This window comes from Amphibalanus amphitrite, unplaced genomic scaffold, assembly GCF_019059575.1.
Source record: "Amphibalanus amphitrite isolate SeventyFive unplaced genomic scaffold, NRLGWU_Aamphi_draft 000571F_arrow, whole genome shotgun sequence".
Taxonomy (NCBI): domain Eukaryota; kingdom Metazoa; phylum Arthropoda; class Thecostraca; order Balanomorpha; family Balanidae; genus Amphibalanus; species Amphibalanus amphitrite.
In genome coordinates, this window is record NW_024882065.1 from 273,431 (window position 1) to 417,117 (window position 143,687).

General features: G+C 47.9%; 4 protein-coding genes and 1 long non-coding RNA gene across 13 annotated transcripts; 2 read left to right on the top strand and 3 right to left on the bottom strand.

The window, feature by feature from the left end:
- Window positions 1–6,175: 6,175 nt before the first annotated feature.
- LOC122394077 (anoctamin-5-like) lies at window positions 6,176–39,763 on the bottom strand. 3 transcript variants are annotated; one of them, XM_043390658.1, is made up of 22 exons: window positions 39,672–39,763; window positions 34,641–34,732; window positions 25,855–26,255; window positions 25,159–25,203; window positions 24,649–24,813; window positions 24,368–24,466; window positions 23,708–23,734; window positions 22,154–22,293; window positions 21,402–21,627; window positions 20,827–21,035; window positions 20,477–20,631; window positions 18,316–18,425; window positions 17,742–17,849; window positions 16,795–16,959; window positions 15,705–15,848; window positions 15,394–15,563; window positions 14,819–14,958; window positions 14,262–14,467; window positions 13,852–13,957; window positions 8,828–9,015; window positions 8,414–8,541; window positions 6,176–7,416 (listed from the first exon to the last, which is right to left on the bottom strand). In XM_043390658.1, the coding sequence occupies exons 2-22, from the start codon at window positions 34,693–34,695 to the stop codon at window positions 7,275–7,277; spliced, it is 3,129 nt and encodes a 1,042-aa protein (XP_043246593.1). In that variant the 5' UTR covers window positions 34,696–34,732; window positions 39,672–39,763; the 3' UTR covers window positions 6,176–7,274. The 3 variants fall into 3 exon arrangements, with proteins under 3 accessions (XP_043246593.1, XP_043246595.1, XP_043246594.1); XM_043390660.1 differs by lacking the exon at window positions 25,159–25,203; XM_043390659.1 differs by lacking the exon at window positions 23,708–23,734.
- Window positions 39,764–42,080: 2,317 nt separating this feature from the next.
- Window positions 42,081–88,373, top strand: LOC122394065. 5 transcript variants are annotated; one of them, XM_043390620.1, is made up of 11 exons: window positions 42,081–42,343; window positions 44,756–44,901; window positions 53,170–53,837; window positions 55,563–55,690; window positions 66,394–66,597; window positions 71,322–71,435; window positions 74,304–74,443; window positions 74,663–75,333; window positions 75,675–75,802; window positions 77,234–77,437; window positions 86,856–88,373. In XM_043390620.1, exons 1-11 carry the CDS (start codon window positions 42,271–42,273, stop codon window positions 88,085–88,087), a joined length of 3,708 nt encoding a protein of 1,235 aa, XP_043246555.1. In that variant the 5' UTR covers window positions 42,081–42,270; the 3' UTR covers window positions 88,088–88,373. The 5 variants fall into 5 exon arrangements, 4 of the variants coding, with proteins under 4 accessions (XP_043246555.1, XP_043246556.1, XP_043246557.1 ...); XR_006258794.1 differs by having other exon boundaries at window positions 42,108–42,343; window positions 71,322–73,803; XM_043390621.1 differs by lacking the exon at window positions 66,394–66,597 and having other exon boundaries at window positions 42,108–42,343.
- On the bottom strand, window positions 83,991–84,890 carry LOC122394066. Its single transcript, XR_006258795.1, has 2 exons — window positions 84,604–84,890; window positions 83,991–84,359 (listed from the first exon to the last, which is right to left on the bottom strand). It is a non-coding gene; the product is annotated as an uncharacterized LOC122394066 (long non-coding RNA).
- Window positions 88,374–88,616: 243 nt separating the features above from the next.
- On the bottom strand, window positions 88,617–108,217 carry LOC122394067 (myotubularin-related protein 8-like). The gene is made up of 16 exons (XM_043390624.1): window positions 108,070–108,217; window positions 106,132–106,316; window positions 105,724–105,840; window positions 104,702–104,864; window positions 104,146–104,245; window positions 102,869–103,052; window positions 98,278–98,412; window positions 96,204–96,336; window positions 95,625–95,857; window positions 95,182–95,290; window positions 94,283–94,424; window positions 93,418–93,546; window positions 92,869–92,995; window positions 91,920–92,036; window positions 91,326–91,466; window positions 88,617–90,905 (listed from the first exon to the last, which is right to left on the bottom strand). Exons 2-16 carry the CDS (start codon window positions 106,153–106,155, stop codon window positions 90,750–90,752), a joined length of 2,010 nt encoding a protein of 669 aa, XP_043246559.1. The 5' UTR covers window positions 106,156–106,316; window positions 108,070–108,217; the 3' UTR covers window positions 88,617–90,749.
- Window positions 108,218–110,882: 2,665 nt separating this feature from the next.
- LOC122394069 (sarcolemmal membrane-associated protein-like) lies at window positions 110,883–139,825 on the top strand. 3 transcript variants are annotated; one of them, XM_043390635.1, is made up of 18 exons: window positions 110,883–111,133; window positions 121,119–121,316; window positions 124,315–124,452; window positions 124,850–124,997; window positions 125,358–125,424; window positions 127,081–127,156; window positions 127,947–128,114; window positions 128,642–128,784; window positions 129,097–129,232; window positions 129,648–129,840; window positions 130,723–131,084; window positions 131,391–131,469; window positions 132,577–132,713; window positions 133,272–133,449; window positions 134,249–134,429; window positions 134,681–134,966; window positions 135,804–136,083; window positions 138,291–139,825. In XM_043390635.1, the coding sequence occupies exons 2-17, from the start codon at window positions 121,170–121,172 to the stop codon at window positions 135,879–135,881; spliced, it is 2,517 nt and encodes an 838-aa protein (XP_043246570.1). In that variant the 5' UTR covers window positions 110,883–111,133; window positions 121,119–121,169; the 3' UTR covers window positions 135,882–136,083; window positions 138,291–139,825. The 3 variants fall into 3 exon arrangements, with proteins under 3 accessions (XP_043246570.1, XP_043246568.1, XP_043246569.1); XM_043390633.1 differs by having other exon boundaries at window positions 110,910–111,133; window positions 125,352–125,424; XM_043390634.1 differs by lacking the exon at window positions 110,883–111,133 and adding an exon at window positions 118,748–118,988 and having other exon boundaries at window positions 125,352–125,424.
- Window positions 139,826–143,687: the final 3,862 nt, after the last annotated feature.

The window sequence follows — 143,687 nt, forward strand, 5'->3', positions numbered from 1 at the left end:
AATTCGCTCAGTAATTTTAAAAGAAGCGTATGTACATTTCGTAATCGCATAAGGTAATCCCAAACGTTATAGGTACTTACCTATGCTGTGTGAAGCATATAATTTGAAAGCCACAACTGTGCGTTTTCCGTACACTCAAGACGAGTATAATTGATACAGTTCTCCAAGCTCTTGAAGTCGATTTAAATCTTTGACTAACAGACCCATCAACTTCGACAATGGAGCGAAAGATAGTATGAAATAGTGATATCAAGAACATGATTTCTAAAATCCATGAAGCAAAATTTAAAAGTTTTATCAATTAAATTTTAATGGGAAATGTCATAATCAGTTACGTTATCTTCACAAGAATAACGATTTCCGGACAGGCGAAGATTGGTGAGGTGCCACCATTTAACTTTGGCAAGCTATGTTCGGCAGATGGTTCGTCAACAATCATAAATTACCGAGCCACATTTATTTTTCTCCGCAGAGGGACGCTGAATAACCTGACCACTTTTCCTAATAGAGGTCACACATCATATCAACAATCCACGATCGGTTTGCGTAAAGACTAAAGACACTCTGATTTGTGTTCGTTAATGGTTTCTTTATTTTTGCATCATTTTATTGTAGTTTCATAACGACTAAGAAATATGGTTAAACTTGCATCGATGTTGTCAGTGACTCGTTTCGAATTAAAGTTATTCAGCTTAAAAGTCCATCCAAGGAAAAACCTAAACCTTCAGTGGGGCAAAAAAGTCCATCCCGTCTCAAGCAACGAGAGGAGGCACCTGTGCTCGCCCGCCTAAGGCAGTCCCGAGCAAAGCCCTATCTATATACCGCCCCGAGTGGTGACAGTCGTCGAGCGAACCGCGGCGCTGATGTTCGTCCACCCTCAGGCGATTGGTCACGTGACTAGTGCGAGCGGCCGGCGGCGGCGAGGCAGCGCGGCGGGCGGCAGGGCAAGGGGGACGTGCTGAGAGACGCTGCAATGGGAGCTCGCGGCCGTGTGTTTTGTTTGAGTTTGTGGGTATGGACGGTGTGTTCTGAGTGGAATAGATTGGTCACGAGCAGACGTGCGTTCAAGAAAGAAGATCTGTCGCTTTCCAGCTTGAGGTCGAGGCATGGTAATGTAATCTGAATCAGCTGTAGACACGCCATATTTGGCATTCGTCGTGCATAAGGCATATTGCTCAAGCCACAGTAATTGAAGTTGCTGGTAATTCGGCAATGGAAAATGTGCCGGTGGTACTGGAGCTATGCCAAAAGACATCGGGAGGCGGTGAGAACAAGGACACCCTGAAAGGTAAGTTCTTCTGTCCCACTGCCCCTCCCCCCTCCCCACTCCTCCGCGCGAAGGTAACTCAACAGCTGACAGCGCGAGTAGCGACCCCACATTATATTGAAGTACTGCCTAGTCCACATAGATGGCGTTAGTGGTAAACGCCTGTAGTTATGCTGTACCGCATGACACAAAGCTCGGCTCCGTCTTACCGATCGGCTTTTCTGTGGGCTTTTAAAACGATTAAGAGTGAATACGACGGATGGATAAGCATCAAATCAGACATGAAAGGACCATTTTGATGATTACTGGAGCCTAGGCATGCCGTTTCGATGTGACATCTGTTCCGGAACGTGCTATTACGCTGATGACATCAGCCCAGATTTAGGCATGCAAGCACAACTAACTGCCCGAAGAGTGGTGTGCCGGCAAGACACTCCACATTCAGCGAAGTAAGCAGTCCTCTAAATGTTCGGCGCACTCGATATATTGTACCTACAAATTTGACCTGCCAAGCTTATCACGAAATGGAGGAAGGTAGCCACTAGTGAACTGTGGAATGCGATTACCGACGTGACTGATGATACAGTCGTCAATTGTGCTTCAGTGTTAATTGACGTTGCAGTCATGTGATGTTTATCATGCAAGAGCACACATTTCTCTCTTAGTTAGTTCAGCGCCAAGATGAGGACCTGGATGTAGCTTCTTCTTACACTTATAGGTAGGTATCCTTTAAAAAGGATTATTCCAAATGTATCGCACAATGACTTAAGGTTGTAATGATGTTCGTACTCACTCAGATGATGTCTGCAGTGGAGAAGATCTGAGACGCTATGAGCGCTATGTTCATACATAAGTCCATGGCAAAAAAGAAATAAAAATAACAGTAAGTACTTGCGACCAATACCAAAGTACCGGTATCACATGTTAACAGCTTCATCTGGTCACTCTTTTGGCATGTCTTACTGCAAATGACATGCTCATGCATAACGACTTTTGGTACTGTTACAAAATGTATTTTACAGAATTAGCTCCAACTATTCACACACCGAAACTGTAAACATGGGGTTTAATGGTTTATGCGCACAATGCACTGTCAACAATAACCTTGCAAGGACGGTAGACACTTGTCGGTATATACACATCGCCGGTATATAAGCTGAACTCTGCTTTCCTATTTATTGTATTATGCCTACACAAATCAATATTGATCTTCTGCCGTATAAATCGAAGCCTGCTCACCTCCCTCAGGATAGCCCAAGCTTCAGAATGACTTCTTTACCAATCACCACCGTCAACCGAAGGCAAAGCACAGTGCTGAGTTCTCTGAGTTCTCCTATAACAGAGTTCCTCAATCGACCTGCATCCCCCTGGCGACAGTCTGACGAACCACTAGTTCACTCCGGCGGCGCCGGGCGCCCCCACTCGGGCCTGGTCGGGCACGGCACCTCACCACTGACCACTCTGACGTCATCGATTGCAAAGCCGGCCTGCATGCCGATGGCCTCGATTACGATCCGCGCCGTGTCCTCGGCGGAGGGCAGCTGGACCTGGCCGTAGTGCCACGTGTAGCGGCGGCCGGTGTGACCCGTCTGACCCTGGGTGACCTGCCAGAGCAGCTCAGTGGTGCTGTTGTCAGAGCCGAGCTGGCGCCGCAGTGAGAGCGATGCGTCCTGCTGCACACCGCCCAGGCAGGTGTACCACAGGCTGACGCAGAGCTGGGTGGAAGCTGGCACCTCGGGAGAGACGAGCCGAGCCGTGGAGCGCTGGTTGAACGGGTCAAAGTACTCGTACCCGGTCTCGACGCGGTGCGTGTGGTCGAGAAGCTGCGGAATTCCCGCTCCACTCGCCGCCGAGCGCCAGGTCTCCGCTCCTTCCGCCGGTGACGTCACTGTCCAGCGGCACTCCCCGTCGTCGAACCAGCAGTCGAACGGTGAGACGGCCGCGGCGGGCGGCAGGACGGCACAGTCGCCCTCGTGGACCACCACGTCGTCCACACCGAGCAGGCCGCTGACGCCCGACCCGCGGACCGCCTCCAGGGCGAGTCTGACGGGCGTGTCGGCCGGGAACGGTGCCTGGGCCAGCACCCAGCCGTGACGCAGGTGATTGTTCACCCTCCAGATGGCCCGGGTGTCGTTGCTGGTGGCGTTGATGTGAAGGACTTGAAGGCTGCCGATTTTCGGCATGCTGGCGATGTGGGACGCCACGTAAACCCAGAAGCTGAGACAGGCCAGCGGTCGTGCGCGGATTACCGGCGACAGCACGGTGTCCCTCGCACCAGCCTGGTGTTCGTACCCGTCCACGTCGAAGCTGAGGAAGTGGTCAGCCGGCTGGAGCGGCGGCGACCCGAGAGCGATGTGCCCGCCAGGCGCGCGCGACCACAGCCGCCGACCGGTGCTGCTCAGTTCCCACGAACACGTGTCGTCCCTGAAGTGGCAACTGGCGTCGACACGGCCTGCCGAGGCCGGCACCGTCGGACACGCTCCGGGCTCCACTCGAATGGAGTCGACAGCGATATCGGCGGCGTCCGGCTCGCCAATCTCCGCCTCCAGCTGGACCATGAAGCGGTTCGGCGAGGCCACAGTCACCCTGCCGAGCTCCCAGCTGAGGGGCGACCCCGAGCCTCCAGAGACGCTCCACAGCACCTTGGCGGTCGGGTTCTCCCCGCCGGATACCTCTCGTACTGAAAGACGGCCCACGCCCGCTCCGAACATGTTTGTGTAGAAGCTGAGACAGAGCGGGTCCGGCGTCTCGAAGACGGCGCTCTCCAGTCTGGCGATGTCTCCCGATCGGCGCGGGTGAGACGAGTCGATGAACGCGTACCCGCCGACGCGGCTGACCGAGTGTGAGCTGCTCTGGTCTCTAATGGGGCCCGTGACGCCTCTCCGGCTGCCGCGGCCCAGCTGCCAGTCAAAGTCGTCACCCTCGTCCATGTTGATCCAGTTGCAGAGATCCTTCTCGAAGTTGCAGTCGCTGTCACACGCACCTTCAGCGAGGGAAACATCGTCGATGGCGACGTACGCTCGGCCGGCCGGCGAGGGAAGGTGCGGCACCACCTCGAACACAAGTCGGTGCTCGAAGCCGGTGTTGAAAGAGATCTTGCCTTCCTTCCATGCACCATCAGTCGAGTCGCGAGCTTCCCACAGTGTTTCTGTCATGTTCTGTTTGTGGACAACGTAGTCCCGACTGGTGGTATTCACAACACTATCGAAATTTTCGGTAAAGTTTCTCGACTGCGCCGGCATCTCTGTAGACCCTGGCTCGTTCTCACGAGGCCAAGAAGTGTGGTTTGGCTGAATGGTCGGCACATGATCCACTCTCAGCACTCGCAGACTTCTCACACTGGTTCCGACAGAGCTGTACTTAAACCGCAGACATCGTCCTACCGGCCCGGGCGGCGGCCTTACCGGCGACGTCAGCCAAGCGCTCATGTAAAAGTCCGGGAGAAACACGTCTCTAAATACAGACGCATCGACAAAGACGTAGCCCTGGTCGGCGCCCTCCTCGCCTCCTCCGGCGTCCGTGGTGGGACCTCCCAGGTAGAAGGCAGACTCGGGCGCGCCCCGCCTCCAGCTATAGTGACGGTAGGGCGCTCCGTCCAATCGCCACCAGCACGTCGACTCGGAGAAGTCGCAGTCAGACTGTTCGCCGTCCTCAGACTCGACTCGGCCCGACTGTGAGTCATCGTCTCGTGTGCTCGGTACTGATTCTGTCTCACTCGTGGATGGAGGAGTCAGCAACCCGGGATCGATTCCAGTTGGTATTGAGCGTGCTGTGGCAGAGGCTGTTTCATCCGAAGGAGAAGTATGCTCGGATGTATCTGCTTCTGACGGTGTTGAATGTCCTGTAGGCTCTTCTTTGTTCACTGGTGACGGAGTTGTAGTCTCGCGGACGGTTTGCGGGGCCTCGGTGCCATCGCCGCTGGTCTGCTGAGATTCTGTGGTGGTGTGGCTCGTCTCCCGTTCTTCAGTGACGCTTGGAACAGTCGTTCCTAGGGTAGTCTGCGCATCAGCCGGCTCAGTGGAGGTTACACTAGCCGTCGTCTCTCCCACTGTCTCCTGCCTCGTCAGCCTCACAGCGATCACCAGCACCGTGACCAGCAGTGGCACCCTGGCCATGTTTCCCCTCTGCTCTCACCGCCACCACTGCGGGCGCGGCACGGATAGACCCCGGTCCATCCAGGGGCGGTGGCAGCGGAGGGCGCCGACCCCCGGATAGTCAGTCCCCCGGCGTCCCCTCGGACAGACCGGAAGGCGACCAGCCAGTGCGGACACCGCCCGGGAGAGCTTGTTAGTGATACCCAGTCTGGTAGTCGATTTCACTCACCGGCTGGTCTCCTAACGACCGGTGTGTGAAACTGGAATTCCTCCGGAAAATGCGAACCCATTGCCGCCTCTGCGATTGAAAAGCATCACCGACCCGGCACGAGCTGTAGCTGGGGTGCGCTATTGTTTCCGCTGTTATTGGTATGGAGATTTTATCAGGTGCGTGGATGCGGTAGGATGGCGCCGGTTGGGTGCGGTCGGCGGCGGCGCTTTGGACCGGCAGCGGACGCGGCGGGAGGGGACGGAGGGGAGGGACTCGCCCCGCCCGTCAACACCTCCACTCGTCATGCGCTAACTGCCGAGCCGTATCGATAGAGCGGCATTTAGAGCGGCCGTCGGCGGAACAGCCGGTAGCCGGTCAGACATTGTCGCTGCCAGCAGCGGGGAGGGGGAGGGGTCCGTCCAAAAAGGTTCCCCCGAGCACTGACGAGTGAGAGCCATGCCACCCGCGCCGAGCGGGCCAGTGGGCTCGATCGTCAACTGTCAAATGCCTGTCATTGGAGTCGTAAGGTTTGGAGTTATGGTAGTAAACAAGCCAGTCGGGTGTAGTTATGCATTTTATACGCGATACGGAACAAACAGCGGCGACGGAATGTGCAGTATATTCATGTAAACATTTGGCAATGACAATATTTGCACCAGATGATTATTTGTCGCCGAGGATAGACGTGATTGGACGGATATAATTTGTTTACGCTTACCAACTTATTACCACTTATGATCACGGCTGAACAGCAATCATCATTCATTTAGTATCCAACAAAGTATAACTTCAGTCAAATCGTAATTTTCCACAATCTGTACAAAAATAATTGCTGATTCCCACAATAATTCGTCATTCACTACCTTTGGTGAGATAAATATTAAATACAGGTACTGATATGTAACAATCACCAACAATTATGTACATATCACAATATATTTAGACATTCACAAAACCTAAACGGTAATAGGAATAACTGCATCTGTTTCACATATGTGCACCCAAAGCAAATATTTGTCAACACCATCCTACACAAGTTACGCATAATACTGTACTTATCTGCCTCCTTTAGACAAATGTCTCAATTTTTACACCTCTTTTAACCCATATATGTCCGTGCATTAAACAAGTAGCAGAAATTGTCGAACTTACGAGCATGGCTAAACCAGCACTTCCTAAATCAATAACACAGTACCCAAAATAGACAATTACCCTTCGCACCAAAGACGCTGTCAATACCCTCACGCCCGTACATATACGAGAGCCAACGGGTGGGACCTCAAAATCCATAAAACACGTAACCAGGGACTAGGGACGACAAGGACGACACATTAACAGAAATACGTCACTGCGCCGCGCGTTCTGTCCCTGTTAGATTATATTGCTGGACTCGACTATCACCATCATCCCTTATCACGCGTTACAATTCAGTTCCTTATTATTTCCCACTTCACAGTGGGATTATTTCCACACACACATCACTAGAGATGTCAGTGTCACAAGAAGGACGGCAACTCGTCCTGCTGTCAGACAATTGTCACGTCTGACATGGCACATACAAAATCTGTCAGATGTTGATACCCACTGACAATCATACCGCCCCTACACCTAATGCAGCGTCGTTTCTCCCAACGCCAGCCCTAATGTCCAAACCCACACCTCGGATACCTCAGTCGTGTGGTATACCGTGGCGGGTCAGCGGTCAGCCGGCGTAGTCCATTGGAGGTCGGTGGCTGTTCCTCCGACTGGAGAGTCTCGATCCGGTCCAGGAGGCCCCGGACGGCGCGCGGGCCGCCGACATCCGGCGAGCCTCCGTCTCCGCCAGTTCCCGCTCCTTCTTCAGCCTGTAGAAGGCATATAAAAACGGTATAATGTCATTAACATGACATGAAGATTGGACCATGGTATTCGGCATTTCTAATCTTCATGTGCTTATTTGAATGATTGGCTTGCTACGTGCTCAGAGGCATTTAAACATAGGATTGTAAAGCGAACTCCTAGCATACCTTTGATAATATCTGCGAATAACTGATTCGTTTCGCAACAGGTCAGTTTCCCATCTCCAATTCACTGGTCATGTCCTTTGCATGGTGCAGAACCTTCCAGATATTGACATAGCGTATCGCACCTCAATCTTCCTTTACGAGGAAACGAAATTGGTTTTCGTGACAGTTCAGAGCACATTAATAATATACCTGGCATCTACCAAAGGGCACGGCTCTGTGCATGCCTAGCTTTCGAGGCTAACTGCTGATAACTTCCTTGGCAGCGAGCCCACGTGACTGGGGAAGGGTTTGACTGAGTGGGTCATCGGAGCCATGCTACTCGCTATGGATTTGTGGTCTGTCACGGGGTACCGAGGACGCAGGAAATTGACCCGTTCGCTGGAGTAGCGCGTACTAGGGACAATCAATGTTACGACACTGGTGGGCGGTGCCCCCAGGGCCGCACGGACTTCAACGTCCAGCGACGTCCTTAGCTACTTATATAAGATTAGAAATAAATTTACACATGCATTAAGGAACACTTTAGTCAAAAATACGTGTAAACTGCTATCGTTTGAGGTCGGAGGACATGCTTATGAAAACACACATTCCTTGAACAATAATTGTCGTTTTCACGACGGCCATCTGGTACACATTTGGTGCAGTAGTTAGGTGCAGATTTGGTGCAGGTTTGGTCAAATTAGGCTCAGCTGTTGTTCGGTTAGAACACTGAAATAAATTCATGAAAAGATATTTGGTGTAGATTTGGTCAAAGGTGCATTCGCCAGATAGCCCGTCGTGAAAACGGCTAAAATGTCATTGCCCGGAGTGTCCCGACACGCTGACAGGCTCTCACCTGTACATTTCGGCCTCGAACTGGGCCTCTCGGTCCAGCATCCGTTCCCGGTTGATCTGCAGTTTCACCGTGCCGGGAATGTCAGGGATGGCATATGCTATGATCCCCGTCAGACCGATAACGACGTGCTGAAACGGAGACGGCGGCGGGGCGGAAAGTCAGTCTGAGAACTGAGACTGGAGCGTGACGTAGCCTCAGGGACGAAATTTGACGAACATGCGACATATCCTGTAAATCTTGATTGGATGGAATGGGGCTCTGATGTGCTAATTAATTTTATATTGCGCCCCTATTATTTGTTGACGCATACTAATGATAACAATAAATTACAGGAATTCATTTATAAGAAAATTTTCCACTTTTGTTCAGAGCCAGGAAAACCTGACCTCCGACCTGACCCGACGCTCCGCTCACCTCGAAGACGGCGACGAAGGCGAGTCGCGCGCCGAACACGTGCCAGTACATCATGTTGGTGGAGTAGGGGTTCTCCTCGCCGGTGACGTTAGGCGTACGGTAGCCGCGGTACCGACACGTCTCGTACGTTCTGTTGTCGATCTGCGGGTCCGGCTCGTAGCCCGGCGGAAAGTCGGCAGTGTTGAACACTGCAATGGAAGGAGGCAGTCATTACATGCTGAGGGTATACAGCTACGTGTCCTCTTCAAGTTCAGACTACATATAATTTTTACGATATCACGTCAACAGAAAGTTGCGTTGCGAAGCTTCCAGATTAACTACGTATGCGTGCTGTTAATGCCTTTTCATTCAACGCATCTCCACGCAAGTAACCAGATGGTGTTAAGCATTTTTAATCCTTCTGTTACCTAGTCACTGCATAACTAAAGCCAGCAGCGGCAAGCTTTGTATTTCCAGAATATTAGCATGGCAGTGGCTACGCGTCAAGCGTGGCAAATTACGTGACATCTCTACCCGACGTGTATATACCGAGCTTAGTCGAAGCATCGTCAGGTCCGTGGCTAGTACGTATGTATGTACGCTTAGGTGGATCCCGGTATCAGACAATTCATGCCACTCCACCATTTGGCCTAATTTTTTTTAAATAAAAATAAACTAGTGATAACGTCTGTGCATCCGAAGAGAACCTCGTATTCGTACACAGATGGACTTGCATTAACCCTCGCCCGCACATGCCATTTTCCCATCCTAGAACGCACATGGGGGGGGGGGGGGGGTTGCCACCCCCCGCGCCATTTCGTTCCTGTTGGAGATAGAGCTTAGCGGTAAAGACCAAAAAGATTCTTTGGGAAGAGACGAATCCAATGATACCCAGTTTTACCTTCTCAGGTCAGTCATTGACCTTCCAGGTCAGGTCAAACTAAAAAATGTTGCTGTTTTGGGTCACCGTTTGATATCAAGTGCGCTGCTTATCATATACCGATGACGATGCCGTTTTCTGGTGCCAAGCCAGCTAGAACCTCTTTCTCACACTACCCGACCAGGTTTTTGCTGCTGAGGTCATTTCAGGTCAAGTTAGGTCAAGGTCAATTATATGTGTTTGTATGTCTGTGTGTGTCTGTGTGTATACTGATGTGTGCACCGATTGTTTATGTGTCCATATTAGGGGAAGTTGGGGCAATGCCGGAGTTGGGGCAAAGCCGAAATTCGAGATATTTCTAAAACCGTACGACATGGATGCCACGTCTCAGTGATGCTCTGAGGCTTAAGTGACTACAATTATCGCATGTTTGTTACGAGTCGTCATTTGGAATACTTCGGCTGTGAGGGCGCCAAAAGCGTTTTCAAGGTACGTTTCCCTTGTACTACATGCGCCTTTGAAGCTGCATATCTTACTCATTATGCTACCGTTTGTCTGGCCAATTCGGTCAAGTAATCTTCAGCATGTCTTTGCATAAGTGTGCTGCCTATTTGAAATTTATACAGCACGTTTAAAAGTTATGGGCCTGCAAATGAAAGTATGGCTGGCTGGGGTAATGCCGAAAACGTGCAATTACGCACGTTAAAGCACGCTACGTGGACTTTACTGCTGTAGAATAGCAACGCGTATTTTTAGTCAAACAAATTACACTTTCAGCCGGCACAACGGCCTGTTACCTATAAGGAATGATTTATCTGGCATTTTCTTATTATATCACACAATTATAACTTCCAGTGTGCACCAAGCGTCCTCAAGCTCTTAAAACGCGTGTCAGCTTTGATGAATTTTGGATTAAGTTTGAGATAAATTGGCAAAACATCAATGTCGGCATTCCTCGTAGATCATTTATCCCATTTTCGGCTTTCCCCGCAGTCCGGGGCAACGCCGAAAAAGTCAGTTCTTTGATATTTTTAGTTTTTGCGCTTAACGGTATGCGAATTCATCAAATGCGCCTGGTATGTTTGAAAGACAAAAGACTGGCCTCTCGAATGACGCCAGCAAGAATAGCCTATGTTGTCTACCTTGCGTGCTACGGGCGTCAGAAAAAAAGTATTCGGCGTTCCCCCAACTTCCCCTACATGAAATCATGATCTGAGAAGCTTTTACCAAAAATGCAGTCAAAAAACTTCACAAAAAGTAAATTCCACTTGCCTAAAACGCAATTATCTTAGATGACCTAAGTTGACCTTGACCTTGACCTTGACATCTGTACATCGTCGAACAACATGTTCCATGATAGGTGGGAGGTAAGACTGGTAAAAAAGGCCGAAATCAAGGTGTCAAAAGCTCACAAGGCCCATAGCCAACGCAAGATGTCGAGAATTGGCCATTTGGGTCATGACATGACCTGAAAAACAAGGTCATATCTCCGAAACCAAAAGTCACAGAAACTTGAAATTTTCAGTGGACATCAAGAAAGGATAGAGGAGCAGCTATACGAAAAATCAGCCTTCTAGCTCTAAAAATGTTGAGTGCAGAGCAGAAAGACTACCTGGGGGGGGGGGTGGCAACCACCCCCCCATGTGCGGGCGAGGGTACCTTGGTGACACGGCGGCACAAAGACATTACCATATCTGCATGTGATGGCCTGTGATATGCACGCACTAGTGCTGTAACATTGCTGATAACGATGATGTAAAACGTAAACGGGTTCGCATCACGAATAAAAGCATCGACCACGCAGCTTGACCTTATGTTGCATTGCTTCACCATACATACAGTTTATGCGCCTTGATCTATGCGGTTTATGTTTGATTACGCTAGCTTACTACCGCGCTCATTTGCCGAGTCCATATGCTATTTTTTAAAGGTAGTGTGCCAGCTTTCCTGGACCGTATGGAGTTAATGGCCCAGATAAGGAGAACCGGATTTTTCGAACTTTTCCATACCTTCAAAACTCATGGAAACGTCTTAAATTCTTCAAATTTTGAGTACCCAAGTGCGAAATTCGCCCCGACGGGTTGTCGGTCGTACCCCAACCACATTTCACACCACTATGAACAATAAATGCACACACTGAAATCGCTATTACCGATATGCTCATCCAATCAAGTTTCGATAAACCCGTTCATCATTATCTCCTGCGGTTTCGAACACGCCTGTTAGGCGGTGCGGTAGACCGCGCCCAAAGCCAAGGCCCCGGTAACGTGAGGTAGACGAGTCGGGGCAGCGTGCGCTGACCCAAGCCGGGGCCGCGCGTCCTCCCGGTGTCATGTGATAGCCCGGGGCTGCCTGCGGGGATGCGGTAGACCGCGCCCAAAGCTGCGGCCCCGGCTTGGGTCAGCGCACGCTGCCCCGACTCGGCTACCTCACGTTACCGGGGCCCTGGCTTTGGGCGCGGCTTCTGCTCATACTTTGTGGTGCGGTGGTGGTGCGTCGGGCCGCGCGCTCTGACTTCGGCCAAGAAAAATGCGTCAGCTGATCATTGTCATTTCTGCCACTTGCGTGTGGTGAAATGGGGTCATAACTTAAGAGACGGCTTTTTCATATCAATTATTTTACATAAAATTATATTTCAAACCATAAATAATGTTCGACAGCCAAATAAAAGAAACAATACCAATACAGGCTTACAGTAAGGCTCGACATTGTGTTGTCTACGATTAGACAGCTGATAACTCATTCCCGTACATCGTATGGTCGTAACTCTCTAATGACCTTTGCTTATTGTCACATGTGCGCCGCATTCGCGATTGTTGCCGACGCCTGTTTGCAGCTCAGCCCACTACAGTTGTTATACATATCGAAAAACCGATAAACTTTTAGGCGAAAAAGGCACTATTCCAGGCCCATTTTTGATTTTTTTGCGATATTAGGTAAAAACAGAAGCTTCTTATCCTAGGAAAAATAAAATGGGAAATCTTTCAAAGGTGGCACACTACCTTTAAGCGTTTGTTCGCGATGCCAAGTATGAACCAAATAGCTTGGTGATGCCATTTTTATGCCTAATTTTCTTGAAATGGCAACAGTCGAAGCAAGATGAAGCTGGGAAATTTAAATGATGCAAAACAGCAATACGTTAGAACAGGAATCACGATTGCCCGTAATATTAGGCCTTGGCATGGCACCAAAATACGTAGAGTAGTTTAATGTCTTTGTGTAGACGGATCAAACAAAGCACAAATAGATCAAGGACCAGTCAATAGGAATGGACCATGTAAGAGGTGATCACTCCGACGCCTTTTACCCGGAATGTCGATTTAAATCGAAGGTCAGCACTTTGCATCACCTTCATCGATTTTAATTACTTAATGACGGAACCGTACTCCAACACAGTAAACTCTGGCGATCCCGATTTACATAAGTCGGCATTTATTCGGGTAAATTGCCGTGCCCTGCAAATTGCGCTAATAATTTAAGGTAGACTGCCTAAGTTTGGAAGGTAGCTGGTGTTATGAAACTTGAGCTAACGTTGACCAGGAAGAAAACCAACCAACCAGGCTTTCGCTCTTACAAAATTTAAACAATCAACATTCCAAGACAATCATGTACAAGATGATTTTTTTTTTTTTTTGCATTGCATCATGGTCACGATCAACTGCAGGTGAGCACCATAACAAAGTAGTGCATTGAATGTAACATGAAATAAGAGTTTTGATTTACCAATCGATATCAACTGATAAGAGGAAGCAGTGTAGATAAATTGTCGCGCCATCGTTCTCTGACGTCACACCGATGACATCACACCATAACCAATCGGAAGCGTCCTCAGATCACTGACGAATGCGCAGCGTTCACTGAGCAGCTGATCCCGTACCTATCGACTGTGCCGCATCTGGCCAGTAAATAGCTAATGCCAGTTGCGTGCAGGGCTCGATCAGACTCGTTCGATTCTGTGGTGACATTGGCGGCTGTGTGCAATCCCACAGTGGATGAACACTGAACAGTCGCTGCCAGTACAGAGTTGACCACTCTCAACTGATTGACGGAATGAGACTACTGCCATTCTGAGGCACGATTGATAAAAAGTAATTATGAATGGCTTAGACGAACCGTCACATAAATACAAAAACAATGGAAGGGTTATGTATTTTTTTTCACTAACCTGATAGTGTGGCGTTGATGTATCCCTCGAGAGTGCCGGTCTCGCTGTACTGGTACCAGTACACCAGTCGCGGGATAAAGTCACTCGTAAAGGCGATCACCAGGGCCTGGCAGCGAAAAACGTGTTCTTTGTTATATTGTGAGAGCACTCGCAGTACATAAAGGCGCTTACACCAGCAAATTCAAATAAAAGCGTAGCTGTCAAAAGTCATCGATACCCAAAGACATTTCATCTATCTGACAACGTAGATAACTTATATCTTGGCATCAAGTAACTCTTTCCATCTCTAACTACGTGCACATGTATCATATATCTGATTCCATGCACAAAACTACACACACCAGCCGCCCGCAATCTGACACGATTCACTCCAGTTCCTCCACGCCCAGGCGGCCCCGTCCGCGACTCACGTTGAACATGACGGCCAGGTAGGTGATGCCGCGGAGGATGCCGTACCAGGCGCCGATGTCCTGCACGCGCTGCGCCAGCGGTCGCCGCGTCTGCGTCACGTACTTGTACGCGTCCAGACGGATCTCCACCACATTGTTGATGAGAGCAAAGAGCGGCGCCAGAGGAAACGCGGCCACGAACAGGGTGACGAATCCGTACTGAATCACTGCGGGAGCGATACGAGATGGTGACGGTGAGGAGATGTTAGATGGATTTGACTGGTTTCCTGGGGAAGGCACAATTCTGAGGACATTTCCTCTATATGTCAGCCTTTGGCGTTTCTGAGCTGGTTAAAAGGACATCCTTTTTGGAATTGAAATTGGAGACGACCGGGTACCTTAGCACTCCAATGTAAATGTTACATAGCGCGGGAAGTAAGATTTTATTTACGACAGCGCACGTAATGAAGTGTCCCAGGAAAGGTTATGAGATATCGATACTTCTCTGAACTATGCTAAAAATAGCAGGATCACTATGTATGCGCCAGTCATAATCTTAAACTGGTCGATGATCTTACCCATTTCGAGGTACTCCTCGAACAGGGACAGCGTGCCGAGCCCCTGGAGGTCGTGGTCCTGCTCCCAGCGCGTGTACAGCTCCTTCGTCCCCTCCACCTTGTTGAGCGACGCCCGCGCCCGCCACCAGTTCATTATTTTACTGGCGGTCAAGGCCATAGCGTTCAGTATGCGCCGACACTGACATTCCACCCGCATCGGTACTGTATTGGCGTCCAATCGATACACGCACATACGGGCACGGGGCTCGCTGCCGCTGCTTGGGCCATGACTCAGGGACGGACGGGCGTGTACAGGCCGCCAGGGGAACTATCACAGCCAGGCTCACTATCAGATCGCCGGCCGTGAAATTGGATCGATACACGCCTCGGCACGAACGATGATTAATGTGCAACGCTTACGCATAATGAGCTGGATATACCAAATTAAATTCTTACTGATTGCATAACCTTGAAAAGATTGGATCAGTTTATACAGTACCAAGCCAAGGCATTCAGGCTTGAATATTGATAATTAACGTCAATTTATTTCGCTGGATGAAGCAGTCAGTGGGTGTAGTACACGAGACACCACTCACGGTAGTAGGATCTCGATGAAGTTGCTGAGGACCTGTTTTCCGATCATGATGATGGCCAGCTGGATGCAGAGCTCGAAGAGACAGCCGGCGGGGTCGCAGACGTCCGCCTGCGTCCGCTTCAGCATGTTCTTGTCGTAGTCCTCCTGGCCCGGGTATGTGTAGAAGCGGTTCTGGGGATCGGTGGGACAGGGGTTGATGACCAAAGGCGCTACATTCATATTCCATAGCCTTATTGACAGATTAGAAGCGTGTTGGGTACTGTTCATTGCCAGGTATCTTTGGGAAGTGAAATCGTCTGCATTGCATCGTACCTTGAAGAAGGCGATGTAGACGAGAGAGGAGTAGTAGTTGACAAACTGGAAGGAGAACATCTTGAACGTGAAGCTGTCCTCGTACTCTGTCTGAGTCCGCGGATTCTCCAGGTTCGTCAACCAAATGGCCACCTTTCTGTAGAACTGTAGGCGGGAGCACCATCGTTAGGTCAGTGTCTGAGATACGGCGGACAAGGTCACGAGCCGTTTACCAAGTGTCGCAAACGAGGCACATCGAGCCGCTACAATCAAGTATATCTACATTCTACACTCTACAGTTTGGCAATCCACGCGAATTCCATTTAAATGCGAAATGGGTCTGGCAATGCTACTAGAGTCTGCTCGTGACACCCATTGGCGGTTTCATAACAACTAAGGCACACTCCTGACTGTTAATTGTCGTTTTCGTGCTAACACTGCTACCGTTTGAGCTCCATATCAATAAATCCCTCCAAGGCAATTGTTAAGTGGTCAAACGCATCTGCTAAGCTTATGACGCACGCGGTAAAACAAAAACGGCTACGGGGGCGCCCGTATCGACTCGGTTTGCCCCCACAAATACGTCACGCTCCAGTAGCCATTCTCGCAGCCCACATGTAAAAATAGCGGCCCAAATGCCGGCCGCTATGGATCTGCCTCAGGGCCACTATACTCCCACCCGGCACCTATCAGCGCGTCATACACACAGATGACACGTGCCGTTAGATAGTGAGTGTGTGTCACGGTCATACATGTACCGGGGTGGCAGACAATGGACCCTGCAGCACGACGGCCTGCGTTTGCTCGATGTGGGGCTGCACGGTGAACAAACAATATACCGCATACCTAGTGGCGGGCTGTAGGTACAGGGTATTTTATACTGTGGAGCAACGCAGCCGTGGTACAGTTACACATACCATAAAATGTGTGTGCTTGGTCTGCCAGACGGGCGGCTGATGCTCGTTATGTTGTGGTGAGTATATTTATGGAATGGGTCACGTTTAGCGATCGACTGCACCCCTTCCCCCCCCAAAAAAAAAAAACACGTTAAGCCGTTTCAGTTAAGACTGCTGTTAAAAATCACCTCGGGTGCTATACGTATCCGCCTCACCTGGTTCATTATCATAATGATGATCAAGTTGAGCGTGGCCGCTGTGATGGAGGTGACAATTTTGGCGCTCTTGAGCCAGAAGACGTCGCCGGTCTGCTGAAAGAGCGTCATCACCGCCAGCCGATAGACGATGACGCCGAACACGGCGGCGATGACCAGCGACAACTGCAACGGGGACGGAGGGTGAGAGGCAGCCACAGAAACTGAATTTTGACGTTCGAGGTGAAACTCTGTCGCGTTGCTGAATAATTCGCTACAAGACATTTTCGTTGCTTATTGATTGGCGAAAGCATTGGTTCATCAAAGAGAAAAGTTTAACTTGTGTAAATCTTTCCAAAATCAGGGCTGTTATCTTTTATGAAATTAATAAATTGATATTGACCGGTAGCGATGTAACTGATTATGATTACTCGTAATGCCAAGAAGCCGATCCCTTGATCGGAAAGTGAACGACAATTACATAGCTGAGATGAATGGCGTGCAAGCTCATATGCAGCGCACATGTATTCGAGCTATTGCGGCGACCAAGCTGCGATAATTGCAATCAATACGTTATCACTGAGACTAGGCTATACGCCGCAGGCTTCCAAAGGTTCCTCGCCTGTCACATTTGACCTTTGAACTGTCTCATTTGACGAATGAGTGCTCTAGCACTCCGAGCGTGGAGGCTTTCCCATATCCATTTATCACTAACTTCTTTCACGCCATTGGTTCATTCACTCTGCATCGACCTTCGCCAGCCTCATACAAAGTGCTCTTTGCCCCGATAACGAAGCCTTGTCTGTTGCCAATGCCTCGACTGAACTAATGACGTCATGCAGCCTCGGCATGACGTCGTAACGACGTTGAGCGAAGGCAAACAGTCATAATGATGAACGGGCACCACTCATTGACGGAAAAATATTTGATAATTTATTACACTGCCAGTGTGCCGAGTGGTGCCTTACCATGAAAATGATGATGGTCCCCGAGGCCATCCTTCGCCAGAACCGGCTGCTCATCGTCATGTACGCCTCCTCTTCTTTGGTGACGGGATTAATGCGGAACGAAGTGGCCTGAGGAGGGTAGAATGGGTAATCACTTTTCACCCCAGAGACTGGAAAGTGGCCCAGGCTCGCTGCTTTACGATCTACATACACATTATGGTAACCACACCAGCAAAGCATGACTTGTCAAGAAACGTTGGCTGTTCTGAACATATTATATAATATATAAATATTACTTACATTAAAAAGACATGGTTTATCATGGCAACTTTCCGAGGATTATTAGAGCGCCCCATCGGGCACCACTTTTTTGTACAGAAATAGCAATAACAACATCGGAGAGTGCATATGTTCATCGAAAGGTTTGTAAGGTCAGCAGTTAATTGCTACTCGACGGCTACGCAGAATGCGTCTATTTTCTACACGTTGACTTTTAGACACACGCAGCAAACCTCCCAAACTTCATAGGTTATTGTCTTCACCCCGAACACTTATGTTTATGTTTAGTACATGTTTGCCAGTCTTGAAGACTTACCTGAGCTTCAAACTCCGGCCTCGCGTCCTCTTCGTCCTCATAATTGGAGAGGTCCCACTCCCAGGCAATCACCGCCTGGCGACGCTTCCAAAACTCCAAAAACATCGTGGCTGCAGAGAGATGTGCGATGCAGTTACAATATCTGTCAAAAGTTTGTAAATAAAAAAGCACATACAATTTTAATAAATGTTTTCTTCATGAAACATATGATCTTCTCCCAAAAGAGTGCATTATACCTTAATTAAACCACAGACCGAAATTGATATTGGGTTCAACGGTGTATTTGTTCTGGCTGTCGGTCGTCTGTGTATGAAACACAGCATGAGCCAGCCATCCAACACATGAAACAAATTATTCCTATGCCATGTCCCGAGGGCAAACATCGCAGTTTTTAGCTGATATTTGGCCGCTGTAGGAAAACATGTCACTGCTATCGTAACTCATCAGTGCGCCTACGGGTGGTGGCGGGACAGACACACACAACTACTACACAGTACACACACGCATACAAACGACGGCGACATCAATAAATGCACACAGGTGGCGGCGGCATTCTCACGCGCCACTCGGCCTGTTTGCCGAACAAACAGCGCCGCGGTCCCCAGGTCCCAATGGGCGACCCAGTGCAGCGGCCACTCTCCGTGGCCGGCGTGGCGCCACCCGGAGGGCCATTATTTCGCCGCCGCCGCGCCAGGTCCCGTCGCAGTTCGATCGCCGTCACACGTCGTGGCTAGCGTGCAAGGTCAATAGCGCGCGGCGCCCCCGGTCTCGGCACTGAGCGACGCTCTTTACCGACCCATATTGACCGTGGCATGCCGCGCTCATGGACTGAGCACGGCTCGAGCGGTGCGGTGCCGAGTGCGGGCACAGAGAATGTGGCAGGAGAGGGGTAGAGACGGAAGAGGGAAGGCGAGGAAATGATGCAGCACACCGGAGGTCACTGGGGAGAGGTGAGGTGAATCGATCACCGCCAAAAACATCGCCGGTTCGGTCTGAGCAGTAGGCAGGTGTGCGTGTGGCAACTGGTGTCACTGCGGCCAGACGTTTCTCCGATAATGGGACACTCGACTCAATTTGATGGCCGAAAACGGCAAAGGTGGATTGGCGTGAGCTGATAAAGGGGTTTCAGCTGGTATGCTGCGCCACACGACATAAAAACCTGCGATGGTAGACTACAGTGCACGGCGAATACACCTGCGGAGGTAGACTGTGCCGCACGACACTAAAAGCTGGTAGACTGTACCACACGACACGCAATTCTGAGATGGTATGCTGGTATGCACGACACTATAACACCTGCGATGGTAGATTGTAAAAAGTACCGCACGACACATGACACATCCTGCGGAGGTAGACTGTGCCGCACGACACTTTAACCTGGGTTGTTAGACTGTGCCGCACGACACTAAAACCTGCAGTGGTATGCTGTACCGCACGACACTAACACTTGCGATGGTAGATTGCACCGCATGACACTTAAACGTGCGTTGGTAGATTGTGCCGCACGACACTAATAGCCTTGTAAGTTGTTCACGCGAATATGTGCATGACAACCAAAAATTCCGAGGCAACTGGAAGTGATCACTACCGATTTGAGAATATGCCTAACAATAGAACTTTCCCGGCACCCACCAGTCTGAACGTAATATACCTCGGTCACAGAATCATTATGCCCTGAGGTTATTGTTCGCCTGGACAGTGATTTTATCGCATTCCGTGTCCTTTATGACCCGAGTGCGAACGACTGGAATGCATAATACACGACACGCTTCATAGTGCCGTGCGTCATTGATATTTTATCTGATGAGGAAGCCACGCTAAGACATAACCATTTTTACGGTGTATCTTTCAGGTCACTCAGCATTTTGTTTTAGCAATTACCATTTATTACATAAAGACAGCGAGAACGTAAGATACCTTCATATGTCCAGTGCAGCTTACGAACTTTAAATACGGCATACTCTTACCATATATTCCTGTGTTTATGTAATACGATTTAACCAGGGCTGCGTAATCGGAGTCGGAGTCGGAGTCGGAGTCAGAGTCGGTCGGAGTCGGAGTCAGAGTCGGTCGGAGTCGGAGTCGCCGAAAATCCATCGACTCGCGAGTCACGATTAACTATATGGTCGCCGCGACCGGCACTGCACTGTCTGGTACTCACCCCAAAACGCCATGAAGATTGAAAAGAACACGGTGGCGGGATTGTCGAACAGGTAGGTGACCTCGGAGAAGAAACACGATTCACTCAGATTGGTGTACTCGCACAGTTTGTGGCAAAGCGGGCACATGACGATGTCACTTTTGCAGATCTCCACGCTGAAAGGAAAGAGCAGCAGGTGTTATTTTTCTGTTCACTGGTGATCAATTCAATGGAAGGCTTCCGATACATACTTTTGATTTAAAACAGTACATAAGATCAGTGCCTCAAACTGTTAATCAATGCATTTCAACACAGGACTTGCATTCAATGCCTGTTGCACTAACTGCTAAATTTTCGCCCGTTTGTCCTACCTGGGGTTGTAGTTGACGTCGTTGTTCATCATGAACAGGCCGATGAAGAAGACGAACACGCCGACCAGGGCGGCCGGCACCAGCATGCCGGTGTAGAAGCCCAGCCAGGCGAAGTAGAGGCCCACCTTGTCGCCAAAGTATTTCCTCACCAGCCACAGTGGCTGCTTCTTTAGCGCCGCCTTCGGCCGACCCCACTCCAGGTACAGCAGCTGAGAACACAAATAGAGGATTGTCGTCAAAAATAAAGCATTAAACATTATTTGCCGCTGGAGTTGTTTGAAAGGCCTAACATTGCTAAGACCGGAAAAAAATAGAAAATGCATAGAAGGGAAAATATTGGATCAGCATTGAGTTTCGAAGTGGTTGCATTACATTGCGATATTGATATAGCATTACGAACTATCTTGCACAACATCCCACATTCAACTGCTTGTCTTCAAAATTACTTCAAAAATTTAAAAGTCACAGGCTATTTCCATCCACAGACTACGAGACGCTGCATTATCACATTTACTACTGTCCCATTACCAATCGGTCCATCGCGCACCCCTGCGTCTCCATCCGAATCCACGCACCCGTCTGTCGTTGAGCGGCTCGCCACAGGTGGCCTCGTCGCGGTACCCTCCGTCGTGCAGCGGGAACGCGGCCAGGTAGGCGCCGTTGTTCAACAGTCGGTTAATGCCCACTTTGGAGCGGTCCTTGCTCTGCGCGTCCGAGTAGCGCGTCCGCATCAGAATCTGCCACACGATCTGAGAGCGCTGCGCCGATGTGAAGAACGTCTCGCGGCTCTTGATGACGAATCTGACAGACAGAAACGTAGAAATTACAGGAGTGAAAAGTTACGGTAGTAACATTGAACCGTTTCGTGTGGAGTATGCGTTGTGGAAGCTCGGATCAAAACTCCCACGAGACTCAGTCCTGCCAAACAATTGTTCGCCTCCCAACAGACTCCGTGCAGCATGTGTTTACCACATTGCGTTTTATTTGTGAAGAATCTTTTCGCTGTTTTCGAACTTTGTTATCACACTCGTCGCAGTGAGGTATCCAGGCGCTCCATTAATTAATCAGCGTTGTGGGACAATCAGCTACCCACTTGATAAAAACCTGTCCATAAAAAACATCCCACACACATTTACAGATGATGCGCTGCAATGATATCAAGGTTGCTGAATTTGGAAAACAAACAATGCATTTAGACAGGGCATTCGCTAAATTTACCAGCCCTACGCAAGAGCAGTTCAGTTGATGCATTTCCTCGGCGATCCTGCTAACTGCGTCTCTAGTGATTCTCGACCATTCGCCTGTTTCTGGTGTGATGGCTACTTACTGGTGTTCGCGGTCTCGGTTAAATCCGGCCGTAAAGTACTCCGGTTCCGGCGGAATCAGGTCTGTGTTGTACATGAAGGGGTTGCGCACCATGCTGCGACAGCAGGGCGGTCCTTTCAGCTCGGGCTCCGGGTCATCCTCCTGGGGACGGTTGGGTGACAGGACGGTCACGAGACAGGTTACTGTTCGAAATAAGGTTATACGGTTCAGTGGTCCCCTAACAATGAGTATTAATTGTTCAGGATACGTCTTCAAGATGAAAGCCAGCGACGTCATGCATTTCCAGTCACAGGAGAGATTGATATCAGTTGGCGGTATAAATCACTTCATGTCAGTGAATGTCTACCAAACAGTCACATTATAAAACATGCATGCACCTTAAACACATCAGCAGGGGATTTTGACACATGCAACGGCAGCTGGTTTGAATTTGTGTCAGTTTGACACGGGTCATTTCAGAATAAACAATATTGGCCACCACCCACCGCACCCGAGAGTACAAAGGGTCCCGAACTCAAAGGAGCGGACGGATCTGTAGACTCTTGAGATTACGCACAACATAGGAATACATCATCGATTCAAACAGTCAAGCGTATTGTATTAGGAGTGAGGCTTTAATTTACACGGGAATTTAGAGCAGAGTCAATTGCATATTCGAACTTATTTTGTAGAATTAAAACGACTAAAATAAATAAGTAACAAAGGCTGCGTCTTGTCATTTACAATCACAAAACTCTGTTAACAACTAAACCATGCAATCATTTCAGACATAACGCATTCGTTGCTGAACATTTTAGATTGAGACACAACAGAGGGCGAATCATCCATCCATACACCGTTAGATGCAAACAAATTTGACATGTATTACATGCACTCATGCGTAATGACCTTATCGTACCTAATTATCGTGATGCGTAACGTTCGTCATTGATATACGTGTCAGGTGACGAACAGTGAGAAAAGCCGATTCTCCATACCCCATTTTACATGCATGCGTTGTTATCCTTGCTACAGGTATTCTTGCAAGAAATCTTATCAGATAATTACCGTACCTATTGCCGGTGATGAAAATAATCATATGCATACACAGCAAGGTGTTATATTAAGTGCAATGTTCTTTGTAATGATCATGCTGCATTCAGTTTAAGTATCCAAACAATTAATGTAGCGGCTTGGATTTATCTAATTCATGCTACATTTGTACACCATGTGTATGCTTCATCTGCTGCACCTTATATCAAAATTTTGCTACTTTTTGAAATTCAATTAAAGGTATATTTCATGACACAATATGTAGTCAGATATTCCATTTGAGGCGAGCGGAATCTGGAGGCTGGAAGACCACGCCCAGGAGCAAGTATGTGGACAATCTCATCGTATCCATGGAAGGAAAGAGTTTATGATCGAGACTGAAATCAACCCGTAAGATACCGATGGAAAGCAAAGATGCATTGTAGCGTGGCAAGGCATCGAACGGTGAATTAATTATCGAGACAGAGTACCCAACAAGAAACACAAATGGTATATCGACGACATCTAATATCAAACCACTTACCCACGCATGGTTCACCACCACAAATTTCTGTAACAGCGCACCGGTACAGCGATAAAAAAATTACATCGGGATTGTAAGGGCTTTGTCTGATGCGTAAAAACTCACGGCAGGAAAAAAGCACGCAAACACACTTGTGACTTAAGAACGTCACGTATATACATATACAATGCACGCGATGCAATTAAGCTTAAGTCATTTATCAGTTATTTCATGCAGGGAATTATTAACGTATAGATAGTAGATACATAATTTATTAAGAGCTATGCGGCGTTCGGCAATTTTAACGTTTCACACATGCGCAAGCGTCAAACTCAAGCATGACTCTTTAAGTCAACAATTTTGCATCACTCACTATTAAAAAGGTTTCGCTTTCGTTTCTTTTACGTAGATGATATGAAACTTAGTGAAATGTTGTTCAACCCTTAACGGAATTTATATTAAATAACGACGATTGACAGATTTTGTAATAATTATCTTTTTAATTAAATCAACCGTATCAATCCAATGCATGTTAGCATGCAGGCCACTCAAGGGGCGTTATTGGCAGCAGAGTGTGGGCCAGTCTTTGTCAGTTGAGATGGCAGTAGCTAAACGGCCTATCTAGACCACACAGTGCTTCACTGCAAATGGAAGCCACTTTAGCCGGCCTCTGCCACTCACCTTGATTGGCATTTTCAGGTTCATGATCTCCGCATACCGCGTGAGCACGTCCCAGGGTGAGTGCACCTTCAGGTAGTAGGTCTTCCCGTCACTCGAGTGCTGCAACGGCGAAACCGAGCGATTAAAATTCGGCTTTCGGGAAATTTGCTCAGTAAGAAAAGTAACCGAGGTTTTCAAAAGGTGACACATGGCTACTTCAACTATCAACATACTAGCTAAACTACTATACGGGTACAAGATCAAGCAACATTTCTCTATACTAATAACATTGACAGCTCTACCTTTTTATCCTCGAGCTCGAGCTCGAGTCCCTCGCTGATGAGGTTGGCCTGGAACGTTTTTCGTTTGTGCGCCCGGATCAGGTCGTCGTCCTCGCGGAACGCCAAAACCATGTCGATCTTGCGCTTATTGTCCCAGAAGTACTGCGTGTCGACTCGTCGACGCACCTGAGATCGTCGTGGATCAGACGGGGCAGTGTTAGGGAGAGGGTGAGAAGATATCGATACACGAAACACATGGACTGGCAAAGGGGTTCAAAATATTCAAACTACCCAGGCTGGTATGCCTGGGCCGTCAGCATCAAATTTTTAAACAAATCATTTTTTAAATGCATGTTTATCCTCACGAGATAAACGCTGAAGTTCATGGCTTGGATAAATTCCTAACGAATACCTATGTCTGTCCGTATCAAGGGCAGCGTTCAAAATAAAGTAAGAAGTGTGAACTGCGAGTGCATAATAAAGGGCAATAATTGGCACAGTTACGACTTGTTTCCATGACACAGAACCCACCTCATTCGGCTCCATGGCTGGCTCCATGTTGAGGTCGGTGAAATTCTGCAGGTGACGGTGTAAGCAGGCGAAAATGTGTCAAAGCAGGCAATAATGTCTCAAATCAAGGATATGCAACGTCTCAAATCATTCGTTAGGCACACTGAAAGGCGACTGTGAAGCCAATCAAACCATATAGTGCAATGCAATGACCGCCGGCGAACCGGCTTTCCGGAGAATACAATTGAACGCTTTCTGCATGCAGCGATGGCGTGAAATGCATCTCGCACGCATTGATTTGTAGCGTGATGCTTAAGCTCAATCTTGCTCTTTTAATTGCACCGTGCGTGATAATGTTTTGGACACCTTAGCGTCACTTCAAACAGTGAGTGCTATGTAAGTACGCAGAAAATCCTAAAACGTAGCTTTTGCTTGCATGAAAAGCATATAGCTGCAGACGTTTATTGAATACAGATAGACTTAGTTAAGCCGCTTGGCACTAACAGCCAGGTCTGCAATCTGCTTATTCAGTGTGACGAGGAAATAACATCAGCATGCATTAGCGTACAATTACGAAAAGGTACATTTCTTTAATGTCGCATAATATTGATCCGGTGCATTCATAATAATATATATCTTTAATGATGAAATCATGCTTTTCCACCCCTCCCCGCATCAAAGCACCCTCTCCATCCCTCAGGCGGCGCCCCTGCTCACATTTTGCACGTCGGTGGCCCGTCGCACGGTGTCCAGGTCTATCTTCCGATCATTCTCCTCCGGCTCGATGAGCAGTCCGGGCAGCGAGCCTGCGTCTAGGCCGCGCAGGGAGCCGGACTCCATGGCCCCTACCGAGTCCACAGTGGAGGCCACCGCGCCGGGGACGACAGGCCGACCCCCTCCGGTGCCCGAGATGAGCCGCCCAGAGGAGCGGGCGGATAAGTGAGCCGATGAATGAGTGGATGAGCGGCCCGACTGGCCCGATGAGCGGCCAGAGTGGGCGGAGGAGCGGCGGGGGGACTCGGGAGGCGAGGCGGGCACCGAGGCGCCGATCTCGTCCTCCGTGTGGGAGACGTTGATCTCACCGTTGGAGGTGATCTCGTCCAACAGCGCCTGCCGGTCTGACATCGGGGGAAGGGGCCTGGTCAGTGCCCATTTAACTGGGAAATCGCTCAGTTAATAGCATTTAAATGGTTTGGGGCTTGCTTGAACCTGTGGCGAAGTATTTTTTAGAGGCATACCGTAAGCCTTGAAACGTTTTCGAATGCAACATTTTCACGAAAAGAATGGAGATAACAGATTTTGTGTATTTGTGAGATAAAAATTATCAGAAATTATGCGGGTAGCAATGCTAGGACATTACTGGGACAAAGTTTTTTATTCTCTCATCAAAACACCTGCTTCAAATATCGCTCTTCGCCACGTTCGCTGTGGTTTTTCACGCACACGGGAAAAGGCAAGGGAAAAAGGGATGAAGGTGATCACTGCTCACGTGAGTGACTGAAAAAGAAGCCTTTGTGCCAAGCATCACAGCGTTTTAGGGCCTTGGCCGCAGCTGGTAGATACCTTTTTGATATTCACATTTCACACATTTTTCTTTTTTACTCTTGAAATTGCGGATGAGTTTTGGTTTTGCAACGCCATTCTAATGTTGGACTTTTTTGTACCGCAGCTGGCTAATAATGCCGACTGAGGTGGACAACGAATACAGTGCTTCAAAATTCAAATGCCTTATTGCAAAAAAAAAAACTTTTGACCATTGTAGAAAATGGAGGCTTTAATAGAAAATAGAGGCTCCATAGTTACTACTAAAAAGAGCGAAAAGAGCAAGTAATACGAAAGGACATTAAGCTACATAACAATGAATTATTTGCTTTCAGCTTTTATTTACTGCTTTATGTTTTTGGTTGGAGAAGAGATCTTGACTGAAAATAATTTAAAGAAAACAATTAAAATGGTTAGCGCTTATCACTACCTTCCTTTTCCTATAATATTTCCTGTTGGAGCCGATGAACTTCTATAAATATACAGGGAGAATAGTTAAAAGGACCGAACTTTGACGTGGGTCGTGGGTAAACTAGCAAGCACGTTTTCCAATTGTAATCACCTACCAGGTGGTTCCCACATCCACTGGCCGTCCACACGACTGAAACACGTGTGCGCACTCTGTCACTTCCGCCAGATACCAGACGCCACTGCAGTCTGTGCACTAGACTGCTCGTCTGCTCACCAGACTGTCCTTCCGATGACCAGACTACCCATCTATGTCACAGGTAGTTTGTTTGGTCACCGACTGCCCGTTTGTTTGACTTTCCGCTTGCTCATCTGTCTTTGTTCACTGGGTATGTCGTTGCCACCGCCATTCTTGCCATGTAGTCACCAGACTGCGCCTGTTCACGAGACTGTCTGTATTTCACCCGCACCCACACACGCACTCTGAGGCACGTCGGGCTCGGCGCGCGGCCCGACGCTTCCACCGACGGCGCCCACTGACCACTGCTGTCGACGGCGACGTAGCCGCCTCTGTCGACGGGGGCCCGTCGGTGCCGATACCGACGGCGGGCACGATCACGCGCACTCGCGATTAGGACCACGAGGGTGGGCGAGGAGCCGAATGCACATTATGGGGTGATCACGTTAATGGACACTAGAAGTAGAAATACATAAACACATGCGTGCACAGTGAATGCAATTGTATATCTTATGCATACAATCATGCAAGCATGCATGCATGCATGCATGCATATAAAGTACGTAAGTACAATCTTGCCAATGCACTCTGTTACCTATCCCATGTTGATAACTTACTGACATTTTTATAGCAAAACATTTAGTTGCCTACCTAGCATTGCTCAAATAACTTACACGCACAAATGAACAAGTTAAAAATACTATTAGGTACAACGCAAATTTTTAGAAAACCACGCTCAAATGACTCCACCTAGCAACACACGTTTAAGGCATTAAACACTTGAACGGCCACATTCAGGTCTGGATGTCCATTTAAAAAAGAAAAGGAAAGAAAAAATGTAGGTACCATATCGTCTGTGTCACATCGCAGGATAGGAGCTGCAACACATCAAGCACACAAAAACGCTCACATGCCAAGCAGACAGCAAAAATCTGGTTTAACTCTGGTCTCACGAAGAAACGTATGAGACCAACATCGACAGTGCACCGAACCGTCACAGCAACCTAGTGCCTATCACTGTGCTGGTTGTGGCCAACTTAGGTACTATCAGTTCTGTTCAATACGTGTTCATAGCGTTGCGCATTCTGCCGGCGTGTTTTAATAGCGATTAATATGACAAAATGACCCTAGTAACGCGTATGTTGGCATGTGTTGGGTGTTGATCGTTATGTGTGTATAAGTCAAAGGCGAGTAAAAACCTCCATCGCTGCCATCGCTCGGCCATGTTGGCATGTTTGCACCCCGTAATAGTCGATGTCGCGATGCTGTTGCCTTCGCCTTTCAAAACGACTATAGTAGACACAACCCGTTGCCGGGGCAACGAGACATACATACGGTCATTGAATGGCGGCACTCAGTCCAAGGCGCGGTCAATACCCACGGTATAGAGAGGAGTGCAGCGGCTAGGGTGGACAGAGCGCCGCCGTGCATTAACCCTTCGGAAAATACAGTTAATTTTCAGTTTATTCTATATTTTATTCAAAATAAAATAAAACCAGAGGTGGAGTTCTCGGGGGGGGGGGGGGGTCAGGACCCCCCCCCGAAAACGAATTACTGCTATGTAAGTCAATGGTACTGCATCCAGCCCGCCTCCATCTGCCCGGTCTGGACCCCCCCCCCCCCCCACTGAAATTTTGACAGATCTCCACCCCTGAATAAAACAGTTTATTCTAATAGGTACTGTCTGGCGCCGGAAACCGGACCATGTACATACAATTCAAATCATTTTTATATTCGATTCAAAAGAAAAAGTAGAAATGGTCATCAGACGTTGAAAGCTAAAAACAATTCAGTCACTGATAACAGAATTGAAACATACCTGCCAATTAGACACCTTTTGAGGCGACAAACAAGCGACCGCGAGAGTAATTCCTACTCTTGGAGAAGTCAGACCTGACTTATGCAGGTCATCCTACCAGCCGGTCCCTATAATGGTGTACCAAATTTGAAGCCAGCTGGCCCGACCTTTCTCGATTGACAGTGACCCCTGCACGTGCGCACGTGCAGTAACACCAACCATGACACGTGGGAATGCATCGCCCGGTGGGTGCCTACCCACATGCGAAGTAAAGGCGCCATCGGCCCAGCCAAGCCACGGATCACCTAATGTGATCTATTCTTATGGGAAATAACTTGACACTTCGTCATTTTGCACGTTGCTCGTGCAGTGGTAGACGGTGGTCATCCACATTCCACATGCATCGTTAAGCAGTCCGTTAGTGGGTAGAAGGTAAGAAGCTACCCAACAAAAACAACTGCAAGTCAATTGGCCCGGCCATCCTTGATATAATAAACCTATCTAAACCTTGATTCCGGCCGCTCATTTCTGCAAGCTGCTTTCCGTCAGATCCGTCAAATTCCAGCTTTGTTGGTGTTTTCGTTTATGTGGCCATGTTTTTAAGTTCAATTTTAGTGGTGAATGTCACCTCACGGCACAAATGAAACCACTATTTTGTAGCTAATGCTGGATAAAGGTGCTGTAACGTGCCCATCTTGCTGGTGATGTTCATCGTGCAGTAGGCAGGCATGTTTCACTTGTTCGAGGGAGGTAAAAATACGAACGCCTCGAGCAGCAGCGCCCTCTCCATCGTTACTCTCAGTAACACTGGACGGCGCCACCGTCGCTGTGCCGGCCTCTGTGTGACCGTAGAGGGTAACCGGACAAAAGATCGTAAAGCAGAACATCGTATGGCAGAAGATCGTAGGCAGTTGATCGTATGCAAAATATCGTAATGGATAAAGATCGTACGACATAATGCTCGTATGGACAAAAGATCGTATTCGCTAAAGATCGTCAAGGAAAATGATCGTATGCCAAAAAGTCGTAATGGATAAAGATCGTACGACATAATGATCGTATGGACAAAAGATCGTATTCGCTAAAGATCGTCAAGGAAAATGATCGTATGCCAAAAAGTCGTAATGGATAAAGATCGTACGACATAATGCTCGTATGGACAAAAGATCGTATTCGCTAAAGATCGTCAAGGAAAATGATCGTACGCCAAATGATCGTATGAGATAAAGATCGTACAGTCAAAATATGGTATTCGCATGGTGCAGCCCAACTCCAGCGCATACAAAGCTTATCAATTTCTGTGTTCGCGTAGTAAGTGGCCGTCGTAAGCTCGACCATACATTGATGTTATTTCAGAGCTTAGATGGCTCAATGACACCTAAAAGCAACGCGTTGTATATGTGCCGAATAAATGAATGTATGTGCTGCCGTTTTCATGTACCTATTTGAAGTAAATACAACTAAACCCATGTTGCCCCCCCCATCCCCCCACCCCCCACCGCCTGGAAGGTTAAAATGTTGCTTAAGCGGCTGAAGTAAACGGCGTTAAAAATACCTTTTCCTTCGCACTGTTACATTTTCATATTGAATCGTCATCGCTTTACGAGTCATCAACAGATGTTTATCGCGTTATCACTATCGAAGTCGCAATTCTCCTAGTTATAGGATCCTAGTTTCAATCCAATCCTAGTTATAGGAGTCATTGTTATCGAAGGCCGGTTAAAGATGTCAATTGTCCATCATTGGTTCGAAATCGCCCCAGTAATTACCGAGTTACTGAAATGGGAACAAATTTGGCACCTCTTCTTTTTGTATTTTGCACGTGCATTGGGGGTCACTCACATAGATCAAGGGTATCCGACCTTTGGTAGAAGGGATGCAGCTACCCTATAAAAATTACCGCAAGACAATCGCTCAAGCCGCTGCTGAGATATGGGCCTCTCAAAATCATTACTTTTGCAAAACTGCTTGAACACCCTTGACTTCTCACGTGGCACGTGCCACGACGGCCACTGAGATGTATCAAAAGTAGTCAATTACGGGGAAGAAGGGATGGGGCTACCCAGCAAAAAAAGACCGCAGGCCAATCGGTTCAGCGGTTGCTGAGATATAAGCCTCTCAAAAGCGTTACAGGCCGGGCCGGGCCGGGCCGCTCATACTGAGATTTTCCCGTTATATTCAAAAGGCTTCGCTTCGCTCGCTGCGCTCGCTCGCTCGTAACAACACTATTCTTTACGATTATTTACTTTACGAACGTAACGTTACGATCTTTTGTCGAACGATCTTTTACAACATACGATCTTTATCTTACGATCATTTTCCTACGATCTTTTTTGTACGATCCATTGCTTTACGATCTTTTGCTTACGATCCTTGGTCGTACGATCTTTTGCGACATACGATATTTATCTTACGATCATTTTCCTACGATCTTTTTTCATACGATCAATTGCTTTACGATCTTTTGCTTACGGTCTTTTTGTCGTACGATCTTTTACAACAGTGGTCGGCAGGTCCTCCGGGGTCGTGCCCCCTTTTTTGGCGCCAGGCAGCGCCATTACCCCCACCTGCCAGACCCCATTGGTGATATAACCATGGTTACTAAAATTCCATACTTTTCCGCGACTCTGTGGGTACCATATCTGCGAGAAACCACAGGCTCCCCCCCCCCCCCCTGCGGTTTCTCGCAAATATCTCAAAAAAGTTGAGCGCCACCATTTTATCACATTTTGTCATGCATTTTGTCTGCACATGTTGTGAAAATTTCAGACCAAAGTCGCTCAAAGTCAGGTCACCAGATCACGTCAAGTGACCTCACCTCAGTAAAGAGTGTAACGCCTGTTGTAGCTACACAGAGTAACAGATCTCTTCCAACTTTCAGGAATTGACAAAGGCAACAAAACATGTACAAAATTTGTATCTCGGATATTTGATGTAGGTGACCAGAGGTCAGCTCACTTTCACGCCCTCTCTCGTTATCAATGGGAGAGGTCGCAAAGTCAATGGTAGAAATTGAAAGAAAGACGCCTCTTTTGGATGAGTGTCATTCCTAGCACTGTGAAGCACTGAATCACAAGTAAACATGACCACTGAGCCGGAAAACTGCACCCGTAACCCCGCTGTATGTCCCTGAGGTCATTTCAGGTCGTGAACGGTATCTAATAGTTTTTCGCTAATAACTTTTGATAAAGGCATGCCAGAGCGATGAAAATACCTTAGATGTGTTAAGCTCGACGACACGGATCACCTGATGTGCAACAAGACCTTCGATGCTTCTCGACGGGGGGAGCACGATGCTGATGAAAGTGAGCTCTTGCAAGTTCTGAGTGAAACGCTACTGAAGAAAAACTATCAGCAAACAACGTACATTTTATCAGCAAACAACGTACATTTTAGCCATTTTTGTCTCCGCAGGCTAAATTGTTATTCTTAGGTTAAATCTGAGGGCGTCATCAGAAGAAAAAACGTTAAGAGAGCTATCGAATGCGTTTTTCCGCAGCTCTGTAGCTCTATCCTTTCCTGAGCTATAGGCCAGTTTGTCGAAAATTGTCAAAGGTTGACCTGGAAATTGGCGAAATTTTACGTTCGATGACCTCTGGTGAGCTGACCTTTGACTTGACCTAAAAAGTGGCCATAGTTTTCCTTCATCATGTCTTACTCTCTTTCGAGCGCCGACTACGGCGTTTCGCTAGTGACCCAGGAGACAAGTTAGAAGGGGGGAGGGGGTTCAACTTCCACCCCCAGCAGGGCGTGGATACCCAGGAGCCCCATCAGGGCGCGGGTTAACCCCCATACGAATAGGGGTAGCGTGTATTTTTCGGGAAGAGATCACGTTAAAATGGTCGGATCATAAAAACTGTACCCTCGAGCCGATCATTTTTATCTGTCCTGAAAATGGCATAACCTTAACCCGAATAACCGTTGATTTGTGAGATCTTTCTTGAGATCATGGGAGTCCACAAAATCTCACTTCAAGAAGTTACAGCAAGAGCCGATTTACTCGGGACTTGTCATTGACCTCTGGAAGGTCACCAAATGACCAAGGACCTTTAAATTGGGTAGCAGCGGCTGCCTATCTTCACGGGCAGCACGCTCAATTGTTCTGCAAAGCTCCAGCTCAGAGGCCGAGATGCTCGGGTCAGGGTGCAATGGACAACTCCTCTCCCTTGCGTTAGTGACTGAAAACGCCAACAGGCGAGCGCCGGCTAATACATGACAGTTACTTTTGCGCGACTGTACGGAATGGTGAGCAGCTATGTACATGAAAATTGGCATGCGCCAGCTGATCGGTTCATGCTTTGTGCGTTTGCCCTCGACTAATTTTTGAATCCCATGGGGCACAACAGTTGCGATGTCTGTCCCATCAAGGGAGCCATTAAGTCTAAAAAAGATGAGGCTTTCTCAGAGGCCCTCATTACCCCCCGCCGAAGGGCGCCATTACCCCCAAAGGGGGCATGCCCCACCATTTGCCGACCCCTGTTTTACAACATACGATCTTTATCTTACGATCATTTTCGTACGATCTTTTGCATACGATCAATTGCTTTACGATCTTTTGCTTACGATCTTTTTACCGTACGATCTTTAACAACATACGATCTTTATCTTACGATCATTTTCGTACGATCTTTTTCCATACGATCTTTTGTCTTACGATCTTTTGTCACGTAATCCCGTAGAGGCACAGCTCCCCCAGCCCCAGTGAATCAGCCAGGGTGCATCAAAACGTGCCAAGGATAGCATAACTTATGGATGTAGAAAGAAGCTCTGTATTGCAGTACGCGTGGCTTATTTCTAATTCATCGATACCATCCAAGGATTTCTAGAACGTACCTACTGAAACCAGGGCAGCGAATAGCGATGTCATAGGTAGGTACCTTAGCACAGTTCTTTTATAATGAAACAAGGGGGCAAACATTAAACATTTCCTAAAGGACTCATGAAACTTTTGCAACGTCACTCGGAATCCCCGGGTTTTGTAAAGCTAAGGTGAATGAATATGCAATGACTCTAAATGGCAATCGACCTGCTCCTCGACATCTGACTAACCGAACTCTGGCCTGTACTTCTAGCTGGCCTGTCACCTCGTATTTACAAATGTGTGTGGAGTGAGGGCCCTGCATTGCGTATGATAAATAGTTGATGTCCTCAGGTGCCGCGAGGCTGGCTGAGGCTGACGGCCGACCTGACTGTCACAAACACGACATATCAGTCATCACATCGCCGGTTAAATTGTCGTCATATCGCTGATAGGACCGAACCGGCCGACTGCAGGTGTTTGAGTGTGGCGATGTTATTCAAAGTGTAATTTTGCCCCACAATGTCTGCTTTCTAATGCTGAGTTTTTAGCGAGTTCACACCGAACTTAATTTTTAACCCTTTTTGAGTAAGTGCTGCAAATTGCTCAAAACACGCGTGTGCACAAAAGCGCGAAAGAAAGAGCGATGTGTGCACAAAAGCGCGAAAGAAAGAGCGAAAGAAAAGCACATACCTATAGGTACACCTTAGCAAACCTACCAACATCCTGATGAGGGTTCAACCCTGCCAGCGCTATGGGTGGAAAGCCCTTCATATTTTGGCAGAGATAGCTCCAACGTATCCGTGATGTGCTGAAAAAGAGATCCAATTCAATGTTCTGAAAAGTCGTATACCTAACTATTTACTATAATACTGAAGGTAAGCCAAACTGAACATACCTCCAGTTTATTGTGTCATGAATACCTCAGCTCGGCATTTCTTCGAAGGGTATAATCTCTTACGATAGCGATGCGCAGTCATCCGAACACAAGTCATTTGGTCTAAAAAGCTCACTTCACAATGTGGCACCCTCGAAGCATATATCTAATACCTACTGTTAACGCCAGACGCCTTGAGACCCTAATTTTTCGCGATTAGTTTAAAATGCGTGGAATAATTTCAACCATATTTAGGAAATAGCTGTTTCAAGACCTGCCGAAACTTTTTCTTCAAATACATTTTGTTGTCACTTGAATATTTCTGACACTTGTCATTGACTCGTAATGTTAACTGTTTTTCCATCCTGGATAGAGGCTTTCATACGTCATGACATTAGGCTCCGCCCACGACTGCGGCATTGACCCGTGCCCATCAGCGACCTCTGTACAAACGACACCCCTGCCATCTGTAAAGGCCATAGGACGGGGGATCCAGAATTTCGCTGACGCTTCACGTGCTAATGTATCAATTGCAGCAGACGGTCAAGTAAATGTTAGGCTCTTGTTGACTCTCGTATATAGGACCAAGAGGACCATCACTCCTCAACCTACTACTCACACATGCTTCGAACAAACGTTAAAGATTCCTAACAAATACGATTTTCAATGTAGGATATAGGTTTGTTTGAAATACGAGCGACCCTTATGATGTGAAGAGAACGCAATTAATAAATTATTGCGTTGTTCGATGGTTGCATAGCGATGTACCTACAAATCAGCAACTACTTGATGACATCCGACATCCCATTATCACATTATCTGCAACGCCATATAGGCTTTAAATACAGGTGAATATTTCTTAACCTTATGTCAGGTATATGCCATCTGCCCGTCATTTGCAGCTTATGAAAAATAAAACAAATATCAGCCGTCAGCGAACCTATCAGCATTGTACAAGCAATGCGCCTTGAGCATTTATGGCTCCTCAGTCATCATGTCGCTCTTTGGACACTGTCAGACAAGACGTTACGCACAACTCCGCCGGCTTTCGGCACCGCTCGACCGTCCCCGCTCCCCGCCACAGCGCGAGTGACCTCGCGCCGGCCCGAAACCGCCGCAGGCCAAGACCACAGAGGCGGGGCTTAGCTGTGACGTCATAACGTATCACAGACTGACTGGTGATAGCCTCTACACACCGGGTGAAAATCTTGCTCGAAATTTAACATTACGAGTCAATGAGAAGTGCCTGAAATATTGACATGGCGACAAAATATCTAAATTGTAAAAGTTTCGGCAGGTCTTGAAACGGCCATGTCCTGAGTTTGATTGAAATTCTCCCACGCATTAAAAGATAATCGCGAAAAATTAGGGTCTCAAGGGGTCTGGCGTTAACAGTAAATCGCTGCGACACAACCGACCATTTCAGGGACGAGTTTACACATTCCAAGGTATTAGCCGTTCACGACAAGATATCACGACGGCTATCTGGTACACATTTGGTTCACATTTGGTGCAGACTTGGTGCAGATTTGGTCGGTCAAATTAGGTTCATTGTGTTTCTTCGAAGCTATCAGTTTTGGTTACGGAGCGAGCGAAGCGAGCGTAGTCTTTCCTTAGATTAACGGAAATTTCTGAGTATGAGCGGCCGGCCGGCCGACCGGCCGGCCGGCCGGCCGGCCGTGCGGACGCTTTTGCGAGGCTTATATCTCAGCAACCACTTGACCGATTTACACGCGGTAATTTTTGTAGGGTAGCTTCATTCCTTCTACCAAGTATTGGACTATTCCCGATGCATGTGGGTGACCCCTTATGCATGTGCCACGTGCAAAACGAAGAGGTGTCAGTTTTGTAATTGTTGCAATATCTCGGTAACTACGTGGTCGATTGCGCTGAAAGTTGGCATGTAGGTAGGCACTCACTAGGCACTGCATATCCAAGTGCCAGCGTTGGGGTGCTGCTGCACGTGCGCACGTGCAGGGGTCGTTTCCCAGATCTCGAGAATGGCTGGACCGATTGCGCTCACATTTGGTACACGGTTACGGAGCAGTTAGTAGGGTGCCGTGCACAAGTCAGTTGGGACCCATTTTGCACGTGCGCACGTGCAGGGTGCCGCTTCCAGATCTCAAGAACGGCTGGGCCGATTGTGCTCAAATTTGGCACATCGCTAGAGACCGGTTAGTAGGGTGCCGTGCACAAGTCAGTTGGAGGTACCTCCTCGCAATTTCGCACGTGCAAGGCCCACCCTCTCGCTCGCTCCGTTAGTCGCCCCAAAAGGCGTTATACTGGTTGTACAGTTGCTTATACCTGATTTTTCAAGTTTCAGCCATTATTTTCGATTAAAACAATGAAATAAATTCGTGATGTGAGGGTATTTGTTGAAACAGAGATTTGGTGCAGATTTGGTCAACTGTTAAATGCATTCGCCAGATAACCCGTCGTGAAAACGGCTATTGTGGCCGAGTGCAGTGAATGTATATCAAAGCGAAAAGCTCAACTCAGGTCTACGCGCCAACGGACAGCAGACACGCAGGTCCCCTATCCCATGTATGCAGTCGTACATATGGGCGCCGCTCCGTCGATGTCAGTACGAGCTGCATAACGGACAACATATAGACTGAAGAACCTTCTGACTCCCGAGACCCATCAGTCGAGCGGCGACGGGCGACCGACTCTACGATATACCACCTGATATTCCCGATTAGTATCAACCAATCAACGTGCCAGCTACCAACTGGCATAGGCTCGCATGGGTCAGTAAAAAAAAAAAAATGTATCATCCTGTTTCAAACCGAAGTATAGTATGAACATTTCTAACTATTACACTCTACAACGCATACATGAGCAATACTGACATCCATGGCACTCGCACGCCTCTCTTGTGTAGCATGCAGTTGGGTAAGTGTATTGAAAAAATTACCTAGATAACCACATTTGACTGCAAGTGGTGCACTACACACATAAACACCACTCGCTGATTCGTACTCGGTGACCATCAATCCGTTGTTGAACTATCAAGTGTTCTATTATATCAGTGAAATAGACCTCGGAAGACCGTCGAGCTACCGGTGAAGTGGGGTCTCGTGATGACCATACCACTTTACTTGATGAATGAGCATGACTACTCATGTTGTCTGCCCATAGCAACGCATCTGACATCTTGTAAAGAGTAAAAGGATGGGTAGGTAGGTAGGAGGTATGTAAGTACATACGCATCGAGAAGTGCCCCCTGCCTGGAGCGATGGATGACATTTTGCGAGACAGATTTACATTCTAATGGGAAGTAAATAGCTTATTATAGCGAATCTTTGTAAAATAAAGATCCTTCCCGTAGTGGCTCAAGGCGGAATATTTTGGGAACATAGCTAGCCGTTTATGCTAGCCGCTAGGTATTCAGCACACCCACGTTATCAGTGATATCATGTTGCGATAAGTGCCAAAGAAGGTATGTAATTTTGAAACGCCAGGCTAGGTACTCGTAAAAATTCAGTTGATTATCCACTCAATCTTTTTTAGCTTGAAAATTCGAGTGCATGCAATACCTAATAAGTTCAAGACTCATGCTATGGACTTTGTAGTTAATTGATGTTTCCGTGGTTATCACCATACCTCAAGTTCGGCGATCAGTATTGCCTTACATTTTTCCCTTTTCAGCTTTGTCATGTCATTGGACTCTATTCCTGTGACGGAACTGCCGTGCCCAATGTCCAAAGCCCGTGCCCAATGTCCATAGTCCGACCGAGCTGCGATCATTTAGCAAACAATCATCCAGCGTTCGGTCGGCGTGGTTCGATATAATCGAAGGCACGGCCTCATTGGCGGTCTGGGTCACGTGGTCGCCCATCAGCACACACTGGCGAGCGGTGAATGTCACCACTACTTTGAGTGGCCCCGCAGGCGGGCTGATGAGCTTCAGTCAAACAACGACTTACTGTGTAATCGAACTGAGCTAGCTAGGGCCACTCCAGCCCAATTGTTTGTGGAGTTACTAGTCGATACCAATCAGACGGCAAACATCGATTACGGCTGGTCGCCCTAAAATGAGCTCTGCTTGCTCTACCTTTAGAGCAAGCGAACACATCAAAGAGAGGAGATTAGGTCTCAACGCACACGTAAAGAACAGTGAGTGAGAGAGAGAGAGAGAGAGAGAGAGAGAGAGAGAGAGAGAGAGAGAGAGAGAGAGAGAGAGAGAGAGAGAGAGAGAGAGAGAGAGAGAGAGAGAGAGAGATAGAGAGAGAGAGAGAGAGAGAAATAGAGAGAGAGGGAGAGGGAGAGGGAGAAAGAGAAAAAGAAAAAGAAAAATAGAAGAAAGAAAGAAAGAAAGAAAGAAAGAAAGAAAGAAAGAAAGAAAGAAAGAAAGAAAGAAAGAAAGAAAGAAAGAAAGAAAAAGAGACAGAGCGAGAGAGAGGGAGAGAGAGAGAGAGAGAGAGAGAGAGAGAGAGAGAGAGAGAGAGAGAGAGAGAGAGAGAGAGAGAGAGAGAGAGAGAGAGAGAGAGAAAGAAAGAGAGAGAGAGAGAGAGAGAGAGAGAGAGAGAGAGAGAGAGAGAGAGAGAGAGAGAGAGAGAGAGAGAGAGAGAAGCGAGGTCTACCTTTGCTTTTCATCCTGCCCGCTGATTGCTTTGTGGTCTGATCTGATCTGATCTGTGGTCTGGTCTGATCTGAGTATAGGTTTTCTAAGGTCCCATGGTAAATGGTAATTCTCATCCTGTTTCAAGGGGGCTAGGGAACGATGAGATCATGAGTCCTACCCAAGATAGTCACCAAGAGCTACATACAAGGCATCGTCTGAGTCATCAAAAGTCATACAAAGAGCTACCAAAGGTCATCGAGAGCTATAAAAAGTCACTGAGAACTGCCTATACGTATTAACACTTACCGATTCTCCGAGTGTCACTAAGTACAGTAGGCGTGCCGCAGACCTCTGTAGGCCTGACTACACCACACTACGCGATCGCCCGTCGCCCCCGGTCACCGTCAAACACTGATTCGCCCCCTCACCCTCCCCCGCGCTTCCATCTCAGTCCCAGGCGCCGCTTTCGCGACCGTTACGTCACTAATCGTCTGTTCGATAGCGCTATCAGAGCTGACGACGACTCTCCTCCGAGGGCCATGGCCACTTGGAGCGCCTCTTTGTACCGTTTACATGTCACTCTGCTCATCAAACGCACCGTGATGGGATAGTAGATAAGCCAAGGTCTAAACGAGGCTTGCTGTGCCGTGATATCTGAATTTGTTGGCCGATCACGATACTCCTGGAAAAACATAATTTGAGGGTCGCATTCGCAAGTTCGTAAGATTACACACATTGTTGGTGTACTTAGGTAAAGCTGTACGAATACTGGACTACGTACTCAACGTCAGTGCTAATTTCTAAATGCTTATTTAAACGGCAACGAATTTACTATACTTCATCTCAATCATGAGCATGCAGACAAAGTAACCACACGAGTATTAACACCAATATAGTTCAATCTCTTGCCTAACAAAAACCTAATTACCTCTTTATTCAACAGGAAACTCTTCCTGAGTGAGCGGTTTGCCGACTCACATGCTGCGCGTGTGACGGATCACTCACCGTCCGATCACCACACTGCTGCGCTGGTCGGCCAGCGGGACCGTCGCTGCCGTCGTGACCGCACCGCTCAGTCGATTGTTGTGGCGGCGTCGAGGCCGTCGCCGTGGCGGCGCGCGTGCGGCCGACGTCGGTAGACGCTCCGACGCTGGCACTGAGAGGTGTACGTATACCGCCACGGCGCGCGCGGCTAGAGGGCAGGGGTGCTGCATCGAGAGGTCGCCACGCGGCGAATGGCATAAAACCTTTCCACCCATGAGCTGGATTTAATGAGATATCGTTTAAAAGATATGGGTCTAAATGCTTTTGGAGCAGTGACACCTCTCGAGAGCATCCGATGGTAGAAGGGATGCAGCTACTCTACAAAAATTACCGCAAGTCAATCACTCAGGCAGTTACCGAGATATAGGCCTTCCAAAAATGCTCATTCTGTAAAACTGCTTGCACCCTTGGCTTTTCGCGTGGCCACGACGGTCACCTAGATGCATCAAGAATAGTCGACCACGGGGTCGAAGAAATGGGGCTACCCAATAAAAAAGACCGTTGATGCCAATCGGCCCAGCGGTTGCTGAGTTACATACGAGTATAAGCCTCTCAAAAGCGTTATAGGCCGGGTCGGGCAGGGCCGCTCATACTCAGATTTTTCCGTTATATTGAAAACATTTCGTTTCGCTCGCTTCGCTCGCTCCCTCGTAATAACACTCGCAATTCACGATTCATGCTTCACGATTCATGGGCCTATAATAACCAGTAAAACGCCTTTTGGGCGAAGAACGAGCGAGCGAGATAGTGAGCCCTGCACGTGCGGAGGGGCCAGAGGGTACTTCCAACGGGGCTTGTGCAAAGCACCTTTCTAACCGGTCGCTAGCGGTGTGCCAAATTTGAATGCAATCGGCCCAGCCGTTCCTGAGATCTGGAAGCGGCATTCTGCACGTGCGCACGTGCAATCACTGCAAACGGGGTCCAAACTGACTTTTGCACGGCACCCTACTAACCGGTTCCCAACCGTGTACCAAATTTGAGCGCAATCGGCCCAGCCGTTCTCGAGATCTGGAAACGCCCCCTGCACGTGCGCACGTGCAGTAGTACCCTAACCGCAACACATGAGAATGCATTGCCTGGTGGGTGCCTACCTGTATGCCAAGTTTCAGCGAAATCGCCCTAGTAATTACCGAGTTATTGAAATGGGAACAAATCTGGCACCTCTTCTTTTTGCATTTTGCACGTGCAGTGGGGGTCACTCACATAGATTAAGAGTATCCGACCTTTGGTAGAAGGGATGCAGCTACCCTACAAAAATTACCGCAAGACAATCGCCCAAGCGGCTGCTGAGATATGAGCCTCTCAAAATCACTACTTTTGCAAAACAGCTTGAACACCCTTGACTTTTCACGTGGCACGTGCCACGACGGTCACTGAGATGTATCAAAAGTAGTTACATAATTACGGGGTAGAAGGGATGGGGCTACCCAGCAAAAAAGACCGCAGGCCAATCGGTCCTGCGGTTGCTGAGATATAAGCCTCTCAAAAGCGTTACAGGCCGGGCCGGGCCGCTCATACTGAGATTTTCCCCTTATATTGAAAAGACTTCGCTTCGCTCGCTGCGCTCGCTCGCTCGTAATGAGATGAGAAATTGGAGGTGGATTTCTATCAAAAGCGTGCGCATGAAATAATTTGCATCGTCATGTCGAAATAATTGTCACATATATCGACGCATATAATTCAAAACTGTGACGAAACAGTAAGCAAAATGAGGTTAACATTTTTTTGGTGGTAAGCTGAAACAAAACAGCCACGACACGGCACAGCCAAACAGCCAAGTAAAGTGTCAGCGAAACGTTTGACTTCATGATAACATTACATCAAATTACTTGTTTGTGGTCAAAAAGTGTGCTTCCGTGCAATGTCAGATTTGACGGTAAAAAATATTGTCAAGCCTGAAGAGCTGGAAACAGCCGAAACCGCAGAAAACAGTGGTAAGTGTCGCCATAAAGTTATCATAAATTTATTTGTAAAACCTTACCACAAATCCGCTAGCTGTATGTTAAAGGGACTATCCCACCTTCTAAAATGTTGTTAAAACCAGTTAAATTATGCCCGACTTTATAGATTGGATGACCAGGAACACGGTTCTGGCATTTATTTTTCATTAAACATCTTAGGCTTCCCATATTCCAAACACAAACTTTCAAATATGTGACGTCACAGCCCAAAATTACCTCTTTCCCCAGGCCACATTACTGTCATAAAGCTGATTCTTTTTACTCTGTAGGCACCACAACAAAGTTCAGACCAAGTTTTAAGCGATTTTTCAACGAACAAACCCATTTAAATCAGAATGACTAAACGAGGTGACGTCACACTAACGGTCGCTCCATGTTGAAGATAGGGCCTTGTATGTACAAGGCCCATTTTCAAATGAAGGGAACGAATTTCTTCAACACCAAGAGGCCGCGGGGGTTGCAACCTAGATAGATAGTGGTTTCTGAACCTCGCCGCAAACTTGGCTATCTCAACTCAAACCCCATGTTAAAGGTGGGATAGTCCCTTTAATGTCAAGTTAAGGTTTCTTGATTCATGAGACAGCTATAGCTAAACCTTTTTACAGTCAAATAATATGATCAATTTCAGACCTGAACATTTTAAGTCATTATTAATCCCATGCTGTCACAAGCAACAAGGAAAAACAGTTTGCCAATCAGTAGCTAATCAAAGGGTATTGGAGGTAGGTATAATAATACGTCAGCGTTCTGTACAATCTTGGGAGCAATCCATAACAATACGATATGAAACAGATTATCACCAGTCAGTTGTATTCCACTAAAATAGTCACACACTGATGCAGTTGCTTATTCTTGCCATCTTATACGTAAGCTATGCAATTTTTTACCTACCCATCCTCGTCTAGGCGTTGCTGCTCGCCAATCAGAATCAGGTATTTAGCATATGCATAACACGGCGATCTAGTATGCAACATAATTACGAAGAGTTTTACGTAAATAAAAAGCATTTCTCTCATATCAGAGCCCAGCCGCCAGTATCTCACCTCGAAGTTGCGGAAGCGTGGAACCTCTCGGACTCGAGGTTGATACAACATCCTAGGGATTTTTGTAACATTTCCAAGACAAGATATTGATAGAATGATAATGATAGGACATTTCTTCGCACCCATCCGTTGAACAACATATTGTCTCTTTCTTGTCTGATCAGGTCCTTTGACATACATCATTCATGCCAGATCTTGTGCCTAACTCGATAGTTGTGACCTGGGTAACGCTTTCAGCCATCCAACGTATTTTCAGTTATGTTTCTGCATTGCATGCGAGAAATGATGCTAGTTTATGTCTAGTTACGTTAAAAGGTTGCCTCGAGGTCACCGTCATTCAAAATCATGTATGTTATAATCCTTTATTTTTTAGTTGTTCGAGCAACAGGATTATCACATTCGATATCAACAGTCAGCACCTACGGACCGGTACAGTCATACATTACATATTATGTGTAAATATCATCCAAGCGTATCCGACCGGTCACCTTAGCCGAGGTAAACCTTGATCTTGACCTTTAAAAACGAGAAAATTTTATCATTCGAAGCTAAGGCACAAACAAGACGTGTTGGTACGGGGACCCGCAGTTGCTACTGCACAGCGACTCTGAGCAAATTGTCCCAGCACCCTCATAGGGAACAACGATAAGCTGCCAGAGGGCACGCACAGAAAACCTCAGCTGCTCTTGTACAGGGACCGGCAGTCGATATCAATGTAATCGGTTGTTACTGGACAGGACAGACGGCTAGAGTTGGGGTTCGTGTACAGTAGCAACTGCGGGTCCCCGTACCATTATTTTGTTAATCATTTTTCGGAAGTTACTCGCGAAAACAAAAACTAAAATTTGGGAGGTCATTGACCAGATCTGTAAGGTACCACCCTTGGTGCCACCACGGAATAGAGTCTACGGCAGATGTCATAGACTTATATTCCGTGGTACCACTGAACCAGTTACCAAAGTTTTGGTCAAAACAGAGTTTTTAATTCAAACATAGTTGCCGGGCGTTCCAGTCTAAGTATAAAACACTTTAAACTCAAGCAACTTATTTATTTATTTTATTTATCCGCATAACCACCAACAGGGAGCACCCCACTAATAGGTGAATTCAATGGTCAATTGTAAGTCAATGAATATTCCCTTGCATTCCCTTCCGATCATAGTGAAAAACTGTCCAATAAACTGGCCTTTGGGCCTTGGCACCGAGCCCTAATGAGCAATATATGAGCACAATAAGTACTGGGTATAGTCCTATAGGTAGTAGCACCCTAAAACTACTCATGTTCGACCGCTCAGCTTATCTCAAAGCAATGCAAACACTTCTCTTACTATAACTGTTATAGTTCCAGGTAAAGCGAACAGCAGACGTTTATGCAACTACATTCTCAAGAAGACGCCACGTTCTATGGCAATCATGGCTTGCTTCGTGGGCTGCTGTTACTTCCTGGTGGTGTCAGCGAACCGACTCAATGCTGGTGTCATATTACAGGCAAGTTTATCTTTTTTCATCTCAACACGTAACTAAAGCACTTTCGGCATACTATACTTATCGAAAGAGCGAGCTCATACGAGTTTATGGTTTAACGTAAAAATATCAGCATAAGTACCAGGCCCAACCAGGCCCGGCCCGACCCGGCCCAGTCCATCTTCACTAGCGCACGTGCAGGACTCACCCTCGCGCTCGCTCGTTTATCGCCCCCTCCCCCCCAAAGACGTTCTACTGGTGGTAATCGTGTCGTGAAGAATTGAGCATTAGCCCGGCAGCCGCTGGACCTCCGCGCCACTGCACCCGCCAGCCGCTGGGGGGGGGGGGGGGGCAACTAGTTGCCGCCTTTACTTATCCCACGATATCGTCGCAACGCGTAGAGATAGACAAGCGAAACTTCGCACACATGTTCCTGAATAGCTAGCCAAAGTTGTTTCCTAATTTGGTGTCGATTCCATTTTAAATGACGTCACAGTGACGTCAGAAGTCGAACCATGGATTGGAGTTTCTTAGTTTCCCCACGATATATGCGATATATTGGACCAAATATATTTATATAGGACCGAAAACTGGTAAGGAAGTATGTAGTTTAACCCGCGCCCCACTGGGGGAAGGGCTATTCACAGCCCCCCTCCCGTTTTTCTGCAATAACTTCTAAACCGCTTGACGTATCGGCGCCAAACTTTCAGTACCTTCGGCTACATCAATTTGACACCTTGTGTCAAAATTTAAACTTCGTATCTATCATAGGTCGGCCAGAAATGACGTCAGAGTGACGTCATGTCCGGCCGATTTCGACGCAAAACATTGAACCACTGAAATCCCTCCCAAGAGCTCAGTTTTTAAGCTAGATCCAATTTCTTTGCATGAGAAGACTCAGAATGGACTGCGCTATCAAACTTCTATCTCGGATTTTCTAAATTTTGATAATTATATGTATTAAAATTCAAAATGTGTATTTTTATCTTTTTTCAAAAAGTTTTTGACTTTTCGAAAAAAACTGGAATATTTATGATAGAACACATGCTTATGACCTACTCAAGCAAGTTTTAGCCAGATATCTTTAAAAATGGCCAAGTTATACGCATTATAGCAAAAATTTCACAATTTTAAATTTTCCAAATCAATTTTTCAGTACAAACTTAAAATCATACACCAATATAAATGGCACCATCGTGGTCCTGAGCTCAAACTGCATCCGATAGACATGTTTTTTGTTGAGAAATTTCAACTTTTAAAATTTGACCTTTTTTGACCTGAAAGTGACCTGACATCAGCTAAATTCATGAAAATGGCCTCAAATGACACAGGCGACACCGAATTCGAAATCTATGGCCTAAATGGACCATAAAACATATGTCACGTGACCGACTTATGATATAAGATATCCGTGACCTGTGATGACCTGACCCTGACCTGAAAATCAAAGTACAAGTTGGTACCCTCAGGGTATCTTAAACATCTGTTCACGAGTGTGTAAACAAAAATCAGCCTGATCTGACTTGTAAGACGGCAGCCAGAGCCCAAAATGTGAACAAGCCAAACATCGATAATTTTTACTTCGACCTGACCTGTGACCTCATTTACCGTCGCGTTTCATGCTCAGTGACATTAGAAACAAACGACAACACTTTATGACGTCATTGTGACATCATCTTGCTACAACCACCAAACTTTTCTCAAATGTTGCCATAGGTATTCATTTGAAGCTATACCGAATTTCTTGTTCATATCTTATCGGTTTCGGAGATATCACACAACGTAAAGGGATGCTTTATGTCCCTTTACGCTGGGGGGGGGGGGGGCAACTTTATGCCCCCCCCCCCCACTGGCAGATCCAGGGGGCGGCAGGGGCTAAAGCCCCCCATTCGAAACTCGACAGGGGCGGCATATAAATTAGCCCCCCCCCCCAATGCACCGGGGTTGGTCATTAAAATGATTGATTGCTGGTAAGTTCCAGCATTTGCTAGTGAAGTTCCTTAACCCGCGCGGGGCTGGGGTCTCCAGCCGAACGCGCGGGGCTGGGGGGTAAATTTTACCCCCCCCTGTTATCTCCCGAACTAATGGTCCGATTTGGAAAATTCAAACGCCAATCGAAAGCTCTCATCACGAACTACTAAAAACATGTACTTAATTTAAAGTTTGAGGTCAAGGTCAGGTCAAGGGTACAAATTGCAAGTTTCTATGCAGTATCGGCCTTGCACCGTAGTTGCCGAAGAATGGAGTCATGGACTGAGACTGATCGCCCAAAACGTGTTCTTAGGGTACCAAGACAATATTCGTTGCATACAATATCATTCAGAGGTCAAGGTCAAGGTCAGGTCAGGTCAGGTCACCAAAAAACAAAATATAGAAAAGGGCATGTGCTACACATGTTTTATGGGTCATTTTACTCATAGAATTCAATAGGCACACTCAATAAGTGATATGGACCACCTCTGGATGAATTTCAGGTCGAGGTCAGGTCAAGGTCAGGTCAAGTGAGGTCAAATTTTGAAGTTGGTTGTTAAGGCCTAAAAAGGTGTATATCTGATGCAGTTTTTCACGGCGAATCGAATGGTGCTATTTTTGTTTCCGTACGAGGTCTAGAACTTCCAAAAAAGTCATTTTTCAAAAAAAATTGTGTGTCGTGACGTCATAAAATTTTGAATAACTCCCACATTTTTGAACCGATTCTTCTAAAATTTGGTATGTAGGTGCACATAGACCACATCTCTGACATATATTCCGGTTTTTTCGATAGACTCAAAATTTTGGATTTTATAATGATTTTCCCAAAAAAGTCAGTTTTTTGAAAAAATTTAGGCCAAAATCCAAAATTTTCAAAAAACCGAGATAGCCATTTGATAGACAAAGTAAAATTACGTATAACCTTTTTTGTTACGTCTTGATTCCTTTAAAAATGAAGATGTTAGCGGCGTTTGAACTTTTGCCGTTTTTGAGGCGAAAATGGCGAACATGACGTCACTAAAACGTCAATTTCTCAAAAATTTTCCGACGGATTTCGCTCAAATTTTCAGGGAACGTGTCAAATTGATGTAAGAAAAGGTACTGAAAGTTTGGCGGCGCGTTTTTGAGATATCGCAAAAATTCGCGAGGGGGGTAAAATTTACCCCCCCCCCAGCCCCGCGCGGGTTAAGAAATTCCTTTCCACTGTTAAGTTGGTAGCGATTTGGCAGTTATTCGGGGATGGAAAAGTGGCGCCCAACTTACTTTCAGCGTCGGAGATTTATCCTTGGTAAAGTTTTTTGGGGACACCCTGTACAATTGTGACAGATTGCAGGATGTAAAACGACCATCGACGCAAATGCAAATGTCAGTAAAATTGGAAGTGGGAAATAGCTCTTAAAAATGGGGATGAGAGTGCAAGATAATTTTCATTTGGATGTCAGTTCGCACCCAAATCGACAAATTTTGGGATACTGCTGTGACCTAGACTGGAAGGTCAACCAATAACCAAGAACCCTAAAATCGGGTACCATCGGCTTCCTCTCGCTACTCACGGGCGACACGCTTGTTTTTTCCGCGAAGCTCTAGCTTGATCAGGGGCCGAACGGCAGGGTGTCCAACCGACACCTCCCGGCCCCCGAAGGCTGCGCCAAGCACCGACCCGGAGTGGGCTAACTGGTCAACAGAAGCAATTTGAATGTTTTTAAAGTAATATAAAGGCACGGGTCGGGTGGACTACCATTTCAATTTTTTTTTTTTGTTAAAAAATATCGTTTCAGGGCTGTGACGAAAAATAAGTGGCCTAAGTCCAATGAGGAAACAGGATTTTGGGGTACCTTAGGTTTGGCTCCTGGCATGAGTTCCCCCCCAAAAAAACGCAGGTCTGGATCCGCCAGTGCCCCCCTCCCCTCCCCCCCCCCCCCAGCGGCTCGTGGGTTAATAGCCACGGCGATTCTGAACGGTAATGGGCGAACTTCATATCTTAGTGCAGATTACGAGCATTAGAACGAAAGGCCGAGACATTTGCATCAAACAATTTAACCAGCGCCAGGCCAGGGGAAGGCGTCTGAACACCCCCCCCCCCTCCCGACTTTACATCCTTCATCAACCACGCCACGCGATGTGTGGATCGCTCATGATTACGGAGCGAGCGAAGCGAGCGTAGTCTTTCCTAAGATTAACGGAAATTTCTCCGGCCGTGGTCTGGTCACGCTTTTGCGAGGCTTATATCTCAGCAACCACTTGACCGATTTACACGCGGCAATTTTTGTAGGGTAGCTTCATTCCTTCTACCAAGTATTGGACTATTCCCGATGCATGCGGGTGACCCCTAAGCACGTGCCACGTGCAAAACGAAGAGGTGTCCGTTTTGTAATTGTTGCAATATCTCGGTAACTACTTGGCCGATTGCGCTGAAAGTTGGCATGTACGTAGGCACCCACTAGGCACTGCATATCCATGTACCCCAGAGTTGGGGCGCTGCTGCACGTGCGCACGTGCAGGGGTCGTTTCCAGATCTCGAGAACGGCTCCACCGATTGCGCTCAAATTTGGTACACAGTTAGGGACCGGTTAGTAGGGTGCCGTGCGCAAGTCAGTTGGGACCCATTTTGCACGTGCGCACGTGCAGGGTGCCGCTTCCAGATCTCGAGAACGGCTGGGCCGATTGTGCCCAAATTTGGCACATCGCTAGAGACCAGTTAGTAGGGTGCCGTGCACAAGTCAGTTGGAGGTACCCCCTCGCAATTTCGCACGTGCAAGGCCCACCCTCTCGCTCGCTCCGTTAGTCGCCCCAAAAGGCGTTATACTGGTTGTAAATACATAAAGACATATGCATTATCATTTATCCGAATGTTGAATCTATTATCTCAATGGATCTCAAGGCAAATCATGGGGTAGGATCTCCGATCTCATCTGAGCCCGCTTGAAAATTATATCCTGTATCTACAGTCTAATAGGACTTGGCGATAAACTCAGGGAATATATATAACTGACCGGGCCGACGAAATTATTTGGAAACGAGGTTTGCAAAATTGACGGAGGCCCGAGTGCGAAGCACGAGGGCCGGAGTCAAATTTTGCAAGCCGAGTTTCCAAATAAGTTCGTACGACTGAGGTCAGTAAGATTTTTCCTACATGCCGCATACATGCTAAGTAGTTTTGACAGGTTTTGGTTTGGGTTTTGGTGACACTTTTATACAATTGTTTTGTCCATAATTTCCTAACAGTGATTGCGCTACTGCTGTGGATACAGCTTTAAAGGAAATTTATAGAAGAAAATGCATCAAAATACCTTGCTTCAAAAAGAATCGCGTCTGAAAATATCAACTCAGAATGGCACAACAACTGGATATCCAAGGAACATAATGCATGAATAATTTACCACGACATAAGAACAAGAAGAAAGTATAATATTCCTAGTGATTAAACGTGAATTTTCCAGTGCTCTTGCAAGAATCTTTTCTTTATTTATGTAATCGTACTTTGTTGATGCCCATGGCTAAACTTTCGTGAAATACATTATATTTTCCATATTTTACATGTTTGTTTCGAGGAAAGGACTACAACTGTCAAATAATAACGCAATAACTTAGGCCCAAGGTATCAGTGGACATATCAAAGATAAGACAACAAGCGATAACAGATTTAGATTTTAGGCGCATATCTTACCATAATTTCGGCTTTGTAACCAATACAAAATATTTCAAAACCCTTGATAAGCAGAGCAGATATTTTTTACCAAAAAATGTTAGTTTTCTAATTTTACGCGGCAAATATCATGCAATAATGATGTAAATTATACATTCGCTGTCAATTATACCTCTGGGCTTATAGTGCGATAAACTGTAGTTTAGAGGTCATTGCCCTGGGCAGTAAACCCGGGCAGTAAACTTTTGTTTCCTGCCCGGCCTATCAAATAACATGGCATTTTGACACCGACAGTTTCTTGGTCATAGTTTTACGGCCCGGCTCGTGCTGTGCTTAAGACAAACCCCGGCATGTAGGAAAGATCTATAGTGTATGAGGATCTCATAAAACGCGTCACGTGGAACCATAATGCCACACAAGTCCATGCCAGTTCGTACCACAGAACTGAGTTGTGAACTGTGGTTATAATGAACGCCAACACAGGTTCTCCAAAGGCAAAAATCAGATTTGTGTCTGGACAAAAATCATGAAAGAGCATTTATGACCCCGCATGGATCTCTTGAAAAAGATAATGTTCGGATATATAAATCCAACTGATTCTCTAAAGTTCCTTGACGAGATCATAGATTACTTGGATCTACGATCACGAGGGACCCTAGATCAAGATCCGTGGCTCAGATATTAAGTCCCAGATCCATCTATTCAGATTTATGCATATGTCTCCCCTACATTAAAGTGACCAACCCACCTTAACCTGCGACCGCCTGGGGGGGGGGGGGGTCGGATCCCACCCCCTCTCCGTTTTTCTTGAATAACTCATGAACCGCTTACGCTATCAACTTGAAACTTGGCATACCTTCTCCCCCATCAATTTGACGTCTCCTGTGTAATTTTTAAGAAAAGTTTCCCAAATTTGAGATATATCGATTTTAGTAATGTACCTAACTACATGGCGTTTTCAGTCAAAAAGTGGTAATGTTTAAAAAATCACCAAAAATCAGGGTTTAAAGCAAAAGGACATAAATAGACGCAGCTCAACGAGTTCTTTAAAATGGCTATCTCGGATTTTCCATAAAATGCGTTTTTCACCCCTAAAAATTAAAAAAACTATATTTTTTGGAAAACAGCTGATAAAATCCAAAATTTTGAGAATTTCCAAAAAAAAAACGGAATACATGTTATAGAGCTCTATTAGAACATTAGATGCCCCAATTTCAACTTTCTATCTTGATTTTAGACCCCCAAATTGTAAAAAATAGCTCCAACATGCATAGGGCATGGTGACGTCATAAGCATTTTCGTGAATTAGAGGCTCTTCTGAACATCGCATGTGAAAACAAATGGCACCACTAGATTCCTGGGACAAAGCTCGTCAAGAAAAGTGCATTTTTATGTCAAAAATAAACAGTTGAAAAAATTGACTTTTTCTTAGCCCTCGTTTAGTTATGTATGGTATAAACGATTTTTTATGCTTTCAATGCACACTTATCACCAGCGCAGTGACTTGGGGTCACATATAACCATTACCATCGGATTCGGCGTGAAAAATAAGCCATAAAACATGTGTCGCACGCCCATGTAGCAGAAAGTGAAAACCGTGACCTTTCGTGACCTGACCTGACCTTAACCAGTACTTAGTATGACCCCTATACGCACGTCGCACATGGTACCTTCACTAGGTCTTTGAGGTCATTTTGGTGAGTTTCGAGCAGCAGCTATCGATTCCGCTGTCCGTAAGCCTAATCATGCAAAACCCCAGAATTTGACCTTTGACCTGACCTTGACCAGAAAGTTGATCTCAATCTTAAAATCTTAAGAGTGCTTTGGGAAGGTCTTCGAACGCCGCCTCGTGGGGCTCGATGCGAACATTGGTTCTCGAGATAACAGGGGGGGGGGGGGGGTCGGATCCGACCCCCCAGGCTGTCGTGGGTACGGAAATAGCCCAGGCGGCGCCGGGTTAATATAAGTTTTGAATTGAGATAGCCAAATTGGGGTCCCAGGCTTGCAATTACCGGTTTGGGCACTCACAATATGGAGAAATGCTTTACTTCGGTGATATTTAATTTCAAAGACAGCAGTTTTCAGATTCGGGGCTAATGCATTTGAACGCACCATAGACTTCGTGACATCACCGCAGATCTAGCGATTCTCAAAGCCTTTACTAAAACCTAGGTAAAAGACAATTGTTGATGTGGTGGTACCCATGCACTGTCTTGCGCGCAGCATCTGTCGCACTCTTAAGATACCAAATTGATACCAGGTGATAAGATACCAGGGGGTAGGCTCCCACTTCAGCCGTAGCCTGGGGGGGGGGGGGGGGGTACAGTGGCCGGGAGGAGATGGAGCCCTCCTATAATTGGGACAATACAAGAGCCCGTTGGAGGGAGGCCTGAATAAAATAAAATGAAAAATGAAAAAAAATTGTTGCTTCCAAATGACGTCATAGGAACAGCGGAGGCCAAAAAATAAAAGTATGATATCTAAAAACCGGTGAATATTTTTCAGTGAAATTTGGTAGATATTCATTTTCCCTCTTTCTGAACCACAGTACATCACTTTTATGCCAATTCATTAACTTTTTGAAGGCGGGAGGGTCCCTTTAATAATTCATCCCCTAACATTTTTGTTCTAAAGTTATATTAGCCTCTATGCTAACTGATGTCACTCTGTTACAGGAATTCAAGGCAACCAGCTCAGTGGACAACGAAAACTTGCAAATAACAGTCTGTCCAGTTGGTCCATTTGACCCTATACACTTAATGGACTACAAGATTCACACAAAAAGGGCCAATAACTTAAGAGCATTGTCGAAGCAGTACAACATAAATCAATTTGCAAAAACATTTCACACAGCGATGGACTGTTTGCATGACAACAAGTACGCGCACAGAGACGACACTATCGCGAAAAAGGCACACCTCCTGCAAAGGTACCCGGAGTGCATCAGCTTTGCAGAAGATGTCATCTCTACCGACTTTCCTTATGATCTGCTAGAAATATATACCTGGCTTAGAAACATCGACCTATTATACACTCTTGGTCTTACTGCAGAAGGTGGTGTGGATTCTTACGATGGAATTTACAGAAATATTGATATTTTAATACAAGACAATTCAACACTTGCACAATATCTGACAGAAACATCCCGAGATATTGAAGAATTTCTTGTAAATGACTTTACTTCTGTCGACAACGTTAATCTGAATAAGCCTGCCCAGAAAATCTTAGTCAACAATGCACTAAGAACACGTTTTGGAATGAAATGTATCAGCTACACCATGGCAAACAGCGAAGATGGAAAGAAACTGAACCAACGGTTCCAACTTCAGATGACTTTTAACAGGTAAGAGTATACCCGTCAGTTGCGGGCCCGGAAAGTCGGTGCTCAACTAATGGATGATTGTATTTGGTAAATGTAAGATTGCTGGAAGATTGATAAATGTAAAGTAAATATAAGATTGCTAAAAGTAAATGTAAGATTGCTGGAACACCCCCCCCCCCGCGCCATTTCGTTCCTGTTGGAGATAGAGCTTAGCGGTAAAGACCAAAAAGATTCTTTGGGAAGAGACGAATCCAATGATACCCAGTTTTATGTTTTCAAATATAACCTTATGTTCAGTGATTGCGAAATGCAAAAGGTTCCAAAATTAATTACAAAATGAATATATTTCGGACAATGTCCTTCTTCAGTTCAGAATTGCAAATTAAATCGATTTAATTTGCAATTCTGAACTGAAGAAGGACAGTGTCCGAAATATATTCATTTTGTAATTAATTTTGGAACCTTTTGCATTTCCCAATCACTGAACAAAAGGTTATATTTGAAAACATATATATGTCATAATGCTGTTCATACAAGTACTTCGCCATTTACTTGCGATATCCAGTTTTACCTTATCAGGTCAGTCATTGACCTTCCAGGTCAGGTCAAACTAAAAAATGTTGCTGTTTTGGGTCACCGTTGGATATCAAGTGCGTTGCTTATCATATACCGATGACGATGCTGTTTCTGGTGCCAAGCCAGCTAGAACCTCTTTGTCACACTACCCGACCAGATTTTTGCTGCTGAGGTCATTTCAGGTCAAGTTAGGTCAAGGTCAATTATATGTGTTTGTATGTCTGTGTGTGTCTGTGTGTATACTGATGTGTACACCGATTGTTTTTGTGTCCATATTACATGAAATCATGATCGGAGAAGCTTTTACCCAAAATGCAGTCAAAAAACTTCACAAAAAGTAAATTCAGCTTGCCTAAAACGCAATTATCTTAGATGACCTAGGTTGACCTTGACCCTGACCTTGACACCTGTACATCGTCGAACAACATGTTCCATGATAGATGGGAGGTGAGACTAGCAAAAAGGCCGAAATCAAGGTGTCAAAAGCTCACAAGGCCCATGGCAAACGCAAGATGTTGAGAATTGGCCATTTGGGTTATGACATGACCTGAAAAACAAGGTCATATCTCCGAAACCAAAAATCACAGAAACTTGAAATTTTCAGTGGACATCAAGAAAGAATAGAGGAGCAGCTATACGAAAAATCAGCCTTCTAGCTCTAAAAATGTGGAGTGTAGAGCAGAAAGACTACCTGGGGGGTGGCAACCACCCCCCCCCCATGCGGGCGAGGGTTAAAATAAAGCTCGAGATTCAGAGTGAATGACATGTTGTCCAGAAGTTCCGTTGCACTTATCAATCCTGCGATTTGTTTTCGGTCTTCTGTACCCCAGTCTTGCTTAACGGATCCTGCCGGGGCATTATCACTTTACTAGCAAAGTAAAAACGGACTTATTCTGCTATTGATGTAACATTCCGGCTGAATGGGTGTCCTAACATTCCCACACCAAAACGAGAACGATTAAAAGCGTCCTGTCAGCACTTTGAATGATTTGAAACGTTTTTTGAACATGATCATAATTATAATTATAATAAGAGTTAATAATAACATTTTGCTCATAACAAGAATAAGCCAAAAGCAAATCCAGGATTTTTGTTTTTGGCTTACTTTAGTTGTGAGCAAAAAGCTATTATTAACTCCTATTACAATTATACTCTGTGTTTATGTTTCAGACTGGAATGGGCCTATCTGCTGGTGTCCGTGCACGTCAACCGTACATTCAGCGACATTCCCGGCGCAACATTAATTCAGCCATACCGAATTCCACTGGACACTACCAGCGTACTCCACATTCGAAGAAGTAAGCATGTCACTTTCCCTTATTTTCAGTTTAAATTTGTTTAGCTTTGGGTATTCCAACTGGAAACACCATTGCATGCCCTTTGGCCTCTACAGTAGAATCCGGTTAATAAATCCACCTTGGTGACACGTCGTTTTGAAATTAGAGTCGATTCCGCTTAGCTTAGTAGGCCCTCGAATAATAAATCTAGCCGCTTATTGTGGCCACTTGAGCTGCTCACGGATTTTCCATAGAAGCACAACTGACTCCGGTTAATAAAGCCACCGCTTAATAAATCTAAAACACCGTGTCATTAAGGTGGATTCGTTAACCGGATGCTACTGTATTAACCCGTGAGTTGCTGGGGGGGGGGGGGGGGGAGGGAGCGTTAAACGCCCCCACTTTTTTCGCCGCGCCATAGCATAAAAACGGCGCGCTATTTGGGTACCGTAGGGAATTGATTGAAGTTTATTGTGAAAAAGTTTTAAAAAATCGTTTGAATTTTTTTTAGATATCGTGGTTTTAGTGACGTCATGTTTTCTGAGTTTTCGACCAAAAAAGGCATATGTTCAAAAAATCATATAAAATCACAGAATAGACATACAGACATTCCGTAAACGCAATTAGACTGCCAATACCATGACCAATCAAATGGCTATCTTCAATTACTACGGAGCGAGCGAAGCGAGCGGAGTCTTTCCTTAGATTAACGGAAATTTCTGAGTATGAGCGGCCGGCCGGCCGGCCGTGCGGACGCTTTTGCGAGGCTTATATCTCAGCAACCACTTGACCGATTTGCATGCGGTAATTTTTGTAGGGTAGCATCATTCCTTCTACCAAGTATTGGACTATTCCCGATGCATGTGGGTGACCCCTTATGCACGTGCCACGTGCAAAACGAAGAGGTGTCAGTTTTGTAATTGTTGCAATATCTCGGTAACTACTTGGCCGATTGAGCTGAAAGTTGGCATGTAGGTAGGCACCCACTAGGCACTGCATATCCATGTGCCAGAGTTGGGGCGCTGCTGCACGTGCGCACGTGCAGGGGTCGTTTCCAGATCTCGAGAACGGCTCGACCGATTGCGCTCAAATTTGGTACACAGTTTTTTCATAGTAGCTGGAGACTTAAATTTGGTACACAGTTAGGGACCGGTTAGTAGGGTGCCGTGCACAAGTCAGTTGGGACCCATTTTGCACGTGCGCACGTGCAGGATGCCGCTTCCAGATCTCGAGAACGGCTGGGCCGATTGTGCCCAAATTTGGCACATCGCTAGAGATCGGTTAGTAGGGTGCCGTGCACAAGTCAGTTGGAGGTACCCCCTCGCAATTTCGCACGTGCAAGGCCCACCCTCTCGCTCGCTCCGTTAGTCACCCCAAAAGGCGTTATACTGGTTGATTATCGTTCCGCATTTTCCAAAATCTTGAACTGAATCTTGCCAATTTCTCGTGACTACTTCACGACCATGATGCATGCATTTCGTAAATTGAACTTTGTGAACCAAACACGTACACATATGATAAAATGAATGTCACCATCGTGTTCTACGCCCAAAAAAAAAAAAACATGTGTCACAGGCTGCGAATATCAGTTTTGATTTTCGGGGATATGTGCCTACCCGGTTGACCTGACCTTGACCCTGACCTATGCCTGACTGACCCCTACATGGAGCTGACACTCTTGTAGGCCTTATATGAAGGATTGTGCACCGTTTTCACAGAGTTTATGACGAAAGACGCCAATTGCCTGCAAAGTCCACGCTACTGAAAGCCCGATTTCAGTGGTTGACCTGACCTTGACCCGACCTGTGACCTCAAAATTCAACTTTAAAGTACTCATCTGAAGCGTCTCGTCGCTTTCTTTCGTTTGCCGCCTCATGCGTTTCGCTGCGCCTATTGGTTCTCGAGTTATCGGCTGGGGGAGCTTAATGCCCCCCCCCCCCCGCCAGCAAACGGCGGGTGGCGAAATACCCCAGCAACTGCCGGGTTACGCGGTGGTTTTATTTATCAACCGGAGTCAGTTGTGTTTCTTTGGAAAAATCTGTGAACAGCTGAAGTGGCCACAATAAGCGGCTGGATTTATTATCCGAGGACTTATTAAGCAGATTCCACTGTATTTGTGACCTTAACCCGCGCCCTGCTGTGGGGGTATTTAAACACCCCCCCACCTTGTGTTTTTTCGCAAATATCGCAAAAACGGCGGCGAGGAGCGCTGCTGTTTTTGGTACACCTTATCATACATCAATTCTACACATGTTGTCAAAATTTCAGACCAAGGTCATTCAAGGTCAGGTCACCAGGTCACTTGAAGTGACCTCACCTCACAAACAGTTTCAATGTCTGCCATAGCTACACCGAGAGACCGATCGCTTTGAAACTTTCAGCGATTGCTAAGAGCAATAGCATGTACAAAACGTATATCTCCGAATTTTGATATCGATGACCTAAGGTCAGGTCAATTTTGCGACCTCCCCATTATAAGTCGATGGGAGAAAATTGAAATGCGCCTCTTTTGGACGAAAGACATTATAAACACTCCTAAACACTGAATTACAAGTGGTTTATACACACTGAACATGAAAATGGTGTCCGTGACCCCTGTTTATGCCCCCGAGGTCATCTTAGGTCACGAATGGTATTTAACAGTTTTTCGCAAATAACTTTTGATAGAGGCATGCTAGAGCGATGAAAACGCCTTAGATGTGCTCAGCTTGACGATACGGATCGACTGATATGCAACATGACCCTTTCCAGTCACGTCATGACCTTGACCTGAGGTCAAATTTTCAAGTTGACCTTTCAAGGTCAAGTTATAGTTCATTCGATGCGTCTTTACAAGGGGAACACGATGCCGGTAAAAGTAAGCTCGTACAAGGCTTGGGTCAAAAGTTATTGCAGAAAAACTCCAAAAAATCGGCTATTTTTGCAGTTTTTGTCCCCTGCAGGCAAAACCGTTGACGTTAGGTCAAATCTGAGAGAATTATTCAGAAAGGGTGTTAATAGGGCTATCGAATGCGCTTTTCCGTGGCGCTGTAGCTCTATTGGTTCCCGAGTTATGCGTTGGCCTCTTGGAAATTGTCGATATTCGACCTGGAAATCGGCGAAATTTTGCCTCCAATGACCTCTGGTGACCTGACCTTTGACCTGACCAAAAAATTGGGCAAAATTATTTCGTCATTATTTTTGACACTCTTTCGAACGCCGCCTTCCGCGTATCGCTACGTGGCCCAGGAGCCAAGTTAGAAGGGGGGGGGGTGTTCAAACACCCCACCCCCCAGCAGGGCGTGGAAATCCAGGACCCCCAGCCGGGCGCGAGTTAAGCAAGTGCAGCCCACTGCAAACTGCGTGGTAGGTATTCTTTTTTCGACAAAAACGAGAATAACGCGAATACTATGCTTTTAGTCATTCGGAAATCGTAACAGCAAGACGCGCTAAACTCCTTACCTTAGATTGGCATCATCACCGTACTCATTTTCCATCTAGGTCGGCAACAAAACTCAACAGTTTATATTTGCCCACAAAGCAAACTTTTGCATTTTGTTGCCACACAAGGCGTATACTTTGTTTAGTGATAAGACCTAATCGAAGGAGTGGAGCATGGCGCATCTATTTACAGTGAGTTCCGACCGACTGATAGCATAGCTTTGAGTTATTAGGTTTTGTTGAAAAAAGAAAACCTACCACGCTCTGCTGAGGGCTGTACTTGCGAGGGTCGCTGATGTCGAAATGCTTAAAGATCAATTTTGATTGTGTTTGTTGTCTTCAATGACAGATTCGCAAGGAAACGAAAAAGGACACTGTTTGACCATAAATTACGCATAACCACCGTCCTGAAATGATCTCCATCGATCTCCTGCTCGAAATTTAGCGGCACAGGTGGAATGAGAAATAGCATAGGGAGCGTTAACCCGCGCGTGGGGGGGGCTATTTTTTGCCCCCCCCCTCCGGACTTTTCGATATATCTCCAGAACCGCTGCGCCGATCGTCACCAAACTTTCAGTAGGGGAGAGTGGGGTAATTTGGCCGCTTTTTTTAGAAAACGATGTAACTAAAAATCGACAACACATTTCTGCATTTTCTCAACGCTGACAGGTGTGGCATACATTTTACTTTCTTGGACAGTAAACTGAAAATGATAGAGTAACTACTTATATTGAAATTGTGACGTATCACAAAGGTCTGCAAAGCGGCCAAATTGCCCCACTAGCAGGGTTATTTGGCCGGGGGTGTGGGGCAATTTGGCCGGTGTTAGTTTGAGGCCATAATTTTTGTTATAGGCGAGTCAGCTTCACATTCAGCAATGACGCGAGTCCTACGACGCATTTGAAGCATTTTGGAGGTTGACTCAGTCGTCACAGGGGTCGAAAATAGTCAAAATAACGGCTCTAGATGTGATGACAGTTTTTACGAATAGCTTTTGAAGTAATCAAGCTAGGCCAAAACTAAAAGCGCCATCGTAATTCTCTCGTCATTCCGCATCGAAACATGTATGTGTTGACCTCGAGAGGTCAAGGTCAAAGGTTGGCTTCAGGTCACGTTACCTCAGGTCGCTTGACCTCAAGGTTACGTGAGTTCAAGGTCATCATGTATATCATTCGATGCGCCTTGACGAGCTGAACATAATAATACCATTTGCGCGGCTGTATCTTTTTTTTTTCTGTAAGTATTTATTAGCAAAAAAGCGTTAGGTAACCTTTGATGACGTCACATGCCTTTACAGCTGTCCAATAGGAAATATGGCATCAAGGTAGTCAAAGTTGGTCATGAATTATGTCCGTATGGTATAATTGACCATGACAACTCGGCCGTCCCAGCATAGTGACTCTGAGCGCACCGGCCAAGTTGCCCCGCTAGTCCCGGCCAAATAACCCCACATTGCCATTCTGAAATTTTGTGTCTATAAAGTCGTCATGGCTGTAGAGAACTAGACTAAATTGATCTTGGAACCGCTGAACACCCTAAAAAATAGTGCTATAATGTTGGAATTCGTTTACAGCCCAAATACTGCATGTTATACAAATTTTTAAACGGAAGTAAAAGTTACCATTTTCTAACGAAATTCACCTTTTATTAATTTTGAATAAAACTAAGAGGGGGAAAGTTTTGACATTTGTTCTCGAGCTACTTCTGCCGACGACAAATGAATAGAGACTTAAGTTGTTTCATTCACTTTTATCAGCTTTCGTACAGGTGGGGGCGGCCAATTTACACCACCGGCCAAATTACCCCACTCTCCCCTACCGTCCCGGACATCAATTTTACACATTGTGACCGAAAAATTTCCAAAGGCTATGATAGGTTGGCCAGAAATGACGTCAGAGTGACGTCATGTTCTGCCGTTTTGGACCCAAAAAAGGTTTCGCGGGAAGAGCTGTCAGCCCTATAGCTTTGCAAATACAGAAAAAATGATGAGAAATAAAGCTGTAGAATTGATAGTGCTACAAAACTGCTATCTCGGATTGTTAAAATTTTTGGATTTTAAGCCTTAAAAATCAAAAAATAGATTTCTTTTAAATAATAGCCGGAAAATCCAAAAAGTTATTTGAATTTCTAAAAAACGGAATATATGTGATAGTCCTTACCGCCTTCTATCCACATACCGAATTTGAGATCGATACCTCTTTTTTGACCAAGTTATAGCGAAAAAAATGTTCAAAATATATTACGTCAAATTTTCAAACTCAAATCTTACCAATTCTAGACCCCGTAGCACAAAACAAAGACCAACATTAGACTCTCCGTGACGAGCTGCATTGAATCAATACCCAGTTTATGCAAAACTATCAACTTTGAAATTTGACCTTTTTTGACCTGACCTTGACCTGACCTCCACCAGAAAGTGACGAAAGTCGTACCTGATGGTCTACTAGGGGAAGTTGGGGCAATGCCGGAGTTGGGGCAAAGCCGAAATTCGAGATATTTCTAAAACCATACGACATGGATGCCACGTCTCAGTGATGCTCTGAAGCTTAAGTGACTACAATTATCGCATGTTTGTTACGAGTCGTCATTTTGAATACTTCGGCTGTGAGGGCGCCAAAAGCGTTTTCAAGGTACGTTTCCCTTGTTCTACATGCGCCTTTGAAGCTGCATTTCTTACTCATTATGCTACCGTTTGTCTGGCCAATTCGGTCAGGTAATCTTCAGCATGTCTTTGCATAAGTGTGCTGCCTATTTGAAATTTATACAGCACGTTTAAAAGTTATGGGCCTGCAAATGAAAGTATGGCTGGCTGGGGTAATGCCGAAAACGTGCAATTACGCACGTTAAAGCACGCTACGTGGACTTTACTGCTGTAGAATAGCAACGCGTATTTTTAGTCATACAAATTACACTTTCAGCCGGCACAACGGCCTGTTACCTATAAGGAATGATTTACCTGGCATTTTCTGATTATATCACACAATTATAACTTCCAGTGTGCACCAAGCGTCCTCAAGCTCTTAAAACGCGTGTCAGCTTTGATGAATTTTGGATAAAGTTTGAGATAGATTGGCAAAACATCAATGTCGGCATTCCTCGTAGATCATTTATCCCATTTTCGGCTTTCCCCGCAGTCCGGGGCAACGCCGAAAAAGTCACTTCTTTGATATTTTTAGTTTGTGCGCTTAACGGTATGCGAATTCATCAAATGCGCCTGGTATGTTTGAAAGACAAAAGACTGGCCTCTCGAATGACGCCAACAAGAATAGCTTATGTTGTCTACCTTGCGTGCTACGGGCGTCAGAAAAAAAGTATTCGGCGTTCCCCCAACTTCCCCTAACCAACACCATTGAGTTGGAAATGAAAAATTGGCCAAAAAGCATGCATCGCACAACCCTAGTAAAGTTGGGTTCATGTGCTGACCCATGGTGACCTGACCTGTGACCTGACCTGGTATTGTCAGTGATCTCTAATAGCAACATATGTACTACTATGGACGTCAAACCTCTTGAGACCCCACTTTTTGCGATAATTTTTAAATGCGTCAACTCTCGTTGACAATATTCTGGCAATGTGTGTTTCAGAACCTGCCGAAACTTTTACTACTAAGGTATTTTGACGCCAAACGATTATGAAAGGTACTTCTCATTCTCTCGTAATGTTAAATTTCACGGAACGAATCTGCTGTTTGGGTAGAGGCTACGCGCTCATGGGGCGGAGCCACGTAATGACGTCAGCGCTAAGCTCCGCCCTACCCCTCCGGCGCTCCTTGCCCGGCGACCGGTCACTCGCGTCTCTCGCTCCATTCAGGCTTGATGGTGGGCGGTAGCTGGTAGCGGTAGCGGGCGCTGGTAGATGACATTTAGAGCAGATGGCGCTGGTGGCGGGGCTCGATTGTGGCCGAGCGCAGGCCTCTGCCCGGGCCTGAAATGACCTTAGCATTACGAGTGAATTACCGGGGTTACATGAGCGATCCGTTCCAAATACGCACTACGCTAATGCGCATCAGCTCCCCACAAACGGATCTACGGCACCGGTTACATGAGACTAATTCGTTTTATCTACGTCAAACGGATCTTGTTTGGCTCACCCGGGCTGATTCCTCGACGGCCGGTAATTCGCATCACAAACGGAATAGGATTAGCGTACAGTCATGGCGCAGTGGCGGCATTTACCGGGACGACTGAGCTAAATTTTAAATACTTATATCATTTGATAGGCTCAAAAACATTTAAAATTAACATGAAATAAAAAAATGAAAACAAAGTTTTCTTGTTTTAAGTCAGTGGGCACTGATTCGCCATGCAGCGACAGCAGGGTGGTCAGAAAAAATTATCTATCAAAATATTTCATTCATTTTATTTCACATGCAAAGACTAAACCAAAATACCAACATTTTTGTTTTTGCTATTTTCTACGAGGTAGCCAATAAAAAAATGCTTAGTATTTTGCATTTTGACGCTTCCAGTCAGCAAAGAATAGTTCTTGTGAAATACGGCCCGAATCGTGTGCCTCGGACGTTTCGGTTACATGAGCGATCCGTTCCAAATACGCACTACGCTAATTCGCATCAGCTCCCCAAGAACGCATTCAGTGCACCGACTACATGAGCAAATTCGTATCAGTGACGTCAAACGGATCTAGTTTGGCTCTCGGCCCGATGCGCATTACAAACGGAATAGCATACAAATGTGGCGCACTTCCGTAGCAATAGAGGTGACTAAATTAAAAATTTATTATCTTATGTCTTTTTTGCATTTAATCTGCTCAAAACATTCTCAATTAACTTAACAAAAAAAGTTGAACATAAAGTTGTCTTGCTTTGACTCATTGGGCAATTGCCTCTCTTGATTTGTCTGTAGTGCTGTCAGAAAAATGTTTCAACTGAAATTATGTGGATATTTACTATTTGGATTTCACTATATTTATTGTTGAAAACTTGACAAAATACCAACATATTTTTTAAATATTATTTCAAAAGAAGTAAATGAAAAAAATACCTAATATTTTGCATTTTAATGTTTCTTTTTGCGAAGAAATAGTTCCTGTAATACGTATCTTGGTCCTATTCGCTTCTAAGCTTCTTTCCCAGCGGATTTTGTTCGGACCGCCGATTCGTATTAGCAGGTGGATACATGAGTCGGTAGAGTACGCTCCTGATTCGCATTAGCGGTGAATCCGATCGTGATACGTATTTGCTTTGCTCATGTAACCGCGGATCGGATCGCCGATTCGTACTAGCAAGTGGCTACATGAGTCGGTAATGCGTTCCTAATTCGAATTAGCGGCTAAATACGTATTTACTGTGCTCATGTAACCCCGATAAATGAGAAGTACCTTCCATAATCGCTTGGCGTCATAATACCTTAGTAATAAAAGTTTCGGCAGGTTCTGAAACACACATTGCCAGAATATTGTCAACGAGAGTTGACGCATTTAAAAATTATCGCAAAAAAGTGGGGTCTCAAGGGGTTTGACGTCCATAGTAGGTTACTGACGCCCTATCGCTGATTCTCGACAAAATGCGTTTTCCTCAGTGTTAAAGCGCATTCCCTAGAAGACCCGTGAACGGTGAAACATTTCATCTTTGACCTGACCTGTGACGTCATCGGTGACCCCGAGGTCCATGAAATTTCGTTTCTTTCAACAAATTTGACAGTCCTTTCGAACGCCGTTTAAATTTTGCGGATCCGTCTAGTAGTTTTGGAGATATGAGGGGGGCAAAAAATAGCACCGCCCCCCCCCCACCAGGTCGCGTTATAAACAGACCCCACCAGGGCGCGGGCTAAAGAATCGATACAGGTACCGATACGCGGTGCGGCGGTGCCATCAAGCCCGGCCGAGAGAGCAAGGTGACACCAGGCCGAGAGTCACCGAACCACTTGACGATGGGGATGGATGAGGACTGAGGATGTCGGTCAGGGGCGGATCCATAATATTATTCTGTCAGGGGCCAATGGAATGGGGGCGGCATGTTTTCACCTACTTGGGGCGGCAAAATGTAAGATTGGGGCGCATATAGTGAAAATTGAAGACAACGTCATCTGTCTGTTTCCCTTCCTCTGATGTTTTCATGGATATAGTTATTTGATAGCGTGCGGTGCCCCGATTCGTCACTCCGTAGAGCGGCATATTTTTCGGCTAGAGATTTTAGCCCCCAAAGCCCTCCCCTGGGTCCGCCCCTGATGTCGGTAAGGAAATGGACAGAGTCGAACTGATTTTAGTCGTTGATTCACCGGTGGCCTCTTTTCCCGTTCATCGGTACTTCCAAGGAAACTGTACATTTGGGCAGTACTTTTTACATACGTCTGACATACAATGCACATTGGTTTCCATCATAAATGCATTTATACGTAGATTTAGCCCGCGTTCGATGTCTCTCGGACGGCGAAGATTCTACGCCGTCCGGCCAATCACGTTCCATAACCGCAACCGAGCCCCCGCTGAACTTGGACGGGATTGGCCGGACGACGTAGAATCTTCGTCATCCGAGAGACATCGAACGCGGCGGGTTAGTGTTTTATTTTGAGAGCTGTATTTGATACATCATAACTTTTTCGGCTGAAGTATTTCATGACGGCCTATCCTGGTCGGTGTCACAGGCCCGAGCCGGCCCCGTGACGCTTTTCGAGTCCTGGTATTTCTTGTTTGTTTGTTTATTGGGGCTTTAGGGCGCGTCGACTGCAAAGGTCATTTTGCGCCCATAACGTCGCGCTAGTAAAACAAGTGTTTCAATAGAAGAAACTTTCTAGATATCAAGACTAGAAAGTAGAAGACTTTATAAAAAAAAAGACAGGGTAAAATAAAACAACGCAAAAGCGTCGTAATAGACAACTGGCAATCACTCGACCAATCCGCAAGCCGTCTGCTGTATTAGATAACATCATTCCTCTTGTCATGCTTTAGAAGAAACAAAATTTGGTGCTTTTAATTAGGGCCACCGTGGCACGAGCCACGTTGTCAACCCAGTTCTGAAACTGTCCCGCTTACCATGAATCCACAATCGCTCCACTAAAACCGGAAATTTTTTAGAGGAGGCAAAGGGACCCCCGGCAACATATTGTTCCTCGCAAGAGCACTCAACACCATATCTTCAAAAAATGGGTACCTTGCAACACGGGCCTCTTGAAACATACCGCCAAATAACAAACATTGAAAATGTGACTAGATTATATTCAACATTTTCAAATTTCAAATTAAGTTATACTCTAGACGGCGAATGACTGAATCCCTTACCTCTCATTCCCGCCAGTTGTTCTGATCCAGTGTCTTGTTCATTTATTGCCGTGCATTGTCTATTGCAGTCGAAAAAACAATTAAGAATGACCAGTTGGAAGACTGCAAGAACTATGATAGGAGTACCTCACCTGGCTCTCACGTAGAATGCATGGAGGCATGCATTCTTAAGAAGGTGGTGACCAGTCAAAACCTTACTTGTCTGATACCATGGATGGACCGGAACTCTACACGTGGTTTGATCAATAAACCATTCTGCAACACATCTGAAGGTAAGCTTTTGAGTAGACTGCCTCCCCCTAAAAAACTATTCTGGTACATACCTAACAATCATGCATCGCCCTGAAAAACTCTTTTGTAACGATCAAATTTGGCAGAATTTTCACCTTTTTTCTTGTTTTAAAAGCAAAGCCTGGACATTGGGACCTTCATTCAGGACCAGGATGAACTGAAGTGATTTGCATGTTCAAAACATTTTTTTTTGTTGCTTCGTTTTTGTTTCGTTTCAAACTTTTCATATCGTTTGGTGGTGCAATTTTTAAACTATTGAAATTTTTACCCCTAAAACTTGCATCAAGCTTGAAGAATGAAAATATAATTTTCAAAATTTTCCAAATAAATTAATAGGGTTACCTATTTATTACGAGCGAGCGAGCGCAGCGAGCGAAGCGAGTCTTTTCAATATAACGGAAAAATCTCAGTATGAGCGGCCCGGCCCGACCCGGCCCGGCCTGTAACGCTTTTGAGAGACTTATATCTCAGCAACCGCTGGACCGATTGGCCTGCGATCTTTTTTGCTGGGTAGCCCCATCCCTTCTACCCCGTAATTGACTACTTTTGATACATCTCAGTGACCGTCGTGGCACGTGCCACGTGAAAAGTCAAGGGTGTTCAAGCTGTTTTGGAAAAGCAGTGACTTTGAGAGGCTAATATCTCAGCAGCCGCTTGGGTGATTGATTTGCGGTAATTTTTGTAGGGTAGCAGCATCCCTTCTACCAAAAAAAAGGATACTCTCGATGCATGTGGGTCACCCCCAGTGCACGTGCAAAATACAACAATAAGAGGTGTCAAATTTGTTCCCATTTTAATACCTCGGTAATTACTGGGGCGATTTCGCTGAAACTTGGCATACAGGTAGGCACCCACCAGGCAATGCATTCCCATGTGTTGCGGTTAACCTTCGCCCCAGTGGGGGGGGGGTGCAAATGTTACCACCCTGTCGCGTTTTTTGCGTGTGAATAAAAAACCGCGGCGCGTAGCGCCGCGCCGCTTGGGGCAGCTTTTGGTACATCAATTTTGGACAATGTGTGAAATTTTTTACCTCAGGTCATGTCAGGTCAGGTCACCAGGTCAAGTTAACTGACCAAGCCTAAAAAAAGTTTGCAATCATGTCCAGCTTGCAGTGTTTGTCAGAAAGGTTTGAAACTTGGTGGATTGCATGCTGTTATGGGCGCCTACAATTTGTATATCTCGGATTTTTTATATTTGTGACCTAAGGTCAGGTCAGTGGCGTGACCTTTCCATTACAAGTCAATGGAGAAAAATGAAAATGCCTCTAGATCCGTGTATACGCATAGGAACAGTCCAAATATTTCAAAATCACAATGATTTAGTCCACTCGTGATGACCAAGGTGTCATTTTTGCTGATAGCCTCTAGAAAGGTCATCCGAGGTCATTTGAGGCTACAAACAGGTTTTTGCTAATAACTCGCGATTGGAAAGAGATAGAACGCTGGGGATGGTCTCATTGTGTTTGTCTTGTTGAGACGCATCGACTGATATGCAACATGACCTTTTCCAGTCAGGTCATGACCTTGACCTGAGGTCAAATTTTCAAGTTGACCTTTCAAGGTCGAATTATAGTTCATTCGACGCGTCTCGGTGAGGGGAACACGATTCTGGCAATAGAAATGTCGTGGCTTTTTGTAGTCGAAAGGTATTGTCGAAAAACACTTTTCGTAAAAACAGCTATTTTTGGAGTTTTTGCCCTCTGGAGGCTAAACCGTTGACCTGAGGTCAATATTGATAATGACCTTTTCAAAAGAAGAGTTCAAAAGCTATCGATTGGTTTTCCATGCGTTTTTCTAGCTACCATAGTTCCTGAGATAGCGGCATGTTTTCTGAAAAATATAATGACAATTGGCAAATTTTGACCTTTGATGACCTCTGGTGACCCCAATATTGCTCTAAGGTGAAAAATGACCGAAATACTTTCAAACGTACGCATTGAGAGCTATCGCCTGCTTTTTACCGCGTCTGTCTAGCCCTCTTAGTTCTTGAGTTAGAGGTGGGTGGTAACATATGCCCCCCCCCCACTAGGGCGAAGTTGGCTGAGACCGCCACTGGGGCGCGGGTTAAGGTGCCACTGCACGTGCGCACGTGCAGGGGGCGCTTCCAGATCTCGAGAAGGGCTGGGCCGATTGCGCTCAAATTTGGTAAACGGTTGGGGACCAGATAGTAGGGTGCCGTGCAAGTTTGGACCCCGTTTGCACGTGCGCACGTGCAGAATGCCGCTTCCAGATCTCAGGAACGGCTGGGCCGATTGCGTTCAAATTTGGTACACCGCTAGCGACCGGTTAGAAGGGTGCTTTGCGCAAGCCCGTTGGAAGTACCCTCTCGCCCTTCCGCACGTGCAGGGCTCACTATCTCGCTCGCTCGTTCTTCGCCCTAAAATGCGTTTTACTGGTTTATTAGTTAGCTTTGCCGTGAAAATGCTGATGGTTTTTGTATAGCGTTGCTCTGTGCTAATTTATTATAACGGGTGTGCACTTAGTTTCTGGAAGAAGTTTAATCATCTCTTTCTTTTGAACTATTGAAACTATCAATACAAACTTTGGTATGGTGAATAATTATTCATTTAGCCGTAAGCATGCCAAAATTTTGGCAAATCCGACTATTTTTCATACTTACGATATTTTGTACAGATAAAGACAGAGAAACCATGTTCCAGCATTCAGTAGTTATTAAAGTAGCATAGAGTCAATAAAACCTGGATTCGTAAGCTATCACGATAAACGCTGAGTGCACGGACGAGTCAAACAATCACGGATGGGTGCTGGAATCAGTTCGCCTGAAAGGGAAGCAATGAACACCACCTCGAGAAATAAGCGTTCACTAAATGTGAAAGCTAAGTCCGTTGACCACTTTCCACGCAATCTCCTGGTGTGGACCGCCATATCCCAACGTGCGATTTTCAATCACTTATTTTTGCCCAATGGATGCACTACGAACATCGTTATGTACTGACAGTAGAGCTTAACCCGCGCCCCACTGGGCTCTGCGCATAACGCGCCCTACTGGGTGGGGTGGGGGTGGGGGGCGCTCTTCATAGACCCCCCCCCCCTCCTAACTCCGAAACTACTGGGCCGATCGTCAAAATTCAAACGGCATCTGATAGCCTCGGAAAAGTTGTCGAGCGAAACCTAATTTCATTGACCTCGAGGTCACCGATGACGTCACAGGTCAGGTCAACGTAAAAACTATCGATGCTTAGCTTGTTCACATTTTGGGCTCTGGCCGCGTCTTTAAAGTCAGATCAGGCTCATTTTTGTTTACACACTCGTGAACAGATGTTTTAGATACCCTGAGGGTACCAACTTGTTCTTTGATTTTCCGGTCAGGGGCAGGTCATCACAGGTTACAGAAATATTATATACAGAAAAATTATATATCATGCGTCGGTCACGTGACACATGTTTTATGGTCCATTTAGGCCATAGATTTATAATTCGATGTCGTTTTTGTAATTGGAGGTCATTTTAAGTTCAATTTATTTAGCTCAGGTCAGGTCACTTTCAGGTCAAAAAGGTAAAAAGTTTTTTTTTTCAACTAAAAAGATGTCTATCGGATGCAGTTTCAGCTCAGGAATACGATGGTGTTATTTATATTGGTGTACAATGTAAAATACGTACTGAAAATTGATTTGAAAAATTATTAAGTGTGAATTTTTTGCTATAACGCATATAACTTGGCCATTTTGAAGATATTTGGCTAAAACTTGCTAGAGTAAGTCATAAGCCTGTGTTCTATCACATATATTACGGTTGTTTCGAAAAGTAAAAAAGCAAATGAAAAAAAGATAAAAAGATAAATTTTGAATTTTATTATAATTATTTTCAAAAATTTTAGAATCTTGAAAATCCTAGATAGCAGTTTGATAGCGCAGTCTATTCTAAGTCCTATCATGCAAATAAATTGGATGTAGTTTAAAAACTGATCTCTTGGGAGCAATTGCCGTGGTTCAATGTTTTGCGTCGAAATCGGCCGAACATGACGTCACTCTGACGTCACTTCCGGCCGACCTATGGTAGCTACGAAGTTCATATTTTGGCACAAGGTGTCAAATTGATGCAGCCGAAGGTGCTGAAAGTTTGGCGTCGATACGTCAAGCGGTTTGGAAGTTATTGCAGAAAAACGGGAGGGGGCTATGACTAGACGTTATGCGTATGACTAGACGTAGACGTATGGGCGAGAGTTAAATAAAGACATTCTGTCACATTAGGAGCAGCACTAACCTAGGAAAGCATACTCGTAGATGTCATGATCACACCACAATGCAACTCATCGCACGCGGAGCACTGAATCTGGTGGATGGGGCACATGTACCGTTTATAAGCCACGAAGAGAATCTTCTTGGCATATCTCAACGGCGACCGTATGGGGACCTTCAAAGCAAACATCGTACTAAGGAAGAAGTTAAGTGCAGATAAAAGCATATTAAAAGTCAAGGACCCTCTGACCACCGCCACACATGGGCCCAGAGGTGCCGCGCAATTTTAACAGAAGGGCGTTTCATAGCACTCGGGTTGTAGACCGCCTGAGAGCAGAGATCGACTTGTTCTTTTGATAACTGTTAACTATTGTTGCAATTTACATATGTGCCAAATATCTTAATCTAATTTCAAACACTTAAGATATGGGAGCACAAACTTTTTCCAGAAACTCAGTGCACTCCCGTTGCTGCGCAATACTGCCTAATAACTTTGCTCTTTTCCAGACTTTTTCAGAAGCCGTAATGTGGCGTGGAGAGTTTTTCAAGGGAACATCAGTGATTGCAATGACCTGTGTACACCAAGCTGCGAGCAGCTGAATATCCTGGTCAAAATAATGGGTAATATCAAGCCAGCCGTCTTCGGCAACGAACAACGTCATAGCTTGATCTTTATCGTGTCCAATGAAATGGATGAATTCAGAAACAGACCAGCATACGGCTGGGGTGACTTCGTCTCAGAGGTGTTTGGGTCACTCAGTTTTGTCCTCGGTATTGCCTTTGTAGCCCTGATTGACTGGGTATTTGCAGCATTGCTATGGCTCTGTGGGAAACTCCCCTACATCCCAGCAATGCCGCCTATCCTAAACTCGGACATTTACATCCGTGACATCTACTATAAAGTCAGACACGAGCTGTATGGTGAACCGATCCCAATGACCATATCACAGACGTACTTGAAAAAGCATGAGCGTAGGAGGGATGCGGTCAAGGCCGCTGCTCAATCTACAGCAGAGAAAAAGGACAGTGACCACCGGCGACCTCAGTTCCCACGCATGCATCTAAGAAAGTCTAGTCTGGCTTTAATGTCAGAAGCATTTGCCGCAGTGTCGCAACAACACGAAGAAGAAATATTGATGCAGCAGTTTAAGAGCTTGTCCGATATTATTCGACGGGGAAGCACCGTAGCAGATAGGAGTTTGCAGAGGCGTCGCTCGTCCTTCCCTGGAGACCGTGTGTCTCAACAAACCAGCGCATCAATGCGCCAACCATCAGGAGCGACCGCATCAAGTTCTCATGGCATGCCAACGATGTGGTCAGAGCCAAAAATAACGATAAGCGCACCTGACGAAGATGATGTTCGACAAAGGTCACAAACGTCGTCACCTGAGAGCCCAGCAGATGACGTCGAGCAAGGAAGACAATCGGCAGATCAAGGCGCCCCGGGACAAGAGGCCATCGACACTGGTCAACCGCCGCTGACGCCGGCTAAGAGCGGGCTGCCGGGCATAGACCAGCAGCGTCGGCCGTCGCGGGCCGCCTCTGTAATGCGAGACCTGGACGCCGCCGAGGCGAGCCCTTCAACAGCCGAAGGAGCGGCTGCACCGCAGCCCCCGGCCCAGGGACAGAGACGTGCCTCCTTATATCGCACTAAACCGCGGCGAAAATCGCACGCGGTCGCGCCGGCTCCGGTCCCATCGATCGCAGAATCGAGCGAAGGCGAAGAACCGCCGGACTAAGCTTTAGTGTACCTGTTCGGTTATCTAGGTTTTTACATTGTGTTGCCTGTGTTGTCGTGACGACTGGAAAACCATGACCGAGCCGAGTCATTTGGGTGTCCATTCTTCGTGCCCTGCCAGTGACTTGAAGCATTGACCGTTTTGTCTTTTACTGAACCTTGATGTCATATGCTACTTATGTCCAGCAGACACGGAAGCCGATGCGCTCGCTTATGTCACATGGTTACAAGTGCAGACGGAATGTGTTATGTTGTGTGCTACTCAGAAGCAAACCACTTGACTTTGCTGGGGCTTTACAGACGGATGTGATTCAGTGAAGCTGTTAGGTATCGCGGAGCGCATTTGATGTAACTGGTTGTATTACCAGCACCAAGCTCATCATCATACATTATATCAGCATGCATACACTTGCAGGGATCTAGTGTTCGTATGGTTTAACATTGACCTTTCAGGTGGAGAGAATATTAGCTCTCGCCCGTATCGGCATTTTCTCAGCCGCTAACGTATATGTAGAGGGGGATCCATCGGATCCCCTACCAAGATGTTTGGCCCCTGATCAAGCTAGAGCTTCGCGGGAAAAAGAACGAGCGTGCTGCCCATAACGAAAGAAAGCAATGATGCCTAGTTTTAAGTTCATTGGTTGACCTTCCAGGTGCCAGGTCAGTGACACAAAGGTCAGGAAAAACAGGACCTGCTAGGACTTCATACAAAAAGTAATGCTGTTATGGGGTTTTCCTGGTACTGATTTTGTATTTCATTTTATTTCAAGTTTTGATCAAAGCTAGTGTCTCCTTTGTCTCCTAACAATTCATCTATCGCCAAAATATTGAACCCGATTTCAATGCTCCCGTACAAATGCACTATGAACATATCTTGCTTTTGCAAAATTGAGGTTGAGCTTCTATTTAAGGCGTGTGCGTTAAGTAATTTGTGCTGTCTGGTGAAAATTGTTGTCACCTATAACGACGTACCTGTGACAAAATTAAAACCGAAGATAGTAGCTTTTTAATGGCGGTTTTAAACTGAATTAGTCGAACATAAAACATGTGTGGGCATACCATTTGATTCAAGGTCTTAAAATGTTGCACAAATTGCTTTCATAGTGATATTATACGGGCATTATGGAAACATGATGAAGTTATGTGTTTAGCGATTCAAACTCAACGGTTTTCACATGATGTCAAGCTCGACAGTGAAGAATGCTGTAATACCTGAAGAGTCGGATACATCTAAAACTGCCACAGAAAGCAGTAAGTGAAACCTCAAAGTTATCAAGTGAGGTCATATGAAACTTGCAATTAAAATAAGTACTAACGCACACGAAGATGAGCCTTATCATAACTTTAGCCGCCTTCATTGTTTCGCAACGTACTTTTCCATGAACTAAATAAATCAAGCGAATGCCTAATTGCTTCGCTTGAGCACTCAAATATTTCAAGTGCTCTCTGTTGATTAGTCATAACTGTCATTAGATGGACTTAAATCATTTATTTAAAAAAAAAAATAATAATGTACCTAACAAAAGTAGGAATGCTAGCGTTTTGAATTGTATCCAAACAGATAGTAGATTCAAATAATACATATAATTTTGCTCTTTTTCCGCACAAACACACCGAAAACTGATTTCTGGTCACAATAGAGATAGGTATACACATTACACAGCATAATGTTGCCTAGGTTTAACAGCTTTGATGATCAAATTCAATGTAAAAATTACGTTACGTTTTCGTAAAGAACCCTTTGCTTTCAGGTGAAGCAAACATCAGACGCTTTTGCAACTACATTCTCAAGAAGATACCTCGCACCATGGCAATTATGGCGTGCTTCGTTGGTTGTTGTTACTTCCTAATCGTTTCGGCGAATCGCCTTGATTCTGATGTGATATTACAAGTAAGTATTGTAATTGTTCGGCAAAACACAATAAAACCAACGCAACCATAAAGATTAGTTATGCAAATAGTTATGAGATGATGAACTAATTCGACATAATTCATCGATTAGATTAGATAGTGTAATGACGATGAATTGATTTGATGTTATTCACCGATTGTTATCGGTCCTGTAACTTGGTTTCAAACTAATATAACTGATGTCGTAATCTCGTTGCAGGAATTCAAGGCGACCAGTTCAGTGAGCAAGGAAAACTTGCAAATAACAGTTTGCCCAGTAGCACCGTTTGACCCGATTCAAACATTGGACTTCAAAGCTCACACGAAAAGAGCGAATTATCTAAGAAAACTTGATACCACTTCGCTCAACTCACATGACTTTTCCAAGAATTATATCAGAGCAATGAAGTGTTTGTACGCTAGCAAATACTCACACGAAGATGAGCCTGTAGAAGAAAAGATACATTCGCTGGCACTACATACAGAATGCATGACCTTCGCAGGGAAGCTTTTCACATCCGATTATCCCAACGATCTTCTAGAAGTCTATACCTGGTTTAGAACTTTTCTCTCACTAAAAATGCTTGAGCTTGACAGAGAAGGTGATGTCGATTCTTACGATGAAATTTACAAGAACATTGATATTTTGAAGCAAGACAACTCCACGCTGTCGCAATATCTAAAAGATGTATCCCGAGATATGGAAGAATTTTTTACAAGTGACTTTACTTCTGTTGACAACATTAACCTGAATAAGCCCGCCCAAAAAGTTATCGTGAACAATGCATTTATAACACGTTTTGGAATGAAATGCACCAGTTACACCCTAGCAGACAGCGAAAAAGGAAAAAAGTTGAACCAGAGATATCAGCTTCAGATGACTTTTAACAGGTAAGAATACGCCGGTTGGCTCATTAAATCAATTCCGAGCGGGGAAAAATTCGTGCGCCTCTCGCGGGTAAGTACGGGCGAGCGCAAAACGCATGCACGACCCACTTAAGCCCGGCATCTCGCGCGCTTTTTTTTAACCATCGTCGGATAGGTGACTTGCCTTTTCAAAGCATTGCGCGGCACCTTACTAGCCGGATAAAAACGGGGTGTTCCGCTGTGGATGTAAAATCCGGACGGGTTGAGTTTGAAACCCCGAATCGACAACGGCTTTTCATGTTTTTTTTTTCAACTCGGCTGAGCAACTCGGCGTCATGATCATGCATCGTTTGCTTTTGTTTCAGGGTGGAATTTTCCTACCTGCTGGTGTTTGTGAACGAAAATCGCACATTCAGCGACATCCCCGGTGCAACATTGATTCAGCCATACCGAATCCCACTGGACACTACCAGCATACTCCACATTCGAAGAAGTGAGTTCTCTTGCCCACGGGTTGTGAGTAGTTGCAAGGCTGCGGACTTGGAAAATCATATATTCCAATTTTGGGCCTGCGTTCTAGCGTCAAGGTCAAAATAATCAGCAAATGACAGGAAACGCTGCAGGGCAGGCGCTAAAGTGAGGAGGAGGGGCTCCGGGCAGTAGTTCCTCAACAGGTGGGTGGTTCCTTTTCGTAAAATCCGAACGAATAAATCCGTTGGGATTCTGAAACCATCATTCAAGGTGCCAGTTTATGCAATCAAACACTTCCCGGAACTCAATGATGGACATTAAATAACGGTTATGAATTATGACGTAAATTTTATGTCAGTAATATCATCCAACTTGAAGCTCATGGTTATTAAGATGGTCTTTTTGGCACCTAAGGGTTTGTTCTGGCCTCAGGGTTGCTTCTGATCTGAAAGGGGCCTTCAATGAAAGGGTAGAAACTTGGTGCTTGTGCTCATTATAATTCGTGATGCTCCCGCGACATGCTCGGATCAGGGTGCACGCTGACTGGATAAGGGACCTTCCTACTCTCGCCTTACGACTGCCGTCTGTAAGTGTCCGCGCTGGGTTACGGGAGACCGGGAGGCCCACAATGACCGACGCCGTCCTCAATGAGTCCAGCAAAGGTCATAATATTTCAACACTTGTCCGAGTCTCAAGGCAGCCTTAGACACCAGCGAAGCCTTAGCCTTGATAGTGTAGCCAACTTATTTTGAAGATCAACGGCTTATGTTGGTGATACAGCCGTGCAGCCCAAGTGTTTGTGATGCAGCCGGCGCGACTATGACTTTTAAATGATCTTGAACACGACTAGCATTGGTAATTGAGCTTAAATAATATATGTATATGTATATATATATATATATATATATATATATATATATATATATATATATATATATATATATATATATATATATATATATATATATATATATATATATATATATAATATATATATAATCGTTCAAAAAAATCACGTGTAAAAGATAAGTTATTTCACTTAAGCGTGCGTGTATTACGTAGTACAAAAACGGATTCATCTCAATATGCATGGATGGGCCGCTGCGACTGTGGGACCATCTTGTTGACAAAGTTACCCCGATACGAAGTTGTTGGCGTCGGCCCGGGTGCCGTTCGTCAAAAGCCCCCCACACCCACACCAAAAAAAAAAAAAAATAATAATTGCATATTCAGAAGATGTTTTCGATCCATCTTCTGATCATGATCTAGTCTTGAGAATAGAAGCCTAAATCGCAAAAAGTAATTTATTTGTATGGTTTGATCAATAGCTGCAATTTTTCAGGGATTTGAGCTATGCATTGGTCGGGGAACTAAATGAATCCTCAGCCTCCCTGTCGCGCCACCTAAGGTCTGATTAAGTGTTGTGTATTTTTAACACTGCATTTTTTTGCAGTCGAGAAAACCATTAAGAATGAGCGGTTAGAAAACTGCAAGAGCTACGACAGGAGCACCTCGCCTGGTTCCCATGTCGAATGCATGGAAGCATGCATCCTTAAGAAGGTGGTTACCCATCAAAACCTCACTTGTCTGATGCCGTGGATGGACCGAAACTCTACACGTGGTTTGATCAATAAACCATTTTGCAACACATCCGAAGGTAAGCTGTTGCACTGAGCTCCCCATGCGTAATGCAAACTGCACTGCACGATCGAATAGAGAAATCCAGACATTTGAAAAGGACGCAAGTTATATCTCGATTTTACTATCTTCAAAATACAACATGCTGTCCCTCAGATAATCTCCCAGCCTCGACATTTTGTTTCCATCGCATAGTTGCATTGTATTGCTCGTATGTGAAGCTGTATGTGAAACAGCTTCCAGTCTTAGGGCCGAGGAAATTTATGCAATTTTAGATTGGATTCTTAACAAACAGCTTCTCTGATCTGACAGCACTCGAAAGTTTTTTTTTCAAAATTGGCGCAGAATTCCTTTTCCGACCCTGGAAGAGTTAGGTATGTTGGAAAATTGAGTGGGTGACTTTAGGCCACTGGGAGCTCAGCTTCATATAGGTATGTATAGTCGGTCAAATATGTATCTTTCCCGGCCGCCAAGTGGCGCTACGGTCTGGATTCGATAGTTGGCTGAGCCCACACCCCAGCTGCCCTGGCGGCTCTGGCGGCCCTGTGACGTCACGCGCGGGGGGCGGAGCTACACAGCGGCCGGCTGGAGAGTGACCGCAGACCAGAGGCCAGTTTTACCAACAGAAAAATAGCAGCCCGGCGCAATTTTTCTGTCAAAAACCAGCCGACGAGTTTCACCAACCAGGCGAAAAAATATCCGCCGGCGTGAAAAAATATCAGCCATAAAAATAGCCAACGAGTTTCACCAACGGCAAATGCGGCATTAATGGAGTGTTTATCTGCGCCATTATATGTAGAAAAACAGCCCCAAAAAATAGACAGGCGACCCCGTCTATTTTTTTGATGTCTTGTGGGGATAATTGGCCTCATTTGTTACTAATTATCGTGATTTGCGCTTCTCAGTTGATATAATAATTTAGTATCATTCATGGCCAATTTGTAAAGCATCTGGGCTTCAAGATTAGAAGAGGAATACTGATGATATTGCGTAAAGAAAGAGCCTTTGTCACCAGGCAGGACCAAAAGGAACCAACAAGACGGGTGTTTGGTGTTGTGGTGTTAGTTTTTTCGTTTTATATTATCTTTTTGCTACCAGCACCCAACAGCAAGATGATAGCGCATTAACTAGTGGTCAGCTTACAAGTTCATTGCTCGCACGGAAGTGGAAAATAATGATGGAAGGTCATTTTCGAAAATCGAAGGTGATTGAAGAAATGCTGGAAGGAGAGGCAGAGAGGGTAGGCTCATTGGACTCAAGATTTTAAATAAATATGTCACTGTTTTCACATATTCATCTACATTTGACATTGCAAGGTGCCAGCTACTGATACCACTACTACTTTTGGGTGGAACTTACTCGAGCTGTGCGGCATGGTGCATTGACATTGCTAAGACCAAAATGGCAAGATTTTCAAGATATAATAATTCAAGATAGTAATTCAAGATAATTCAACTCAAGATAGAATAAATTTAAAAAAAGAAATTGAATAGCATGAAAGAAATGTATAAAGGCTTGTTTTTTAAGCAAAACGTGCAAAGTTTGCATGGTTGCGAACCCGAACAAACTTGCTGAATGCTGTCATAAGATTGTGCCACTGAACTCAGCAAGTCATGCTGCCAATATTGAAGGAAAAGAAAATAATAGTAATGTTGTAAAATGTAAATGAATCCATAACTGATGTGTGTGCAGTGTGCACTGTGCTGATATTGAATGCATGTGTATCTTGCATGCATGAGTCATGCAGGGATCATGTTAAAACTGGCTGTAAGTATTGTGAGTTAGTTTTGCTAAATTGTGGAGGCACCAGGCAAATTGTGGTCAAAATGTTATTTGTTCACCTCAGCGCTGAAATTTCTGCACACAGAGTTTTCAGATCATGCGCCGAAATGTTCATGCAGCCTGTCCGTTACGCTGGTCATGTTGACAGTGACAAGGATTTTTTCCCAGTCTTATGTTGAAATACAATAATAATTCACTTAGCTTGATTTTAGCTTATGTTTTTCATGCCAGTTCCTAGAATAAGGCAGCCAATATTTTCTGTCATGTGAGAAATAAAATGACAATATGCACAATTGCGGGCTGTGGCATGTTGTGATGTTTTTCCTTGTTTATTGCTGAGGTTTTTCCAGTCTCTGCTGCAAAAACGGTGGTGAATCCACCGTCGTCCGACGGTTTCGATGACGCCAATCATCGGCGAGTGTTGCTGTGATGGCCGACCTGACTGAGCGCACAGCGGCAGCCGCCGTCGCCAATAACGACAGTGAGGACACCTCCGAGTCGGACGGAGACGCCGCCGCGGACGACTTCACCGTGCTGGACGAGGTGGAGCGCTCGAGCCGACAGGCCGTGCACCGCGTGCGCTGCCCGACTGGCTGGCGCACCCGCAGCCGATTGGCGACCGGCGGCCGGTGCCGGCCAATCTGCCGGCGCTCTGCCCCGAGCTGCGCGCCCGGCTGGCCGCCGAGGGCATCGAACAGGTGTTCCTGGTGCAGGTGACGGTGTTGCCCGAGTTGCTGGCGGCCGCAGAGTCGCCGCTGCCACCGGCCGACCTCTGCGTCTCGGCGCCGGCCGGCCGCGGTAAGACGCTGCCGTTCGTGCTGCCGCTGGTGCAGGCGCGGCGCCGCGGTGCGCCGGCCGCCGGGTGCGCGCGCTAGCTGTGCTACCCACACAGGCGCTGCCCGCTCAGGTGCCCGCCGTGTTCCGCCAGTACGACGCCGACACGCCGCTCTGCGTCCGGCTGCTGGGTGGAGACGAAGTATACCCAGCGCCGAGGGCTTCTCGCTAGCGCACCTGCGCTACCTGGTGATCGACGAAGCCGACCGGGTGATCGAGATGGCCGAGACGGGCTGGCTGAAAGCGGTGGAGCGGGTGGCGGCAGCCACGGCCCGCCGCCCTGCATCGCCGGCCGGCTGACGGCCGCCGCCGTCTGCGCGCCTCACCTGCCGCTGCAGAAGCTGCCGTTCTTGGCTACCCTGTCACAGAGCCCGGAGGCCGGAGAAGCTGGAGCGAATGTCGCTGTTCCAGCCGCGACTGCTGGTGGCCGGCACGGCCGGCCGCCGTCGCACTGCCCGGTCAGTTCGTCGGCAGGTTCACCACGCCGGCCGAGCTGAGCGAGTCGTTCAACGTGGTGGCGCCGCAGCCGCTGAAGCCGCTGCTGATGCACAATTTGCTCCGACAGCCCGACTGGCGGCGCTCGCTCGTGTTGGTCAACTGGAACGAGGCAGCGCACCAGCTGGAGCTTCCGCTGTCGGTGCTGGGCGCGCGCGAGGCCGAGTTCCCTGGGGCAGTGCCGGCGGGCCAGCGCGGCGGCGGCGCGCGCCAGCTGAGATGCTGGTGTGCTCGAGGCTATGGCGCGCGGTATTGACGTGGACGCCGTGGACGTGGTCGTGTCGTACGACATCCCGGCGCTGTTGAAGGCACACTGCGTGCGTCGGACGGCGCGCGTTAGCCGGGCCGGCCAGGCGGTCACGCTAATGTTTGAGCGGCAGCGCAGCCATTTCTAGCGGCTGATGGCGCAGGCGGGCAAGGTGGACGGCCGGGTGCGGGAGACGCCGGTGCCGCTGTACGAGCTGCGCCAGTACGAGGCGACCTACGTCAGTGGATTTCCACGCTAGCTTCTAGTTGATCGCTTTTTTCACCTTTTTTACGCTCATCGCTCATGATTTATTTACATTTTAGAAATATTACAATGAATAGGTGTTTACCTTGTCATCAGCCCAGAAAAGTTAAAGTAGGTAAGGCGTTTTTAGTTGCATAATGTATATTTGTTCATGAACACGGATTTAACGTGTCCTAACTCCCAAATACTTCGATATTAGACCCGAGTTTTGCAAACCAGTCGAAAGGCTTAGAACGATCATTTGGTTGGGGCGTAGCCAGACGGCTCGACTGGGCGTGGAAGCCGGCGAAAAGGTGGTCACCACGCGATCATCATGTAAAGCGGTCTCCGTCGGACGATTGTGTCCGTGCGCAACGAATGATCTCGGCACACGTGGACGAGTTCGGCAGGACTCTCCACTGAGCGGTACTGGGCGCAGTCGAACGACGGTCGACGAAGCTAGCGCAGGTATTGTTACGAGCCGGACCAGTGTAGCGGGGCCGGAGCTTATATTGTTTGCTGTGTGGCGTTCCTTCGTCTTGATCGGGCCCGGCAAACGGGGCCTGCATATCGGCTGAAATCACCTAGCCGGGCAGCATGACCTCCACCTCGCCGAAGTGGGGCGAACGACCGCCCTCAGCCCTGCAATGACCGCGGTGCAGTTAATCTGGGTAGGTATCTTCCTGAGGTATGACACTCGCCTTGGCACAAGGCTTTACCCATATAGGCTTTGGCGAATCCTTAGCCCTCTTGGTCCTCTAGAAGTAGGTGTAATGCAGTGCGCGCGAAGCCGCCTCGCAGCACCGCAGTTCACTCGCTCGGCAGCGGAACTGTCCGTCCAGCTTCAGGTGGCGCCTCTGGGAACAATGTTTGTCGCTTCTTCCCCACTCTTTTGACATCTAGGAAAGAGGTGCGACTCCCGCGTCGGGAGCGGGTCCCATCTATTATAGTCCCCACCTCATAAAAGGTGGGAGTGGGGGTCCATACATTGCGTGCACGTTCGACACGATTATTTTCTACGAGGTGCAACTAAAAGTAGACAAAAAGGTTAATTGCAAGTTGAAGGTATTGTAAAAATGAAAAATAATAGGCTGACAGGAAAAAAAGATCCACTAAAACGCACGCTTCCTATCGTGACCGTCATAAATGACGTAGGTTTACAATTTGGTGGTCTTGTATTGGCAAGTTTATTATGGTCTATTTTGTGGTTACAACTCTTGAAAATATATGTTATGTTTTCCAATAATAATATTTCTCAATCTTTGTTGTATTTGCTTTAAAAAAACACGCTTAACTTTATCAGAAACATGTTTTAAATAATTTATCAATCTCCTTGACCATTATCGATATTAAAATATCAGCTGACTGCCGGCGACAAATATTTCCGGCCGATGTTGGCTGGAATTTTTTTGTTGGTGAAACTCGTGGCTGTGTGGCATATTTACGTCTGGACAACGAGTTGCGTTGGAGAGGCCGGAAATAGTGGCGATTTCTGGACCGCAAGAATGGACCGTCATTGGAATGATTCTTTTTCAAACCGTGCACTGTTTTTAGCCGGAATTTAATAGTTACTACAAAATATTTTTGTCATTACATTTGGCTAAGAATGAATGCCATCAGGGAAGGTTTTACTGCCGCTGCATTTTGTCCAGAAACATATAGTGCTGTTATATTGCAGTTTTTGCGCTTTTGTTACAAAATATGAAGCGAACATGCATCAGGCTCTCGTCCATCCACTAAGAAGTTATTAAATATTTTGTTTTGTGTATTCCAAGAGGAGAGGAAACTATTTTATTTGTGCCTTCATTGAGAATTGAAGATCGATCATCAAATTTTCAAGGCAGTTAATCAATCAAACCAAGCATTTAGTCATTCTCGTATAGCAGTGGCTATAAGAAGAAAAGGTTGATAAATACTGAAGTTCAGTCATCTTACTTCAACTTGGCAGCAAGATCCCAGAGGATAAAGGATATAAAAAGTATACCTATCCTGTAAATCAAAGCATTTTGGTGCCTGCAAAGGCTTGCGTTATTTGTGGTGTGCTCGCGGAGTGAGGCTTTGGGCGTTTTTGTTGTGTTTATGTGGAGATTGAATATAACTGTGACCCTGTGTTTGTTTGTGTATTTACTACAGTCAAACATCACATTCACATAAAATACTCACCTAGCTCATAGGTGTACCCTGCAGAATTTGTACTTGTTGATGTCTGGAGCATGAACAAAGCACTAAAGTATCTCAATTATCATTTCCCACATTTTCTGAGCATCTAACATGGCAATACAGCAGTGCAGAGCAGCTTCAGAGAAGAAACACTTTCAATGCACAGACTGACACCAGCCACCCAATGAGCCAGTTCCTCATTTGGCTGTTTCCATGGATGCGGCTTGGCAAAGGTGAGCTAACTTGGCAACGGCTTGACGCGAGCTGTTTTTAAGTTGTTAGCAGGTAAGATTGAGTCATGGTGAGTATCTATCATATAACTGGGTGCTTCTGCTATGAGTAGATTGCAAATATGTGTGATGATTGAGGTTAGGTTAGGTTAGTCAGGGCCCTGTTTCACCAGTGATAGCAGCACGCTGCTTATACACGTGTCAAATTGGGTTTCCATGGAAACATCAACAGGCCCATTGCTCCAACACTACCACAAGTGTGACGTCAGTTCGTGCAATTGGATAGCAGCGTGGTAGCAGCATCCCGTGAAACACCGCCCTGGTCACATTTTTTATGGACACCTGGCAAATTAACTAAAAACTAGCATAACCTAATCTAACCTGACCAAACTAAACCTACACAACTACTAACTATAGGCACTAAGCACCTAAGTTCTTGTGCCTACATCTCATACCAACTCAAAATAAAGTTCCTTGCTGGAAGATAACCCTCCAGTACATTTTATAACATCCCTGTGAAGAAGACTAATACTTCTAAATCCTGAGTCACACTTCTGGCCATCCACAGAAAGAAGCGCTGAGAGCTTTGCTATTGTATATTGGACCAAAGATCATTGTCACGAATGACTATTAACACGTATTATATGATCATATCGTTGCATGGCTTGTCACATTCACAATTTTACTGAAATCCTTTTTCAAGAAATGCAAAGTTTCATTTGCCAGACACTTGAGTAATGCACATTACCATCTGCATAGCAAAGTAAAGCTGCCTGAGTTCGCTCATTCTAGATTTTTTCACTTCATAGTCAGCGCTTCATAGTTATAATCTTGCTGTTATAAGTTATAATTAATTATTCATCCCAATACATCAATAGACAATATGCAATCATCATCAGCAAACATTTTCTGGCTTGATACTGCTCGGCGTACTCTTCAGTATTGATCTCCTGCAATAATATGGCTTGTTTTTAGCCAATAAGCTCTTTTAATTTTACTTTTATTGCTGATAAGTGAGCCAGATCAACCTGCGTTTATCAACCAACATTTCATAACTTCAACTTGATCTTGCTCAGGACGATCAGGACCTCTCTTAGCCTCCTCCTGGATACTTGGGATTGTTTTCAGTCAACATGCTTCTTTAATATGCTATAAGTCAATCACAAGAGATTTAAGACATCCAACAAAACGTACACGAGTACACGAGTACGAAAACCTCCAGATGAACTCGAAAAAGGCCTTGGAACAGAGCCAAGTGGTGCTCCGTTTGTTTGTTTACAATAATAGTAGTACTGATGTATTGTTTTAGGACTCTAACGTTCGGCTTATAAAAATTGAAACATTTTTACAAAATCTGTAAGGCAAGTAATATTTCTCTGAAAGAACTAAAATATTCAAAAGCCAAACACTATGAAATACAGGAATCGGAGCGAAAAAGTAACCCAAAAAACCAGCCTAATCACCGACTCCTAAAACTGCGACAAAATCAGCACTTTTCCCCGCAACTCGTTGTCCAGACGTAAATATGCGGCTGTGTGGCGGCTATTTTTTCGGCTGGATATTTTATTTCGGCGGCCGGCTGCTATTTTTTGGTAAAACTGGCCTCAGCACTGGACGGCCTCGCCGCCGGGTGCTCCGGCGGGTCTGGCCGGGAGAGGCGAGCAAGCGGATGCGTTAGGAATCTAACGAATGTGAGGGCAGCGCGATGGTCTAATGATGGCTGTGCTTTCATGCGCCGTGTAAATTGAAGACTGAGTGCTATGAGCTATCAAAGGATTATCTGGTGTTTCAACAGGGGTCGCTGACCTAAAAATTAAGATGGTTGCTCTTGATACGATTGAATGCTTGGTGATATGATGATTAGCGCAAGAGAAATATTTAATCGAATTATGACCGGTTATTTTTTGATAAAGCAAAAACTTTTTTCATTTTTTTTTTTGCATTAACGGGAAAGCGTTAAGCCATATCTACTGAAAATCTTAACCTGCGCCGGGCGGGGGGGGGGGCGATTTGCGTCCCCCCAGGTTTTTCGCAGATAGCCGAAAAACGGCAGCGTGCAGCGCCACCAAATTTTGCATACCTGTTTTTCCATCTATTGCGCATACTGTGTGCGAATTTTGACCTTATATGACATAAGGTCAGGTCAACAGGTCGGTTTGAGTGACCTAACGTCACAAAAAGTTTGAACTTGCACCAAAGCTACAACTGTTGACCGATCGATATGAAACTTTCAGGAGTTAGTAAGGGTGACAATATCCACAAAATGTATGTCTCGGATTTTTTATCTATGACCTGAGGTCAGGTCAATCTCACAACCTCCCCATTATAAGTCAATGGGATAAATTTCAACTTCATCTGAATGCCACCCGATCCACACAATATATTCAGGATCATGGTGTTGCAGGTCCCTGGTGGTCATTCTACCGAAAGATGTCACCGGTGACCTTTGGAAGGTGTCGCTAGGTCATCCGAGGTCACCTGAGGTCACCAGCGGGGGTTTTCTGCAATAACTTTTGAGTGAATAGAAATAGAGACTCCGTTCGACGTTTATCATGTTTGTCTGATCAATGCGGATCGAATGATATGCAACATGACCTATTTCAGTCAGGTCATGACCTTGACCTTAGGTCAAATTTTCAACTTGACCTTTCGAGGTCACATGATATAGCTTTCGATGCGCTTTGACAAGCTAAGAACGATGACGTTCGAATCGATCCTTTATCTTGTCTGGATCAAAAGCTATTTAAGAAAAAGTATCAGAAGTAAAAACGTTTTTTATCGCTCTTTCGAACGCCGCCTACCGCTTGTCTCTACGACGCTCAGGAGTCGAGTTAGACGGGGGGGGGGGGCGTAAAACCGCCCCCTCCTAAAACAACCTCCTAAACCAACCCTCCTAAAGATTTCTGCAACCGTTCTACCCTCATCACTCAACTGAATGATTCTCCCCTTTTCAAAAACGGTGCAGTGATACGGCATCTCAAACCTAGAGCGACTACACTCAAGTTCAAGCTAACGGTCTCCACTCTCCAATTCAGATACCTATCGAAACCTTTCCGCGACCCGGTGCTGTGGCTCAATCAGTGGGCCAGCTGGCCGCAGACCATACCCGCAGGGCATGAACCTTTGACCATATTAGGTCAACACGCCGTGGCCCCAGCCCGCTCGCCAAGTCCGCGCTCATTGGCCGACGCGGCAACCGCACAACCTGTCCCCTCCCCTCCGTAGTACTCGCAGCGGCCGGCGGATTCAGCCAAGTTACCGACCTGCCCAGCTTGGGGAGGGCCGGCCGGGAAAGATACATATTTGACCGACTATACATCGTCCAATCCATTCATGGATTAGATCGACGAAAATGTTTTTGCTGGTTGTTAAATAGGTATCGTTGTTATTTGTTAGATAAGGATGTTGTTCACTTGCGCCATTCAAGTAACCCTTTTATCTTTCAGAATTTCTCAGAAGCCGTGATGCAGTGCAGAGTGTTTTTCAAGGAAATACCAGCGATTGCAACATCGAATGTACAGAAGGCTGCGAGAAGCTGAATATCCTGGTGAAGATTATGGGTATTGTCAAACCGGCCATCTTCAGCAACGAACAACGCCATAACTTGATCTTTATCGTGTCCAATGAAATGGATGAATTCAGAAATAGACCAGCATACGGCTGGGGTGACTTCATCTCAGAGGTGTTTGGGTCACTCAGTTTCATTCTTGGTATTGCCTTTGTAGCCCTGATTGACTGGGTATTTGCAGCACTGCTATGGCTCTGTGGGAAACTCCCCTACATCCCAGCAATGCCGCCTATCCTAAACTCGGACATTTACATCCGTGACATCTACTTTATAGTCAGACACGAGCTGTATGGTGAACCGATTCCAATGACCATATCACAGACGTACTTGAAAAAGCATGAGCATAGGAGGGATGCGTTCCAAGCTGCCCCGTCTACGACAGAGAAAACGGACAGTGACCACCGGCGTCCTCGCCCTCAGTTCCCTCGAATGCATCAAAGGAAGTCTAGTCTGGCTCTAATGTCGGAGGCTATTGCCGCAGTGTCGCATCAACACGAGGAAGCAGTATTGATGCAGCAGTTCAAGAGTTTGTCCGAAGTTATTCGACGTGGAAGTTCTGTCGCAGATAGGGACTTGCAAAAGCGCTCATCCTTCCCTCCCGGCGGCCGGTCTCAACAAACCAGCCCATCAGTGCGCCATCCGTCTGGAGCGACCGCATCAAGTTCTCATGGCATGCCAACGAAGTGGTCGGAACCAAAAATAACGATAAGCGCACCTGATGAAGACGATTATAGGGAAAGGTCACAAACGCCGTCACCCAAAAGCGAACCAGATGAAGCTGAGCATGAAAGTCAACCGGAAACTCAAGGCGCCCCGGGACAAGAGGCCATCGACACTGGTCAACCGCCGCTGACGCCGGCTAAGAGCGGGCTGCCGGGCATAGACCAGCAGCGTCGGCCGTCGCGAGCCGCCTCCGTGCTGCGAGACCTCGACGCTGCCGAGGCGAGCCCTTCAACGGCCGAAGGAGCGGCTGCACCGCAGCTCCCGGCCCAGGGACAGAGACGTGCCTCCTTATATCGCACTAAACCGCGGCGAAAATCGCACGCGGTCGCGCCGGCTCCGGCCCCCGCGATCGCAGAATCGAGCGAAGGCGAAGAGCCGCCGGACTGAGCTTTAATGCACTAATTTGGTTATCTAGGTTTTTACATTGTATTGCCTGTGTTGCCGTGACGACTGGAAGCCATGGCTGAACCGAGTCATTTGGGTGGCCCTAATTCGTGCCCCGCCAATGACTTGTGTAGCATTGACCGTTTTGTCTTTTATTGAACCCTGATGTCTTACGCTACTAATGTCCAGCAAGCACGGAGACTGATGCGTTCGCTTATGTCACAAGGTCCGCGTGCATGTGGAATGTCCTTTGCTGTGTGCTGCTCACAAAGAGACCAACTGACTAGTTGATGTGGCTGTACAGACGGATATGATAAGGTGAAGCATGGTCAAGCTGTTAGGCATCGCGGAGCGCATTTGCTGTTGCTGATTGTATTAGCAGCAGCAACCCTGTCATTATGCACAAATATCGTCATGCAGTGTACTCGCCGGATGCCGGTGTTCTCATATCGCACAGAAGAAGTTCTAATGCTCTTATTAGAGCATACCAGCTGAGTTCGTGGGAAGGGAAGCACCAGCCTAAACACGTCTGTTTGGTCTACAGTCGTGTATTTCAGCGCACACACTGACAGGCCGTAACACGACAGCACATTCGTGTGTAAGCTAGATAGACATATATACTTGGAATGCGTACCATGGATAACTCGTCCATATCACCATCACAGAGCTGATACAAAACATCTGCCCGTGGTCACCGGCGCAGAGGCCGGCTGTGCGCTCCCAGGCTCCCTTATTCGTCCGATCGTGTCAACTCGCATTCCGCCGCCGTTAGACCGGTAGCATAAGGTAACATGCTCGCATTTGGATACATTCGGCCTATACGCACACACCCTGTCCTGAACAGCGGGGCTAGCCGCACCTCTGATAGAATCAGTTCTCGATGCGCGGCCCAACGGCACCCCAGTGGGAAACTCGACCGGTGTCCAGGTAGACAGCAGACCTCCGCGCGACACCATCCGTCTCATGCACCTGCCAGCCCCGTGTCTGGCCACCTCTCCTGCCGCGGGCCGGACAGTCTCGCCCAGACTACCCAGCAGTCGGCCCCGCCAGTACCGTCCGAACTATGTGCCCAGTAAGACGGAGCCCCGGCCAAGGCCAGCGCCACACCGAATCACCACGGCCGAGCGGCGTGTGCGTGCTCCACGGCAACCTCGGGCGCTGGGCGGCGGCGGAGGGCCCGCAGTCGCTCCCAGACGAGCGCACCGACTAGAAAATATGCACGCGTCGGCAAGATACGCGAGATTCGAGCGCAACAGGCGAAACAAACGCAACATCAACAGTCCCCGGAATAGACATGCCCCAGGGATAACTATCAACAGCGTGCGCAGGCCCACGAGGCTGTCACAAACGGTCGCAAAAATCGTAAGTAGCCCCGTGTAGCCCGCAGGCCTTAACAACACTATATAAATATCAGAGGACAGCCCACAGGGCAAGACAGGCCGATCGGAAGGCCCTTTAAAGAAAACCATCCTGGCATAGTCGCAAAGTCCCCGAGAGCACAGAAAAGTTGAGCTTCGTTCCTCCATTGCATATGGAGTTAGCCACTCGTTGAGATACTTTTCCCTGTCCGTGAGTCCACGGGAAGTGATGAAATACTAAACGAAAGTACGAACCAAGAACGCAGTGACTGGAGAAAGTTTCACAGCTCCGAAATCGACCAGTGGTCGCCGACACGGCGTACGGAAAGGCTCGCCGTCCGACCGGCCGGTGCGGCCGACGGCCCCCTCCCTCCCTCGCCCTCCCTCTCTCCAGCGACGCCGACTGAACGTGCGCACAACCCCTGGTCGACCGCTGCCGCTGCCGCCGCGCCGGATGCCGCCCGTGCTGACACGGACTTAGTCCAAGGGCCAGCGTACGGGCCGTCATCAGCGTAAACAACTCAGACCTAACCGGTGCACGCGTGCCCGTGAAAACTAAACAAGCGCCACGCTTCTCGGTAGTACACCGCAACACAAATGTTACGAAGCCACACGGAAAGCGTGCCGACCGCTGTCCCGGCGCAGGGCGGCGCCGGCTCGCCCAGCTACTGTGAGGCTGGAGAGAGCCGGTCCCGGCAGCGTCATCCCTCGGTAAAATTTAGCCGCCGCCTCACAAAGTTCTTACACACCAAACCGCGCAACACGTAAACAAGGCAAAACTGGCGCGCGTCGCGTCACCCGGCGCCGACCGACTGCCGTAAAAACCCCATCTACCGCACTAACCGAGAGTGAACGACGAAAGACTGTCGGGGGTCCGGCCAGCTCACCTAACAACTCCGGCAGCTCTCCAGCTGGCCCGCTAGCCCACCAGCTGGCTAGCTAGCCCACCAGACTGGTCGGCTAGCCCACCAGCTGACTAGCTAGCCCACCAGCTCGCCAGCTAGTTCACTAGGTCACCGGTAGGTCGGCTACCGAACTGATCCGTCAGCTCACTAGCTCATCAGCAAACTAGCAAGCCAACCAGCCAGCCAGCTCACAGGTCAATTCTCTAGCCTACCTGCAAGCTCTAGCTCTACAGTCTGGCTCTAGCTCTGCCTTCTAGCTGTTGGCTCGCCGGCCGGGCTCACCGTTCACAATTCGTCGCCACTCTCGGGTCGGTAGAAGGGGTCGAGCGCGGCGGCCGGTCGGATGCGGGCGCGCGCGGCGCCGGAGCCCGACCGCAGTCGCCAGGGGTTGTAGACGTGTCCTCAGGTGGTCTGCGAGTCGATCGACTGGGAGCTGGTCAGCAGCCGGTAGCAGGGCCGGCACACGGGCGACGGCTCGCCGCCCAGGTGGCCCGGCAGCCTCAGACACCGGTCCAGACACCGCTGGCAGAAGATCTCGCCGCATCGCCAGCAGTGAAACTGAAAACGGCATAAGCGACAGCGGTTAGATGGAGTCAAACGCCTGTATCTCAATGCATAATATGAAACACTCGTGAGAATCTACGTGGTATTTCTGGCTATGTTTGGATACAGATCCCTAATGATCTGGAATTTAACAAGGAAATGAACGAAACGAACGAAATGATTCTGCTCCATCTCAGCAAAGAGGCATCCCATCGACACAGGACCAACCCAATACTCACGGGTCGAAAATAACCTTTCTTCGCGTTGCAAAGCAAGAGGGTCAGTCACCCTAGCCCATTGCTACTTGGTTATTTCAACATCCACATGGTACATCATTCATAGTCGGTTCGGGGTACAGCCTCCCTCTACTTCAATAAGATCAAACAGGATTCACACTAGCCCCATGACACGACACCTGTCCTGGGCCACGCGCACCTTTTTGCTGAAGTGGTCGAAGGCGGTGGTGCAGCTGCACTCGCGTACACCCCTGGGCGAGGCCCACTCGATGGCTACCGAGTCGAGCTCCCTGGTCAGCTGGTCGGCCGTCAGTGGCGGCAGCTGCAGGTTGGCGTTCACCTGGCGGGAGGGAGCGGGAGGTGTTAGGTGGGGAGGGTGAACGGGAAGGGGGAGGGGTGGCGAATGACCTGTTAGCTCAGTTGAGTGTCAATTTATTGACCGAAGTCCCAAACCCCGATATTTGACTTTGCGTTTAGCATACTTGCATTAAAGAAATACTCGTCTACGCATTAATCACATTATTTCCTCGCTGCAAAACAAACCAGCAATGGAGAATCAGCAGTCATACGACATGCATACTGCATGTATTTACATGACCGATGACAAAAAGAAATACAGCCACGCCGCGCTATATAGCCGGCTTAAGTCGAACACATTGAGCCATGAGTCGACATCTACAGCGTATAATTATGTGTCACCGATCGCACAGTTTCCCGTGTCAGAACTCAGAGGTGCTGTCGGAACAGGGCGGGCAAGCTGTCGGTCCAGGACAGGTATGCAGTCGTTCCTCACCTGATCGTGGATGTGTCGCCGTTCGGACAGTTTCTCCGTGCCGGAGGTGCTGTCCGCGCCACCGTGGTTCTCCCCGTCGGCCGCGTTGTTGAGCCTGCTCTCCAGCTGCGCTATCCGCTGCAGAAGGGGATGTAGACCGTCAAATATTACAACAATTTACAGCACTACAGCTTGTCGACGGAATCCAACATAATGAGCTCCACTTTATGTTAATTAACTGCATTACACCAAAACCAACTTAATTTTACCGAAATAACATCACCCGAAAAATAGCTAAATGATTCTTGATTCGTCAAAGAAAACTTACACACCAAAAAATGGAAAACACCGCGGTTGGTCAGCTGATAAACCACACATGCAGGCACCAGTACCACCAACCACTCCTTAGTCCTTTCAGACACCTCTCCCACCCACTGTACGGCGGAGGGCGCTGACGGCGTCAATATCCGGTAGCGTCACCGACTCGACGAGCCGCTGGGGTCCCCAGTGAGTCCCCAGTGGGTATCGATCGGGAGCCCCGGCCGAGGGAGGCCCGGCACGGCTGTAATGCCAGCTGACACACTCAGACGGATAGGAATACAGGTGGCGCGCAACAGCCGCCTTTTGACATCAGGCTGGGAGTATGCAGTCTGGTTTTGGTGGTAGGGGACACGTCGTCGTGTAAAGGTCGTGTTAACTCTTCCAAATTAAATTAAATATTTGTAAACGTTGTCGTGTGCATTTTTCATGCTTAATTCATGATTAGAAAGATTGGTTTAGCGTCAGGTCGAGTGCAAAGTAAATTAACGCCTCAGAATAGGACCGCAGCTCTCCTGTTATAGCTCCAGTAAAGCCTTACAAATCCATCACTATCAGCGTCTTAATTTTGGTCCCAAAACCTCCATGCACCTTGATTACATCCTACGCCACCCGAAATAGACCCCACACCGACAGTGACTGCTGTACGGACCTTCTCCATGAGCCGAATGTGGTCCCGCAGTGAGGAGTTGTGGTCGGACAGGCATCCCGTCACCTCGGCTAGGCTGTCCCGCGGGTGAACGCCGAACTCGAACCGCGTGTACATCCCGCGCCAGAACCTGGCGGGAAAACAGCGGCGGGGTGTGATGGGCTGGTAGCCACACGGGTGAGACAGAGCTGGACGATACTTATTTACACAAATGGGACAACTTCACTGAGGTGGCTGCAAGTTGTAAAATGTATGGAAGTCAACACGTTATTTCGACGGTGTCGCGCTATGACATTGTATGTACCTATTAAAAGTTTGTTGCATAATCATTGTATAATCATTGTTAGGCATTGTATATTTGAAGAAAATACCTAGAACAGCTCAGCCAAGCGAACGAACGGACACCATCTTACGTAAGAAACGGATCCATACTATCCACGTACTCGTTAGTTAAAAATGAACTGGCTGCATAGCTCACTATCTCACCATCAACTCAAACACCTGGCCTCCTCAGCCAGCCCTCCCTCCCCTTCCCCTCCCTGTTCTACTAACCGTATAGTCTGTGGAGCCAGGTTGACCTTCAGGCAGCCCGGGTGCAGGGTGGGGTCGTACAGCGGATTCAGGTACTCATTGCGGTGGTGCGCCATGTACCCCCACAGGGAGTAAGTTCGCTCCGACAGCCTGTGGTAGACAGATAGGGAAGGTGAATAGAGGCGTCATGTAACCCCAGAGGGAGTAATTTCGCTCCAAAAGCCTACCTGGTAGGCACGTCATAGGGAAGGTGAGCGTCGTGTCAGTTAGTGGGCGAGATATTGTGGGCGTTATTCCGTCCAGTGGCTGATACTGTGGGCTAATAGCGATAAGAGCGAGCACACTAAAACAGACAGGTATTACGGCGGGCGACGGAGTTACGGAGGCCGGTGCCGCACCCAGCCAGAATCATGGCGAAGGGTGGTAATCCGCGGTGGCTTCACAATTATCAGAGAGTGCGAAATAATCAGACAAAGGAAAACATAGGCAAATATGAATTGCAATTAGGGGTAGCTTGATAGCAAAAGGTGATGTGAAAATAAGAGAAGACTGACATGGTTACACTGGCGACTATTCGGGTAAAGGATTAAATCACGGTTCACTAAGCACACAACGTATCGCAGCCTCAGCTTCCAAACAATGCAACGCACAGATTAAGTTACTAGACATCTAACAAAGTTGCGCTACAACTTTCAAACTCTGCCAGCTTTAAAGGCTTCTAGCTGAATACAACACGTCCGGTTGAAAGGAAACATTGAATTAAACTACAGCCACATCCGTGAAACTCACCACCTCAGACTACTCAAACCTTAACGCCCCACGAACGCTCCAAGACAGAAACGCCTGACCAATGACCATTATTGTCATGTACGATCGATCAGCTGACCTGAGATCCTGTCGATCCTTGTGGCAGTTTCCGATGAAGGTGCCGAACTGACACGAGAACACGTGGTCGTGCAGTGTGAGCAGGTAGCGCTCGTTGAACTGGAACGCCTGGGGCTGCAGCTGGGTCAGCTGCCACACCGCCTCTGCGGACACACAGGGTCACACGGGGTCATACAGGGTCACATGGGTTACGCTAAGGCCATAAGGGGTTACCTTGAGGTCACATGGGGTCACACATTATCAAGCCGAGGTCATATGGGTCCATTGTGGTGGTCACAAAAAAAAAGAATGAGGGGAAGAAATGAGAAGAATCAGCGACAAAGTGCATCACTGACAAAAAAAAAAAAAAATGCACACATAATGTTCTCGCTCAAAAACAAATTTGTATCAAGATCCTGTCAAGCCCCGAAGCTGCATACACCACTAGTAATGACGAAGGGAATTCCAGCTCGCACCGCAACAGAAATAGACCGGCAATGAATAGCAGATCGGGTGTGGAAAATACGACATGAATATTACCACCCGGAGGTCATCAATTTTCAGCTCCGACCTACCGCCGTGAAGCGCATTTCTCAGACAGTAACGCAATCTAGCACTGCATACCTTTACCCTCCCAACCCAACCAGCATACCCAGTAACACGGACTGCAATATGTTATCCGCGGCGGATTAGACGGCTCTACTCCTCACGGACCAGGGTGGCGACGACAGGGCATTCGTCTTCACAAGGTGCTGGCCGTTCCTCTTACCACCACAGCCCGCTTACAGTGCACAGGGCCTCGCGAAAAGGCGGATCGGCTGACGGCAGCTGCGGTCTGCACTCAACGACAAACTGCGAGAAGACAGCAGATGGCGGGACTTGACGACAATTAGCGTGAAGGTAGCAGACGGCAGCACTCACCGACAAATTGCGTGAAGATGGGTGAGATCTCCTTGGGGTCCTGCTGGATGAATCCGCACCGGTCGGTGAACTTGTGACCGTGAGCCAGCCAAACTCTCTCGATCAGCGCCTGACGGGGGAGGGAAAAGAACGCGACAGTCAGAGGCTGCTTGAAGTGGACGAAACAAATGTGCCATAAACTGTCACAACCAAAGGCAGATTGCGCGTCATGTCCGATCGTTCGTACAGACTCACAAGTCCACAGCTTAACACAACCATTCCATACGAAAAACTAAAAATGTGCAATCCACTGAGCGCGAAACCTAACCACTACGAACAGGCGAGATCACGGGCTACACCAAAGTTCTACGCTACAGATTTAGTCGATTCTCTGCAAACCTGCTACAACTCAACTCCCCTCCTCTTTATCACCAAACTTATCTTCCTCTCACTCTCCCTCTCACCTGGAACCCGTGCAGCGACCGGTAGTAGGGGTCGAGCAGCAGCTCTGCCAGGCCGCACGTCTGGCTGGTGCGGTCCCAGCCGTCGCTGCAGTGCACCAGCACCGTGGTGCCGGCCTCCACCGAGGAGGCCACGAACTGGGCTGCCTCCAGGGTGGTGCGAATGTGCCGCAGCCAGCCGCTCGCCTCCAGGCCAGAGAGGAACGACGACATCGCCGACGTCTTGCTCTCGCAGGCTGTGAGGGGAAGGGGAGAGAGGTCAGGTCAGCGAGGCATGATATGGGTGATATACGGGCGGGTCAGAGGGTTAAATTGGCAGAATTATGATCAGTGAGGGCCTACACAGAAACACATCAGTACCCCGGAGGAATATGAGTTATCGGGACCAAACATTTATGCACAGCAACATTGTCCGAGTTGAGCAATCTAACAACAATCTACTGAGTCATTTTCACTCTGTTACATATATGAACCAGCCTGGACACGTGCTATGCCTCTTTCTCAGCATCAACTCAACAGGACGATCAAACTTGATTATTTTCGTCGCCCGATAGCTTACAAACCTTGGTGACAGGCACTCACTTTCCACAAGTTTGCTGAGACTATGCCGCATAACGTGAATGTTTTCAATGCCGAAGAAATGGAATTTGATGTTCTGGTAGAAGCTCTCGTTCTCGTATCCTTTCCCTGAGGCTCGGTTGGCCATAGCGTTGATCTGGGAAAAATCCATGAAGACATGCGGTCAGAAGTTCGGGATTTAGTGAGTTGTATGCATTGCATCCAATAAACACACCTAGCCTGCATTTAACCCGCGCCCCAGTGGCGGTCTCAGCCAACTTCGCCCTAGTGAGGGGGGGGGCATATGTTACCACCCACCTCTAACTCAAAAACTAAGAGGGCTAGAAAGACGCGGTAAAAAGCAGTCGATAGCTCTCAATGCGTACGTTTGAAAGTATTTCGGCCATTTTTCACCTTAGAGCAATATTGGGGTCACCAGAGGTCATCAAAGGTCAAAATTTGCCAATTATCATTATATTTTTCAGAAAACATGCCGCTATCTCAGGAACTATGGTAGCTAAAAAAACGCACGGAACAGCAAACGATAGTTTTTGAACTCTTCTTTTGAAAAGGTCATTATCAATATTGACCTCAGGTCAACGGTTTAGCTTCCAGAGGGCAAAAACTCCAAAAATAGCTGTTTTTACGAAAAGTGTTTTTCGACAATAACTTTCGACTACAAAAAGCCACGACATTTCTATTGCCAGAATCGTGTTCTCCTCGCCGAGACGCGTCGAATGAACTATAATTTGACCTTGAAAGGTCAACTTGAAAATTTGACCTCAGGTCAAGGTCATGAACTGACCGGAAAAGGTCATGTTGCATATCAGTCGATGCGTCTCAACAAGACAAACACAATGAGACCATTCCCAGCGTTCTATCTCTTTCCAATCGCGAGTTATTGGCAAAAAACTGTTTGTAGCCTCAAGTGACCTCGGATGACCTGTCTAGAGGCTATCAGCAAAAATGACACCTTGGTCATCACGAGTGGACTAAATCATTGTGATTCTGAAATATTTGGACTGTTCCGATGCGTACACACGGATCTAGAGGCATTTTCATTTTTCTCCATTGACTTGTAATGGAAAGGTCACGCCACTGAGCTGACCTTAGGTCACGGATATAAAAAATCTGAGATATACAAATTGTAGGCGCCCATAACAGCATGCAATCCACCAAGTTTGAAACCTTTCTGACAAACACTGCAGGCTGGACATGATTGCAAACTTTTTTTTAGGCTTGGTCAGTTAACTTGACCTGGTGACCTGACCTGACATAACCTGGGGTCAAAAATTTCACACATTGTCCAAAATTGATGTACCAAAAGCTACCCCAAGCGGCGCGGCGCTACGCGCCGCGGTTTTTTATTCACACGCAAAAAACGCGACAGGATGGTAACATATGCCCCCCCCCCCACTGGGGCGAAGGTTAACAGACGCAGGATAATCTAACCCGCGCGATGATAATCTAATGGCAAAAACATCCGCCTGGCAGCGAGCGTCCCCGCCCGCTCAGTGAAGCCCTCCACGCCAGTCAGCCTGCTGATAGATTCACGCCCGCGCGTCCGTCTGTCGAACTAAAACCACTGCAGCCGCTGGGAGTACTGGGAACCCCGCCCCTCGGCAGAGCTGACCTTTCCACAGCCCGGAATAGACTGAGCGCGAACATACCGTCCGCCCACACAGCTTCAGAAATCAGTTCACCGAGCCGAATCAGTCTGTCAGCAACAGCGAGCGCTGGGCTGTTTCGGTGTATGTTCACTTTTCATTAGACGGTGATACTGATGAACCGCATATCACAAAGCAGAACTATTTCGTCCATATGATGTAAGCATGACGGCAATTACAACGATTGCCTCCACAGCAAAGCTAATGAGAGTGCGTTTCCAACCGAAGAGCAACAGAAATAAATAGAGCCATGGAAAAAGGCCATAATTAGGGAGCCATATCGCTTTTATATGACGCCTACGAGAAAAAAATGACACGAGAGTACCGAAATTCCTCGCCTCGCCTCCCCCGTACCACCCCTCCCGCCTGACCCGACCCCACCGTTCCCGACGACCCATCGTCCCCGGTAGGGGGGGGGGGGGGTATCTCACCTTGGGCCGAGTGTCCACCACATACATGAGCTTGTCGGAGGGATTGGTCAAACGGACCAGTTCCAGCATCTGTTCATCTTCCAGACAGCGAGCCTTGAAGCCGGACAGAGGTTGGCTGCACCGACAGATGCTCGCCTGAGAGGGGGGGGGGGGGTCAGGTCAGAGGTCATAACCTGCAGAGACTGCACGGCTCATTGGTCAGAACAGTCCGGAACAGGCGTAACAGGCGGAACACGCTTCGGGGAGCCCGTGTAAGCACAGCGCGCAGGACTCGTGTATTGTACTGATGGGACGGGGAGAATATTGAACTGTGTGTGAAGTGCCGCATTGTGCGGTTGGCATTTGCTCATCAGATAAAAGGAACCTCGTTGTGAGAAAAAATGGCAGAGATGATACGGTAGTTATTACTTATTAATATCATTCACCGGAACATACGAAACGACGCATATTTGACAACCGAAAGAGAGCTCGAACCATACACCATACATACAATTTCCTCATACCAACCATACAACGTCCTCTAACGACTCCAAAAAGCGGCCGCGACCGCTTCCATTCACTCGTTAATCACACCACCATTGCTCGGCGAGCTCGCCCCAGTTCTCCGTAACACGCTATTTCAGACATCTCCCCGGCTGCCGCGGCGTGCGGTCGACATTTCAGAGTGGGAAGCCGGGCCCTACCAGTAAATTGCCGCCGGCCTGCTCTGTTCCGGGTTGGACGGAACCCAGCCGTCCCGGACGCGTCATGAAAGCGTGACGGTTTTTATCACAGGTCACGCGTCACGAACCTAGCCGGACTACGGCGGAGGTAGCGAGACGGGGAAAGGGACCATTCGGGTGCGATGGCCTGCGTACCATCGATCAATAGTATTGATCTAAGGACACGAAAAACAGACAGCCGGTATAAACTACAGCTGGGTGGGATTGCAACAGTTCTCGACACATCGACACAAAAGACCCAGATACGCCACGCCAACTGTTCAACAGGTCACGTGTCGTAATGGAAAAGTTGGCAACTAGGCTACTTACGCTCGCCATAGCCTGTTGAGGCTACTGCAAACTTCGGTAAAAGGTCCATCTATATTACTATTTGAGGAGGGTGCGTCTGTCCGTTACCGAGGTCCCGACTTGGTGGTGCTTTGCGTGGACTACAGGCCAGACCGTTGCACCTAGCCCGGTGAAATTTGCACAACTTATAGATCAAAGATGCGCGACGTGCCTTTGAGGGGTCTCAGCTCGATCGGGTCGTTAGTGAGCGCTTGGCGCGTGTCCAAAAAGTGCAAATTCGCGTCATAGACTTTACATGTATAAATCGGCGTGCGAAATCGGGCGAAAACGGCTAATTTTGGCCGACACGGGTCCAGTTCCCGTGCAATATCTTGGTGACCAGGGGTCCGACCGGCACGTGGAAAACAGCATCGTGTACAGAATTGAACGGGCTATTGAATGGTGTGCAATGCAGAGGATAGCACGCGCCACGTGCACCGGAGAGGGCACTTTTATTTGAAAAATTGCGGTTTTTGAGGGATTTTGGAATTAATTTCATTTTTAGGTGACCGTTAAATGGAGCGAGTTGAATCAACGCCTATTTGCAAGAGAAAGGTACCGCCTCTCATATAAAAATTGTGAATAGCTAATTGATCGACGCCAAGGTGGTACAAATCGCTAGAGAAAATGGTGTTTGTCGATGATGTGCCACTTTATTAATTACACGGGTTTTGCTGCATAACCTGATACGTTTGGCAATTGAAAATGGCACCGTTGGAAAGAGCATTCAATTCTGTCCAAGATTCACTCTTCATGTTTACATGATGAGCAACAGTATTCTTAAAAATGCAAATGTTTCAAACCACTACATAGTCATTTTTACCGAAATTCATCGATGGTCCTCAAAAGACTTCACGCCAGTTTCCGAATCATTCTTAAGTAGAACGCATGATAATACGAAACGGGCACCTCGATGCGATGTATCTTTTTGTTTTATTACAAAATGCTTGGCCGTCAAAAAGCAATCGAACGAAATATAATGGATGCCGACCAGATCGACACAGACCAACCCAATACCCACGGGTCAAAAATAACCCTTCTTCGCGTTGCGGAGCACGCGGGTAACCCTAGTGACTTCACTATTGGTTCAATCAGTATCACCGAAAATGGGGATCATTAGAATTTCAGGCAAATGCCACATGAAAATGTGAAATGTGAAAGCCACCGATTTGCTCGCTTAGTCCTTCGTATGCCTCGGGGAGCCTGTGTCGGGTATGAGGCTTTATACAATCGCCGTTACGGCACATTCCGAGATCTACTCAGCGGAGAACCACTCCACTCCAACAAATCTCTCCTATCCCAATATCACTCAGAAGGGATTAGGGCCAGGGTTGTTACGAGCAAAAACCCAACCCACTGGGTTTTTGGGTTTTTGGGTGGGTAATTGAAAGCAAAAACCCAGGGTGGGTTTTTGCCTTAACTTTGAATTGTTTCGATCACCACAATCACTTCTACATTTCAGTATTTCATGCTTTGGGCCTAATTCAATGTTTAATTTATGCTAGCATCTTATAGTGTGTTACAGAGACGCGGAATCAATGCCTGTTATAAGTAAAAACCCAACCTGGTGGGTTTTTGGGTTTCTAAGCTGCTTTTTATATTTAGAATGGGAACTGAAGCAAGCAACTAATAGGAAACAATAGTAAAATGTTTCGTTGTCCATGTGCACCAGTACGTGGACTGGATGAGGTCGACCACTCCTCTGGATTGGCGGGAATCTGCAATTATGTGGTGTGGTGTCAGCGCTGCTCTCGGCGGAGGCTGCCGGGCGCGCCTCGTGTTATAGACGCCCTGCAACATAAGGCGCGAGATGCAGCGGGCCGCCGGCTAGGCTGGGGCAGGGGGGGGGGGGGACAAAGTTTAGTTCATACCTACCAGTCTGGCTGCTCCCGTACCTACGTCGCCAAACCAAGAGAACACCCGAGGGCATTTACGTGCTGAAGATCGGGAACATCCGCGATATTCAAGAACGCCTGTGGCCTGATCTGCGCATAGCTTCGTGGAAAACTGGACACCGACACATTCATCAATGTCTCCTGTAGCGATTTCCGTGTCCAAAATATGCATAAGTAGTCAAAATTTCGGATGGCAGGGCAAGAAAGGCGACTCTGAAACTCGGTTAAAACAGCGTTTATACTGTGGTTTCGGCGGCATTATCACTTTTACGCATCCGTGCGCTCCCTCCCAGCGCGGCGGAAGTGCGACCGACGAAGAGGTTGCTAGGCAACGGTATTTGCTTGGGCTGTTCTATGAACTCAGGTTTCTATAGCAACCCCGTAACAAACCAATGAAACTGAACAGGTCTCCATGGCAACCACGGTACAAACATTGCTATAGAACACGTCTGGTAAAATTAGTTGCAACCAAGGCCATCTATAGAAGGTACAGTCACTCCCCCGCCGACCAATCAGAGACAGATCCTGAGTGACGTCACCCCTGATGCTCGCAAGGGGTACTCCATTCCTTTGCAACGTAAAAATGACTAACTTCATTTGAAGATTTTTGATGGCACTGTGCACTTACCGCTCAGCCGATGATGTCAATGGAAAACCCAACTAATTTTCCAGCGACAAAAAAGAGCAGCAATATGCTAAGAAATGGCCGGTTTTGAAGATATAGACGATTTAAAAAGCCTCTGCAGCAGCAGGAAAGCAACGTAAAAACGCATCGAGCTTATATTTTTACTATGGATAAATCATTTTTCAGTGAGGTTTTAGATATGGTATAGATTTAACTTACAACTTTATTACAATATTTTCATTACTTGAAACTTTATTTCAAAATAATATTTTCAAAAATGGCAGCTGTTGGCAAGTAGCTTGGGAGCGATTGTGGCGCACCACGCCATTAATTGTCCTGAGGCCCCCTTATGATGTCATCAAAAGTGGAGTGACATGGGCCTGGTTGCAACTATCTTTAGCCACCGTGGTTGCAACGATCATAGGGCCTAATGAAACATCACAGCTAAAACAACCAAAGTGTGAACAAAAATATCAAAAAGCCTCCAGTAATATCAAAAACCCACCAAAAAAAAACACGAAAAACCCACCAAAAATACCAAAAACCCACCAAAAACCCATGAAAAACCCTGGGTTTTTGCAAAAACCCAGGGTTTTTGGGTTTTTCACCAAAAACCCTGGGTTTTTAACAACCCTGATTAGGGCACAACTACCATATCTCAAGGGGCAGAATATGTCATCTCTTTTCGCTGAGTAAGGCTTCAAGGAAGCTGCAACTAAACGTAATACTGCGTGTTCGTCCAAGTACTCCTCAATCAAACGACAGCTGGATATGGGATAGACGCAATCAAAAATCTATAAGGAACATCCGAACTTATCAATGCCACAAAAAAACATACCACAGGATCATTAGCAAACAAAAACTCATGCATAAGTTCTAGGAGGAAAAAAGCGTCAAAGCCGTTCCTTTCTTAATAGTTATGCGTATGAAGAATACCATAATCGTTCAAAAATAGACCTAAAAATGAGCTGCCTGACCACTCCCTTCCGTCCCATCACATCTCCGCGGGGCGTCGCACCCACCTGATTGTGGTGCCGGTAGCTGAGGACGGGCAGGCGGCCCTTGCTGCGGAACCGCGCGCAGCCGATCAGCACGGCCGTGGAGGCGGCGGCCGGCACCGCCAGCAGCGGCGGGTACGTGTCGCACACCTCGTACGACTCGTTAATGTCCGTCAGCGTCCACGCCGAGTTCGGCACGCCCATCCGCCTGGTGGGCAGAACAAGAGGGGATTTTATAGATTGTTATATGATGCCCTGTAGGCTGTAAGGGTCAACATAACATTATAACAACACGGGCGGGTGAATCATTTATCTTTTTGTAACAACTCCTAGCTACTTTATATTCTTTACTACCCAATTTAGCCACATCTCGCCCATACTAAACCACTGGCGCCATGCGAAGAAGCACGGTAACCAAGTACCATCCCGAGTCCCGGTGTCGAATGTCCTGTTGTCGACCGTCCCGTGTGTAAGCCGGAGTGGGGTAATGCAGACAGAACTGACCAATCTATGTCACGCCAGACTGTCATTAGGTGGCGGGCGCACAGAGCGTGGGGCGACGGTCAATACTGCGGCGGGAGCCCGAGGCTGGTCCCGCTGGGAACAGCGTGCCGGGACAAGGGGAGACGATAAACTTTGAGCAGTAACTTACTGCAGCCGATTGACGAATACTTGTCGAGCGTGCAGCTAGACTGGGCTTCTCTATAAATATATGCGGTATTCACACATCGCGAAAATTTCGTAGATCAGGATTTCGAGCATATCACGCTACGATTAGCGATAGTAGGCCGGTGAAATTTTCCTTAATCTAGAGGGAGTAATGCGTACAACATTCATGGGCCGTAGTTGGCAATGCGATCGGATGGTGTGCTTTGTAAGATCGTTCTGTGTTAGGGAACATAAGAACACCCCTCCCATACTATTGCAGTTTGAGAGCAAGTAACATCTCAAGTCAACCAATGAACGTCTAAACCGCGCTAAACTTCGTAGATATCACGCATAAAATAATTAAAAGCAACCTTCACCATCAACTTCAGAGCACCATCAAATCTCAAATTATTCCACGAACTCGCTCCATCGTCCCTACATCCCTCCCACGCACACATAAACCGTTTCCGTCTGGACTGCCCTGGAGCCGCCTCCAGCCCACTCCAGCCGTCGTAAACACTCGTCTCCCGGTCCCGTTAACCTTCAGCTCTAACCGACCTGGGCCTGCGGCGGGCGGTTATCTGTCAGCTCTAGGGAGACGCGCGGGACGGGCGCCGGACGTCTCTGTCCACTGGCAGTCAGCCGGCACTCACCGAAAGTCGTCACGCAGGTTGTAGATGTTCCAGCCCTCCTCCTGACGCAGCTCGGTACTGCGGGGCGTGTACTGGAAGCAGTACAGGTCCTGCAGCTCCACTGGAAAATGGAACGGCGCGGAGTGAGAGACGGGCAATTAACCATGGCACACGTGAGAGCATGCATTTCATTAGACAGAGGGATATGGAACATGTGCCTCCCTTCCCCTACCGAACGCAATCAAGCTATAAGACTGTTAATGGGTATATTGTAAATGGCACATAAAACCGAAAAGTGCGGGAAGTGTTCCATTTTTATATTACAGCTGCATCCATATCGTTTAGTCAGATGAACCTGCTCAATAAGCCTACGCAATACCTATGTCATACACCACAAAGAACGCATATTTATTTCCAATCCGCGACAAACACCACCAACGTAACCAATAGAAAGATAAGCCCATGCACACCAGTTTCCCGACAAGCCAGCCCTCACAGCTCACTAGTTTCCCCACGACGACACACGACTACTCAATGGGCTGCAGGGGCTGTAGGACTGCTGAGGTCACATACTCACCGGGCTGCGACAGCTGGAGCAGCGACGTGTAAATGTCGTGGCAGTCGGGCTCGCGCTGAATGACAAACGTGGCCGAGCGGAAGTTCTTGCAGCGCACCAGCAGGGGCGAGCCACCCGGCGTCAGCGGGAGCTTCTCCACCGACGCTATGTGCATGTGCGATATCTGAAACGGAGCGCGACGGTCATCCGTGCGGTACCTGACCCGGTGGAAGTGAACGAGATTGTAATTATGGCGTGCGATGAGGAGTACTACCTACCTAACAACTTAATCAATCGAAAATCACACCCGGGAATTGCAAATGTACCACTGGACGAGAATTTGAACCATAAACTACAACAAATGCAAGTTAGGTGCTTTCTAAACACTTTTAGGAATTCCATTTCTCGTCCAATAACTCGTTTTCTGCCGGATCATCGCACATCAGAGATTGTCAACACCCAACGTGTACCTCCTCCCTCCATTAGAATCATTACGATATCGCAGCCTCTATGGGCCGATCTGCATAATCTCCGGGTACCGCGTCTAGAATGGTGATGTGTTTCTGAGTGATGGGCCGGCGACCCTCGCCTCGCCAACGTGGGCGGTGCAGGTGACACAGGCGCATTTCAGCAGAAATGGCTTTAGTTTAGGGGTACAGCCAGAAAAACTCAGGGGGCCCGCATCATGAAATGAGACACAACAATGAGTATATTAGGCAGCCAGAGGCCCAAAGGGCGAGTGAAGTATTAATTAGTATGCACATCCCATGTTTGCATATCAAAGTCCTACCAAACATCTTTACCTCACAGTCTTGAAGACTGGGCCATCAAATAAATGACAATGGACAGGACATCACCAGCTGCATAGCCTTTATTGTGAGGGTTGAATACTATCGATGAACTCAGCCAACCATGTCAGAGTTGTTATCAATATTTCTATACACCCCAAACAACTAAGTCTATGGTCCCATTTTTTTCTGTTAGCAAGTCATGATCAAAGCTTTGGCATTAGGCTGCAGTTGCACACTGCAGTCAGCACTCACCCAGGTCTCCTTTTTGTTGCGTGGGTCCACAAAGATGAGATGTGTGGCAGTCAGGTAAAGGGTGCCAGGTGCAGGCTCCACTGCAGTAAACCGCTCCAGCATCCTCACCTTTTCCACCTGCCACAGACAGAAGCGGGTGAGTGAAACAGTTGATGGAGGGGGTAAGAGAGGGAGACAGACATATGAGAATCCCGAGCTACATTTTACACAACTGTCTTTGGGAGAAGTGCAGAGAAATGCATGACAATGCTAAGATTAAAGAAATTAAATGCAGGAGACTTGGAATGGTGAAATAGGAAGCTAATAAGCAATTTGTTACATGAAATTTGAATGAATAAGTAAATGGATGCATTATCAATTGCAAATACATTAGGTAATCAAATCCAATGTATCTTTTGTTAAAACAACCTTTGGTTTTTTGATGATCTCCATGGTCTGCTGCGGGTCACGGACACCCGTCTCAACCTCATTGTTGCCGGGCAACAGCTGAGACAGCTGCCGCCCGACACCCTTCAGGAACTGATCCACGGTGGTATCAACTCAGACTGCAGGCGGCTTAACTTCACTCAAGCCAACTGCCACTTTCAATGTTACTGGAAAAAACAACATGTCAATGTCAATTTGATGCTTAAAAGGGATAGCACTAACAGGTCAGAGCAAGCGGTGGATTTCTTTAAGCATACTTCTATCAATTAATCAGCAAAAATGCATGTTAACTATTTGTATCACTCATATTTCTTTCAGCATATCAGTAGGCGGAACTATGGTCATGAGTACCCAAATATAGGAACGTTCCCATTTTTGGGAACGGAGTTCCCAAATATGGGAACGGGCGTTCCCATTTATGAGAACGGAAGGCAATTTTTCGGCCGTTCGCCCACTAAAACTCAAAAGTGCATCACGTCTCAAAAAGTGCACGCTGATTTAAGTATCTACTAAATCTCCATAAAGTTATCTTTAATCTGACCGTGGAACAAGGAAATTGACCGTGGAATGATATTTTTAATGATTTTTTAAAATGACAGAATGGTGGAAATATGGGTTATACGACATTTAACATGCAAGTTTAAGGAAAATGAAGCATTTTTTACATTTTGAGGTCAAGTATAATAATTTTCGCCTGGTTATGAAGTTTCATTCTAGCGACACCAGATGATGACATATGCAAGCGAACACGCGGACAGTCCCGAGGTAATATTGTTGACATTTGGTGTCGGGGCGATCGACCGCGTGGAACGTCAGTGATTTTACCGAACTACTGTTGTAAACTCAGTTTCAGTGGTTTAAAATCATTCAGCTGTATTTTATCAGCCCTGAAAGACATATTTTATTTGGATGCTAGCTGTTTAGCGTTGTTTTATAAGCAGTGTCATGAGCGTGGTTTTTGTCTTCGGCGTTTCTAAGCATGATCGGTTGGGGGAATTTCTCTGATATAGGTCGCTCTGTGTGGCTTATTTATAATTTTTATGCTGATTTCGATCATACGTCGTGCCCATCCTACCAGGCCTTTTGCCACTTACACTCATTAAGAAAGGAAAAAACTAGATTTTCATTGGGACTAGGTGTTTTGAGGGTGTAACATATTCAGCGTTCCCATTTTTGGATACTTCTTGTGCTCGTCAACTCTCGGTGATTAGCAGACAGGTGCTTGACATGTCTCCACCCTCGGCGCGGACGGTGGATATAGGTATGGAAGACCTTGTTGAACATCGCTGAGCGTTGTGGATTACGTAATCCTGCAGAGGGGGGCGTGCCCGCTGCGAGATCGACGGGAATAAAAGCGCAGAAGACCGGGCGAAACATGCAACGGTCTTGCCGGAAAGGTCATCTGATGATTGTTGCGTTAACAATAATTTGCGGCGTTGGACGTGATGCTTGTTAATGAAAAGAGCCCCTGAAAGGCGTCGGTGAAATCGTTCCCAATTTTGGGTACGCCGTTCCCATAATAAGGAACGCTTGCAGCGCCAGTGTACGACAGCGTTCCCAAATTTGGGCTCGCGGCCCGGGTGATGGACTGCTTTAGAAATAGGGGAACGATTTGAAACTACGATGGGCCTTACAATATCAAACTCTTTCCCAACAATATTGAGACAACTATCAGGCGGTTCACGATCGTTTTATATTTTTTGGACGTCATTTAACAGTTCTTTTTCTTGTTTTAAATAATGCCTACATGGCGTTCCCATATTTGGGTTTATCGTTCCCAAACATGGGAACGAAAATGCGTTCCCGAAAATGGGTACGCTTGACCATAGTTCCGCCTACTGATATTGCCAGAAAAAGGTTGCCTCTGGTTCCGTCCAACAAACTTGCCTATTTTCATTTCATTGAAATGCTCTTACCTACCTGGAGTTGAAGTATCTACTGAAAATCTGCAAATTTTGATGAGAAGATGAGAACGTTCACCCTGAAGTAACAGTGCACATAAAAATGCCTTTTATTCGGGGAACGAGTGCATCACTCGCATAAATCCGCCGTCACTTCACGGACACAACACAAAACAAACCCAACAAGTAGACTGACGCATACACGCGTAAGATTTGTCTATAAATTTGGTAGCCCTTACCAGCTGTGAACTTAAAAACACTGAATTAGCACCAAACCACGATGCTTACCCTAGATTACTTTTGCTTACCTAATACCTACCTATGTCCGAGAAGCGATTTTACCGGAATATGGAACTTTTGAGCCGGTCTCCATCGTTGAAACCAAAAGTATACGAACATCCACAATAGCCAAATGCATCTTTCTACCATTTATATTTTCTGATAAAAGGTAAGGATTCGAAGCATTTATTTGAAATATAGTGATAAAACAGAATTATGAGGCGTAAATAAAATGCTTAAATATGGCAGCACCAAGGCAACTGCGCCAAAAAAGGGGAGGGTTTGACGAATGTGCTGCACTTTGACTTGACCTGTGAACGTCACCCGAAGACGTCATCAAAAAGTCCAGCTCTTAGGCGTGTCCCTGTGATGCACACACGTGTGATACGGGGTTGAAATATGCAATATTAATTTTTAAGATTGCCGGCAGGTATCAATATAATGTGATACGTCTTGCCAGTATCTTGTGGTGGTGTTAAATGAATAACACTTGTTTGCGCCTTGCCAACAGTTTGTGCTCAGAATTTTGAAATCAAAGCCAAGTGGTCTTGTCAGAAACTACCTATTGAAAATCCATGCCAGGATTGCAGTTAAGTGAGGGAGAATGGACTTAACAAGCCTTGCTACTGGATTTGGATGTGGTGTATTTTTCTGCTGGCTTCTTAGGCAAGGGCGAGTGTCTCAGGTACTCGCAGGGGCATCAAAGACTTCTGCAGCCTGTGGATCTCGGACTCTCCCTCGAGTTGCTGGCCATGGACAGCAAAAGCTTGTCCTTGTAGTGAGAATGGATCTCAAGATGGGGAAAGGCAAGATAGCAGCACAGTGCTCTCATGCTACTCTTGCTGCTTACAAGAGAGCACTTGATGAATCACCTGGTGACCTCAGTTCTTGGAAAAGATCTGGACAGGCAAAAGTTGTTGTGAAGGTTGATGATGAGCAATCATTGTATGACATTGAGGAAAAGGCAAGAGAAGCAGGGCTGCTAACAGCCATTATCTCTGATGCTGGACTGACTCAAACTGCCCCAGGAACAGTTACGGTGATGAGTGTTGGTCCCGCACCAGCCTCTCTCCTGGATGCTGTGACAGGACACTTGAAGCTATTATGAAGAAAGTAGGTAATGCAGAATTGAAATGAGCACGCAATGAGATTGAAGGAAGAAATAATTCCATTTGACCAATCTCTGAGTTGCAAGTTGTACCTGTCATGTGGTCTTCAATGTTAATGCCACCTCCACTTCAACCTCTGCTTGATCAATACACTTGAAATGCTACACCATCCACATTGTTTTATATTTGTGAAAATGTAGGCACTGTTGACACTGTTGATATGTTCAATTAGCTACACATTGCACTGCAGGCTGCAGTCAACACTCAACCAGCATGATAAGACTTGGATCTTGGATAAGACTTTCACAGGATGGAGCCAGAAGACCCAAACACTTAGGTAGCTACCATAAGAAGTTAGGTGACCATTTATTATTAGCAGGTAGGTCAAAGTCAATTCTAAGGCTCTTTTGTCAGCAACTTGCAACAATTTACAACTTGGGTGAAGCGGTTCATGATGGAGCCCATTGATGGATTTGTATTTTTCATTTCTTTGAATGCATGACTGCAATTGCATTTTCAGTTTTTGTAGCAATGGATGGCAGAATATGCTAAAATGCATTCCTCTCATGCAAGCCATCAATATGCCTCTAAATGAACGGACATGTTATAGCCACCTCAAGGCATCGTGTGATTCATCACAGAAGTAATTACTTCTGTGCCATTACCATTATCAGGTCGCAATCAATCAGCCCCAGGTCAATATCTGCGGTTTGGCTGAGTGCTGAGTCTGACGCACTTAGCTGCAATTACATCTCCGCCCGGGGATTGGAATAAGATCGTAATTTTCTCGTTGAAATCATACCATTACAATAAGGCCGTTTTGAGAAGGAATCTTGGTTTTGAGCACCCGACCGACCGCGTCCGGTTGGCCGGTGATACTTTAAGCAGAAAATGTAACGTTTTGCAGGTAGGTACCTAGATGGCAACACGGTCCTCCCTAGTTTAGCCTGGCCCTTTCTCGCCAGCTGCCACAGTGTTGCAGACGTTGTCTCTTTCACAACGTATGGTGCGGACGACGTAGGTATAGCTCCCCAGCCACGAACTCGCGGCCACCGGGTTACAAGCGGACGCCTCATCCACTATATCCAGTATCCACTAGGCTTCGCGGAAGATAAAATCGACAAGGATGACAAACATGATGAAGGCAAGCGTGATGAAAAGCTTATGGTGGTATTGCATTCCTTTATGAAGTTATTTTGTGTCCGACATTGGATTCAGATTCGTATATGAAGCCAACTTCACGGACATACACTTCAGCAAGATAGTACCGGTACTATAATGAATATACTCTCAGTTTTGGTGTTATAATCATTTCAAAGTACAAAATTTTTCCTTTGTTTAATCTTAATTTTAATTTGCTATTTTATTTGAAAGGAATATAAACGCTTTGTAAAGCGGGGAAAATTTTTTATAAAATAGTGATGGGCAATAACCATTATGCGGCAAACTCAGAGCAAACTGCGTAAAGATTGTAGATTGTAGAATTTCTTGATGTGTTGAAGGTTGGATTGGTGTGATTGTGATTTTATGAGTTAATTGTGGTTACTGTGTTTTTAAGTGGATCAGCAAAAACACAAGGCACTCTCAGTGTGTTAATTTTAGCCTGGAATATTGTGATGCGGTTTGGTGGCCCCTGTCATGACTTGAATGGACCTCCAAGAATCTCGCGGGACGTGGCGTCATACCATCCGTTTTGTAAGTACCTACCTAATCATGGATAGGGAGATAGTGTATGGGTTGGGATCATTACTTGAAGCACCTTATGGACAATTATCTGACCCATGAATTATTCCAAAAAGTCAACTCATTCTGCTGATGTGCTTCTGTCTCTGCACCACTGACTGGCAGGGTCAGTCCATTCTGCAAAGTATGGCAATTTCGACGAGATCTCGTTGGTGCGGGCTTGTTCGGCTGGTGCGGATTTGGTGCGGTGCGGTGCGAATTTAGTAAAGTGCATTGTGGAATTGGCTTGGGGATGGACATGACTAACCTGACGAGATAGATGAAAATAAAAAAAAAACTGTTGGAGCTTTGACATCATGTTGATAATTCAGTGTGCTCGGGTTGAAATGAGTGTGCGCTGGTCAGAACGGACTGCCAGTGCTGGTGGTCCAGTCTGCAAAGCATGGCTGGCAGGTCGACGAGGTGCACCGGCCCAAGTTCAAAATACGCACCAATCCTTCAAACAGAGCCGGAATATCCACACCAGTTGGGGGAGGTTTGGTCAAAGGTTGTCATTTTTAGCACATGCCATTTTTGGCAACCATGTGCTAAAAATGACAACGCTATCAGCTATTTTTAGCAACGATGAAGCCGATTTCACTCCTCAGCGAGGAAATCACGATTTTGGAAATACAAGCACTGATTTTGGAAAAGAAGTGCTGCCACCTGGTGCAAGAAGAAGAAACCAGCTTTAATATGGCCGTTGTTTGTATGGTAGTCCAACGTTGAAGTATACCCTTTTTTGTGGCCCGAAGTTGGAACTTTAAATTGAAGCATCCGAAAATGATCGATATTGATCGAAATCATGATGTTGATGAAAAAAATAATATGTTAAGTTGAGAGAGGAGGCCATTTTATCCAGATGCGGTGGTTTACTTCTTGAAATTATTTTTGCTTACGACGACTGCCATGTAATGAGGGATAATTAGCAGCCGTCATTAGCAAAAATAATTTCAAGAAGTAAACTACTGCATCTGGATAAAATGGCCTCCTCTCTCAACTTAAAATATTATTTTTTTCATCAACATCATGTTTTCGATCAATATTGATCATTTTCGGATGCTTCAATTTTAAGTTCCAACTTCAGGCCACAAAACAAACTACCATACAAATAACAGGCATATTAAAGCTGGATTCTTCGTCTTGCACCAGGTGGCAGCACTTCTTTTCCAAAATCAGTGTTTATCTTTCCAAAATCTTCATTTCCTCGCTGAGGAGTGAAATCGGCCTCATCGTTGTCAAAAATAGCAGAATCGTTGTCATTTTTAGCACGTTTGACAAAAATAGCACGTGCTAAAAATGACAACGATTGACCAAACCTCCCCCGACTGACACTAAAGCTGGCTGAGGGTACAATAAATCCGCACCGGCCACCGAACCCGTACAAGTGACCAGTTGAAAGCCGCTCTGACCGATATGAGTCACAAGCCTGCCCTCTTAGTGGTATGAAAACGGAACAAGAAATAATTGCACAGCAGGATTAGAATTAAAAGCATGTCACTCCAATACATGAAGCCTATCCGTTAGCGTTAGCTGCCCCTGGCGCTTTATCCAGGGTGATTATTGCGCGATGTGCCATGGTTACCCTAATGGCTTGACGACTTGTGAAGGCCCCAGTTATAAAAAAGAAATATGAACGGCCCCAGAAAGTGGGACTATGGCAATTGGCATGCAGGCATTTTCGTTATTTCTCGATAGGTCATTAGCTGTATTGAACAACAAATCTGATAGGCAAGTCATTCACAGCGGATTTGACTATACTTAGCGCCTTGGTCGCGGCAAAGTGGTGGTCCTCAAGGCCTGCCATCAGCCATGCGCATCTCGCCCTTCTTACCACCGGGCGACACCGCTAAACCCTTACATGAGCCGAGCGCATCTGGTTTGCGAATGCTGCAGAGTGCAGAATGCAACAAACTCAGATTCTTTCAACACAACCTATTAGCTGCGTTGAACGTACACGATAAATTGCTCACATTTGACAGTTTGAAGTGGCGGAGCGGTGATTTTCTGGCCCTCCTATCGGCCGTACGTACAAATCTTGAATCCCCCTCATCGGCCATGCTCATGGCGTGGCCCCTTGCTCCTGGTTTCGATCCCCCCCCCCTCATCAGAGGGGGCCAAGTGCCCCCGACAGGCGGACTCTCGCCCTCGCCGTCTCCCCGCCATCCCCCTCTCTCTATCACTCCACCAATAGCAATGGTCATGCTTGTCAGCTGCTGGATACCGATCACTTATGCCATTCTTGTGTCAATTATGTCATTGTGTGTGCACTGTGCAGCCACTAATTATATTTGACTCAGGTTGGATGAAAATGTTTATGTGATTTCACAGAATGTCCATCAGTGAACATTGAATATCAATCAATCATCAATCAATGAACAGAATGCAGTCTGCCCATCAATTTTTGTCCATTCAAAGGCTGTCAAAGTGTTTGATACATTTTCGTCCATCGCGAATCAGCTTACGATATTTTCACACCGTTAGGGTTATGGTGTCATCCAATCAGCCGTTCGCTGGCGTCTTTAAAGGTTTTGTTGGTTTTGTGGGCGACGTGCTTGGCATGTAAACACGCGCTTTTTCATCAATTACCATCGGGACCACAGAGTGCAAACGCCACATGACTGTGAATTGAGCCATTTAGCGAATGTAATGCAATTTGTTTTCTTTCTTTTTCTTTTTTAACGAACCTTTTGATTAAAAGGATTCACTAGGACAGCGCCCCCGCTAAGCGAAGCTTGTTACGGTGACCCTGCCCTCTACCCTCCGATCGCGCAATTCCGGTTCTATGGCAGAATTTGGGGTCCAAAGTTTAACGCGCGCACATAGCCGCGCACGGTCGGTCCCCTCACTAACTTTGCCTGGCTACGGTCTGCCACCAACTGCAACCATACCTGTCAGGAGGCTCGTAAACGTCAAGCGCCCATCGCGCTTCGAACCCGGACTGTTAACCCGCGAGTTGCTGGGGGGGGGAGCTAAACGCCCCCACTTTTTCCGTCGCACCAGGCGCGCCAAAATTTGGGTACCTGTAGTGAATTGATTGACGTTTATTGTGACAAAGTTTCAAAAAAAAATCGGTCGGAATTTTTTTTAGATATCGAGGTTTTAGTGACGTCATGATTTCTGAGTTTTCGACCAAAAACGGCATATGTTCAAAAAATCATATAAAATCACAGAATAGACATACAGACATGCCGTAAACGCCATTAGACTGCCAATACCATGAACAATAAAATGGCTATCTTCGATTATTGATTATCGTTCCGAATTTTCCAAAATCTTGAACTGAATCTTGGCAATTTCTCGTGACTACTTCACAACTATGATACATGCATTTCTTAAATTGAACTTTTTGAGCCAAACACGTACACATATGATAAAATGAATGTCACCATCGTGTTCTGCCCAAAATTACCCATAAAACATGTGTCACAGGCTGCGAATATCAGTTTTGATTTTCGGGGATATGTGCCTACCCGGTTGACCTGACCTTGACCCTGACCTATGCTTGACTGACCCCTACATGGAGCTGCCGCTCTGGTAGGCCTTACATAAAGGATTGTGCACCGTTTTGACAGAGTTTATGACGAGAGGCGCCCATTGCGAAGCCCTGAAGTCCATGCTACTGGAAAGCCCGATTTCAGGTGTTTGACCTGACCTTGACCCGACCTGTGACCTCAAAATTCAACTTAAAAGTACTCATCTGAAGCGTCTTGTCGCGTTCTTTCGTTTGCCGCCTCGTGCGTTTCGCTGCGCCTACCGGTTCTCGAGTTATCGGCTGGGGGCGTTTAACGCCCCCCCCCCCCCACCCCAGCAAACGGCGGGTGGCGAAATATCCCAGCAACTGCCGGGTTAAAGCCGGGAACGCGTGCTCTCACCACGCGGAGTCTAACGCTCTACCAACTGAGCTACGGGGGCCGGCTGAAAATTACCCCCGGTAGTGTAGCTGAGTTTCTCGTCGTTTCTGACGACGATAAATAAAGCGAATATAAATTTGCAAATTATACTGTAGTGAAACAAACAATCCAATAGAAATGCTTAACATTTTGTGTTGTTTTCCATTGGGGTACCTTTTGAGGTATTGAGGTATACCTTTTGTTGGTTATTGGCTTAGAACACTGACAAGCAAACCCACTGCTCTCTGCCTCGACCCCTGTCGTTCCTGTCGCGTTTCCGTGGTCCAACGCTACCGTACATACAGCTGCAGATACCGGCTGCAGCGGCGGCTCACGTCAGCGCGGCGTTCCAGTCATTCCTGGCGTAGTACGACCGTTTCCTCCCAGTCTGCCCGGCTGCGGCTCGTAGACGGCTCGTACTTACACCGCCACGCCTCAGGAGATGGCGAGCGGATTCGCTGCGGCGTAACCGCCGCCGACGGCTTCTCGTCTAGGCTCGTCCCGTTCCGGATCATGTGTTCGACTGAATGGACGGTAAATTTTGCGTTGATTTGACGCGCAGGGCATGCGTGAAACCGGTCCGTTATTTTTGGCACTGATGGTGGTGTGACCACTGGGGCGTGGCTGCCAGGGACACGTGAATGCTTTCAGGGCGAACACCTCGTCCTTGGCATTGTGGCCGTTACGTTTTCCCTTGCTCATACTAGTCGATATTAGGTTTACGTATACGCCCAAGCATTGGCATGATTTGTTTTAATTTGCTGCTCAGATGGTGGGCATATATTTTGAACAGTTAACTATTCAATTCACCGTACTTGCATCCTCGAAACACTTTATCTGAATTTGGTAGCAAAATTATCAAAGGATCACCATTCCATTGCTTCTGGTGGTGTATGCACATAATATCGGTTACCCAGTGACCCTGTTCTTTGCCGAGTCAGCCGCCGTTTTTAGCCCGCGCAACACCCTCCCCCACAAACCCATATCAGCGGCCGCTGACCGCAGTTTCCACCCACTCGGCGACTGTGGCGGCCTCCGAAAGGTCGTCTCTCGCTATCGCCCGACGTTCCCTCTCCCTCTCCCTCCCCCGGTGAAGGTCCGACCGACACATTGGATAATGAATGTTCCCACCACTCTGAGCGCTTTTCGTTCGCCTTTTTGATCGGCATGCGGTCAGCTTCCTGGTGTTTCTCGGCTTATCACTAGTGAATTTCACCAAGGGTGTTTTGTGAGTGACTTTCATGCATCGCAGAGGTATCCACAGGCGGTATCCTGACAAAAGTTTACACCGAACATCTTCTAAATACTCTTACTACACCAGTATCCCAAAATGTGTCAATTTGGTTGCGACCTGACATACAAATAAAAATTATTTTGTGCTCTCATCCACATTTTTAAGAGCTATTTCCAACTCCCAATTTTACTGACAGTAAGCATTTGCGTTGCTGGTCGTCTTGCATCCTGCGATCTGTCTCAGTTGCATATAATTATAAATGTGCGCCATTGATCCCTTTTCCACTTTTTGGGGCTTATGTGACTGACAATTTTCCACTAAATTTTCCCCCTTTTGGGCGAGCTATTTTTCCCTCTGACACCCAAGCCAAAATACAATTTTGGGACACTGTACTACGCCCGTTGGCTTGTGTTCTACCGAAGTCAGCTCACGGGACAGTGAACAAGGCGCCGTACTTGAGTGAAAGATATTGCTGTGTGTTGCTTTGTCGCTGTCCAGTAACCCGTAGCGTGTTTTGTCGCTGCCCGGTTACCAGAGAGTGGCACTGTGTGGAGACGGAATGCGTTCGGCTCGTAGTGCCGAGTAGCCTTGGCGGTCGCCAATCCGTTACGTCAGAACCGCCTGCGGTCAGCGTACGGAGTCTGACCGGAGTAACCCCGATGGGTGAGTCCGGATGGGATGTAGATTGAGCGGAGCAGGCGCACGTGGCGTGTAACCGCAGGTTGCTGCAGAACTAAAGATTAGATACTATTCTTTGTCACTGTTGTTAAAAAACACCGGGAGTTGTCCTGTAGTCCGTTTTTATATGGGCCGAGCGGAGTGGTCCCGGGTGGGGTGTAGGGAGATGTTTGCTGCCGATATGGTGTCACCAGTCGTTACCGTGCGGTGTGGCAATTTTGCCTCATTCCCTGAGGTCCGCCGTGGCTGTTCGTTTGGGACAGTCCCTCAGATACCCTGGTCAGGGCCTGTGTCACTCATGGGACCACGTCTCACTAACGACAGATGAGGTCACACAAAGATGGTCTACAGCTGAGGGCACTTCAGCGCTGTCCGTCCCGATCTGTCGTCCTTGATGCCCAGTTCTCCATATCTGTCTGCGGATCAGCGGGCTCTGTCCCGTCCTGTTATCCACTGTGACTGCTGACGCATGTGTGCCGTTATATTTGCTCCCACCCGGACTATTGTGTTGGCCCTTTCCATGCCCGTGGCCTTTTCTGTCTTATTGGGCTTACGTGACCTTTACGTGACGAGTGATGGGCTCTACGCAGTACGCGCTCTGCCGAGTCTCCCAAAATCCATTACTCTGCTGTCTCTTTCCCTCTCTTTCTTCTCCCCCCTCTCTCTCTCTCCCTCTCTCTCTCCTCTCTCTCCTCTCTCTCTCTCCCTCTCTCTCTCTCTCCCTCTCTTTACTCCCTCTACCTTACCCCGTCCGCCGTCCATCGTCGTTCCGTTCTCGGGCTTCGCTTGGTCGATGCCGCGCTGGCCATTGGGCTCCATTGTTGCACACTGCCGCCGGCTGCCTCTGTTGACACGCCTGTCATGGCTGGTGACTGGGGACACGAGTAACAGGCGTCCTATGTGAGAACCGATTGTCTTCAATTGGCGGCTGTGTTTGGCTGCAATTAAATACAGTGGGCGGCCCATTGTGGGTAAAAAGGATGCTTCTGTTGCGAGACAGCTGTGGCAGCTATTAGTTGACGATTCTGTCGTTGATTGGACGTGCCATGACGAGTTGCAGTTTGTTGCCGTCCCTGGGCAACTTTTGGTGTCCATGCGAGACGAAGTTTGTAGGTTGACGCGCCACAGTCATGTCTTGGTGACTGCAGGCGGCCTTTATCAGACTGAGAAGTGTGAGCGGGTACGACGAGCCCGACCGATTATTTGGAGTTGAGGTTCGCATATATGCCGCACTGCCGCAGGCTAGGCGTTACGCCTTCCCCGAGTTTCATATTTCAACCTTCATTCGACTGGACTGAATCTCGTTTCGCTTATCTGCTCATCCAATTCATACCTCTGCCGGAGACTCAAATACCCCCGGTTTTCTTCGTCCGGCTATTTTTGGCACCGGTTCTCGAAACTCGGGTCTCTGCCACCGCCGGTCCAGCTGTCTGGTGGCCGTGCCAATGAGTGACGTCACTCGGCCCAGCTGACTGCCCCCCCCCCTCCCTCATCCCCCTCACTATCACCTCGGAGAGCCGCACCCTGCCTCGGTGGCCGACCGTGCAGCGCGCCGCTCCGTCCCTCCGCGATCCGTGCCGTCGGTGACGCCACCAGCTCGCTCGAGTCGACACGCGCCTGCCCCGCCGTAGTCGGTCGGGCTCGGTCGGCCTCTCTGGGCTGCCGCTGCCACCGCCGCCGGCCGCCGGTCTCGCTGCTGCCGGCCTGGCATGACGCCAGACACCGCGCGCCGGGTCAACTCAATTGGCCGAGCCGGAAGGCGGAATTGTGCGACGTTTGCTGAGGGATGTCCTGTGGCTGGTGGCGGCTCGCGAGGACACGCCGGTGTCATGCGCGGTTTGTGATCCGCCGGGAGGCTGTGCGCGAGTCGGTCGGAGCAGCCGCACGGCGCGCTGCTCGGCGGTGTTTGGTGGAGCGAGTGCAGCGCGGTGCCAGTGCCGCCGGCAGAGAGGACCGTGTTGATGTTGGCTGCAGGGCGTCGGTCACGTGAGGACTCTGTCGGGTCGCCGCGCCGCGCCGCCAGGTCAGTCGGCCGCGCCGCCCCCGGCGGCCGGGCCAGTCCAGCCCGGGTCGCCAGAGGGCCGGCCCGCCCAGTGTGAATTCAGTGGGTAGATAGATACACGGTCGGCGGTGTTGTGGTTCATAGGGCATGCCGTTCTTCTTACCTTTATCCCAGGTCTGTGGTTCACCACACACCTCTGATTCTGCTGGGCGCCGGCTGCCGATAAGTTGGTTATTCCGTATACCCCAAGCCCAAATCACCACCTCCGTAGCGGGGTTATGTGTTATGTGGATGCGGCTTGGCACGGGCCTGTTCCCACCTCGTGCTCGTGTGCCGCCCGATCGTCTGCCGTGGCCCATCGGCTGGCCACCCCACCTGGACGTCACGAGTGCGGCCAGCCACGGCAGTATCGAGCGGACGGACCGGCCGGCCGGACTTGGACGGAGGGGCCACGCCCACCCGCTCACAACACACCACCGCTGCCGCTGCCGCTGCTGCGAACTCGCTATCACACCTTATTCCGGTCCTGCTTGTGTCCTCACTCTGCTAGGTTATGTGTACTGATTCCTGGACGAATACCAACGGATCATCCCCATGCAAAGTAATTTGTTTGAATTGTGACTTTGGGACGCACTGACTCTGGTCATGCTAATAATTGTTTGCTGCTATTGCTCTCGACTGCACCGTTCCGGTTTCAGCGACCCGTAATCCACCGCTTCTTCCTATCACAATTTCCCTTTCTTTCTTCCCTCTCTTCCCTCCGTATCAGCAGACCGGTCCGACTCTACCTACCTTCATACCCGTCACTCTCATCCTGGGAGCTCTGACCGGCAGCGTGCCCATCCCCTCTCGCACACGCCGCCCGGTCGGAATTCGACGCACGTCGACCGCGACAGGCTTCCCGTCGGGCTTCCCTGCGAGCAGAGCGTGCCCGTCACTGCCGACGGCGTCGATGATGCGTCCACGACGGTGGTGCGTGTGTCGGCGACGGTGACCGACTGCGCACGTGGTGTTTTCTTCCGGGCGGCACCTGTCGTCTGCCGAAAGATCCAAGAGCGCCCGCGGCCAAAACAGCCGTCAGAGTTGTATCAGAGGGCCGTGTTTTGTGGGTGGTGGCGGGCGGGCGTTTCTCGTCGGTTTGTGTCGATTCGAGTCGCTCCGCCGCCCATGTTGGACGTTTCCCGGCGGTAAACATGGCCGTTATCCGTCGGTGGTGAAACATTCGGGGTTGATGGGGGCTTTGGGAGGCTCGTATGCATGTTGATGACTGGTCAGAGATGGTGGATGATGCAGTCATGACGTGTTGAGAGCGCTGATGTGATAAGGATGAACGAGTGCGCTGACTTGTGAAGTGTGGGACTATGCTAGGGTTTAAAATGAGGAGATTGTTGCGAATTGGGGATCGTTAGAAAAGCCCTGTTCAACTCTTCGCCACGACGTTATCAGTTTCTTTGTAAGCATTCAACTGGACATTTTGAACGCGATATCTTTGCAGTAATGTGTGCAACATTTATGATTGACCACACGAGTCCAATATCCATCACCACATTACCATTTCCATACCGAGCCTGAACAGGTAACTGAACACCAACCAGGCCTGGACGAGCATCGATCACGCCAATGCTGGTTGTGCACCGCTGTTTTTGTGCCCGGTTTCGTCTTTATTTAGCTCGGCGTGCGCGGCTCCAGCCGGACTGCGGTAATGTCCGTATCGAGCTCAGTGCGTGATGTGGTATAGGGTGATCGTATCAGATCTAGTACGGTACGGGGACCCGCAGTTGCTACTGTACAGCGACCCTGAGTAAATTGTCTCAGCACCCTCACAGTGAACAAAGATAAGCTGTCACAGGGCACGCACAGAAAACCTCAGCTGCTCTTGTATAGGGACCGGCAGTCGATATCAATGTTATCGGTTGTTACTGGACAGGACAGACGGCTAGAGTTGGGGTTCGTGTACAGTAGCAACTGCGGGTCCCCGTACACTGACCATGAAGATGTCCACTAGCGTTAGCCAAGTCTCTGCGGCCACCTGGCAACAATAGAGGACACCTGCGGGCGCTCCCATGCATTATTATCCAATGCTATATCTTCCACCTACTTTACACATCCCGATGCCCGTCGCTCGACGCTGACTGCACCTCTCCCTCACAGTGTGAACCGGTGATGCCCGGGCGTGGCGCGTGGTGCTCGGCTCCCACGTAGATGGTCGTCATCAACCCGGCGCGCGGCCCAGGGGTCTGGCCTCACCAGCCGGCGCCCGACTCCCTCATCGGCACGGCCACCGACCCCGCCACCAAGATGGTCTCTCGGGCCACGCTCATCTGTCGGCCCAACTCGCATCCATTCCAGGTGAGGCGATGGTGATGATGATGGCGATGATGGCGGCGAGAAGCATGATGATGATGATGTGTATGACGGCTTCGATGTCAGCCGGCCGGCTGGTTGGACGAGAGACTGCCGCTGGTGGGGGTGGTATGGAAGGTTGGGGATACATGGGGGTGTTACGTGGATATGTTGCGTGAGGGAATATGTGTGTTCGGTGTCGCACAGAGCGTGTGTGGGTAGTTGGACTGTTATCACGGTAAACGCTAGTCTTGATATGGCACATCGCGCACCTTATTTGGGGTCACGATGCCACCCGACGCCCGCGCACCAGGTGGGACATGGCCATTGGCCAGGCCTTCGCTCAACAAGGAGCATCGTGTAACATGTTTCAACAAATACCTGGAACAAAACACCACAGCATGCGTATGGCTCCAACAACCAGCTCGAACCTGCGTCTTACTTTCACTCTGCAGGCTGACGAAAAACCCGCTCCTTTTTCTCGTGTGTCGCAACGCGCACTCATACAGCACACACTGATCCCTGCACAAAACTATCTTCGGAACTTCATATACCCGTACGGCTCACTCCGGGGTAAATGTGTCCCCTGACCAGCGCGGCGGCTATAATCCATACCGGTGACTCTGGTGCCGCCCAGAGCCACCTTGGCTGGCCCGGCGGACGGACGGATGGACGGCCTCGCCCATACCGGTTCCGTACCGGGCAGCGGGCGCTTTTTGGCGCACTGTGACGCCATAGGACGATTCAGGGATGTGTGTGGAGCTCTCCAGGGCGACGGTAGGCGGATGGTGGGTGAAGGGATTTTTATAGTGGGGAGACGGGACGTTGCCTGTGGGGGGTCGGTGGATCGCAGGTGATGGAATAATGTACGGCGAGTGGTGGAGTGAAGCTTTTGGAAGGCAGGTGGTGGAGTGGTGAGTGTACGCGACGAGCGACCCCTCCCCGGTGGAGCGGTGGACGGTGCTGTGCGCTGGATGTAATGAATCATGGAGTGGACCAAGGATGCAATGCAAGGGTGCAACTAAGGTCGACACAGCCTATCTGCGTGACGCGGCGCTGTAGCTGCGTGTACCGGTTGGACGCTCGCGTACCGTCGGCGTCATCTCACCGGACGGATGGACGGACGGACGGACGCGTGCCGAACGCGCTGACAGACGCCGGACATCACGCGTCGCACCGTTATCAGACGGCCGCCATCCGCAGGCGACACACGCGAGGCGGTGGCCGGGCGCACAGGGCAATGCGTCGCTTCTGATCAGTAGCGCACGCAAAACAAGCGTGAGCGATAGTCGTGTTTTTTTGTGTGTGTTTTGGTCGTAATGCCGTCAATCATATGTTTTATTTTGGTGGCTTATTTTTAGGTCGATTGTGCATAGCAATGCTTATTTGAGTATGAGGGCGTTCTGTAGAACTATTATTTATCACTCAGCTGTGACGGCTCAGTTTTGCTCCTTGGATCCCCCCGATAAGACGCACTTAGACTTTAGTTTCGGCTCCTGAGCTCATGCTGTGGATCAGGAATGTCCTTTGACCGTTGTTAGCATTACGTAAGCTACCCTAACATTGCCGACGGCATTCTACATAAGTCGGCAATGAGATAAGATAACGCGCTAAGCTTGATATGCACTCCAAAAGAAGATACCTATGGGTATGCAGTACATTTGATGCGATGAATACTGGAGTGATGAATACTGCTTTGAAACGTGTCTGAAGAACTGCACGTTATTACCACTTTCCGCTAGCTTTGGTCCCTGAGGGCCCACTTTCAACTGCCGGCAAGCTCAACGGACTGAATGAAACCCAAAGAATACGACTGAATTTGAGCGGAGCAGCGATCAGGACATCGTCCATACTGGGCTTTAAGTGCAACATTGACCTGTACAGCCGTCAGCCGTCGGTGTCATCTGCTCTCTGTGTGTTGTGCCGTCCGTCTGCCCGGGCGCCGCTCTGTTGCACTTTGAGTCTCACTGTTTATCATTAGACGTGTTGTGCAACGTACCCTATCAGTGCACTTTGCTTTCTCTGCTCCTCGTTCGCAAACAGAACCGAACGTCCCTCCTTGCTCACAATACACACTGCTGAGTTTTTTATCTTGTTTGTGGTGTAGAAGCGTGTGATGTTGGGATATGATGTCACACTTATTATGTACCGTTGGTAAATGGTTTGGTCTCGTTACCGTTACGGTTGATGAGTATATGCTTATACATGCAACATATAATAACTATGGGCATTATGAGTTATGTATGTGAAAACACTTGACACTGTGTCTAACGTGAAACAGGTGTCTCTGAAGAGGGCGAATGCTCTCGTGGTTTTGGGTATCAGGAAAATGAAAACAATGTAAGGAAATGGAGCTGTTAAAATTGTAATGTAAGTGATATGTTAATGTGATAGTGTGATTTTTTTGTTGAGAGCAACGCTACTTCTTGTGGCACATTTTTCATATTTACTCGTTTGCTGATAGAGTCGGTGTATCGGCTTCATTTTATGTCAACGTGCCTATTGAAAAATCGTTTCTGTCTATTGTTTGCATAGCAGTGTTCAGAAAACTAAAACGGACGTGTATTTTACCAGTCATCAAGTCCCATTCCGTAATAGCCTTCGATCTCCGCTCCTGCGACTTACCACTGTGAGCTCGTTTGTCACTCGTGGGTTTATTGATCAGTGTGACGTCAGCCCTACACTGCAGTCGTAATCACCCGACCATGAAATGCAGGCCGCGGCTCTCGTCTTCCGAGATATCTGAAGGCCGTTTCTAGTGGTCACTGGACAGTGATTTAGCCAGAATCCATCAGGATCTTTCGTCCATGTCTGTTGTGTCCACGTTGACGTGTATGACCTACATCCGCGTTAGGCGCACGTTTATTTGAAGCGCCGTTACTTTGAATTACCCTCCACTCGTCCCCGTTGCACTGTGCTGTTGCACTCTGCCTCTGCATACAACGCTGCCTGATCCACTAGCCTCGGTGCACCATGCTGACGCCCTGCCCCCTGCTGACCTCAGGATCGTCATCTGACCCTGGAAAAGCCGGAGAAGATCGGCCGGTCGGTGGCTCGCTCCCGCGCCGCCACCAACAACGCCATCTTCGACTGCAAGGTGCTCTCCAGGAATCACGCGCTGCTCTGGTTTGAAAATGGCAAGGTGAGGACCGGCAGTGGACAAAAACCCAGATCAGCGTCTTGGAAGGTGATCTAAGGAGGTGGTGATCTTGTGAATATCTTGTTAGGTGTTTTTATGAGTCTTACCCTAAGACCCTGATCGTCCATCTTGCCAATATCCTGAATCCTGATCCGCGGCGGTGCGATAAATTAATGACGTGCTCCGCCGTCACCTCATCATTGCCACCCGCTAATCAACTTGCGTCGCCGTGTCATCCTCGGCTATCATCAATACGTGTTCCAGCTCCATGCTCCGCCAATCACCGCCTCCCGCTACCAATAACGTCTGTTTGGTGATTTCCGATCTGCCATATCCGCCGTTATCGCCGATAGTGGCGTCACAGCGCTGACAGCGCGCCGCCGGTGGCGGTTTGTTTCAGTTCTTTCTCCAGGACACGAAGAGCAGCAATGGCACGTTTGTCAACAGTCAACGGCTGGGCAAAGGCACCGATGAGTCGCCGCCTCGGGAGCTGTGCTCCGGTGACATCGTCCAGTTTGGCGTCGATGTCATGGAGAACTCGAAAAAAGGTACGGGACGTCAGCGCAAGGGAAATACGGATGAGGAATGAACTTTGAAGAGGGAAGTTACTCCAACGTCCGGACCATATGCTAGCTCGATGAAAAGTACGGGATGTCGATGGTCTGAAACATAATACTTATCTTTTGTCTTGGGAATGGGAAAGACTTTGAAGCTGTGTTATGAATGCTTAATAATGCAGATAGTAAAATTATGAATAAATTGTTAGTCCTTTCGTTATTGCCACGCGTTAGGACTGCCTTTCGTTCGCATTCCGTTTTTTTCATCATTATTGGTTGTGTCACTCAACGCCCTATTTTAAGTTTACTGTCCCCATGCATTCGACTAACACATTTGTGTGTAAGTTTCAGTGACGCACGGGTGTATCGTGGCCACACTCAAGCTCTATCTTCCCGACGGGAAGGAGGCGAAAGCCAGGTAAGGCCTTCGCGAGGCTAGTGGCAGCTAATTCACAGTTTTATGCCCTATAGCGATTCAATGCTCTGTTTAGTAGACTGTTCTTCTAGCTTGAAGCAACCCCTTTGCTATTTTGTCATTTTCTAGCATTCGGCGATGGAGATTGATTGTAGAACGAGTACGAATTTGTTATCGTAGGAGTAGCAAAGTAGATAGTATGTAGCGCTTAGCCTGTTCTCTACTATCTTAGCTACGTTTAATTGCTGCTTGAGGTGAACATTTTTCCATTGACGTTTCAGAGGATCAAGTCCTGACATGCTTTCTGGGTAAATCCGCTTAGTTGTGCTGAATTTCTACCCTCTCGCTTCACGTCCACTCGTCTTCCCCACGCTCTATCCCGCTTGCCTTGTCAGACCCACACTTTCCTGCCCGCTCGTTGTGTTAGAACTCCGCCTGGGTGTGATGATGTCCGTCCATGAGCAGTTGTTTGTGCGCTTGCATCCACCTGGGGTAAAGTAACCCCGCTCGGGCCACGCAAACCCCTCGTCAGTGTATCAGTGTCTGCTGGGGAGCTATGTGTACCAGGAGACTGTCCCAGCTAGCTGGTCGGGTCGGTCGGTCGCCCGATGACTGCCGCTTGCTGATACGGGGACGGCAGGCGGCTCGCTTAGAGAATGTGTCCCCGATCTGCTAGCACAGACCGCTGGCATTGGAAGGAGTGGAGGACGGTGTCCGTTATGTGACGCGTGTTTGCCGCCCCAATCGCACCCTGTTCGTCAGTCTTTTTTCCCTAGTTTTTTTTTTACGTCAGTTCCATGCGACCTACTGGACCTATTTTTGTACCGATTTACAAACGGCCAATTGCTCATATTTTGTGACCACTTTGCACAGGCTAAGATTCGCGGTGTCTGTTTCCCTTCCCCGGCCCCTTAGCTTCCCAAAACTGGCTGTTGGCGGTGTTTCAGTACGCTTGTCGTCTTCGTCATGTCATCCGTTTTGACTTATTGTCTTGGCTATTTGGCCCATGGGACTCCTTGGCACAGCTGCTTTATGTGAGCATTTGTGATTGTCGTGAATCGCTGATGAGCTTGATAATTTTTCTTGCCATTGCGTGTTATAACAGTTTCATTCAAATATGAAATTTTATTTCATTCAAATTCCCGTAACACAAGCGGCTGATTTGTCTTGTTTGTCATGATATGCACACATTCCGATGTCTGTTAATTTAATCATTGGCACAGGCTGGGCCCGTTGATGTTCAGTTTGCTGCCAGCTCTGGCGTAGTTGACACAGTGTTAGGCCTCCCACAGAGACAGACGTTATGACAACATGGCAACACCTGGGCGACTTATAACAAACGGTCCACTGGGATGATAAACGCATAATAGACCCTCTCTCGGCGGCCAATGCTCTTATTGCTCCTAAAGCTACCTATTAGTTTTTCCTAGGCAAAGGTTATAGAAGTAATTAGTGAATATGTATGTGATTGAGGCTGTTCGCGTTCAGGTGTGTGATTTTTCAGCAAGCTGTGTGCCGTACTCCTCCTTGGTGTTTGCACGGAAGCTGGCTGTGGCTTATTGGTTGTCTATGTCGCTCGTTTTTCAGCCTCTTATTGTCAAAGATCATCCATTGAATAGCGCTTAGGTGTGCTGACCTTATGCTCCTCTCCGCCCGCAGCACCGCGTCGATACCCCTGAGTCCGGCCAACCCGATTCAGTCTCAGGAGCTCTACCAGCTGCAGCAGTGTGTCCAGGTCAGTACAGCTCAGACGGTTTCAGTTCGTTGTGCCAGTCGGCGAATTCTCAGCGAACGACCGCCGCGGCTCTCAGGAGCTCCACACTCTACATTCCACACGTGGGCTAGCTCTGGCAGCAGCTTCCGTCAGCTTTTAGAAGCTCTGAGGGAGGTGCGCTTACATAAGCCCATCCATCAGTTCTCGTTAGTCCCACCTGTAGCCCATCGCAGCTTCTGCGGCTCTCGGCAGCTCCTGTCGAAGCTCCCGGCCCCTTTGACCGGCGCTGGTGCGACGTTATGCTGTCCGAGCGGCCCGTCACCATCCCCTCCCTCCCCTCCCACGCCGTTTACCGGTGTCTGATGGGTAGTTACGAGCGGTTTGATCGGACAGGCTCTGCTGGCACGGCTGACTGTGTTAGTACAGCCGGCGGGGAGGGGAGGGCGCTGTCTGGTAGTAAGGGGCTGTTGTGTCTGTATGACAGGCGGGTGGGCGCCGGGCGGTGGAACTTCCTCAATCAACGCCGTCTGATGGGGTTGATAGGCTGATAACAAGGCTAAGGGGTTGGAGGCCAGCTATGGTTGACGCCACACTCGAGTGACATAAATACAACTTTGTTCATTTACTATCCCTCCTGAACACAGATCTTGTGATTAGAAACGGCCGTATGTCTTTACAACCTGACGAATTTATCAATGATTATGTAAAAAAAAGAAGATAGATACCGGTGCGTCTCTCACTCGTGTGTCGTTTGACTACCAACTGCCTGTACCGTCTTCTAACCGATGTCTGCCCCGCCGCCGTGTTTCAGGAGGCCGTGCATCGCGAGCGGGCGGTGGAGAACAAGCTGGCCACGCTGCAGCGGCTGCTGGACGGCGTGCAGACAGCCACCAACTCCAGCTGGAAGGCGCTCATCGACGAGGACCGGCTGCTCACACGGCTGGAGATCCTCGAGGGACAGCACGCGCTGTACTCCAAGGTGAGGGATGGCGGTGATGGCCATGGTTATAGGCGTTCGTTGGGGTGTTGGGGACGGATTAAATGACTTGTTTAAAGTGAGTTGTATGCTAGTTGTGCTATGTGTTACTGTCATCGGTAGGAATTGGCATTGTTATGAGATTTAATGCAGACAATGTGACTTTTCCCTTGTTAAAAATGCAATGTTAGAGTCAGTGATTTGTGGTTATTCTATCATGTATGACCACTGTTTTTTTTTTTTTTGTAAGCACTGTAGGACGTAGTTGGCGTAGTAGTGCGTACTCTTCATGAATCAGGAATGTCAGTGGACGTCTATCGGGTAGGCGCACCATTAAAATGTTTTGTCGAATAGCGTGCCAATGCGCAGTAGTGGATGGCTACACACGACTCGTGGCCAACCTGGGCCGCGTAAACGGAGACAAATAATTGAGCGTGTGACGGAACCGCTCTGTGTTTTCCGGCTCTGCATGACGTGGCGGTGATTTCCCGTCTAATGAGGTCCTCACGACTGTTCGGCTCTGTTTCCAGAACTTTGGCGAGGATAAACTGAGGGAGGAAATTGCGCGGCTACAGGAAGAGAAGAATGTGTATCAGAATGTGGCGAAAGAAAGTCTCAAAAAGGTGCTACAGGAGAAGTTGGAAGCCGTCCGGAAGTTACAAGAGCTAGAAAGGTGGGTTTATGAACTCTGGGGCAGCACATTAATAAGATGCCGGTGCCATCGTTGATGCCTTATTTGTTTATCAGTCAGTTGTTCGTTCAGTCATTTGAACAATTAGCGCATTCGTCGCTTTTTATCCCTGTTTTTTCTCGCTATGGACTTAAAAACCTCAGCACAGTTAAGCTAGTAAAAATCGACCTGACAGTGGCCCCAACGCTATTTTGTGCTCACTGCTCGAACTAATTGGGCCTTGGCCTCGTACCTTGGCCATACCCTGAGACATCTATCCCCGACGCTGACTGTTCCCCCGCTCTGCGCGCCCAGGACGGTGAGCTCGGCTCAGGACGAGTGTCGGCGGCAGACCGACCTGCGGGACGCCGCCGGCAGGGAACTCACCGAACTGGCCGCCAAATATGAGGCCAAGCAGAGCGCCGTCGCCGAGCTGGAGACCAAAGTCAAGGTCAGTGTCGGGTGGGGGGTGCATTAGGGGATTGTGAAAAGGCAGGGGCGAGTGGCTTTGTTTTGGTTCAGTAAGCAGCCTCGATGCTGTTTGGTTTTCGCTGATGTGGTGTTGAAATTGATGATGACTGAGCTGTTGCGGATCAATGTGCCTGATAATCTGACTGCAGTGCATATAAACAGTTTGGGAAGCCCGCTGTAAAGAAGCGATTAGAACACTGCCCTTTGCCCGATCTGTAGCGTTCAATTAGGATATCTCAGTCTTATCCTGATACTTACTAAATGAAATCTTTTCTATTGAGATGATGATCCATGTCAACTCCCACTTTCACTCCATTTCATTGCACTCTCCTGTTGCCTTATATCCAGCCTATTTAAACCGTCTACCTCTGACCTGTCCCCCTGTCTCTGCCCAGGAGCTGGAGGAGGAGGCCCTAGCCGCCGAGATGCGCTGGGACGTAGAGCGGGCCGGTGCTGAGGCGCGGGCCGCCCAGCAGAGGATCGAGGAAGCGCAGCAGCGCGCGCGGCTTGAGGTACTGCAGGCAGAGAGCGACTTCACCAAGCAGCAGCTCACCGCGCTCAGGCAGAAGATGCAGAACAAACCGGCCTGTGAGTGCGGGGAGGGTGGTGACTGGCGATGGGAAGGAAGTCGGGAGATGGTTCATGCTGCATAGTGTGTTGGGTGGTTTTAAGTGGTATGCTCGCTGACCTGATGACTGGCGTAGCGCATTTGAAGTTAGTATGAAGTAATCTTGTCGCCGTGGTTGGTAAATGCGGATACGAGTTACTTTATGGAACTGCCCCGTTCAGCTGGGTACTGCTGAGTAATTCTATCAGCATATAATCGTCCCAGATGGAAGGGCTACCGTACCCGGATCTTACTTCCTTCCATTTAGAACAACATCACGTCCAATCCCACCCTAGAGAGAACCCTAGAGTACAGTGGGCGAACTCGGGATGAGGATATCCGTGTCACCACGAGGGTCGTCGGTCATGTCAGTTGAATTATGGCTGCTGGTGGTGTATGCCCCGTCTTTCTCGGAAACTAGCACTGGCTGTCGGGCCGCGTGCTTCACGTCTGTCATGACTGAAATGGTCCCTGTTACTGCCCGGATGGGGCTGTTTGAATGGCAGCAGTGGGATCGGGTGGGTCTCCAGGGTATTATTGCGAGCTGGATACTACCTGGAATAGCCTTGCTGGGCGTTTTAAAGTTCACCGTTTTGAACTGTCCGAAGGCACGCGGGCTTCCGCGACTAATGTTATGTAGGACGTAGGTGTCATGAACCAGTGATTGATCAAAAAGAAGTGCAAAGTTCTTTGCACGCAACTGCACTAAGTTGCTGCCAATTATGCAGGATGTTCAATGGTTTTGTGGTAAATTTGAAATTTTCATCACAGATCACTGATCGTATAACACACGTCATAGCGCTACTCGTCTACTCCTCTGAGCCCTTTGAGTCACTGACACCTCTCCTTTTCTTCCCCCGCAGTGGACACCACGCCAAACGGCGACATCTCACTGGGCGATAAGGAGCTCAGTCCGACCTCCACCCCTGGCAGCCCTGCCCTGGGCTCGGGTATGGAGCAGACCGAGTGCGAGCTCGCCGCCGTGCGGGGTCAGCTCGAGGCAGCCGAGAGCCAGCTGGCGGCCGCGCACCACACCATCACCCGGCTGAGGGAGGAGGCCGCGCGGGCCGACGCCGAGACGGCCGCCTTCAAGGAGAGCGCCGCGGCCCTGGAGGCGGAGCTGGCCGCGGCTCGGACCGAGGCGGCGACACGGAGAGACGAGGCCCAGCGGCTGGAGACCAGTCTGAAGGAGAAACAGGGCGAGCTGGCCAAACTGGAGAAACAGGTGGGTGGACAGGGATCAAGTTCGGTCTCCTGTAGCTGCAGGGGGTGCGTTCTGTTGCTTCTCTGGGAAACGTGTGGAGGGGAGGGACTTAGTTCGGCCTCCTGTAGCAGGGGGTGCTTTCTATGACCACTCTGGGAAACAGGATATTCCACTTCCAGTGAGGCACTATGCTCGCAGTGAAGTGGTAAATGCTTTAGCGATTTTCGGGTCATTACCGATCTCGAACAGCGCGATGTGTTTTTAAGTCGGGGTCTTGGCATTATCTGATGAATGTTGACCCTGGTCTTGTGTCGCGCCTCCTTACAGCGGTCGGCGGGAGATGCCGACATCAAGGAGACCCAGACCGACATCATCCAGCTGAAGAACAAGGTGGACAGCCTGCAGGGTGAGTCGGCCGCACCCAGTCGGTATCTCAGCACCGGGAGGCATTTATAGCTGATCTAACATTTTCTGTCCCTCTTGGTAATATATGTCGGGGTATGGTGTCTGCTGTTCTCTGGTATTAAGTTTGCTTTTGTATGGCTAGATAACATATTTTAATGTTGCCTTTTTCTGTTCTTTTTGGTCCTGTTTTGTTTGTTTGTTTGTTTGTTTTGTTAACATAATTATGATTTTATCTTTGTTCGCCTTCGACGAGCGCTTGGGTTTATGTTTCTTTTGTACATAATTTGTATCTAACATTTCTGACTGACCGCCTGTGTTGTAGAGCGTTTGTGGATGATGGGAACGCACGTAGAGCACTACATTAGCACAATAACCATACTAAAAGGTTCGTTCGGTAACTGATGGCGGCTGCGCCATGTGCGCCTGCCCGCATGTCGTGCTCTCGTGAGAAGCCGTGGGGATTAAGATAGCTGGCTGGCTGCACTCACAGCTTCGTGAACTGAACTTTCACGCTGTCGCCATTCCTCTGGTGATGCCTGCAACTACCAAGGTGTCCGTTCCTGTTAAATGTTCTCCTTCGCTCCCTTTTCTCTTCCCCCACAATTTGTGTCTTGGCACTTGATGAGTTGCTTGCTCATGCACGATCCGCTTTGAGTTTTTTTATGCTTTTATTGCATGATTGCATGTTCATTCATCAAAGTGGAGGGTTTATTTTGCGATCATATTTGCGTATGATTTTGAATGAGCATTGATGATAGAGCTGACAGGCATGGCTCATACAAATCGCTTCGGACGTGGCGGTTTTTAGGCCTTTTGCGGTATTATTTCCATTAACCAGCACGCACTAGTTTTGCCTGGATCGTGGCAATGTATGCAATATACAGCTGTAATATTATCACCTACAATGCCGCTCTATTCTGGGGCTGTAAGAACTAGTAATGGTATGCAGCCACCAGTATTCAATAGCCAACTTAAAGAAGCGCTCCTGCTTGACTCCACCAAGTATCTATCGTTCGAAGCTCTTGTGGCTCTGTCCCACGCTTTCATCGTCGTACAAAAGCTAAATGTCTGTCCGAGTCGCTCACTGCTGTATTCGGGCGGCCGACAGAACTTCTGGAGGAGGCCCGCACCGCCCGCGCCGACTCCGAGGCCAAGGTGGAGCGGTGTCAGTCCGAGCTGCTGGTGACGCGCAACAACGGCCAGGAGGCCACGCTGCGGGCCGACCACCTGAGGACCCAGCTAAAGGTAAGGGGCACTGTCCTGAGGGGTAGCTAACAGGAGGCCACGCTGCGGGCCGACCAACTGAGGACCCAGCTCAAGGTGAGGGACACTATCCTGAGGGGTAGCTAACAGGAGGCCATGCTGCGGGCCGACCACCTGAGGACACAGTTAAAGGTAAGGGGCATTCTAAGGGGTATAGAACAACAGACACTGTCCTGAGGGGTACGCAACAACGGTCAGGAGGCCACGCTGCGGGCCGACCACCTGAGGACACAACTCAAGGTAAGGGACGCTGTTCTGACTGTCCCGAAGGCAGTAGCGTATTCAATGAACAGGAGTGCTGCCGCGAAAGGTGATATCAGCATGTTGACGCTCTTGTGCGCCTCATGTTAGTTGTGAAGGGCAGCTTGGTACCCTTGTCTCCTATCAACTGTGTCTATGTGTAGGTGTCAGCACTGTCCACGGTTGTGAATCAATTCGACGTCTGACTTCGTAGAACGTGCGTCTACATCTAACATCTCTCTCCCATTCGTCTGTGTGCCTATCTGACAGCCCCCCCCCCCCCCCGCTCTCCTCGCCCAGGAGACGGAGGCCAGTCTGGCGGTGCGCTCGGAGCGGACCGAGCAGCTCCAGCAGACGGTGGTCCGGCTGGCGGCGAGCGTCACAGAGGCCGTCGGGCAGCTACAGAGCTTACAGAACAAATACGACCACCAGCAGCAGGCGGCCGCCGACGGTCGCGCCCGCGCCGACCTCCTGCAAGGTCAGTGGGCGGTGGAGGGTATGGGAATGCAGTGGTGACCCGTGGGCTGTGGACCTGTGCCAGGGTTAGGTGTGTATTAACTAGATGACCAGGTAGGGGACGACGGACGTGCCCGCGCCGACCTCCTGCAAGGTCAGTGTTAGGTGGAAGGTGCGGGGCAGGCGGTGGCGACCTGCGCTAGGATCAGGTGTATACTATCCAGGACAGCAGCCTGTACAGCCTAGTAAATGAGACAGGGTCAACAAACTAATGTTCAGTTCCATTCCAGCCTCTGTCTATTTGTTCCCTCTAACATGTACGAATGATGAGGCCCTCTGTATTCCTGGTGAGTTTCGGAGTGTACTGAATGGGTCCCCGGGATGCTAAATTCACTTGTGATGCAGCCCACAAAGAGTCGTACGTCTGTTACAAAAGCAGCCGGCATCGGCGTTAGTTATGGGACACTGGGGGGCATGTACGGCGTGCGTGCCATCTTTTGTTCCAGCTGTGCCGTCCTTTGTCCAGACTTTGTCGTGTGACAGCTCTTTGGTATTTTCATGCTAAATTCCTTCTTGGGTGTTATTTGTTTCCGGCTTTATGTTATGGTAGCTTTGTATTTATCGAGGGTCGAATTGTTTTTTTTTTTCTAGCCACAGCTAGGCGCTTCACGAAAAGGTGAATGCTGCGCCGTCTCTGCTAGCTGTCTGTCCTGTCACATGTAAAGCAAATTCTCCCGTTTATTACCACAGACCACAATGCATTACTCCCACCGAGGACGTCCTCCATTAATTCTCACCTCCCCCCCCCCCCTCTATTTCAGAGAGTCTGACGTCTGCCGAGCGGCGCGCCGCCGACTCATCTGCCGAGGCCGAGAGTCTGCGGGCCCAGCTGGCCGAGCTGCGGACGGAGCTGACCACGGTCCGTGCCGAGACAGAGAGGAGGCACCGTCAGCTGGAGGAGACGGCAGACCGGCTGCAGCAGCTCGAGCAGCGCTTCAAGGCGTGAGTGGGGGAGAGAGCTGGGTGCTGAGCGATTTACTGAAACGGTTGTTTGGCAGTATGATGATGTTGCTAAATGAAGTAAGCAAGGTCTCCCTGTAAGTTTTATTTTACAAGTAAGACAACGTGGTCATGAAGTTTAGTTATGACGTTCTCTTGTCAAGACATTATCATGCTGTTGCTGTTGTCAGTCTGCAGCCTGCCTGACTGCGCCCGCCATTGACAATCCACATCTTCTCTCTATCTCGTCATAGATGCGAGGAGGAGCGGGACACAGCCCGGGCGCGCTGTGCCACCCTCGAGACGACCGCTGCCGAGCTGAGTGCCTCCTCGGCACCGGGCGGCGACGCTCCCGACTCCACCGTGTCCGCGCCGCCCGTGTGCGCCTCCCCTCCCTCGGCGGCCGCCGCGCCGCCCGCAGCCGAGGAGGCTCCCGCCGCCGCTGCCTCGGCAGAGGATGATGCAGAGAAGGCGGAGCTGCGGCGGCAGCTGCAGCATATGGACGAACAGCTCAAGGAGCTAGCCGTGCAGAACAGAACGGTAAGACACCGCTGCCCTCTGTGGAGCCGGCAGTACAGTCGGGCACTTTTCACTCTCCTCTGCAGCCTTATCGATGTTCACAGTTTCTCTTGGATCTATCTGCTTTATCTGTTTGTTTGTTTGTTTTCTATGGAATGTAGCTGTATGTATGCTGACCTGCTGCACTGTTTTATGTTTGAGCTGGTATATGCTTTATCTGTTTTGTGATGCTTGTAAGACCGTCTGAATTGTCAGTATTTCAGTGTTTGAAGCAAGGGGAATGTTCGGCACTGAATGCATTGGAGCTTCCTGAATGTTTTATGATTATTAAACGTTGGGCTGCCAGCAGTTTAGACGCTGCGCATTTAAGGGAGTCCCTGAGGAATGTTTTCATGATTTGTTGTGATTCTCTAAGTGCACCATGTCTAGTTCAAAAACTCAGCCTAGCACATTTTGGGATATAGCTCTCAGAGCTAACCGCACCGGCGAAGCCCATGCTAAGTCTAGTCTGGACTGTCCTGGACTAGTCAAAGTTGACTTCAGCCGGTGTGGTTCAGTTCGACAAACCTTCAGTCTGTTCGATCGTTAGCCGGTCGGGCAGATAGGGCTTGTCCGCACTCGCTGTCACATGAGGCATGCTGCACTCATAACCACACTATTCAGCTATTTATGTAAAAGTCACTGGGTCCCTGCCTGTCCGTGCTCTGATCTCTCTGCGTTCTGATTCTGTTCCCTCTCTGTTCTCTATGTTCTCTTTCGATGTTCGCTCGTCGCCTGGCCGCCGCCTGTCTGTCCGTCTGTCCAGCGCTCGTACCGTGTGGGCCGCACCTCTGCACTGCCGCCTGTCCTGTCTTACAGATGGACACCTCAAACGTTATAGCCGTGGCCGTACTGGTGATAGCACTCTTCATCGCACTGGTGGTGCTCAACTCGTAGCCCGCGGCGGCGCCTCTGTCCCCCTCCTTCACTCTGTCCTGTGCGCCGCCGCCTGCCTCTGCCTCCGCACAAGTCGCGGTGGTGTGTGATGAGTGACTGTGTGTGTGAGTGCGTGAATGTGTTGAGAGTGTGTGTTTGTATGTCTGTGTGCGACTTGTGCGGATGGTTTGAGGGGCGGCGGAGAAGATACGACGGTGATAAGGTAAGGAGCACTCCGCGCCAGTGCACTGCACTCGTTAAAAGTACCTGGGCCCATTGCTCGCTTACTTGCACGCAGGGTTGTTACGAGCAAAAACCCAACCCACTGGGTTTTTGGGTTTTTGGGTGGGTAATTGAAAGCAAAAACCCAGGGTGGGTTTTTGCCTTAACTTTGAATTGTTTCGATCACCACAATCACTTCTACATTTCAGTATTTCATGCTTTGGGCCTAATTCAATGTTTAATTTATGCTAGCATCTTATAGTGTGTTACAGAGACGCGGAATCAATGCCTGTTATAAGTAAAAACCCAACCTGGTGGGTTTTTGGGTTTCTAAGCTGCTTTTTATATTTAGAATGGGAACTGAAGCAAGCAACTAATAGGAAACAATAGTAAAATGTTTCGTTGTCCATGTGCACCAGTACGTGGACTGGATGAGGTCGACCACTCCTCTGGATTGGCGGGAATCTGCAATTATGTGGTGTGGTGTCAGCGCTGCTCTCGGCGGAGGCTGCCGGGCGCGCCTCGTGTTATAGACGCCCTGCAACATAAGGCGCGAGATGCAGCGGGCCGCCGGCTAGGCTGGGGCAGGGGGGGGGGACAAAGTTTAGTTCATACCTACCAGTCTGGCTGCTCCCGTACCTACGTCGCCAAACCAAGAGAACACCCGAGGGCATTTACGTGCTGAAGATCGGGAACATCCGCGATATTCAAGAACGCCTGTGGCCTGATCTGCGCATAGCTTCGTGGAAAACTGGACACCGACACATTCATCAATGTCTCCTGTAGCGATTTCCGTGTCCAAAATATGCATAAGTAGTCAAAATTTCGGATGGCAGGGCAAGAAAGGCGACTCTGAAACTCGGTTAAAACAGCGTTTATACTGTGGTTTCGGCGGCATTATCACTTTTACGCATCCGTGCGCTCCCTCCCAGCGCGGCGGAAGTGCGACCGACGAAGAGGTTGCTAGGCAACGGTATTTGCTTGGGCTGTTCTATGAACTCAGGTTTCTATAGCAACCCCGTAACAAACCAATGAAACTGAACAGGTCTCCATGGCAACCACGGTACAAACATTGCTATAGAACACGTCTGGTAAAATTAGTTGCAACCAAGGCCATCTATAGAAGGTACAGTCACTCCCCCGCCGACCAATCAGAGACAGATCCTGAGTGACGTCACCCCTGATGCTCGCAAGGGGTACTCCATTCCTTTGCAACGTAAAAATGACTAACTTCATTTGAAGATTTTTGATGGCACTGTGCACTTACCGCTCAGCCGATGATGTCAATGGAAAACCCAACTAATTTTCCAGCGACAAAAAAGAGCAGCAATATGCTAAGAAATGGCCGGTTTTGAAGATATAGACGATTTAAAAAGCCTCTGCAGCAGCAGGAAAGCAACGTAAAAACGCATCGAGCTTATATTTTTACTATGGATAAATCATTTTTCAGTGAGGTTTTAGATATGGTATAGATTTAACTTACAACTTTATTACAATATTTTCATTACTTGAAACTTTATTTCAAAATAATATTTTCAAAAATGGCAGCTGTTGGCAAGTAGCTTGGGAGCGATTGTGGCGCACCACGCCATTAATTGTCCTGAGGCCCCCTTATGATGTCATCAAAAGTGGAGTGACATGGGCCTGGTTGCAACTATCTTTAGCCACCGTGGTTGCAACGATCATAGGGCCTAATGAAACATCACAGCTAAAACAACCAAAGTGTGAACAAAAATATCAAAAAGCCTCCAGTAATATCAAAAACCCACCAAAAAAAAACACGAAAAACCCACCAAAAATACCAAAAACCCACCAAAAACCCATGAAAAACCCTGGGTTTTTGCAAAAACCCAGGGTTTTTGGGTTTTTCACCAAAAACCCTGGGTTTTTAACAACCCTGCTTGCACGCCTTACGTGGATCGTGATATGCGCTAGCATGATGTCAATGTCTGGATGTACTTTTTTGGGCTCGGCTGGCGATATATGTGCTGCCATCTTTCGACATTGGTCGACACCTTAGTTGCAACTGTTAAGTGTAAAGAGCAGGGAATCATCCATTGGTTGGATGTTTTGTACTTTGGGACTCCATGACTGATGCCTCAGGTGTAGTATAGCAGTTTTCATTAAGGTTTATTTGTGTTTTGCGTTTGGCTCATCACCATGCTTTCCTCCATGTCTTGCGCTGACCGGTCCGCTGTTGCTCCACAGGCAACGGCTTGCAGTGTTCTGCCACTACTGGTGCTGGGCTGGAGTATCTGTATGGCCTTCTACGACTGGCTGGCGAGTCTGACGGCTACCCGCGAGCCCTAGCGACCCTCCCGCCCTGCACCGACCTTCCTACCGCCGCTCAATCCGGCCCCCAGTGAGACAGAGAGAGACAGACTGAGAGCGAGATTCCGAGTACGTGTAGCGCCGCGGGCCGGCGCCGCCGCCATCCTGTGCCATGGGCAGCAGCGACCAGTACAAAGGACCCGGAGCGACCGGCACTGCTCCGGCCCCGTGGCAGCTGCCCCGCCGCCCCCGCCCCCGCCCCCGCCGCCGCCCGCTGGGGCTCCCGGACATACCCCACACTGCGTCCATGTGTCGAGCCGAGAGGCCGGGCACGGTCAACGCGGCGCAACGGCGGCTGGTGCCTCACTAGAAATTCACTCTGTCAATGCGTTGCGTATTGGGATATTTTATGGCGTTATGTTTGGTGGCTGTATCCTGACGGTAAAGTGCTCGTGATGGTGTGTAGGCGAATCTGTCGGCCGGTGGTAGGCATGGAAAGCTGAGTTTATTTTATGATTAGCTTCGTCCCTTCGTCCCCCCCCCCCCTACCTCGCAATAATCTTCCAGGACGCCTTTCGATAACTTTTCTAATCCCTCCCCCGATACGGAGTCAGAGACTAGCATTTTAACGGTGCGAACGCGCGAACAAGCCGGTGCGAGTCAATGTTGTTGGTGCGAGTGTTTGTGAAAGCTGTGCGATGATGAGCTAGCGAAGGACGAAGGTGTCGGCCGACCCGTGACATACGTGTTTGGGACAAGTGGCGACGCCGGCCAGCGCCAAATTCTGAGATATATCTACTTACGCTTGGTAAAATGTCGCGCATCTGTTAGCAGACAGACTCGCCCTTTGTATTATTTTGTGATTGAGTTGAGCGATGCTTTGTGATAAAATTGATGAACGACTGCATATTATTTCGCGTTTGTTGCCGTGGAGCCGTCGTAATGCGCGAAACCTGAGATGAAGAAAGCAGATTTTACCGCTCCCGGAAAGCGAACGTCACTCTTATCGTCGTGAGCAATGTGGTGCAGCAAACGTGCGGACTCCCGCCGCGTTTTAATCATACCACCCTTTTGGTACTTGCGTGATTTATAACCCAGCGCCTTCGCGGCGGCCGTTCTCCTAGGCTGCGCGTCAACAGTGCCATTTTCTCCGTACGATCTCCGAGGAACACAAAATTTACTGAGTGGAGCGACCGTGCTGCTCAGTGCGACACGGCGGCACGTGCGCGCGAGGAGTGTACGTGCCCGAGGGCAGAGTCTGACGAGCGAGGTGATTGTTTTGTACGTGCCGCCGCGAGAGCGCCAAGTCTGGCTACCTCAGTAGCCTAGCATGGCTACCTCAGTAGCCTAGCATGGCTACCTCAGTAGCCGGCCCGAATCAGCCGAGTGAAAGTGATGATCGGTTAAGGCTTGTTGATTATTTTATTTGTTACACTATGTGAGCTTGTAAATATACACTTTCCCAACCACAAGTTAATGTTTTGTCCCACGGAGAGATGAAGCGAATCGCTCATGACAGCTCTGACACGGTGGTGTTTCGATTTGAGCTTAGATCCTTCTATGCGTCGCATCTGTCTTGGTCTTAGCTACGTGCTAGTCTGACAGGCTGACTGAGAGTTGCATATCTAAGAAATCCAACGGCACATAACTTATAGTATACCCTAGCTTCGTCTCCAGGGCTCAAAAAAGATGTTTGGTGGTCGCCGACCAAAAGTTTTATTCATATTGTGGTCGCAGCACCGGCTGCCCAGTGCCAACTGCCCATGGCTCTTGTTGTTGGACACGCAAAGGAACCTTTAAGCCTTCTAATGCTGCTATTCCCAGCCCCGTAGCCCGTATCAAGTGCCACCAATGTATGTACACGAATCTGCAATTAAGTACAACATGGATTAAAAGCAGTGGTTTGATCGCTAACGCTGCGTTCGGACAGCCCAGTTTCCACGTGGAGTTTCTACGCCGATGAGCTCCCACGAAAACGCCTTTCGGTCGTTTGGCCATAGCGTTTCGCACTGACCGAATGCGTTTGCGTGAGGAATTCCTCGGCGTGGAAGTTCCACGCAGTGACCGCTGTCCAAACGCAGCCTAAATACACCATAACAAACAAGAGTAAAATTTTGCGCCCGAATCCCTATCCCTACCCCTCCCCTGGCTGACCCGACGGACGCCACCCCTCCCCTCGGCGTCCCTCCCCACGGCGGCAGTCAGCTGGCGGCCGGCCGGCCAGCCGGCCGCGCGCCGGTGGGTGAGCGTCCCGTACCGCCACGCCGCGTACCTACTACGTAGTAGGAGACCATCTGGGCGACCAATGAACGGCGCTCGTCGGCGATTTTGACAACCACTCTTCCCCATTGGTTTAACACGGGTGGTCGCACAGAAAACGCCGACGAGCGCCGATGGGGGAGCGTGGTAGTATTCCCGTGTACGGAAGGTGGTAGTTTATCCTACAACAGTGGTATGTTAGCCCACCGTCCAGTGTCCAGGTTGTACCGTGGAAATAACCATTACAATTGACTAGATGATGCGCATAAGTGATGCTGAGGCTATGTCAATATTCTTACCAATATTTATACAGCTTTTCAAAGATATTCTTCAAAATTTGTTACATATTTCGCGTGGTCGGTCGCACCATTGGGAAATGTTATAGCATTCGTGGTCGCCGACCTCATCGGCAGGACGGAGCTTTATTTGAGCCCTGTTCGTCTCTTTGGCAGTTGGCTCCTGGTATCAAGATATCAACATCTAGTCACCTGTAGCCTATTGTTGTCCTCGAAGCTATGTTGCAATAAGCCTGGAATGGCCGACCTGGAGCCACGCGCTTATTGCAAAGGGAATGTCCGACATTCCTTCCACATGCAGTAGCATCCTGTTTGAAGGCAGCACGTTCAATTACGAGCATCGATTCTGAACTGACAACGCCGAGATGCTGCGGCTGCGGGGCGGGCTTAGGGCTATTTGTGCTGTCTCATTATTTGGAGCGCCTTCGCTAACAAACATCTTGTCTCGTTTGCACAGTCGGACGGGCTTACGAGAAATTCGTCATGTTGCCGTCAAAGAGCTCTATTTAAAACAGCGAATGCCGAACTTGTCGCTAGCTGCTTTCAAGAAAAGGAAGAACCACAGTGCCGCAGGCCCGCACCACTTCGTGACCGGCGTGACAAGAATAGCTCGACAATATCGTTATTTGCCGTCCCAGCTTCATTCCTAGAGTCAGCCAGCGTAGATGCGCGCCTCTGAAAAGCCGCAAACAAGCGAATCGCATTGATGGGCGTTTTCACCTCAGCGGCCATCGTCTCCCCACGGCCGCCAAACCATTGTCCGTGTTCCCTGCAAGATAAATTGTAGTTGAGGTGGGAGAGGGTCGTTCAAAGAAGCTTTGTGAATCGGATTTACTGCACCCAGAGACCCGTGAACTCGAGTTCTCAATTTCGTAAAAATAAAAGGTGCTAGTAAAAAACTGATAGTAAATAAAATAAACAAATTCCGTTCCCGCAGGCCGCCGTCCTGAGACCTGAGAATTGAGATTCTATCCGTAAATGTATACCTATAGGGCCTTGCGTAAAGTATTGAATGCGAGTGGCTTGGTGTCAACTACCGCGAAACCCGTTTTATGGTCACTGTTTGGAATTCGCAGGTATCTGGTTTTCCGGATGGAATACATTGGCTCACCAGTCTGTGGCTGAATGCATCAAAGTCGCATTAGATTGTAAAGTGTTTAGGAAACTTTGGATGGGTCTGGGATTCTGTCGTTCGCCAGAATACATTGCAAGAAGAGCGGCAGACCGATGATTCAATGCTGAGCTCGGCTGGGGATGGGTCGCGTTTTATTCGGCGGGACATGGCTCAATGCTTAATCTTACGCCCACATGCGATCTAGGCATAACAATGATGGTGGGTATGAGAGGAAGTAAAAAGGCGAGTTTAAATCTAGCTGAAACGATTCCTCACAGCCTGGGGGAGAGATTGCCGTCAGCGTTTGGCGCCCGGCGAGACGTTGACTATACATAGTTTGTTTTCTATTTTGAACCTGTTTTGTATTTCCAAATGATCGCATAGCCCAGAAAAAAAAAGAATAGGCAGGGGCCCTTGGGATGAAAATCGTTTTTGTTGCCAATTAGTAACGTTTCCCTACATGAAATATGAATCTACCGATATGTTTTCAGTTTTCCGAGGCTTGTGGCCACCAGCCAGTGATTGCGACTTGTCTTCCTCTTATCCCTCATTGATTCGTGATATGGCCATCGACACTGAACCAACACATTGCGACACAGTTTGCACCTGTATTTTACTACAATCATCTTTTACAAACTGAAACTACTTGTGGCTTTTGACAACTTCTTTACCTCAAGGGTACAGCCTACGTTGAGGGAAATGTGGCAGGAAAAGTCGCTCGGCTATTATACTTCACCGACCTGCTTATCATATTTTACGCCGGCACTTTTTGGAAAAATAATTAGTTGTTTTCGCATGTTTATTCTTCTTACTAGGGATAATGCTAAGCACATATATGATAGAGCAAGCCCAACCGTAAAGTGTTTACTCGTTTCAAGAATGCAGCAACACGGCAGATGCACTTCCACACAATATCCGCTGCACTCATCCTGTGCAGCTATAACCCACGCATGCCTTCGCACTTATCACATATTTAATTTCCCGTACACTGTATAGTGAATACCTTGAAACTTATCCAAGTTGAGACACTAATGTGTATCTATCAGGTTTAACGACTAATAATACAGCAGTAATGATCGGTCACGGCATCTGCAAATTATCCCGCCACCACGCACTCTTTTAGCGAGAACTGCACTCAGAGCGTGAGCACAACACTAGACCCGTCACCCTTCACCAATTACCTTCAACAAAGGTCAACGCGTTGAGCCGGGAAAACTTCACTTAAAGTTCCTGCCTGGGATATCATCCCCACATGATTAAATCCGGAGATGGTTCCACCAGGCTGAAGTTTGGATGCCTTCTTAACTCTGCAGCTATCATCATGGGTGTCGATTTGTATACCTTTGGGGGTGCTGCAGCACCCCCAATGCTCAAATGAGCACCCCCAATGGTTTTCCGGGCACCCCCAATGGTTTTGTCCCTCAATAACTCTGCTTGAGGAAAATAATTGTTCTGCAGTAGTTCACTACTAAAAATAAAACAATTACGCAATTTACAAGGCATGAAATAAAGATGTAAAGAAAAGAAAATTTAGATTTAAGAAGAAGGGCGAAAAAAACGTTAAGTTGCAAAGATGGTGTGGGTCCGTCGTACACGGGTGTCGGACCCTTAGAGCTGCTGGCGCGTACCCTTTACAAGCCGGCAGGGGGCTCCAGAGACCGGCGA

What these genes read in the sequence shown, in the direction of transcription:
- LOC122394067 (XM_043390624.1), bottom strand. Translation starts at nt 106,155, where the DNA reads ATGGAGATCATCAAAAAACCAAAG. An exon ending in GGTCGCTGCACGGGTTCCAG is followed by an intron (nt 95,291 to 95,624) that starts GTGAGAGGGAGA and finishes CTCCCCCGTCAG; the next exon opens with GCGCTGATCGAGAGAGTTTG. An exon ending in CTGGCTCCACAGACTATACG is followed by an intron (nt 92,996 to 93,417) that starts GTTAGTAGAACA and finishes TTTTCCCGCCAG; the next exon opens with GTTCTGGCGCGGGATGTACA.
- LOC122394065 (XM_043390620.1), top strand. Translation starts at nt 42,271, where the DNA reads ATGTCAGATTTGACGGTAAAAAATATTGTCAAGCCTGAAGAGCTGGAA. An exon ending in ATTCTGCAACACATCTGAAG is followed by an intron (nt 66,598 to 71,321) that starts GTAAGCTTTTGA and finishes GCTCTTTTCCAG; the next exon opens with ACTTTTTCAGAAGCCGTAAT. An exon ending in CATACTCCACATTCGAAGAA is followed by an intron (nt 75,803 to 77,233) that starts GTGAGTTCTCTT and finishes ATTTTTTTGCAG; the next exon opens with TCGAGAAAACCATTAAGAAT.
- LOC122394069 (XM_043390633.1), top strand. Translation starts at nt 121,170, where the DNA reads ATGGTCGTCATCAACCCGGCGCGCGGCCCAGGGGTCTGGCCTCACCAG. An exon ending in AAGTTACAAGAGCTAGAAAG is followed by an intron (nt 128,785 to 129,096) that starts GTGGGTTTATGA and finishes CTGCGCGCCCAG; the next exon opens with GACGGTGAGCTCGGCTCAGG. An exon ending in AGCTGGAGACCAAAGTCAAG is followed by an intron (nt 129,233 to 129,647) that starts GTCAGTGTCGGG and finishes GTCTCTGCCCAG; the next exon opens with GAGCTGGAGGAGGAGGCCCT.
- LOC122394077 (XM_043390658.1), bottom strand. Translation starts at nt 34,695, where the DNA reads ATGAAGGGCTTTCCACCCATAGCGCTGGCAGGGTTGAACCCTCATCAG. An exon ending in AATCTTCATGGCGTTTTGGG is followed by an intron (nt 18,426 to 20,476) that starts GTGAGTACCAGA and finishes ATCTCTCTGCAG; the next exon opens with CCACGATGTTTTTGGAGTTT. An exon ending in CGAGGAGTACCTCGAAATGG is followed by an intron (nt 14,468 to 14,818) that starts GTAAGATCATCG and finishes TCGCTCCCGCAG; the next exon opens with TGATTCAGTACGGATTCGTC.